At 34.8% G+C, this 144,179-nt stretch overlaps 1 pseudogene; it reads left to right on the top strand.

Moving 5' to 3' along the window:
- Nucleotides 1–29,262: 29,262 nt before the first annotated feature.
- On the top strand, nt 29,263–132,779 carry LOC131821033 (glyceraldehyde-3-phosphate dehydrogenase-like; annotated as a pseudogene).
- Nucleotides 132,780–144,179: the final 11,400 nt, after the last annotated feature.

Raw genomic sequence — 144,179 nt, 5'->3', positions numbered from 1 at the left:
CTATATACTGCCAGCAAGACATGCATTTCAGACCTAAAGACACCTGCAGAATCCAACAAAAGGAATGGAGAACCATTTATGATGCTAATAAATGGCAAAAGAAAGCCAGAGTAGCCATACTTATATCAGACAAACTAGCTGATAAGCCAGACTGTAACAAGAGCTGAAGTGCATCATATAATAATTAAGGGGTTTATTCATCAAGATGATCTAACAATTCTAAACATTTATGCCCCCAAATTGAGATCACACAAATATATAAATAAATTAATAACAAACATAAAGAAACTAATTGTTAAAAATACAGTAATAGTAGGGGATTTAATACCCACTTAGAATAGTGGATGGATCACCTAAGAAGAAAATCAACAAGGAAGCAATGGCTTTGAATGACACACTGGACCAGATGGACTTAACGGACATATTCAGAATATAACACTCTAAAGCAGTAGAATATACATTCTTTTTGAGTAAACATGTGGCATTCCCCAGAATAGATCACATACTGAGTCACAAATCAGATTTTAACAAATACAAAATGATTGAGACCATACCGTGCTTATTTACCAACCACAGGGCTATCAAACTTGAAGTCAACCAAAAAATAAAATTCGGAAAGACCACAAATACCTAGAGGTTAAAGAATACGTTACTAAAGAATGAATGGGTTAACCAGGAAAATAAAGAATAAAAAATATGTGGAAACAATGAAAAGAAGATAGTCTAAACTTTGCGATGCAGCAAAAATGCTCACAGAGGGAAGTATATTACAATATAGGCTTATTTCAAGAAACAAGAAAAATCTAAAGTACACAACTAACCTTATACATAAAGGAGTTAGAAAAAGAACAATAAATGAAACCTAAAGCCAGGAGAAGAGAAATAATAATAATAAAGATTAGAGCAGAAAATAAGTGATATAGAAACAAACAAATCTCAGTAGGAGATATCAATGAAACTAGGATCTTTTTCTTTGAAAGAATAAATAAAACTGATAACCCCCAAGCCAGACTTATCAAAAAGAAAAGAGAAAGGACCCAAGTAAATAAAATTACAAATGAGACAGGAGAGATCACAATCAACAGCACAGAAATACAAACAATTTTAAGAAAATAGGGCAATCTGGAACAAGTGGATATATTTCTAGAAACAATACACTACCAAAACTGAAACAAGAAAAAATAAAAAATTCAAGCAGACCAATAACCAGCAAAGAAATTGAATTAGTTATCAAGAATCTCCCAACATGGAGCACTGGGTGTGGTGCAAAAATAATGAATACTGTTATGCTGAAAATAAAAAATAAATTTAAAAAAATCTCCCAACAAACAAAAGTCCAGGGCCAGATGGCTTCTCAGGGGAATTGTATCAGACATTTAAAGAAGAGTTAACACCTATTCTTCTCAAACTGTTTCCAAAAATAAAAATGGAAGAGAAGTTCCAAATTCATTCTATGAGGCCAGCATGACCTTGATTCCAAAACCAAAGACTTCCCCCGTCCAAAGAGGAGAATTATGGACCAATATCTCTGATGAACAGGGATGCAGATATTCTCAATAAAATACTAGCAAATTGAATCCAACAGTACATTAAAAGAATCATTCACCACAATCAAGGGGGAACTATTCCTAGGCTATAGGAGTTGTTCCATAATCAGAAATCAATCTATGTGATATAACACACTAATAAAAGGAAGGATAAAAAACATGACCCTCTCAATAGATGCAGAAAAAGCATTTGACAAAATATAGCATCCATTCTTGGTAAAAACCTTCAACAATGTAGGGATAGAGGGGACATACCTCAACCTCGCAAAGGTCATATACAAAAGGCCCACAGCTAATACCATCCTCAGTGGTGAAAAGTTGAGAGCTTTCTCTCTACAGTCTTGAACAAGACAGGAATGTCCATTCTCCATTGTTATTTAACATTGTACTGGAAGTCCTAGCCTCAACAATCAGAAAACAAAAAGAAATAAAAGGCATTCAAATCAGCAAGGTAGAAATTAAACTTTCACAATATGCAGATGATATGATAATTTATGGAGAAAATCTAAAAGATGCCACCAAAAAAATCACCAAAACAGTTCCACAAATTCAGTAAAGTTGCAGGAGACAAAATCAACATACAGAAATCTGTTGCATTTCTATACACCAGTAATGAAGCAGCAGAAAGAGAAATCAAGTAATCCATCCCATTTACAACTGCACCAAAACCAGTAAGATATAGGAGTAAGCCTAACCAAAGACATAAAAGATTTGTACTTCGAAAACTTTAGAATACTTATGAGAGAAATTGAAGAGGAAACAAAGAAATGGAAAACCATTCCATGGCCATGGATTAGAAGAAAAAATATTGTTAAAATGTCTATATTACCTAAAGCAATCTACACATTTAATGCAATTCCTATCAAAATACCAACAGCAGGGGTGCCTGGGTGGCTCAGTGGGTTAAGCCTCTGCCTTCGGCTCAGGTCATGATCTTGGGGTCCTGGGATCGAGCCCTGCATCAGGCTCTCTGCTCAGCAGGGAGCCTGCTTCCTCCTCTCTCTCTCTGCCTGCCTCTGCCTACTTGTGATCTCTCTCTGTCAAATAAATAAAATAATTTTTTTAAAATACCAACAGCATTCTACACAGAGCTTGAACAAATAATCCTATAACTTGTATGGAACCACAAAAGAAATCAAATAGCCAAATGGCCTTGAAAAAGGAAAGCAAAGCTGGAGTCTTCATAATTCCAGACTTCAAACTATATTACAAAGCTTTAGTGATCAAGGCAGTATGGTACTGGTACAAAAACAGACACACAAATCAATGGAACAGAATAGAAAGCCCAGAAATGGACCCACATCTATATGGTCGACTAATCTTTGACAAAGGAGGAAAGAATATCCAATGGAAAAAAGGCAGTCTCTTCAACAAATGGTGTTGGGGAAACTGGACAGTGACGTGCAGAAGAATGAAACTGGACCCCTTTCTTATACCATACACAAAAATAAAGCCAAAATTAATTAAAAACCTAAATGTGAGACAAGAAACCATCAAAATCCTAGGGGAGAACACAGGCAGTAATCTCATTGATCTCAGCTGTAGCAACTTCTTACTAGATACATCTCCTGAGGCAAGGGGGGAAATAAAGCAAAAATGAACTATTGGGACTTCATCTAGATAAAAAGCTTCTGCACAGTGAATGAGACAATCAGCAAAACAAAAAGGCAGCCACAGAATGGAAGAAGATATTTGCAAATGACATATCTGATTAAGGGTTATTATCAAAAATCTATTTAAAAATCTTATTAAACTCAATACCCCCCCAAAAACAAATAATCCAGTTAGGAAATTGGCAGGAGACATAAATAGACTTCTTTTTTTTCCACAGAAGACATCCGGATGACTAACAAACACATGAAAAGATGTTCAACATCACTCATCATTAGGGAAATACAAATCAAAAAACTATGATGAGATATCACTTCAAGCTTGTCAGAATGGCTAAAATTAACAACACAGGAAACAAGTGTTGATGCAGATTTAGAGGAAAGGGAACCCTCTTACACTCTTGGTGGGAATGCAATCTAGTGGAGCCATTGTGGGAAAATAGTTTGCAGGTTCCTCAAAACGTTAAAAATAGAACTAAGTATAATTCAGCAATTTTACTATGTGGTATTTATCTAAGGTACAAAAATACTGATTCAAATGTATACAAGCACCCACATGTTTATTGCAAAATTATCAAGGCCAAATTATGGAAACAACCCAAATGTCCATCAATTAATGAAGGTATAAAGAAGGTATGTTATTTGTGTGTGTACCCACACACACACATACACACACACACACACACACACACAATGGAACATTAATCAGCCATCAAAAGAATGAAATCTTTCCATTTGCAGTGATGTGGATGGAGCTGCAGTATATTATGCTAAGTGAAATAAATCAGTCACAGAAAGACAAATACCATATGACTTCTCTGACTTGTAGAGTTTAAGAAACAAAACAGATGAATATAGAGGGGAAAAAGAGAGGGAAGCAAACCATAAAAGAGAATCATAACTATAGAAAATAAACTGAAGGCTGTTGGATTGGAGGTGGGTGGGAGGATGGGCTAAATGGGTGATGGTTATTAAGGAGGGCACTCGTTGTAATGAGCATTGAGTGCTGTATATAAGTGATGAACCACTAAATTCTACTCCTGAAACTAATATTACACTGTATGTTAAATAGCTAGAATTTAAATAAAAACTTGAAACATAAAAAGAAAAAAAAGAAGAAGTATAAAAACCATCTGATCATCTTGGTGGATGTAGGGTAAGCATTTGACAAAGTGCAACATCATTCATGATGAAAACTCTCAACCAAATAGATTTATTTTTTTTAAAGATTCTATTTATTTATTTGACAGAGAGAGATCAAAAGTAGGCAGAGAGGCAGGCAAGAGAGAGAGAGAGGAGGAAGCAGACTCCCCGCTGAGCAGAGAGCCCAATGCGGGACTTGATCCCAGGACCCTGAGATCATGACCTGAGCCGAAGGCAGCGGCTTAACCCACTGAGCCACCCAGGCGCCCCCCAAATAGGTTTAGAGGGAACATATCTCAATGTAATGAAGATGTAGAGAAAGAAGAACCCTCTTACCCTGTTGGTGGGAACACAAACTGGTGCAACCACTCTGGAAAACAATATGGAGGTTCCTCAAACAGTTTAAAAGTTAAAAAACATACTGCCCTATAGTATAGCAATTGCACATTTGGCTATTTACCCAAAGAATAATTTTAAAATAACCACTAATTTGAAAGGATATATGCACTCCTTCCAAATTATGGAAGCAGCCCAAGTGCCCATCAATAGGTGAATGGACAAGGAAGAAGTGGCATATTACATACATAATATATATTATTTATATATAAATGGAATATTATATATAATATATTACATATTATATATAATGGAATATTACATAGCCATAAAAAGAATGAAATATTGACATTTGCAACAACATGTATGGAGCTAGAGAGCCTGATCATATGCAAAATAAGTTAGAAAAAGATAAATATCATATGATTGCACTTATATAGAGAGTTTTATTTAAGATTTTATTTATTTATTTGAGAGAGAGAAAATGAGAGAGAGATTATGAGAGGGGCTAGGGGCAGAGGGAGAGGGAGAAGCAGACTCCCCACTGAGCAGGGATCCTGACGCAAGACTTGATCCCAGGACTCCAGGTTCATGACCTGAGCTGAAGACAGTTGCTTAACCAGCTGAGCCACCCAGGTGGAGTTTAAGAAAAAATGAACAAATGAACAAAAGAGAGATAACCAAGAACAGACCCTTAACTATAAAGAGCAAACTGATGGCTACCAGAGGGGAGGGTGGTGTGGGATGGACAAAATAGGTGATGGGGATTAAAGCATACATTTATCATGATGAACACTGACTAATGTATAGAATTGATGAAGCACTATATTGTGTACCTGAAGCTAACATAAAACTATATGTTAACTGTATATAATTAAAATTAAAATTTTAAAAATCTTAAGAAAAGAATATAAAATAGAATATTAGTCAGCCATAAAAAAGAAGGAAATTCTGACCTTTGTGACAATATGGTTGAACATGGAGGACATTATGGTAAGGGAAATATGGTAGAGGAAAAAAAAATACTGTATGATCTCACATGTTGAATCTAAAATTTTTTTTTCTAAGTCTAACTCATAGAAACAGAGAGTGAGTGGTGGTTGATAGGGGTGGATATGGGTCATGTAAACAGGCAGATACATGTCAAAGGGTACATAATTTTGTTTATAATATGAGTAAGTTCTGGATATCTAATGTACACCACGGTTACTATAGTTAGTTGTACCATATTATATAGTTAAAATTTGCTAAGACAGTAGATATTAGATATTCTCATGCCCCCACATACAAAAGGTAACTATATGAGGTGATAAATGTGTTAACTTGATATGCTAATCATTTCATAATGTATACATATACAGATCACATTATATACTTTGAATATACACAATTTTATTTTTCAACTACACTTCAGTACAGCTGGAGAAAAATGAGAAAGATTAGTGAGTTTCAGAACAACTTTTACCACTGTACACAATGCCTAACCTTTCACCCTAAACATCACTTTTAGTTTAAATGAATTTTCTTTTTTTTAAGATTTTATTTATTTGAGAGAGAGAGAGAGAAAGGGAGAGGGACATGGGGCTTGATCCCAGGACCCTGAGATCATGACCTAAGCCACAGTCAGATGCTTAACTGAATGAACCACCCAGGTGCCCCATAAGTGAGTTTTCAATGTGTGATAACAATAAGACATTTATCTTCTCTAAACTTACGTCATACATTTATACCTTGTCTGCATACTTCTGCCTACTCTGTGCTTTAGAAGTCTAGAAAACCAGGTTTATATCAGAGCATTTGGCTTATGCTATCAAGAGGAAGGGGTAGATACTTTTCTGTCACATAAAGAGCTTTAACTGGTAAGTTTGTACACACACCATGTCTATAACACAATGGTAAGATCAGCTTGATATAGAGGAATAAATACTGATCTGGGATTCGAGCCACTCACTCTTCCTATTTCTTCCTCTATAATGTGAAGAATTTAAATTAGGGGATCTCTAAAACTTCTTGCTGCTCCAATAACTTACTAAATGTCTAAGGCTTATACCAATACTTACACGAACAAAAGTGCTCATATATATATGGTTACATTAAGCTTTCACAAAAATTTAGAAATGGAAGATGTCAGGGTTTAAGTTCCTCTTCTCAGATGTGTTGATTTATTTAAATAGGAGAACCTAAAAGAAATGTGTTCAAAATCCAAAAAATGTATATCTAATGATAAAATATTAAACATTAGAACAAATGTGTGTGTACACTCCTGAGAACCTCAACTTCTCAAATTTGACCACCTGGTAGCTTTTGTCCACCTATAATGCCAGATTTATACAAGTCAAGAACTAAAAATATGCAATGTGAAATTTAGGGGTAATTTTTCTACAGAAAATCCTGCATAAATACTTATTGCTATTTAAATAGTATGCATGTGTCTATGGAGATATTTGGGGTAGAGTTTTCAATTTTGTCATTGAAAATTCCTACATACTAAGAAACAGAGATATGAGAGTATCCACAAATGGACTGTTTCAGAGAAACAGGAAACAGCTTTTTTTTTATTTTTTCTATTAATTTATATTTTAATCTTTGTACTGTGTACCTAGAGGCTTTTCAGATATAAATTAATAAGAGAATTTGATAGCAGATCATAGTTCTTCTATGAGGAAAATTGGGGTTGGGTAAGGAAGAGAAGAAATGAAGACAAAAAGGGATATTTTTATAAAAGGCTTTTTTTTTTCTTCTAATCAACACCAAATACTTTCTTTTCAAGTTCTCTTTTGTGAAGTGGTGTTTGAAAAGCAGGAAGAAAAGTGAAAAAACTGTAGTCACCTGAGGCCAACCCATCCGATTGCATTGTTACCTAAACTGTTATACACAAATGTTAGCTGGTAGAGAAGGACTGTTAAAATCTCTTCCTGCAGCACATCTTCCAACTGCTTAAAATGGATTGGTACACTCAAAAGGTACCATTAAGAAAAGAAAATGGGCAGACATGAAATTCCTAGTAATCCCTGTTGTCTGTGGTATACTCCTTTTGACATCAAGTACACAATTCAACAAGAGTTGAAGGACTTTCTATGGATCATTAATGCAGGTGGTGGTAACCCCAGATTTGGCCTATTTCACTATAAAGAATACTTTCTGTGGGAATGTGAATATAAAAATCACATCTACTGAATACAGCCTGTCACTCAAATGAACAAGTCTGGATTGACAGTTTAGTCTTACTGATTGGATTTGCTTTTCCTAAACTCTGCAGATATCTCTACTGCCAGAGCTTTATAAGACTATGTGTTATAAGTGGATGGATATTTATATTTTACTCATTTTGATGAGGTGGAGTGACAGTGGTAAAAATCAAGTTCTGGGAGAAATCTCAGTAAAAATAACATTTGCAATTCATTTTGCGTAGTAGAGCACTTCTGCATGTGACCAGTCTAATCTATTTCATGTTGATCCTAGTAATTTTAGGTTTGGAGGAAGACAGTTTTCTGACTTTCTCTCAAAACTTTGGAGCTACACCTTAATTACATTAAGTACATTCTGTGGCCCCTAGTGGTAATAATCATCCAATCAACATTTAAGTAGGTGTTTTGACCTGTATCACTGGACATCTGTACAACTGGCAGGACAATGTTATTTATCCCCTATATCTGTACTTCCACCTATTGGCTTATGATAGCAGTAGAGACAGAACAGATTATTCTTAAGAAATCTGAATCAATTCAGTTCATAACCAGTCTTTTTTTTTTAAGATTTCATTTATTTATTAGACAGAGATCACAAGTAGGCAGAGAGGCAGGAGAGGCAGAGAAAGAGGGAGAAGCAGGCTCCCAGCTGAGCAGAGAGCCCTATGCAGGACTCTATCCCAGGACCCTGAGATCATGACCTGAGCTGAAGGCAGAGGCTTAACCCACTGAACCACCCAGGTGCTCATAACCAGTCTTTTTTAAAAAAAGGTGTTTATTTATTTATTTGACTCTATCTCAACCTGAGCCAAAGTCAGATGCTTAACTCACTGAGCCACCCAGGCATCCCAACTTTTTAAATTTTTAAAATTTAAATTGTCACTTAATTGGCTTAATTGGTTAAGTGTCCAACTCTTGGTTTTGGCTCAGGTCTGATCTTGGGGTTATGGGATCTATCCCTGCATTAGACTCCTACTCCAGGTGGAGTCTGCTTGAGATTCCCTCTCCCTCTGCCTCTGCTCCCCCCACTCATGTGTGCACTCACTCTCTTTCTCTCTAAAAAACAACAAACAAAACAAAACAAACAAATAAGCCATTAAATATAGGGGCATATTAAAATGACTGAGGTTTAGTTCAAAGGCCAAAAGGAAGATATAAATGATTTCTCAAAATCTTTCCAACACAGTGATATTATAATGTTTGGTTATCACCACCATCAAGAAACATATTCCAAGTAGTTATTTGCTGATACAATAATATTGACACTTGTCAGGCAGGGACAGTGACAAAATGGTTACAATCTGTTCTCCACAACATGAAACTATGTTGAATGCCAAAACATGGAAGTAAAACAAATGGCAGCTTCCTAGTTCTAATGTTTCCTTTAAAAAAAATTATCTTGTACCAGGATTATATACCACCTGGTAGACTAATGCTCTAAATGATGATTGAGTGGTTATTTATCAACAGATGTTCAAATAACATGTTACTGGGGAGCGTCTGGTAGGAATAAATTGGCAATTATAGTTTAACAATCATCAGTTGGTTCACCGGTTGATAGCACCTACAAGTCAATGTACTTGAATTTATATTTTCTGGTTTTTAAAGTATGTTACAGAGCTTTCATGGTGGATAACTGAGTTTGAAAAATGACAGTAATTTCCTTGCTCTTGGAACTGAATAATCATTTGCTTTTTAATATTTAAGAAAATTATCAATACTTATTCTTGTGAGCATAAACACATTTGAGAAGTTAGATTAAGCCTAAACCATCTCAGAAGTATAATTTTATTTTAACTTTATATTATAATACAGTAAAATATAATTTACTGCCATTTACTTTGCACCTTGATAAATGCAAATCCAATAGTGCAATCATATAAGAACTGTTTTAAAGGCAAAGTCAGGCTATGAGAAGATTAAAATCTGTATTGCATTTTGGATAGGCTTTTTGCTTGTTTATGTTCAATACCTATCTGAAATATATACATTATAATGAAAGTTAGCAGTATGTGGTCCTAAAAATTCCAACTTATATATTTGAAGCAAAGATTTGAGAGGTGAAGAAGAGGTTGAGATATCCAAACAGGATGTTAGTAAATGCAGGGGAAGGTGACCTAATATAGCTCAAAGAGCTATGGGTGAATATGAGGAATACTAACTTCTAGTCCAGATTACTGTTGCCAAATACTTAACCTGGTTTTATTCATCAGTTAAATGAGAAACTTAGATTAGGTAATTAGGTAATTTCTAATATAATGTCAGTAATTATATGCTATATTTTTATTGTTGGAATATTTTTTTCTGATGGCCCGTGTTTTCTAAAGGTGAGGCCTAGAAAATCATGTACATAGTATTTTAAGGTTCTATGAACTGACAGAGCTACCTGAGGGGGGAAAATGCTTTTAGATAAGAATATGACTAACATATATAGAGAAGTCTAAGCCAGGCTTTATAATGTAGAGTAAGGCAGAAAGTACTATAGATGTCAAAGAGAAGAGGACACATAATTTTTTATTTGAAATATAATAAACAGATATACATGGATATATATAACATATATGCAGATATATATATAAATAAGGATATATATATATTATATATATATCAAATCAAGAAGTGGAACCAGATTGATTGGTATTATCAAATATGAGGAAGAAGTGATACTAAGATAATGGAACTTTTTTTTTTTAAGATTTTATTTATTTATTTGACAGAGATCACAAGTAGGCAGAGAGGCAGGCAGAGAGAGAAGGAAGCAGGCTCCCCGCTGAGCAGAGAGCCCGATGCGGGACTCAATCCCAGGACCCTGAGATCATGACCTGAGCTGAAGGCAGCGGCTTAACCCACTGAGCCACCCAGGCGCCCCAGATAATGGAACTTTTGATGGCTGGAAGAGCCAGGACACTGAAAATCAAACTGACAACAGGTACCAACTCTAAAATGAAAGGTTATCACTAGGCATAGGAAATGTGATGGCCAGTCTAAGAATAGCGTTAAAACTAGGAGAAAACTACACAAATTCTAGTTTTCTAGCAAGTTCAAAAGGGACCATGTACAAGTCTGTTGGTGAAGAATATTCTCTGCCTTTATGAACTCAAAATATACCAACCATATTTTAGCCCCCCTCCTCCCCGACATGGAGGAGAAACTACTGGGAGTATAATTTAATCTGAACTGGTCATGGAAATTCAGGGCAAAATAAATTAAGGTTGAGATCAATATGAGGGAAAGGAACAGAGAAAGCACATCAGGGTTTCTTAGTCTATTTGAGTTACTATATAACCAGATACCACAGACTGGGTAGGTTATAAACAAAATAAATCTATTTCTCACTGTTCTAGAGCCTGGTAGTCCCAGATCAGTACCAGCATAGTTGAGAGCCCTTTTCTGGATGGCAGACTTCTCACTGTGCCCTCACACTGTGGAAGGGACTAAGGAGCTCTGTGAGTTCTCTTTCACAAGAGCACTAATCTCAATCATGAGAGCTTTGGTCTCATAATTTAATTACCTCCCAAAGGCTCTGTATACTAATTTCAATATCTTTGAGGGTTAGGATTTCAACATATGAACAGGGGGGGGAGGAGATATAAACATTCAAACTTTAGCAGAGGGGGGAAAAGCTACATTATTTTAACAGTTCATGGAAATAACAAAGGAATCTTAAAGTTGAGAAACTAAGAAAGCTTCTGTCTTTCTCTTTTGAGTACAGAAAAATTATCTCACAGACAAATACAATGATGGCAGCAGACTTCACTTTGGGAAAATATGGGATAGAAAGCTATACAGATACATCTTTAAAGTAGTAAAAGGTTTTAAAAAACAAATCCTGGAATTTTATAACTAGTGAAAATATCTTTTAAAAAAGATGAACTTCTTTTTTAGACATACAAAGGCTGGAAGATTTCATCATGAGGGGACCAACATTGTAAGAAATGACAAAAGGAGTCCTTTAGATCAAAGGAAAATGAAATCAGGTAGAAATCTAAATCTATAAAAAGGAATGAAAAGCATGCAAATGGTAAATTTGTGGATATATATAACATATTTTCTCTAAATATCCACTTAAAATAACTGATTATTTTAAGTAAAATAATAACAATGTATTATGGGGATTATAAGAAATGAAGAAGTAAAATGGATGACAGCAATTTCCTAAAGACCACATGAGAAAATAGAAATATACTATTTTAAGGTTCTTATACTATACACAAAGTAGTAGAATATCACTTGAAGACAGACTCTAAATTATAAAATTATATTGTAAACTCTAAAAGAACCATAAATAACAACAAAGTGAATAATTAGATATCTTTATAACTATAGCTTTTGCTTCATACCATACACAAAAATTTACCATATGATCCAATAATTCCACTATTGGTTATTTACCCAAAGAAAATAAAAACACTAATTTGAAAAGATATATGCACTTCAATGTTCATTGCAGCATTATTTACAATAGCCAAGATATGGAAGCAACTTAAGTATATATCAATAGACAAGTGGATGAGGAAAATGTAGTGTGTGTGTGTGTGTGTGTGTGTTGAATTGAATTGAATATTGCATATTGAATTGCAACATTGCATTGAATATTGCATAGCCATAAAATACAATTGAAGAGTGAATATTTAATTGAATATTGCATATTCAATTGAATATTAAATATTACAATTGAATATTGCATAGCCATACAAGAGAATGAGATCGTGCCATTTGAGACAACATGGATGGACCTGGAGTTACAGGCTTCCAGTTACAGAATGAATAAGTCATGGGAATAAAAGGTAGAACATAGGGAATGATACTGTAATAGCAATGTATGGGGACAGATGTGGTGAATGCAACATAATGTGTAATCTTGTGGAATCACTACATTGTATACTTAAAACTAACGTAATGTTTATAAAAAATTTTAAAAATCTAATGTAATATTGTCAAGCACACCGAAAAAATCTAAAAAATAAATGCATCATAGATCTGAATATAGACTTCTTAAGATGCAACAAATAACAAAAACTCCACAAACTAATAAAGATAAAAGAATTGGACATTTTCAAAATTTGAAAAAAAAATCTTGTTTAAAAGTAACATAAAAAATTTTAGAGTAGAATAAATATTTGCAAAATTTATATCTGACAAATGACATGTATCTACAATATATAAAGAACTCCTTCAACTAAGTAATAAGAAGCCAAACAACTTAATTAAAAATAAGCTAAAGATTTGGATAGTCTGTTAACTGGAGAAGATATATGGATGGTAAGTAAGGTCATGAAAAGATATTTAATGTGGTAAATCATTTAGGAAATGCAAATTAAATACACAAGTAGAAAACTTTATACCCTGATTTGAATGGCTTATATTTAAAAGCTTGACTGTACTAATAGTTAACAAGGAGATGGAGCAACTAGAACACTCCTACAATGCTGGTAGAAATGCAAAATGCTACAAACACTTCAGAAAATAATTTGATAGTTCTTAAATACTTTAATATAAATCTACCATAAATCTTAGTCATTTCATTTCTATGTATTTACCCAACAAAGATGTAATTCTACACAAAGATAAAATTTTGTTTTGGTATGAATGACTAAAAAACCAGGTGTAAAAATAAACAACAATCAACTAAAAATAGAATACTAAATAAATAAATAAGTAAATAATTTGGAGTTTATCATGTATGTAAAAGGGAAATATTGTACAACACTCACACAGTGATTTGGAGAGTAGTGAATCATATTACTACTTAGAAGAGTGTCTTCTAAGTTTCTTACATTATAAGTGAAATGGCATAATAAGAATTTAATGTACACTGAAGTAAGTTGAGGATACATACTGTAATCAATAAAGCAACCAGAAAATAAACAGTTGTAACTAAAAACCAATGTAGGAGTTGAAATTGAATTTAAGAAAACCTAAATAAAATGAAGACATATAATGTTTTCATGGATGGAAAAATTCTTATTTTTATGGTATAATTGTCCCTGAATCTATCAATAGATTCAATATACTCTCCCCCAAATTCCAGCAGATCTTCTTTATTTTTTTCTTCCAAATTTTTGTTTAAGTTCCAATTAGTTAACATATAGTGTAATACTCGTTTCAAGTGTAGGATTTAGTAATTCATTACTTACATATAACACCCAGTTCTTATTACAACAGGCATCCTTCTTAGTACCATCACCTACTTAACCCATCCCCCACCTACCTCCCCTCTAGCAACCCTCAGTTTGTTATCTATAGTTAAGAGTCTCTTCTACGGTTTGCCTCTGTTTTTCCCCCCATATTCATCTGTTTTGTGTCTTAATTCCATGTATGAGTGAAATCATTTGGTGTTTGTTTCTGACTGACTTATTTCACTTAGTGTAACACACTTTAGCTTCTTCCACATCATTGTAAATGGCAAAATTTCATTCTTTTTTATGGCTGAGTAATGGTCCATTCTATATATGTACCACATCTTATTTATCCATTCATCAGTCGATGGACATTTGGGCTGTTTCCATAATTTGGCTATTGCAGATAATGCTGCTATAAACATCAGGTACATGTATCCCTTTGAATCAGTATTCTTGTAACCTTTGGGTAAACACCTAGTAGTGAAATTGCTGGATCATAGGGTAGTTCTATTTTTAACTTTTCAAGGAACCTCCATACTGTTGTCCTACAGTAGCTGTACCAGTTGTCATTTCCACCAACACTATAAGAGGGTCCCCCTTTCTCCAAATCCTCATCAACATCTGTTTCTTGTGTTGTTCCCTGTAGCCATTCTGACAGGTGCCAAGTGTTATCTCATTGTAGTTTTGATTTGTATTTCCCCGATGATGAGTGATGATAAACATCTTTTCATATCTGTTAGCCATCTGAATGTCTTTTTGGATAAGTGTCTATTCATGTTTTCTGCCCATTTCTTAATAGTAATATTTGGGATTTGGGTGTTGAGTTTGATAAGTTCTTTAAATTTTGGATACTGACCTTTTATTAGATATATCATTTTCAAGTGTCTTCTCCCATTTTATAGGCTGCCTTTCAGTTTTGTTGCTTCCTTCACTGTGCAGAAGCTTTTTATCTTGATGAAGTCCCAATAGTTCATTTTTGCTTTTGTTTCCCTTGCCTCGTGAGATGTATCTAGTAAGAAGTTGCTAAAGCTGAGATCAAAGAGGTTACTGCTTGTGTTCTCCCCTAGGATTTTGATGCTTTCCTGTCTCACATTTAGGTTTTTAATTAATTCTGACCTTATTTTTGTGTATGGTGTAAGAAAGGGGTCCAGTTTCATTCTTCTGCATGTCCCTGTCCAGTTTTCCCAACACTGTTTATTAAAGAGGCTGTCTTTTTTCTATTGGATATTCTTTTCTGCTGTATCAAAGGTGAGTTGACCATATAGGTGTGGGTCAATTTCTCGGTTTTCTGTTCTGTTCCATTGATCTATGTGTTGATGATTGGATTCTAAAGTTTTTGTTTGTTTGTTTGTTTGTTTGAAGATTTTATTTATTTATTTGACAGACAAAGAGACCACAAGTAGGGAGAGAGGCAGGTAGAGAGAGAGGGGGAAGCAAGCTTCCTGCTGAGCAGAGAGCCTAATACAGAGCTCGATCCCAGGACCCTGGGATCATGACCTGAGCCAGAGGCAGAGGCTTAATCCACTGAGCCACCCAGGTGCCCCTGGATTCTAAAGTTTATAAAGAATTGCAAATAAGCAAAAACATACTGTATAAGAAGAGCAAAGTCCAAGTGACCCAGCACTATCTGGTTTCAAGATATCTATAAAGCTATAATAATGAGGGCATTGTGGGGTTGGCATAAGTATAGACACTTGGAGTAAAGGAACAGAATAGAATGTCACAAATAAATTTATACATATCTCCTGATTTTTCTTTCTTTTTTTTAAGATTTTATTTATTCATTTGACAGACAGAGATCACAAGTAGGAAGAGAGTCAGGCAGAGAGAGAGGAGGGGAAGCAGGCTCCCCACCAAGCAGAGAGCCTGATGTGGGGCTTGATCCCAAGACCCTGGGATCATGACCTGAGCTGAAGGCAAAGGTTTTAACCCACTAAGCCACGCAGGTGTCCCTCTCCTGATTTTTCAGTTAAGCCACCAATACAACTCAGTGGGGAAAAAAATGTTTTGTTACAAATTGTATTGCAACAGGATGTCCGCACAGAAAAGGTGGGAACCCTATCTTTGGTATTTATATACGAAAATTATTTTGAAGTCAATTATGTAATTAAATGTAAAAATATAATATTTTAATGCTTCTAGAATAAGACGTAGAGATAAAGCTTTCCATTATAAAGTATTAGAATAGATATTAAACACATTGAAGGTTTTCAACACCATTACTCATCAAGAGTGAGATATCACAACTCACATACTAGAATTTCAAAAGTTAAAAAGACTGAACAAAGCAAGACTGTTGAGTTCTCAGTACCCTTATTTAACAAAAGTACTGAAAGTCCTTGCCATGGCAATAAAGTAAGAAAAGACATGCAGATTAGAAAGAGCAAAATAAAAATGTCCTTAATTATAGTTAAAACAGTTATCTATGAAAAAATGGATACTACAAAATATTTATAGAATTAATAAGTGAGTTTAGCAAAGTCTCAGAATATAAGGTTAATACACAGAAATATATCTTATTTCTAGGTCTTAGCAATGAACATATGAAAAATAAAATTAGAAACAATACCATTTACAATTGATCTAAAACATTAAATACTTTAAATCTAACAAAGTATGGAATTGATATGCTATAAATAACAAAACGATGATTTATGAAATTAGAGTACATAGAGTGTCCCTGGATTGGGAGAATCACCATAGTAAAGATACCAATTTCCCCCAAAGTGATATGTAGATTGATGCAATTCCTATAAAAATACTATAAATTTTTATAGAAATAACATCAAGATTTTGGGTAGATATTTTCAAGCCATATAAAATTTATATGGAGGGTCACCTGAGTGACTCAGTCAGTTAAGCATCTGACTCATGGTTTTAGCTCAGGTTTTGATCTCACAGGTCATAGGATTGATCCTGAATCTGCATCCAGGCTCAGTGGGGAGTCTTCTTAAAGATTCTCTCCTTCTGCCCCTCTCCCTACTAACACATGTGTTCTGTCCCATTCTCTCTCTCTAATATAAACAAATATAACTTTTAAAAAATAAAAAATAAAATGAAATAAAATCTATGGAAATGCAAAGGTTTAGTGGAACTAAATTTTTAAAAGAATAATAAAGATGAATCACTCCATCTAATGTTAAAACTTATTATACAGAATCAAGAGTGTGTTACTGGCTAAGGGAAAGATACACAGATCAGTGCAACAGAACAGAGAGCCCAGAAAGAGATCCATATAAATAACCCCAGCTGAGTCTCCCTGAAACTGCAAAAGCAATTCAATGGTGTAAATTCTTTTCAACAAATGGAATGGAAGGAATTAGGTACCCATAGGCAAAATAAGGGCCTCAACCGAAAGCCCCCACATTATACACAAATTGTTTCAAAATCAATAATGAGTTTAAATGTAAAATGTAAAGTTATAAAACATTTAGAAGAATTCCTTTTTTTTAAAAGATTTTATTTATTTATTTATTTGACAGAGAGAGAGATCACGAGTAGGCAGAGAGGCAGGCAGAGAGAAAGGAAGAAGCAGGCTCCCTGCCGAGCAGAGAGTCCAATGTGGGGCTCGATCCCAGGACCCTGAGATCATGACCTGAGCCGAAGGCAGAGGCTTTAACCCACTGAGCCACCCAGGCACCCCTAGAAGAATTCTTACAAGATAAACTTTGGAAGCTAAAACTAAGTGATGAGTTTTTAGACATGATACTACAAGTACAATCTATTAAAAGGACAAGTGATAAGCTGGAGTTTTCAAAATTTAAAACTTTTGCTCTTTTTGAAAAAGATTCTGTTAAATGGATAAAAAGACAAACTACAGATTCATGAAAATATCTGCAAACCCATATCCAACAAAGGAGCTGTAGCTCGATCTAGAATATATAAAGGGCTCTAAAAACTCAGAAATAAAACAAAAACATCTAAGACTTTTGGTTCTTTTACTTGGGGATTCTTTTTGGAGTTTCCATTATAAGGACCTCCCCCTGTAGATCTCTTAATGAGAAAATGTCTCTTTTTAAAATTGATTTCTTAAAATATCCTCCTTTATGTGATGAGATTTGGGTTTTATTGCAGTTCTGGAGTCAGATTATTCCACCTTCTTCCCCTCTAAGACTCTCCAGGCTGGTTTTCTTTAAATAAGTCCACGTTTGCTTCTCAAAAACATGGCCCTTTGCCCTAGGTTCAGTGGAAGTTCACCTGCTGTTAACAGACCCTTCTTTGTTTTACTGCCTTAGGCCAATGATACTAGTTAGTCTCTCATCTTCAGTTTTCTCAAACAACTGTCAGTCCTAGGTTTCACGAAGTTCATACATTTTCAAACTCTCCCAGGAGTACTCTAAAATCTCTCTCTAACTTGCTTAAGATGAGACTTAAGTAAGAATCCTCCTCTGACCATGGTAGAGCATGAACAAGATAATGCAATTGTCTTTGAAGACAGATTAATCTCCCTATGCATTTCATAACAAGTATTACTTTCCAAGACAAAACCAGATTAATAATCTCATAAAATGTGCTGAATAGGAGGTCTGGTTCCAGAGCCACCATATCTAATCTGGAAAGTTGTCCTTCTCATAAAACAAAACAACACAACACAAAACAAAACAAAATAAGAAGAGGGATTGTTTGGCTTACCTTGCACTAACCCTCAGAGTGGGTTGGGAGCCCATCCTTGACTCTACCGAAGTACCATTTTAAAAAAATTTTACGTTTCTCTTCCTCACTAGACTGTGAACCACTTGATGACAGTGTGTTTTCTCTGCATTTATAGGACTTGACAATGCTTGACATTTTATTAGATGATCAATAAGTATTTGTTAGATAAATGTACAAAACTATCTCTGTCTTATAACCTAATAAGAAAATAAAATCCAGGGCCCTATTCCACCATGTCACCCATTTTAGGATTACGGCTTTACTATTTGATACCTTTCATGTACTGACAACACAGCAAGGACTTTGAAGATGGCCTCAGAGGAGAAGATATACAAATTAATTGAGCTCATTTTGTTGTAAAAAGCAGAATAAATATAAATTTGGGGTTGGTCACAATCATTGCATTAAGGGAATCTTCAAAATTATTGCCACTGAGTTATTTAAAAATGTGTCTTTTTATGAAGGTTCTTAATTGGTTTATACTGTTTTCTTAGTGAGAAAGTTCAGGAGAGACTCAGCAGACAAATCTTGAATGAATTATCATATGTTAAGCAAAAATGTACACAGGTTCTGAAGTGAACAAGTTGATGGTAAAGGCAGTTACAAAGGAACAGGGACTTTGCAATGGAATCTTTTAAGCAGAGTTCAGAGACCCTTTCCAGTTTTTATGATTTGCTGAGCACAGGTGGTTGCATATAAGACCTAGTACTAACAAAAAAATAGATTATTTTCTTCTCAATATGTAAGTTCCACATAATGAAACTATAACAGATTTCTAGCAAAACATGATAGAGATTACAAAAATGGTTTTGCTATATAAATTTCACATTTTAATTGTCCTATAAATAGAGAATAATAATAAACATACTGTTCAGAAATATTATTTTCTTCCTCTGGAAATGACAGATACTAGTATTAGTACTTCTTACATTTTTCCGTTTTGATAAATATATTGCAATAAGAGTCGATTAAATTTGAATAGTGTTAACAATTTTTCCTGAACATAGGATGGTAACATTCATATATCATATTGTAACAAATGTTACATATCATGTTAGCAAAATGAAAAAGTCAAGATAAATACATTTTCATAAGTACACTACTGTCTTTTTACATATTAGCAACAAGAAGTAGTTAAGGAATTTTGGGGTTCTTATAGGATAAATTCAGATACCAAAATCTGAATCTTTACATCATCAGCAGAAAAATCATATAAAGAAGGGAAACTAAATTCTCCATATCTCATGTCTATAATTTAACTAAAATATAGAGATTGGTGCAAATTTTAAAGTACTTATAGGTTTAAACTAAGCATACCAAACCAGTCCACTATGTCCATGGCTTAATCCAGAATAAAATATCAGCTAAACTATATGGAGAACAGGAGAAAAGAGCTAGGAACTAATAGAGGCAGGGCCAGAAAAACATCATTTCTGGAAAGAGAAGAATCCTCTTTAAGAGAGGAAAAGTTAAGAAAAATTTGAAAACTGATGGATCAGAGAACTGGATAGTGGTGAATTTCAAGGAATGGTCATAGAGGCATGCACAGTCAGGAGTAGCAAACTTGAAAAGATACCACTTTTACAAGAAAAAGAGTCAACTTGGAAGAAAGACATATTTCAGATGCCTGGTAGAAAGAAGAGAGAATGAAACAGGAAGATTGAAGGGGAAAATAAACATAGGAACAGAATTTAAGAATCCCAGAGAAAGAAAGGTGAGTGACAAAATCAAACCCTTCTACCTACATCAAAATGTTTGATTAAAAAAAACCTCTTCAACATGAGTTCATAACCAAAACACCTTAAAGCTGCCAAATATTGCTAGTCCCAAAAAAGTAAGACATTTAACACAAACACAAGTATGTCCATATAAAACTATTCTGAAAAGAAAGAAAATGAAAATCAAATCATTTCAACAAAAATTAACCAAACCAAACAAAAAAACACTATGAACTGAAAAACTATGAGTATTCTAACATGAATTAATATTCAGAAAAAATAATTTTAAATCTAAAATAAAATCTTTAATCAGAAATTCAAAACCTCAGCTCTAAACAAATATACAAACTAAAAGAAATGAAAGGTGATACAACTCAGGAATGAAACTGAAGGAAAAAGGATAGTAAATGAAGATTATTTTATAAGTTATGCAATATTCAAATAAATATCTAATACAAAAAATAAAATGATCAATATATGATAATGATTAAGAGCATCTTCCATAAAAAAAAAACCTGTAATCTCTGAACCTAAAGTCACAGTAAACAAAAGCCACAGTAAATAAAAGCAGGACAATTTTGCCAGAGGGTACATGAACTAAGGAAGCCCAATGTACAGTGTGTTCCCTGCTCTCACTAATTCTAGTATGGGAGTTGGCACTGTTATGCTTTATAGGAAATACTACAGGCTTTCTGACTTGGGCAACAAGACAATTCAGTCTGGAACAACCATGAACATTGGAAAAAGAGAGAAAACCAAGAGAGTAAAGAGCCACAGAGCAGATCTTTAAATTATATTTCCTAACGTGTCTGGCTAATGCTAAAACCAAAAATTTGCAGAATATAACTCAAAGCACTTCAGCTAAGAACAAACACATGAACTTCTCTGCTATGCAAGAAACAGACTTTTCAGTTTGAACCCAGTGAACTCAATTGCCTCTTAAAACAAAAGAAAATGCCAAAATAAATAAATAAATAATACAGTCTCCTAAATAAATAAAAGAAAATAGTCTCCAGAACTTAGCATTCACAAATATGCTGGATAAAATTGAATATAATATGAGATATGGAGAGCTAGGAAAATATAATTCCTTTTTAAGAGAAGAACAATTAGCTAGCACAAACCCCAAGATCTACCATTGACAGATTTAGTAAACAAAGATTTTGAAGCAGCTATTATAACTGAACCTAACAATGTAAAGCTATATATTCACAAATAATAAAAAGATATTAAATCTTAATAAATATAAATTTTATTTAAATTTTTAAATAGAATTTTAAGTGGCAATTGTATATTAAAGATATTAGAGATTAAAACACATATTTACTGGATGGACTTAGCAGAATGGGAGTGACAAACAAAGAAATCTGTGAACTTGAAGATAAATCAATAGAAATTATATAATCTGAAGAACAGGGGAAAGGATTTTTTAAAATGAATACAAGAAAATGAAAAGACATATCCCACACTGGAAGGAGATATTTGCAAAAGACATATCTGATAATCACTGTTATCCAAATTATACAAAGAATTCCTATAACTCACAATAAAAAACATTAAAAACATTAAAAATGGGCCAAAGTCCTTAACAGAACAATTCACCAAAGAAGATACACAGATAGAAAATAAGCATATGAAAAGATTCTGTACATTATATGTCATCAGGGAAATGAAAATTTAAAAAACAAGACACTACATGACAACTAGAATAGAACCAAAACCTACACACAAATATTTTTAGCAGCTTTATTCATAACTGCCAGAATTTGGAAGCAACCACTCCATGATGTCCTCCACTAGGTGAATGAATAAGTAAACTATGGTACATTCAGAAAATGAAATATTCAGCACTAAAAATAAATGAGTTACCAAGCCTTGAAAAGACATGGAAGAACCTTAAATGCATATTACTAAGTGAAAGAATCCAATCCAAAAAGGCTACATACTGTATTATTCCAAGAGCACGATATACTGTAAAATGTAAAACTACACAGAAAGTAAAGAGATCAGTGGTCTCCAGGGGTGGAGGGGGAAGGAGGGATGAACAGGTGAAACACAGAAGAGTTTTATGGCAGTGAAACTATTCTGGACGATACTATATTAATGGATACATGTCATTATATACTTGTCCAAAAGGATAGAATGTGTAACACTATGAGTGAACTCTAATGTAAACTATGGACTTGGGTGATAAAGTCAATGTAGGGTCATTGACAGTAACAAATGTACCACATTCAGGATGTTGGTAGCTAATGCATCATTTACCTTTCTTATTTTCTGTATATTCTGATGTTTGGAAACCTTAAAAATCTTTCTCTGCCACTGCCACTCCCTGAGCTAGCCAACCAGGAACATGCTTTTGGTATGCAAAGTAACCATTTCAAGGCCAGTCCTTTTCTATCTCACCTGCAGACCCCAGGAGGTGATAGTCCCCTGCCTTAATCATCCAGGTACTAGGTACCAGGCAATAAGGCATCATCTCTGTGGTTTAGAGTCTGCCACAATTATTCAAATTAGCCAATCCTAAATTGTTTAGTTTGTCTTCTTGCTTTTCCTATGGAAACTCCAATAAAGCTTGTGGCTTAGTCTTTCCCCTCACTCTTGTACTTTGTCTCCAGGCCAATGATGTTGTTTTCCTATGTGGCCCTGTGTGCTATGCTATGTCTCCTATTTCTAGCACCTGTTGAGTATAGTAAACCATTTTCCTGAGCTACTCCTCTATTTTCTTTTGTTCCATAGTTGACTGGCTATCACACAAAAGAACACAAAAAAATAAGGGAACCTATACATGTGTGGAGGCAGGGGATATATGGGAATTCTGTACTTTCCACTCAATTTTGCTAGGAACCAAACACTGTTCTACAAAACAAGCAAACAATAAAAAGTTTATTTTAAGAAAATGAACAGATTCTCAGAGATTGGATAGTTAATAACAAGTTGACTAAAGCACATGTAATTGGGGTCCCAGAAGGAGAAGAAAATAAGGCAGGAAACAAATTTGAAAAAATAATGTCTATAACAATTCTAAACTTGATGCAACGTAGATTTATAGAATCTGGATGTGCAAGGAACTCCAATCAGAATAAAGATTTAAGCAATCTCTGTTTGGGCATTTCATCATCAAACAGTTGAATGTGGAAAAAAAGAAAATCTTGAAATCAGCAACAAGAAAATGGCATATTGTGTATAGAAGAACAATGATTCAATTAATAGTTAGCTATTCATCAGACATCTAGAGGCCAGAAGAAAATGAAGCATATTTAAAATGCTGAATGCAAAATTAGATCTGTCAATGATATTTTCTTTTTCCCTTCAATAATGAAGGGAAAATGAAGACTTTTTCAAATGAAAGTAAAACAAAGGAATGTGCTACTATTAAGCTTACATTTTAGGAAGTAGCAAAGGAAGTTATTCAGGCAGAAGGAAGTTGAAACCAGATGGAAACTTGGATCCTCCAAAAGGAATAAAGAGCATGATAAATGGTAAATGTAAAAACATATTTTTCCCCTTTAGATTCCTTCAAAACACATATGACAATTTAAAACAAACTTTATAACACCTTTTAGGTTCTATAATCTATGGTACCATAATACCTATAATAACTATAGCATAAAAGATGAGAAGGAGAGCAACTGACCTTTATGGTTGCCAAATTTCTACATTTATTTAAAGTCATGCCACATTAACTCAAAGTAGATTGTGAAGTGTTAAGGATGTAGCTATAATATTTTAATATGGTTTTTAAAACGCAATCTTCCCAGCCACATCTCTTATCAAGTTCTCAAACTCAGAGCAACAATATAACTGCCCTAAGTGCCTCAGGGCCAGATACCAGACAACCAGGGACAGGCCCTATGCTCCAAAACTCACTGAGTTATTTCAAACTAGCCAATCCTAAGCCTCTTTGTCTTGCCTCACCATTTCTTCCATAGAAACCAAAATAAAGGTGCTTGCCCACAGTTGCCCACTCTCCCTCTGTGTCTAGTGCTTGCCTGGTATAGCCATAGATAATGTATTCTATCCTACCCAGGGAACTGTAACTAAAACAAACTGTGAAACTCTGGTTTTTCTCTCTCAATGTGTGTCTGGTCTTGCCATACCTCACCCAAGGTAATATAGTAAAAATAAATCCCTAGAGAAGTCATTGAAGAAGCAAAGCAAATAAGTATAGCAAAAAAGCCAGTAAAAATATTTAAATAGAATACTAACACTTAGTCAAATAATATTTTAAAAGACAAGAAAAAGGAAAAGAGGGATGAAAAGCAGAAAGAATAAATACAAATATTAAAATGGTAAACATGAACCAATAGCAATAATTATATTAAACTTTAATGAACTAAGCACTATAATAAAAGGTAGGTATTATAAAAATGCATAAAAAGCAAGAATCAACTACATACTGTGTACAAGAGACATATTTCACATATAAAAACATAGGTATGATGAAAGTAAGTGAATTAAAATGTATATCATACAAGCAGTATGCATAAAAGACTAAAGTAACTATTTAATATAAAACATATTGATGACAATGAGCACTATCAAAAATAAAATGGGACATTTCATAATGATTAAGGGGATAATTCATCAGAAGACTTAACTCTTAAAAAGATATCTATGCTAATAATAGCTATGGAGTATATAAAGCAAAAATTGATAGAACTAGAGAGAGAGAATCCCACAGTCATAGTAGAGATATTGTCAAGACTAGGAAGATCCAGTTACCAATCCCAAGTGAAGATTCCTACCATATGCATGACATCAGAGATCATAATAATGCTAGCACCTATAAGTAGGAGCCCACAGACATCTAGCCACTATATCTTCTGTGGGTTTGGATTTGCTGAGGAAGACTCAAAACCTAAAGCACTGGCTAGAACAACACTTTGTTCACAAAAGAGTCACAGCAAGATCAAGGTCTGTAGTGTGCACTGGTCTTCCATGACTGGTTGATCCCTCCTAATACCTGACACACGATGATGGACTGCACCCATCCCTTTCGTACTACAGGCAAAGACCCCATTTCCTTACAGTGGGGGTGGGGCTGGCCAGGTACCATATGACACACATGCTTGAACAATAAAAAGAAGTTTACTGCATATCCAGGACAGAGGAAGGTTTTTCCAAATAAGAAAGAAGACTATAGGACCAAGCAACAACTTCATCACCCATGTTTCTGTATAGGGAAATGTTTCAGTCCCAGTGCATTGATCGTGCTGTCCTGGAGAGGGGTGGCAGGTCATGTGATGGCTGTACCCTCAACATGAAGAATCTATTCCAACAAAACCAAAAAGCTGTCCCTTCCATGATGGATGCAGACCACCCTAATCAACCTGTCATCAGGCAGGTGCCTGATCACCCTGAGCAATGGTGCTACATTGAGGACTTAGTGTTTTCTGTTGCTGGCAGACTGGGTATTCAGGTGGCCATACCCATGGCAGGTTACAGGATGGCTGCTTCCCCCAACAGATGTAAGATTGTTCTCTCAGCAATTGATAAAACAACTAGATAAAATCATCAAAGACATAGGAAAACCAAAGAACACTATCAACCACTTTAAACTATAGCCAACAACTACAAGGTATACATTATTTTTATGTTCACCATAATGTAATTATTAATCTAAATGAAGCACACATGCATAAAGTCCTATCAGTAAATTTAAAATGATAGACATACTATAGACTGTGTTTTCTAACCAGAGGTTAAATAAATTAGAAATCAAAAGCAATAAGATATATCTGTAAGAAATCTCCATTATTTTAAAAAATGAGCACACTTCTAAATAATACTGGGTGAAAGAAAAAAAATAAAAGGAAAATTATGAGTCAAAAAAGAAAAACAAAACTGGGGGCATCATGTTGCCTGATTTCAAGCTTTACTACAAAGCTGTGATCACCAAGACAGCATGGTACTGGTATAAAAACAGACACATAGACCAGTGGAACAGAGTACAGAGCCCAGATATGGACCCTCAACTCTTTGGTCAAATAATCTTCCACAAAGCAAGAAAAAATATCCAGTGGAAAAAAAGACAGTCTCTTCAATAAATGGTGTGTGGAAAATTGGACAGCTATATATAGAGGAATTAAACTCGACCATTCTCTTACACCATACACAAAGATAAACTTGAAATGGATAAAAGACCCCAATCTGAGGCAGGAATCCATCAGAATCCTAGAGGAGAACATAGGCAGTAACCTCTTCAATATCAGCCACAGCAACTTCTTTCAAGATATGTCTCCAAAGGCAAAGGAAACAAAAGCTAAAATGAACTTTTGGGACTTCATCAATATCAAAAGCTTCTGCACAGCAAAGGAAACAGTCAACAAAACAAAGAGGCAACCCACGGAATGGGAGAAGATATTTGCAAATGACAGTACAAAGGGCTAATATCCAGGATCTATAAAGAACTCCTCAAACTCAACACACACAAAACAGATAATCATGTCAAAAAATGAACAGAAGACATGAGCAGACACTTCTCCAATGAAGACATAGAAATGGTTAACAGACACATGAAAAAATGTTCATCATCATTAACCATCAGGGAGATTCAAATCAAAACCACATTGAGATACCACCTTACACCAGTTAGAATGGCCAAAATTAGTAAGACAGTAAACAACATGTGTTGGAGAGGATGTGTAGAAAGGGGGACCCTCTTAAACTGTTGGTGGGAATGCAAGTTGGTGCAGCCACTTTGGAGAACAGAGTGGAGATTCCTTAAAAAATTAAAAATAGAGCTACCTTATGACCCTGCAATTGCACTACTGAGTATTTACCCCAAAGATACAGATGTAGTGAAAAGAAGGGTCATCTGTACCCCAATGTTTGTAGCTGCAATGGCCACAGTCACCAAACTGTGGAAAGAACCAAGATACCCTTAAACGGACAAATGGATAAGGAAGATGTGGTCCATATATATTATGGAGTATTATGCCTCCATCAGAAAGGATGAATACCTAACTTTTGTATCAACATGGACAGGAATGGAAGAGATTATGCTGCGAAATGAGTCAGGCAGAGAGTGTCAATTATCATATGGTTTTGCTTATTTGTGGAGCATAAGAAATAACACGGAATGCATGGGGAGATGGAGAGGAGAAGGGAGTTGGGGGAAATTGGAGGGGGAGATGAACCATGAGAGACTATGGGCTCAAAAACAATCTGAGGGTTTTGGAGGGGCGGGGGATGGGAGGTTGGATGAGCCTGGTGGCACGTGCTATGGGGGGCACATATTGCATGGAGCACTGGGTGAGGTGCATAAACAATGAATTCTGGAACACTGAAAGGAAATTTAAAAAATAAATAAAAATTTTTAAAAAAAGGAAAATTAGGAAATATTTCAATTGAACATAACAAAAATATGATATATGGAAATTTGTGAGATGCATTTAAAGAAATATTTAGGGAAAATATTACAGCTTTAAATGCATATATTAAAAATAAAAAAAGACCCAAAACCCATGATCTAAGGACTTATCTAAAGAAATCAGGCAAAGAAGAAGAGAATTAAACCAAAGGAAATAACTACAAGGGCAGATACCAAGTGAACAGAAAATATGCATAATTAGAGAAAATAAATGAAACCAAAATCTGGTTCTCAGTAAAGATCAAGACAAAAAGAGAAAATATGCTAATCACTAGCATCAGAAATAAAAGAGGGGAAATAACTACAGATACTACAGACAGTAAAAGGCTAAGGGAATATGACAAAAAAATTTTCTGCCAGAAATTTGAAATTTACATATACTATCAATTCATTAAAAGACACAAATTACCAAAACTGACATAAGAAAAAATAAAAGAATGTCCACATGGCTTCATTGGTGAATATCATCATTTAAAGAGGAATAATTGCAATCCTACATAAACACTTTCAGAATAGAAGAAAAGTGAACATTTACCAATGCATATAAGATCATACTTCAGAAACACTAAAATCACACAGACACCACAAAAAAAGAAAACTGCAGATCAATATTCCAATGAATATAAATACAGAAATTTTTCAGAAAATATTATGTAACAAATCCAGCAACCCCAGCAGGTTCGACACTAGGACTTCAAACTTCATTTATCATCTAAAAAAAAAAAATCAGTCAACTCAAATCACCATATTAATATAACAAAAGACAAGAAAACATATAATTTTAGTAGATGAAGGTAAAGCACTGTACAAAATCTGACAGTCACAAATGACAAAACACTTCTTAAATTATTAAAGGCAATATAAAAATTACCAAGAGCTATCAATGATGAAAAACCCAATGCTCTTATTTGAAGATGGCAAACAAGGCAGAGATGTTTGCTCTCAGCAATGCTATTCAACATTATATGAAGTATCTCAGTAACTGCAATAAAGTAAGAAAAGAAATAAAAGACATTGGAAAGGAAGAATAAAATTATCTATGTTCATAAAAGATGTGATTGTTGAAGTGTATCTCATCCCTCAAACACAGTTAGATAGTAATCAAATTATTCTGAAAACCCAAGAAGTCAATCAGAGGTTGAGAGGACAAAAATTGCAAGTCTGCAAGCAGAAAAGTGACCACCTTTGGAATGTAGGAGATCCAGAATTTTACCTGGGGAAGACATAGCTATGGGTGTGGCTGCAGGGAAGGATCCTGCTTATAGAGGTTACTGCAATGTAATAGAAGTGGAGGAGTGCAAAATCTGAAATTTTAAGTCCTCTACTGTGGGGGAGGTACCTGGATTAAAGGTGTTCAGGTGGCAAAGAGGGTCTGAATCTCAGGAGTGATGGGGCGGTCTGAGGATCCTCTGGGTTGCAAAAGAATAGGATGTGCTGAGGTGCTGAGCTGTTCCCAGGCATAGGAGTTGCAAAGCTGGCAAGGGCAGTGGGTCTTGGTGCTGGTTTTCAGCTATAAACTGTGAGCTGCCATCTGGTCATGCAACCACAATCCTGGGATGGGCCAGCAAGCATGGCGACACTCTTCCCTGAGGAACAGTGTGGGTCTGTGCCTTGGGCATCCCTGAAATTTGGAGTTTTGAAACTCAGTCATGCACCTGAGGTAAAAAGGCTTCCACAAGGGCAGGGTGAACATAGGGTTCAGACACAAACCAGGGAAACAAGTAGGGTGATTGATTGCTTTTCTGTAAGGACACACTGAAGAGTAGAGTGTTCAGTCTTTCACTCAGAGGCTAGAGAGCAGAGCACAGCCATTTTCATCCTGCCCATCAGTGCTGAAAGCCTTTCAAGGAGCAAAATAGCACCACCTAGTGAAGGACAGAGCGGCATACACCAAGCCCAACCTTCCTGCCCCTAAGAAGCATTTCTATTCAAGTCTGCCAGAGAATCAGTGCATCAGGCCCTTTCCCCAGAAGACCAGCACAAACAATTCACTTGCACCAAGTCTGCTGATCATAGAGTGCTACAGAGCTTCAGCTCTAGGGGAAATAGAATCTAGCTTCCTTTTTACTTTTATTCTTTATTTTATATTTTTATTATTTTTTTCATTTATTTTCTTATATTTCCCCATTCCTTTTTAAAACTTTTTAATTATTTTTTAAAATTTATGTATATATATACTTTTCATATATGTTTTTAAAATTTTTGCCTAATTTCATTTCATTTTATTGTGTTTTATTTTATTTTAATTTCTCTGGGCTCTAGAATCTTTCAACAATCAGACCAAACTACACCCAGCATCTAGGAGGTTTTTTTTTTTTTCCTTTGTTTTTCACATTGTTTGGGGGGGGGGGTTGTTTGTTTTTATTTTTGTTGTTCTTCTTTCTCTTTCTTCTTTTCTTTTCTGGACAAAATGACAAGACAGAGGAATTTATCCTGAAAGAAATAACACAATGTAGAACTCACAGTCAGTGATTTAATCAATAGAGACATAAGTAAGACATCTGCACTAGAGTTTAAAACAACACTTAGGGGTGCCTGGTGGCTCAGTGAGTTAAGCCACTACCTTTGGCTCAGGTCATGATCTCAGGATCCTGGCATCGAGTCCCGCATCAAGCTCTCTGCTCAGCAGGGAGCATGCTTCCCTCTCTCTCTCTGCCTGCCTCTCAGTCTACTTGTGATCTCTCTCTGTCAAATAAATAAATAAAATCTTTAAAAAAAAAAACACTTAACGGATACTAGCTGGGTTTGAGAAAAGCATAAAAGACACTAAAGAATCCCTTACTGCAGAGATAAAAGAACTAAAATCTAGTCAGGTCAAAATTAAAAATGCTATTACCAAGATGCAAACACAAATGGAGGCCATAAAAAAGAGGGTGGACAAAGCAGAGGAGTGAATCAGTGATATAGAAGATAAATTTATGAAAAATAAGCAGAAAAGAAGAGGGAAAGAAAGGTAATTGACCATGAAGATAGACTTAGAGAACTCAGCAACTTATTAAAACATTCATATCTTTGGAGTCCCAGAAGATGCAGAGAGAGATAAAGGGGCAGAAGGTTTATTTGAACAAATTATAGTTGAAAACTTCCCTAATCTGGGGAAGGATACAGACATCAAAAATCCAAGAAGCACAGAGAACTCCCATTAAATTCAACAAAAGCTGGCCATCACCAAGGTGTATATTAATCAAATTCACAAAAGACACAGACGAGGAAAGAATCCTGAAAGCAACAAGGAAAAATGGGGTCTTTAACACACAAGGGAAAACAGATCAGGTTTACAGTGAATCTGTAAACAGAAACTTACAGGCCAGAAAAGAGTGGAAGAAAATATTCAAGGTGTTGAATGGGAATAATATACAACCAAGAATTATTTATCTAACCAGACTGCCATTCAAAATAGAAGCAGAGATAAGGAGTTTTCCAGACAAACAAAATAAAAGGAGATCATGACCATTAACTAGCCTTGCAAAAAATTATGAAGAGGATTATTTGAGTGGAAAAAAAAAAGACCAAAGCAACAAAAACTAGAAAAGTCCAGAGAACATCACCAGAAACACCAATTTGAACATGTAACACAATAGCATAAAATTCCTAGCTCTCAATAATAATCCTGAAGGTAAATGGACTAAATGCACCAATCAAAACACACAGTATATCAGAATGGATTTAAAAAAAAAATAAGATCCATCATATGCTGCCTACAAGACACTCATTTTAGCTTTAAGGACACCGGCAGATTGAAAATGAGCAGGTGGAGAACCATCTACCATGCTAATGGATGTCAAAAGAAAGCCAGAGTAACTGTACTTATATCAGACAAACTAGATTTTTAAAACAAAGACTGTAATAAGAGATGAAGAAGGGCATTATATCATAATTAAGGGGTCCATTCATCAAGAAGTTCTTATAATTGTAAATATGTATGCCCCCAAATTGGGAGCACACAAATATATAAATCAATTAATGAAAAACTTAAAGAAACTCATTGATAATAATACAATAACAGTGGGGGACTTAGAAAACACCGAACTTAGAAAAATAGATTATCTAAGCAGAAATCAACAAGGAAACAATGGCTTTGAATGACACACTGGACCAGATCAACTGAACAGATATATTCAGAACATTTCATTCTAAAGTCTCAGAATATACATTCTTCTCAAGTGCACATGAAGCATTCTCCAGAATAGATCACATACTGGGTCATAAATCTGTCCTCCACAAGCACAAAAAGATCAAGATTGTACCATGCATATTTTCAGACTGTGCTATGAAACTGGAAGTCAACCACAAGAAAAAAATTGAAAATATCTCAAATTCCTGGAGGTTAAAGAACATCCCACTAAAGAATGAATGGGTTATCCAAGAAATTAAAGAATTTTAAAAATACATGGAGACAAATGAAAATGAATGCAAAACTTTTGTGATGCAGCAAAGGTGGTCCTAAGAAGGAAGAACATTGCAGTACAGACCTACCTCAAGAAGCAAGAAAAATTTCAAATACACAATCTAATATTATACTTAAAGGAGCTCTAAAAGGAATAGTAAATAAAGCCTAAAGCCAGGAAAAGGGAAATAATTAAGATTAGAACAGAAATAAATAATATGGAAACAAACAAACACCCAGTAGAATGAATTAACGAAACTAGGAGCTGATTTTTCAAAAGAGTTAATAAAATTGACAAACCCCTAGCCAGACTTTTTGATAAGAGATCACAACAAATACCACAGAAATACAATTATAAGAAAATATTATAGAAAACTATATGCCAACAAATTGGACAATCTGGAAGAAATGCATATATTCCTAAAACATACAAACTACAAAACTGAAACAGGAAGAAACAAAAAATTTGAACAGACCAATAACCAACAAAGAAACTTCATCAGTCATCAAAAATTTCCCAACAAACAAAAATCCAGAGCCAGATGGCTTCCCAGAGGAATTCTACCAGACATTTAAGAAGGGTTAATACTTATTCTTCTCAAACTCTTCCCAAAAATAGAAATGGAAGGAAAACATCCAGACTCATTCTATGAAGCCAGCATGACCCTGATTCCAAAACCAGACAGACCCCACTTAGAAGGAGATTACAGACCAATGTCCCTGATGAACAGGGATGTAAAAATTCTCAAAAAAATACTAGCAAATTGAATTCAACAGTACATTAAAAGAATCATTCACCACAATCAAGTGGGAATTATTCTTGGATTGCAGGAGTGGTTCAATATTCACAAATCAATCAACATAATACACTGTATTAATAAAAGACAGGATAAGAATTATATGGTCCTCTCAATAGTGGTGGGAAAAGCATTTGACAAAATAGGACATCCATTCTTGATAAAAACCCTCAACAAAACAGAGATAGAGGGAACATACCTCTACATCATAAAGGCCATATATGGAAAAACCCAAGCTAATATCATCCTCAATGGGGAAAAACTTAGAGCTTTTCTTCTACAGTCAGGAATACAACAGGGATGTCCATTTACACTATTATTATTTAACATAGTACTAGAAGTCCTAGCCTCAACAATCAGGTAACAAAAAGAAATAAAATGCATCCAAATTGGCAAAGAAGAATTCAAACTTTCATTATTTGTAGACAACATGATACTCAAAGTAGAAAATACAAAAGGCTCCACAAAAAAATTGCTAGAACTCACATGTGAATTTAGCAAAGTCTTGGGATATAAAATCAATGTGCATTTCTATACACTAATAATGAAGCAGCATAAAAAGAAATCAAAGAAATGATCCCATTTGCAATTGCACCAAAAACGATAAGATACCTAGGAACAAATATAACTACAGAAATAACAGATATATACTCTGAAAACTATACAGCATTGATGAAAGAAATTGAAGAAGACACAAAGAATATTCCATGGTCATGGATTGGAAGAACAAATATTGTTAAAATGTCTATGCTACCCAATGCAATCTACAAATTTAATGCAATCCCCATCAAAATACCACCAGTATTTTTCAAAAAGCTGGAACAAACAATCCTAAAATTTGTATGGAATCACACACAAAAAAAACCTGAATAGCCAAAGCAATTCTGAAAAAGAAAAACAAAATTGGAGGCATCAGTGATTCTGGATTTCAAGCTATATTACAGAGCTATAATTATCAACACAGTATGGTACTGGAGAAAAACAGACACATAGATCAATGGAACCGAATAGATAACCCAGAAATGGAGCCACAACTGTATGGTCAACAAATCTTCAACAAAGCAAGAAAAAATATATAATGGAAAAAAAGACAGTCTCTTCAACAAATGGTGTTGAGAAAACTGGACACCGACATCCAGAAGAATGAAACTGGACCACTTTCTTATACCATACACAAAAATAAAATAAAGATGGATGAAAGACCTAAATTTGAGACAGGAAACCATCAAAATCCTATGGGAGAACACAGGCAGTAACTTCTCTGATATACTATACTTATCTGATATATTAGATATACTAGATACATCGCCACCAGCAAGGAAAACAAAAACAAAAATGAATTGTCAGGACTTCATCAAGGTAAAAGGCTTTTGAACAGCAAAGGAAATGACCAACAAAACTAAAAGGCAGTCTACAGAATGGGAGAAGATATTTGTAAATGACATAGGTGATAAAGGGTTAGTATCCAAAATCTACAAAGAACTTATTAAACTCAACACCCAAAAAACAAATAACCCAGTTAAGAAATGGGCAGAAGACATAAATAGATGTTTTTCCACAGAAGACATCCAGATGGTTAACGGACACATGAAAAGGTAATCAACATCCCTCATCATCAGGGAAATATAAATCAAAACCACAATGAGATACCATCTCACACCTCTCAGGATGGTTACTATCCAAAAAAACAAGAAATAATAAATGTTGGCAAGGATATGAAGAAAGGGTATTCCTCTTGCTCTGTTGGTAGGAATGCAAACTGGTGCAGGCACTCTGGAGAACAGTATGGAGGTTCTTCAAAATGTTAAATATAAAAATATCCTACAACCCAGCAATTGCACTACTAGGTATTTAACCAAAGGATACAAAAATACAGATTTGAACGGATACATGCACCCTGATGTTTATGTTTATAGCAGCATTATTAATAACAGGCAAACTATAGAGAGCCTAACTGTTCATTGATTGATGAATGGATAAAGAAAAAGTGGTATACACACACACACACACACACACACACACACACACACACACAATGGAACATTACTCAGTCATAAAAAAAGTGAAATAAGTCAATCAGAGAAAGACAAATACCAGTTGAACTCACTCATATGTAGAATTTAGGAAAGAAAACAGTTGAACATATGGGAAGGGAGAAAAGAAAAAAAGGAGAGAGGGAAACAAGCCATAGGAGACTCTTGACAATAGAAAACAAACTGGGTTGACAGAGGGAAGAGGGTGGGGATGGACTAGATGAGTGATGGCTATTAAGGAAGACACTTGTTATGAAGAGCACTGGGTGTTACATGTAAGTGAAGAATCACTATATTCTACTTTAGAAATCAATATTGCACTGTAGGTTAACTACCTAAAATTTAAATTAAAAAAAAAAAAGACATGTTGTTTACGTAGAAATCCCTAAGGAATATATATGAAATGATCGCGTGAGTTGAAAATCTTAAGGAAATTAAAATATAGCTACCAGACGCTGGACATTGGGGAGGGTATGTGCTATGGTGAGTGCTGTGAAGTGTGTAAACCTGGCGATTCACAGACCTGTACCCCTGGGGATAAAAATACATTATATGTTTATTTAAAAAATAAATAAATAAATTTTAAAAATACAGCTACTAGAACTCATAATTTAATTTAGCAAGACCACAGGATACAAGGCAATATACCCTCTATCAAACTTAAGGATTTTTGTTCTTTGAAAGACAAAATTAAGAAAATAAAATGTCAAGCCATGGATTTGGAGAAAATGTTTGCAGACTTATCTCTGACAAAGACTTGTAAATGGAATATATAAAGAAAATATTTTTATTGAAGTATAATTAACATACAGTGTTATATTATCTTCAGATGTACAATTTAATAAGTCAACAATTCAGTGTTCACCAAGAAAAGTATATTCTTGATCTTCTTTATCTATTTCACCCATCTTTCCGCCTATGTCCCCTCTGGCAACCACCAGCTTGTTATGCGGACTTAGGAGTCTGTTTTTTTGTTTGTCTCTTTGTTTTAAGAGAAATAAACTGAAAGGAATCTATTCAAAGCTGCCCTCTCCCCGCCTCAAGCCAAGCTTACAGACAAAACTCACAGGTGTCTGCACTTAGCCCTAACTCTGTTTTTCTAGGTCACAGTGTCCTCCATCTCAGAAAGTGGACCCCAACTACAAAACATATTCTTGCGGACCCCAACTACAAAACATTATTTTCTAGCCTGACCACCTTCTTTTCTAGCCTGACCAGACAGAGCCCCTGGAAAAACTTGCCACCTCCTGCTCTATCTCACCAAGGGTTGACCCCTTCCATACCCCCTCCCTGCATGCACATAGCTGCAACACTCTCATATCCTTCAAAGCCCCTTTAAAGGCCCAGCCTGACAGAAACTCAGGGCCAACATCTCTCTTGATGTCTGACCCCTCTCCTCCCTTGGAGAGTGAATAAACTCTATTCTGTTTGTTGTTCTATTCTTCATGCAATTCTTTGCTGCCCAAGTCACCAGCCACCCTATCATAAACTAATTAAAAATTGGCAAACTATTTTAATAGATACTTCAGCCAAGAAGATACATGAAAAGCTAATGGATACATACAGACACCACCACTAGGCCTCCAGGAAATATAAATTAACAGCATAATATTAAATTATTACACACACATTAGAATGGCTAAAATTTAAGACTGGTGAAACTTAGCATTGACAAAGATGAAGGAAATACTAGTGAGATTGAAAAATGATAAAATCTCATTGGATGGATAAAACTTTGGTAGTTCTTTGTGAAGTTAAATGTACATTTACTATATAATTCAGCAATCCCATTCCTAGGTATTTACCCAAGAGAAATAAATACATAAATCCACAAAAGATTTACATGTGAATTAAGACTGCATTATTCACAGCTGCATTATTCATAATATCCAAACATTTGAAATAACCTCCATGTCCATCAACTGGTGAATAGATTTTTAAAAATAGAATAAATCTGTGCTATTGACATCTACTTGACAATAACAAGGAATGAACCACTAATACATAGGATAATATGAAGTGAATCTTAAAAACATTCTGAGTTAAAAGCACATATCCGTTTGGAAGGAATAGTATAGGAGGCAAAAGTATAATATCAGAAATTATACAGGTTTATTACTTGTTACCTGAGGCTGTGACTTTGGGGATGAGACAAAGAGGAATGATGTTACTTACGGTATGATGATAATATTCTATATTTTGATTAGAGTCATTGGTTATTATATGGTTGTATACAACTGTATCTCTAAAAATATTGTAATTTATTTTATAATTTGTTTTATGTAGGTTATGCCTCCATAAAGATGAGTGAAAAAAGCAGTCAAGAAGATGAAAACATAATAATGAAGAGATAAAAATTATTAGTGACTTGATACAGTAAATAAGCAAAGACAATATAATTTGTTCCTTAAAGAAGAAAACAAAAATGATTAAATATAAATGATATTCAAAACTACAATCAAAGAAAGCTTTTCCTTGGATAAAAAGATATGAATCTAAATACTTAAATGACTCATTTAAGTGATAACTGAGTTGCCTACACTATCATATCTTTTCTTTTTTTTTAAGATTATTTATTTATTTATTTATTTGACAGAGAGAGATCACAAGTAGGCAGAGAGACAGGCAGAGGGAGAAGGGAAAGCAGGCTCCCCGCTGAGCAGAGGTCTGATGCGGGGCTCAATCCCAGTACCCTGAGATCATGACCTGAGCCAAAGGCAGCGGCTTAACCCACTGAGCCACCCAGGTGCCCCTACACTAGGATATCTTAATAAAGCTACTAAAACTATCATTCAATTTTAAAGGCTATAGAAAAATAGTTTCATCACTAAGTATTCAGATAACATTTCATTCATTCATGCATCTTTTCAAATAAATCTAGTAGAAGACTAGCCTTATCCAATCAAAATATGGCTGGGGATACTTAGGCAAAAAAAGCTAATAGTGACTACTGAATATTTTCAATTATAAAACTAAGAATATAAAGTGGAAAAAAGCATGGAAGATTAACATGTATGTGTTCTGTGTTCTGATAGGTAGAAATAACATCTAAAAATGGGAAGAGAAAAGAGAGATAAATGAAAATAGATAAATCTCATGAATTGTTCCATAAGTAATACATGGGAGTAAAAGGATCTTATTTATTTATTAGATTTATTTATTTATTTTAAAGAGAGAGAGTGGGAACAAAGGCAGAGGGAAAGAATCTTCAAGCAGACTCTACACTGAGTGGAGCCCAACATGGGGATTGATCTCACAACTCATGAGATCATGACCTGAGCCAAAACCAAGAGCTGGATGCTTACCCACCTGAGTCACCCATGCTCCTCTCAAAGGGTCTTATTTAAAGTTGATTTTAAAATGGCAGAATCCAAATTTTAAAAGGGTATACCCTTTATATTATAGAACTTGTTCGATTAAACATAACCATGAGAAAAATACATATATATAGTAAATAGTGTAAATTATGTATATATATATATATATACACATATATATATATATGTATATATATTCCTAAATAGCAAAAGAGAACAAGGAAAACAGGCCACATAGAGAAGAGATCTAGAAAATAAAAAATAATATGTACTAAAACAACATAAATGGTAGGAAATAATTGATATCAAAATTATTTTAGGGGCGCCTGGGTGGCTCAGTGGGTTAAGCCTCCGCCTTTGGCTCAGGTCATGATCCCAGGGTCTTGGGATCGAGTCCCGCAATGGGCTCTCTGCTCGGCAGGGAGCCTGCTTCCTCCTCTCTCCCTCTCTCTCTGCCTACTTGTGATCTCTCTCTGTCAAATAAATAAATAAAATCTTTAAAAAAATTATTTTATTTATATAATTGGTAAAAGGACAACTCCTAATTTTAAAAAGAGCATTTGAGATTGGCTCATAAGATAAAACTGACATTTGACTAACTAAAAGACATATCTAAATCAAAATAATTTAGAAAAGGAAAAATTATAAACAAACATATACAACAGAAATGCAGGATATAAGTAGGTGTTACCATCCTGATATAAAAAAATGAATGCAGCCCAAAATACATTAAATTAGAAAAGGGGTACTTTATAATGCTAAAGGCCACATTCACAATGAAAATATAACAAAAATATTTATGTGTTAAATAATGTTGGAAATACCTCAAAAAGCAAAAATTCCCGGAAAGACAAGAGGTACATGGTGAAACAGTACTACTAGTACTAGAATTCTTCAACACGTAACTCAATGAGGTTAAGTTCAAACAGCTAAGAATATAAAAGATTTAAAACAACATAATAACTGTATGTTAAATTTATACACTAATAATAGTAAATATTCTCCTGAAATTTCCATAGTACATCTTCAAAACTAGCCAGATATCAAGTCACAAAGTAAACTCAATACATTTCATAAAAAGAACTAAAACCAACATTCTCTTGTCATAATAAAACAAAATGTAAAGTCCCTTCAACCTGGACTTTTATTTTCCTCCTGAGCTTGAGTCATATTTTCCTGCTTCTTTGTATGTTTTATAATTTTTTATCCAGTCAGACATTGTACATTTTATCTTATTGGATGCTATATATTTATAGTCTAATGAATATTCTTAAGCTTTTTTCTCAGATGCAGTTAAGTTAGTTGGCATCATTTTGATCCTTTTTCATCTTGCCTTTAAGGTTTAAAAAGCAGAGTAAGAACAGCATCTAGGGATAATTTTTCCCACTTCAGAGTCAAAACCCTTCTGAGCACTCTACTCAAGGCTTTGTGAATTATGAAGTTTCTGGCTCTGGCTTTTGGGAACAGAACCTATTTCTGACTCTGTGACCCCCAGAGATTATTGTTTCTAATTTTCTTTCTGTTATTTCTTCCAAAGCCTCAGGTAGTTCCCTCACATACCTGTGATTATCAATATTCTACCAGAGGGAGAGTTCATGCAGATCTCTGGAACTTTAATCTTAATCTTTTTATAGCTCTTTCTTCTCCAACAATCTGTCCTGAGAATCCAGCTGCCTCACGCTCCCTGATTCTCAGTTCCATCTTATCAATACAAGGAAACTGTTGGGCTATAGATGAATTCTTCTGCCAATGTGCTGTGGCCTCAAAACTCTCTCTAGGAACTAAGCTAGAGCAATCATAACTAGAGCAATCATAAGGCTCCCTGTGCTCATTTACTCTCTCTCAGTGTCACTACCTTCCATTCCCTGAAGTCCAATACCTTGAATACCATCATTTCATGTATTTCATTGATTTTTAAAACCATTTCAGGTGGGGGAGGGGCAAATCCACTGTCATGAAAGTACTTTTAAAATAATTTTAATTTATAAAATGTGACTGTTTTATATATTCAAATATTAAAATGAATTTTAAAAAGATTAGAGGAAAAAAGCCAAGATTTAAAATTAAATGCACATAGAGATAATGAGAACAACTATACAAAATGATAACCACAGGAGCTTCTAAATGTGATCATATATGGTATATTTCACAAAAACAAGGTTTGCCAGCTAAATATTTATTAAGTGCAGGGAAAAAGATAACTAGGCTTTTTAACTGTGACACAGACTTGTCACATCCTTTGTGCAGGCTGAAGACGCTAGATGACCCTGAAGCAGAAATGGGGATTAAGTAGAAAGAAGCAACATTTTTACCTGTTTAGATGATATGGCCCAGGTGAACTTGATAAGAGATTTAAAAGGGAAAAACATGTTGGTGAAAAAAGCAGACTGGTGGGATTTCATCAACCTGTTAAAGAGGATACTTACCATAGATGCTGAGAATCACTAGGATTGACACCCTAAACCACCCTGCTGACACCATGACACACTTACTTGAATTTTCCCATAATACACAAATGAAATATTTTCAGATCATGGAGGTTTGCAAACATTGGGTGAATATATCGGACACTGTGAAAAAGGTGCAAAACCACCTTCATCATGCCTATTGTCCCCAGCATATCCACCAACTAGACCATGACCCTCAACAACCACGTGAGCACTGTCCACTGCCAGGCTCCTACCTCAACCAGTGCCACTATTTCTTAAACCAGGCCTGAAGTCTCCTAAATTACCAATCTACTCTACCAGTCCTCAGAGACATCCAGGGCTGCAGTGGCCAGCAGAACATGTCCCTGTACACAGTAACAGCCCAGAACAGGCCTGACTCCTAGCAAGCTCTCATCCTGTGTCCACCCAGATTCTTACGATTCCAAGTGTTTCCCTCTATGCATGCTGGCAATTTCATATGAATGAAGAATACAGCTACCATTGTCACTCAAGCCCCAGGAGCTCAGTGTCTTCAGATCCAATGAGGCCTAGTTGCCCAGGAGGCCTGGCCAAGCAGGACCCAGAAAATCTTGTGGCTGTGACCCATGTGTTAGATAGTAGCCAACCAACACTAACTCCTCCCAGAAGAGTAAGTACCAGTCCTCAGTGAGACCTGTCTCCACCTGTGAGTTCTCTCCTTCTTTCAGGCCTTTGGCTCCCCTCAGTGGTCCAAGAATAACAAGGATATCACACCTCCCTGCTGCACACCCTGGAGCACAGCAGCCCAGCCTACATCTCCTCCATTACATGTAGGTGGAGTGATAGGGCCTCCAGCACCACCAGGAAACAGCAGTGTCAAACAATTGTCATTCCTGAAGTCCCCAGCCCCCAGGTCAGTGTCATCATGGTTAGCAGTGACAGGGACACAGGAACAAGGAGGAGGAATATGCCTTCGACAGGTAAGGCCATACCACCTTCAGACTTCCAGGAAGGAATAGGATGGGACATGTGCTATGTGCTGCCAGTTCACATTAGAGAGAGAGTTATCCAGGGATCTGGGCCACTTTCCATCACCAGACATGACAATTTGTCTCCCCTGGTTTCTACATTTTGTTAGGTCCTTGAGTCCTAAAGCAGTTTCAAGGGAAAGTCCTGAAGATTTACCATAATTGTTCAAACTCAAAATATTTTGAATCACTTTGGTCTTAAACATAGTTATAGGCACTCTGCACCTGGGAGATTTGATACAGTAAAAGTTGGGTTCACAATACCAGTGTATTTCAACCCCTGTAGGGTAAAAATCCTTGCCCTGGTCTAATAAATTTATTCTCAGTTGGTCAAGATATTTCTCTAATATCTCCTTGGCTCTCTCAGAATTTGAAGTAATTTTCCAACTTATCAGAAATTTGCCTGTGTCTGACCTAATAGAGTGTCACTAAATCTCTAGAACCAGATGGCATTTCTTAGAACTTTCAGAGGAATGCCAAAGCAAAATTATTATTCCAGACCCCTAGTATGTGTCACTATCAGTTGCCCCAGCAAATGGATAATCAGCAACTCAAATGTGTGAGGACTCCTGAACATGATAGGGCACACTGAGAGTGAGAAATTAAAGGGGAGAGATAGAATGACAAACATTCACAAAGTGTTCTCTTTTTTTCTTTTTTTTTCCACAAAGTGGTTTCATTTACACTATTTCATGTATCATTTGACAGGATATGCAAAGCAAGTAGTTCTAGTGCCATTTGGTAGACAAGGAAACTGAGGTCCAGAAAAAGTAAGTGATTCTCCCAAATTGATAAAGGTTCTAAGTAGAAGAACTGGGATTCAGATCTCCTGCTACTGAAGAAATGGTGATCTTAATTATTGACAAAAACAACTGATTCCTCTTCAGTTATTAATTTAACAAATATAAGTTCTATCCTGCCCCTCATCTGATCATTACCATGCCCACACACACCCTTGGTTGCATCCACTGTATGCAAGGCATCAGGTCAAGGCTGTGGAATGTTGACAGTATGTTCACAGAGCCATCACAGTGCTACAGTTCTAACAGCAAAAAGGGCAGAAGACAGCTCTTCTAATTCTTTGAGAAGAATTTTTGAAGTAAGGAGGCAAGACCCAAAAGCCTACTTTTTCTCAGTGAGTTCCTTTTGAGCAAGGGGGCTCATGCCTAATCTGTGGGCATGCCTAATCTGTGGGCATGAGTAGTCTAAAGAAAGAAGACAAACCAAACATATTTTCTGGGTCACCCAAGATTAAGTAGTAGAACCAGTCTTTTTTTATTTTTTATTTTATTTTTTAAATTTAATTCCAGTATAGTTAATATACAGCGTTATGTTAGTTTCAGGTGTACAATATAGGTGTATAATTCAGATGTACAACAGATTCAGCAGTTCCGTATTTCACCAGTGTTCTTCACAACATCATCTATTTCACGCATCTCCTCACCCCCAACCCCGCTGGTAACCATCAGTTTCTTCTCCGTAGTTAAAAGTCTGTTTCTTAGCTTATCTCTCCTCTCTTTTTTTCCTTTCCTCATTTGTTTTATTTCTTAAATTCCATCTATGAGTGAAATCACATGTGTTTGTCTTTCTCTGACTGACTTATTTCACTTAACATTATACTCTTAGTTCTATCCATATCATTGCAAATGGCAAGATTTCATTCTTAACATTTTGCCCAAATAATATTTCATTGTATATGTATAGCACATCTTCTTTATTTATCCATCTATAGAAGACCACTTGGGCAATATCCATAATTTGGTAATTGCAAATAATAATGCTATAAACAGAGGGATACATGTATCCCTTTGAATTAGGGTTTTTTTTTTTTTTTTGTAGTTTTTAGTTAAAAATCCAGTAGTGTAATTACTGGATCTATGGTAGTTTTATTTTTAACTTTTTGAGGAACATTCATACTGTTTTCCAAACTGCACCAGTTTGCATTCCTACCAATGATGCATGAGGGTTTCTTTCCCTCTACATCCTCACCAATACTAGTTGTTTCTTGTGTTTTGGATTTTAGCCATTCTGACAGGTGTGAGGTGATATCTCATTGTAGTTTTGATTTACATTTTCCTGATGATGAGTAATGTTGAGCTTCTTTTCATAGGTCTATTGGCCAAATATCTGTTCCTGTCTTCTGCTCATTTTTAATCAGATTGTTTGTTGGGTGTTAAGTTGTATCAGTTTTTTTTTTTCAAAGACTTTATTTATTTATTTGTATCAGTTCTTTTTTTTTAAGACTTTATTTATTTATTTGACAGACAGAGATTCCAAGTAGGCAGAGAGGCACAGAGAGAGAGAGAGGAGGAAGCAGGCTCTCCACTGAGCAGAGAGCCCGATGCGAGGCTCGATCCCAAGACCCTGGGATCATGACCTGAGCTGAAGGCAGAGGCTTTAAGCCACTGAGCCACCCAGGTGCCCCAGTATCAGTTCTTTACATATTTTGGATTCTAACCCTTTATCAGGTATGTCATTTGCAAATATGTTCTCCCATTCAGTAGGTTGTCTTTTAGTTTTGTTGTTTCCTTCACTGTGTAAAAGCTTCTTATTTTGATGTAGTTCCAATAGTTTGTCTTTGCTTTTCTTTCCTGTGTCTCAGGAGACACATATTTAAAAAGTTGTTATGGCTGATGTTAGAGACATTTCTGTTTGCACTCTCTTCTAGGATTTTTATGGTTTCATGTCTAACATTGAAGCCTTTAATCCATTTTGAATTTATTTTTGTGTATGGTATAAGAAAATGGTATAGCTTCATTCTTTTGCATGTAGCCGTCGAGTTTTCCCAACACTATTTGTTGAAGGGACTGTTTCTCATTGGATATTCTTTCTTGGTTTGTTGAAGATTAATTTACCATACAATTGTGGGTATATTTCTGGGTTTTCTATTCTGTCCCATTGATCTATGGGCCTATTTTTGTGCCAGTACCAAACTGTTTTGATCACTGTAGCTTCATAATGTACCTTGAAGTCTGGAACTGTGATGCCTCTAACTTTCTTTTCTTTTTCAAGGTTGCTTTGGCTGTTCAAATACTTTTGTGGCTCCATTAAAAATGTTGGGATTGTTTGTTCTATCTCTGTGAAAAAGGCTGCTGGTATTTTAATAGGGGCTGCATTACATGTGTAGATAGCTTTGGGTAGTACAGACATGTCAACAATATATTTTCTTCTGGTTCAGAAGCATGGAACATCTTTCCATTTCTTTGTGTTGTCTTTGATGTATTTCATCAATGTTTTATAGTTTTCAGTGTGCAAGTCGTTTTTTTTTTGGTTAGATTTATTCCTAAGTATATAATTATTTTGATGCAATTGTAAATGGGATTGTTTTCTTAATTTCTATTTCTGCTGCTTTATTATTAATGTCTAGAAATGAGTCAGCAATCAATGTGCAAAACTTATTTTAAATATTTATAAATGATTTTGATTAGAGGAGCATTCGACCATCTATAAGTGCTGAATAATCCATCTTTCCTCCTTGAAATTACCTGGACAAATTAAAAAAAAAAAAACAACTGATAACCACAAAAAAAAATAATAATACATCTGTCAACTTTTGAAAAGTATTCTCTGTAAACTCATAAAAGGATATATTCTAAGCACCAAAATAACTAAAGAAATCCAGGGAAAATTCCAGTGAAGATTGCAGAATAGGAGGAGCCTGGGCTCACCTTGTCCCACAGATACAACTAGATAACCCCCACATCAGTGTAAATAAACTAGAAAAAAAATGCAGACTACCAGAGCAGATGCTACACAGTAAGTGTAGAGGAGAGGCTGCATTGAGGAGGGAAGGAAAGGTAAAGACATGGATCGGAATCCAATGGATACACAGAACTGCCTGTGAGAGGGAGAAATGAGGCAGTCAGAGAGGCAGGAGAGGAGCAGACCCATGCCAGACACTCCAGGCATGAGGGACTCACATGGTGAAGATGAATCCCCATAATATTTGGCTTTGAAAACCAGAAGGGTCTGGCTTCAAGAGATCTTAGAATAATTAGGGCTTAACCCCAGAAATCTTAGAAATCAGTGTACTCTACTTGGGAGAGCTAGAGAGCAATAGGAAACAAAGTCCCCACCCCTAAAGAGATAGCACAAGAAACAGCCACACTGAGATACAGCATCACAGCAACAGTTTGAAAAATGCCAGGGGGTTACAGGAAGATTTATTTACTAATCTCAGAGGTTCTGCTGGAGGGTCAGGGATCTTTAGGAGAACTCTCCAAGAGCATAAGAGCTGGTGGACACCATTTCCCTCACTGATCTCCTAGCCTAGATATAGGGACATCTGTTGTGACCAGTGCGGTGGGAACACCTTCCACCTAGTTTGTTAAGAGTGTACGTTGCCTTCATGCATTTATCTGCATCCACATCCTCCAACCCCATCAGCCTGGGCAGTTTTCCCAAGTGGCTGCAGGTCCCCTCCTGCAGTGGACCAGCATGGGCCTGCTGGCACTGCATACCCTGACTGAATTCTCAGGCAAACCCCAATCCACAAACACACCCTTGGGAGAAGTCATCCAAAGCTGTGTCACAAACCTGGTAGTATGCAAGCAGCCCCAACAGGGGCCATCCACACCAAAATGAGTCCTGCCCAGGGAGAGGGGAAGATAACCACACAAACCAGTCTGAATATAGCCCCAACAGTGGGTTGGGGTGGACATTTAGTTGGATTTGTGCCAGTCTTACCCACCAGTGAAATCTTCTCAGGGGACAGCATAAGAAGAGTGCCCTGAAATTTGGTGTTACCACAGCTCTAGCAAATGCCTGGTCTGACTCAATCCAATGAGGCTCTAGACTGACCTATTAACAATACAGGGATCAAATCCTGCCCACAACTGGCAAAGAGAGCCATTGAAGATGACTGAACTGAAGGCAAACACAGCTCAGCCACAAAAATACATGCAACACACACAGGAGACAGAACTTAAGTGCCAGTTTCTGATGAACAAGGGACATTGTGTTGCAGAGACTTTAGGGCCTCTTCTTCATAGGGTCACTGCTTTCAACATTAGGAGACATAGCTGATTTACCTAACACATAAAAACAGATATAGTTAGACAAAATAAGGAGACAGAGCAATATATCTCAAATGAAAGAACGGGGCAAAATCAGACCAAGAGACATAAGCAAAAGGGACATAAATAATATGACTGACAGAAAATTCAAAGTAATGGTAATAAAGATAATCACTGGACTTGAGAGAAGAATAGAAGACCTTAGTGAGATCCTCAACAAAGAGTTAAAAAAGAATCAGTCTGAGAGGAACAACTCAATAAATGAAGTTAAAAATATACTAAAGGGAATAAATAGTAGACTAGAGGAAATTGAAGAATGGATCAGTTACCTGAACGAGAGTTAATGGAGAGCAATCAATCTGAATACAAGAGAGAAAAAAGAGTAATAAAAAATGAAAATAGATTAAGGAAACTCAACAACAGTATTAAGCATAATAACATTTGCATTATAGGATTCTCAGAAGAGAAAGAGAAGGGAGAAGGAAATAATAGCTAAAAACTTGCTGAATCTGGGAAAAGAAAGAGAAATCCTGACCCAGGAGGCAAAGAGAGCCCCAAGAAAATCATCCTAAGAAGGTCCACATCAAATCACATTGTAATTAAAATTACAAAATGTGATAAAGAGAGAATTATAATTTTTAAGATTTATTTATTTATTTTAGAGAGAGAGAGTATAAGTGGGAGGGGCAGAGGGAGACGCTTAGCCAGTTGTGCCACCTAGATACTTTAAAGAGAGAATTTTAAAAGCAGCAAGTAAAATAATAATAGTAATAAATAAAGGCGGCAAGGGGGAAAAAAAAAGTTACATTCAAGGGAAATCCTTTTAGGTTATCAGCTGAGTTTTCAGCAGAAACTTTGCAGGTCAGAAGAGAGTAGCATGATAAATTCAAGGTGCTGAAAGAGAAAAAGAAAAAAAAAACACACAACCTCAAACAAGAATACTCTAGCCAGCAAGGCTATCATTCAGAATAGAAGGAGAGGTAAAGAATTTCCCAGACAAACAAAAGCTTAAGGAATTAATCACCACTAAAGCAGCCTTACAATAAATGTGAAATGGGACTCTGTGAGTAGAAAGACCATAAGCAGGAGTAAGAAAAGTAAGCAGCACAGAAGCACTAGATTAAGTATTATCCCTTAAAAAAAAATCACTCAAGGGATTCACAAAATAAATGGATGGAAAACATGAAATCATATACATAAAACAAGAGGGTGAGAGAAGTAGAAATTCAGTGCTTTTAGAATGGGTTCAAATTTAATTAACCATCAACTTAATATAGACTGCTATATACATAGAATGTTATATATAAACTTAATAGTGACCACAAATTAAAAACCAGGAATAGATATACAAAAAATAAAGAGAAAGAAATCCAAGTATATGACTAAAGAAAGCCAGCAGCATGAGAGAAGAGAGCAAGATAAGAAAGAACAAAGAACTATGAAAACAACCATAGAACAAGTAACAAAATGATAATAAATACATACCTATCAATAATTACTTTGAATGTAAATGGACTAAGCAGTCCAATTAAAATGCATACAGTAACAGATTAAAAAGCCAAACTTATCTATATACTGCCTATAAGAGACTCGTTTCATACCTAAGAACACACGCAGATTGAAAGTGAAGGGATGGGAAAGCATTTATAATGCAAATGGAAGTCAAAGAAAGCTGGATTAGCAATACTTAACATTGGAAAAAATAGACTTAAGGACTCTAACCAGAAACATAGAAGGGCACAAAATAATCATAAAGAGAACAATCCAACAAGAAAATATAACAATTGTAAATATTTATGCACCCACTGTGGGAGCTCTCAAATACTTAAAGCTGCTAAGAACAAACATAAAGGAAGTAATCCATAGTAATACAATAATAGTAGAGGACTTTAACAGTCCACTCACATCAATAGATAGTTCATTGAAACAGAAACCAACAAAGAAAAAATAGCTTTGAATCACACATTGGACCAAATGGATCTAACAGAGGCATTCAGAATGCACCATCCTAAAACAGCAGAATATGCATTCTTTTCAAGTGCACGTGGAATATTTTCCAGAATAGACATACATTAGCCCACAAAACCAATATCAATTAATTGAAAAAGACTTCAGTCATACCATGCATCCTTTCTGACAAAAAGACTATGAAACTAGAAGTGAACCACAAGAAAAAGTCTGGAAAGACCACAAATACATGGAGGTTTAATAACATGCTACTAAACAATGAATAAGCAACCAGGAAACCAAGGAGGAAATTTTTTAAAAATACATGGAGACAAATGATAGTGGAAACACAATGATCCAAACCTTTGGGATGCAGCAAAAATTGTTGTAAGAAGAAAGGTTAGAGAAAGACAGGCCTACCTCAAGAAGGAGAAAAAAGTATCAAATAAATAACCTAACTTTATACCTAAGAGAGCTAGTAATTAATTAATTAATTAATAAAACAGCAAACAAAATCCAAAACCAGTAGAATTAAGGAGATAGTAAAGTTTAGAGCAGAAATAAGGAAAATAGAAACTAAAACAATATATAGAGAGAACAGATTAATGAAACCAGGAGCGGGTTCTTTGAAAAGATAAACAAAATTGATAGCCACAATCATGAAAAGGGGGGACTCAACCGAAATCAGAGATGAAAGAGAACTAAGAACTAATATTATAGAAATATAAAGAACTACAAGAGAATATTATGAAAAATTTTATGCCAACAAAGTGGGTAACCTAGAATAAATGAATAAATTTCTAGAAATATATAACACCAAAATTAAAGCAGGAAGAAATAGGATATTTGAACAGACCAACGACTAGCAACAAAATCAATAATCAAGAAGCTCCCAACAAACCAAAGTCCAGGACCAGAGGGCTTGAGAAATTCTTGAAAACATTTAAAGAATGTTAAACATTTAAATAATACCTATTCTTCTAAAACTATTCCAAAAAGTAGAGAGGAAGCAGAGCTTTCATTCTATGAGATCAGCCCTACCCTCATACCAAAGCCAGAAAAGACAATGCAGAAGAAAACTATATGCCAATATCTCTGATGAACATAGATGTGAAAACGTCAACAAAATATTAGCAAAATGAATCCAACAATACCAATAAAGTGGGATCTACACCTCAGACACAAGGGTGGTTCAGTATTTATAAATCAATGATTGTGATACATCACATCAACAAGAGAAGGATAAAAGCCATATGATCATTTCAAAGATGCAGAAAATTGCTTTGACAAAGTATAACATCCATTCATGATAAAAACCTTGAACAAAATAGGCTTAGAGGGAACATACCTCAGTATAATAAAGGTCATATATAAAAACCGTAGCTAACATCATACTTAACTGTGAAAAATTGAGAACTTTTCCTCTAAGGTCAGGAACTGGACAAAGACATTACCAATTTTACTTAAAATAGTACTGAAAGACCTGGTTACAGCAACCATAAAAGAAAAAGGAATATAGGCATTGAGATTTGTAAGGAAGAAATAAAACTTTCACTATCTGCAGATGGCATGGTACTATATATAGAAAACTCTGAAGACTTCACCAAAAAACTACTGGAACTGATATATGAATTCAGTAACGTCACAGAATAAAAACCAATATTCAGAAATCCACTACATTTCTATACACTAATGATGAAGCAGCAGAAAGAGAAAGTAAGAAAACAGTCCCATTTGCAATTGCACCAAAAATAACAAAATACCTAGAAATAAACCTAACCAAGGAGGTAAAAGACTTGTCTGAAATCTATAAAACACTGGTGAAAGAAATTGAGGATGACATACACAAATGGAAAGCTATTTCATGCTTATGGATTAGAAGAATAAATATTAAGATATCCATACTATCCAAAGCAATCTACAGATTTAAAGCAATTCCTATCAAAATACCAACATTTTTCACAGAGCTAGAACAAACAATACCAAAATTTGTATGGAATTACAAAAAACCCCAAATAGCATTACCAATCTTGAAAAAGAACAAAAGTGGCAGTATCACAATCTCAGATTTCAAGAACTATTGCAAATCTATAGTAAGGAGAACAATAAGGTACTGGCACAAAAACAGACACATAAATCAATGGAAAAAAATAGGCATCCTAGAAATAAACCCAAGAATATATGGTCAATTAGCCTTTGACAAAAGAGGCAACAATATGCAATGGGAAAAAGATGGTCTCTTCAACAAATGATGTTAGAAAACCGGACAGTTAAATGCAAGAGAATGAAACTGGACCATTTTCTTACACCATACACAAAAATAAACTCCAAAAGGATTAAAGACCTAAATGTGAGACCTGAAACCATAAAAATCCCAGAAGAGAAAATAGGCAGTAATTCCTGTGACATTGGCTATAGCAACATTTTTCTAGCTATGTATCCCTTGGCAAGGGAAATAAAAGCAAAGGTAAACTGTGGGACTGCATCAAAATAAAAATCTTCTGCATGGTGAAGGAAACAATAAAAAAAAAAACTTTAAAACAACCTACTGAATGTGAAGAGATATTTACAAATGACATGTCTGATAAAGGCTTAGTATCTAAAATATATAAATAACTTATACAATTCAACACCAAAAGTACTAAATAATCCAATTTAAAAATGGTCAGAAGACATGAAGAGACTTTTCTCCAAAGAAGACATGCAAAAGGCCAACAGTCATGTGAAAAGATGCTCAATATCACTCATCATCAGGGAAATGCAAATCCAAACCACAATGAAATATCACCTCACACCTGTCAGAATGGCTAAAACCTAAAACAGAAGAAACAAGTGTTGGTGAGGATGTGAAAAAAAAGGAACTTTTTGTGCACAGTTGGTGGGAATGCAAACTGATGCAATCACTATAGAAAACATTATGGAGTTTCTTCAGAAAATTAAAAATAGAATTACCTTATAAACCAGTAATTCCCCTATTGGATATTTATCCAACTAGTATGATAACACTAATTTGAAAAGGTCTATGCACCCCGATGTTTATTACAGCATTGTTTGTAATAGCCAACTTATGGAAACTCAGGTGTCTATCCATAAATGAATATATAAAGGTTCTGCAGTATATATACACAATGTAATATTTCCATAAAATAGAATGGAATCTTGTCATTTGAAGCAACATGGATTGATCTAGGGGGTGTAATCCTAATTGAAATTTGTCAGAGAAAGAATATCCCATAAGATTTCACTCCATGTGGAATTCAAGAAACAAAGAATAAAAAGAGACAAACCAAAAACAGTCTTACCTATAGAGAACAAACTGATGCTTACCATAGGGAAGGTGAGTGGAGGATGGGTAAAATAGGTGAAGGGGATTAAAAATACATATATCATAATAAGTACTGAGTAATATATAGAATTATTACATCACTATATTGTATATCTGAAATTGTTTTAACATTATGCTATTTATATTAGAAATCACAAATAAAATAGAAATGTTGGACATTTTGTTAGCTTTGTTCTTAGTGTTAGCATTGGAGAATTTTTTAATATTTATTTATTTATTTGTTTGTTTGTTTGACAGAGAGAGAGAGAGAGATCACAAGTAGGCAGAGAGGCAGGCAGAGAGAGAGGGGGAAGCAGGCTCCCTGCCGAGCAGAAAGCCTGATGCAGGGCTTGATCCCAGGACCTGAGATCATGACCTGAGCCAAAGGCAGAGGCTTAACCCACTGAGCAACTAAGGTGCCCCTGGAGAATAATTTTTTTTTTGAGAATAATTTTTTAAATGAGAAAATATATTTAAGTTATTGTGAACCAGGGTTCTCTCAGTATGAGAAGGGAGATACAGAAACAATATGGAAATCTTTTCTATTTATACAGAGAAAAATATAGTTTATAAAACTCATATACTTAACAAAAGAAAACAACCATCAAGTCTACATTCTGTGTTATTTTCATCCTACTTTTTTTATATTGACTTATTTATATTCTTTAAATTTTTAGAATTTTATAGATTCAGTAATTTCAAAGATTCCACTTGACTCAACTATTTATAATTATTAAATTATTTTTAGATGGTCAAATGAACACAAGCCAGCCAGTTGAAGGCATTACTATTTCAAATAGGCTCCTAAACTGTGGCTTAAACCCATGACCCTGAGGTCAAGACCCAAACTGAGATCAAGAGCTGGAAACTTAACTGACTGAGCCATTCCAGCACCCCTGAGCCATTCCAGCACCCCAAGTTCAAGGCATGTTAATCTCAGTCCTTTGCACTAACATAGACACTTAAATCACACTTGCTTTCTAGAATACATTAGACTTGCAGGACCATATTTGATCTTTTATTATTCAAGATATAGAAGCAGCAACTTTCTTCGTTCATTTTAGTGGAAAACTGCATTTGGAACCAAAATTTTGTCAGTTACTCACAGGTGAAATGTTTCTAGACATGCACTGGTGTTTGAAAAAGTGAGAACTTTGCATGCTACTAGCATGGCAGAGATGGAAATAAGTAATTTTTAAGATTATGAGTTCCTATTGATTTCTCAACTTAAATCTAATGTTATCTTGTGCCTTCAAGTTTTCTTCCTATATAAAAAATAAATTATTTCCTCTATAACTTGCCTGTTTGGGTTTTCAGTCCTTCATCTAATCTATAATCATGCCCCATTCTTGTTAAAAATCCTTGCTATAGACTGTTTTTGTGCCCCCCAAATTCATACATTGAAATCTAATCTCCAATGCAATAGTGGTATTTCAGGGTAGCATCTGGGAACTGATTAGGAATTGAGAGTGGAACTGTCTTGATTGGCATTAGTGCCCTTATAAAGGAAGCCTGTGAGAGATCCCTCACACTTTCTGCCATTTGAGGACACAGCAAGAAGATACATGTCTATAATGCAGGAAGCTGACTTTCACCAGACAATGAATGTACCAGTACCTTGATCTTGGACTTCTCAGCCTCCAGGACTAAGAGTAGTAATTTTTTGTTGTTGATAAGCCACTGAATATATGGTATTTGTTTTTAGCAGCCCAAATGGACTAAGACAGTCTTTTGGTTCATCAATCACTTTTTTCTAATCACTGTATTGACTCTTATTTTAGATATAATACTATATCCCTATATTATATTTGTTTTCTAATAGACCTGCATTTTCAAGTTTACTTTGTACAACTTTATAACAACAACAACAACAATACCTGCATTGTTAATTATATCAGGTAGGGTTCCAACAGAGAACAGGCATAGTCAAACAGGGAATTAAGGAGAATTTAATAAAGAGATTGTTTACAGAGACATGGGCAAGTTTTAAAGGAAATCAACTAGACATGGTACTATATCTTCTGGTAGCAACAGGAGAAAGTTTTTACAGCTCCTAGACCAAAAAGAAAGAAGAGTATAGATAGCAAAATTCAGAGAAAGAGAAAGAGCTATAACTTCTGACAAAGATCAATGGGGAGAGAAGGGTGAATGGACTTGAACAGGGAATAGAGACAGGCTATGGCCTTATAGGGAGGTATCAGGGGAATAAATATCCAAACACACCTTTCCATTTCCCCTCATATTTCCTGCTGATTCCCCTCATTGGCTAACTCCAAGGGTAAGACGAGGGCAAGAGAATCCAATGATGTAGTCCATAAATTTTAGCTTCCTAGAGAAAGAGCTGGGCAGAAAAGGAGTCTGAAAAGGGCAATGGAAAATATCTATCTTCCCTGCAAAAAGCCACCTCTTTCTAAGCTCCCAATCATTTCTCTAAGTGCCAGTTTCACTTAGTTCATGCTATTTCAAATCTATTTTCTCTGAAACTATTTTCAGAGCTCCACCCAAAATCAGTTTTTCCTCTCCTTCTGGATAAATGAAGTCATATCCAACCATTGGCTCAAGTCAGAATGTGATTATTATTCTTAACTTATTTTTCCTTTCTAACATAAATCATCCTTCAGACAACATAATTTGGAAAGCAAACCTTTAAAATATCTTTAAATTCTCTTTCTTCTTTTCAGTCCTGACTGTCATAGTCTTCCTTAGTTCAGGCACTAAACATTTTCTCCATGGACTACTGTAGTAAGTTCCTAGCTGGTCCTATTGTCTTGCCTCTTTCTAAGAAATAGTTGTAGAGCCTAATAACTTATCTTTTTAGTACTGCTATTGTTCTGTTCAAATCAGCCAATTATAACCTGGTCATGTCTTTCATCTGATAATTATATAAAGGTCAATCTCCTCGACTTGGTATTAAGACTCTTTTGTAATCTATCACCAACCTACCTTTCTAGCTTCATTCTCACCCCTCCTTTACTTTAACCTTATGTTCTAATCAGACCAAAGTATTTACAGCATGCCATACACAAGATTTCTTTTGCAACAAACATTTATTGATTGCCTACAATGTGCCAGACACTGAGCTATGTGCTGTGCCTAAAAGGATGGATGACATTAAGTCCATGACCTCAATAACTTCCTTTAATCATAATATTTCTGCTATATGCAATACAGACCCATTTTGTTATATTGGAAAACTCTGTACATCAATCTAGTTTCAGCTTAAACATGGCTTCCTCTGTGAAGCTGATGTAGTTTTTGAATATAGATAAGGTTTGGTGGGGTCCAGGGCCAAGAAAGAATTCTTGAGATGTCTTTGGTGTAAATGCTGGTTTTATTAAAGCATGGGGACAGGACCCCTGGGCAGAAAGCGCGCTGCTTCCTGTTGCTCCAGGATTGTGAGGAACAATTGATTATATACTTTGGAGTGGGGAGAAATATAGATAAGGGAAGTTCCAAATAGATTTTCATATGCTAAAGAAGACTCACTAGATATATAGGAACACTTGGCTACTGTCAAACTAAGGTTGTTTTTCCCTCTAACAAGGCATTAAAATTAAGACAATTAGGAGCTTCCTGGAGGAACATTATATTCTGCTTGCCTCAAGTATTTGTCAATGGGCTGCAGGTTATAGGAACATTTAATTTTATCTGTATTTTCTTCTGCCTTTGTTTCCCACATTAAAGTCTTTCCTGATTATACCAATTAGAGATAGTCACTTCTTCAGTGTCCACTAATACCATAGGCATATTTTTATTTTAGCACTTAATATCCCACTGCTTTTATTTACTTAAAAGTCTTGCTTTCTAACTAGATTGAGTTATATTATCATACTTTGCAAATCTTTGTATCCCCAGTGTTTAACAGAATCTCAATAAGTATTTGTAAACTAAAGAATGAATGATGGAGTTAGTGAATTAGAATAAGGGAGCTAAGGGGAGAGAAGTAGAAACCAGAGAAGAGAGTAGAGGAGAGGGAAAAGCAAAACAAAAATCCTCTACAACACTCTGAATCTGTTTGAGGGCCATAATATTTTCAAGGTTAAGACAAAATGCAGGAAACTAAGGTGTTTGTTTGGTCATTTCTAAATATTTTACCCAGAGCAATTATCTTTATAGTAAGTTTCCTTTCAAGGACTATATTTTGTGGTTATATTTTAATTAACTAAAAGTGATTCCACATGTTAAAAATCAAAAAGCCTACAAAGTGACCTCATTATAGTCAATGAGAAAGGTTATGAAAAGCAATATTCCACATGCACAATCATACATGCAAGCACCCCAAGCTATAAATCATATTTATCAACATTCAGTTTTATTACATACAGTTGTCCTTGTAAATTCATTGTTCAGAAAAAAATTTAACTTCTGAAAGTAACTAGAAGGTGTTTGATTTCCAGATGAATTATTTAGGTTGTTTCTTTTACATGACTTATTCTGGGAATCCCAGATTTGTTTTGTTAATTTTCTCAATGTAGTATGCCTTTCTTTCCTATTTATATGACTTCTGTTATAATTTTAAGAATGCAAAAACAACTATATTTACATTTAGTGTGATGTTAAATGTCTTTCTAATAGTATTTTGCTTATATTTAAATAATTACTATTATTCAAAATACAGTAACAAAGAAAGGAAGGACTTTAGAGTAGTAGAAAACGCTTGGATGGGACTTCAGGTAATTTTTACTTTCGATTTTTCTTTGTTAGCCAATTAAACAGGTTGGTCTTGGGCTAAGTCACTTCCTTCTTGACTCCAATTTTCTCTTCTGAAAAAAATCTGTGCTCAATTGATAAGAGATGGCAAACTAGAACGTCACAGTTTGAAATCTGTATCAGATGGGTTTTACAAAAAAGTGTTGGCCGCTGTAGAATTTTAAAAAGAATCTGAAAGATTCAGGTAAGCTTTCAATCCCAGATTTGCCAAATGCCCTCTCCCCTCCCCTCACCCCTAAACTGCTCATGTGCAGAGCAGGCCCAAAGAAGGATAATGAAGGCTTTGAGAACTGAATTGTGATATAAACACCGTCCAAGACACAGACCAAACTCTGCTCTGGTAACCACCCCCAAACTTTCTATTGTCATATACCAGTGCCAGTTAATAGTTGCCATATACTTGCAGATGTGAGAGAAATTAATTTGTGGCTTTAAGATAAATGACCATTAAGCTGCCTTCTTCATTAAAATGTAAATTTTCAGAGAAGTTTAGACATACCTATTAGGAAGGGTATTTAGTCTTTCTGAGAAAGTCTCTCACAAGTGATGTATTTTTGGAATATAGGTGAGGTTTGGTGGGGTAAGGTCTGGAACTGACAATCTAGAAAGAATTCTTGAGACATCTTTGGTGCAAAATGGTGGTTTTATTAAAGAATGGGGACAGGACCCATGGGGAGAAAGAGATGCTGCAGTGGATTTGTGAGGGGCTAATTATATAATTGGGAATTGGGGGACCTAAGGAAAGAGTAGATTTTCAAAACTTTTGTATGCTAAAGAAGATATACAAAATATTGGAGGTCTTGCAATTATCAAGTTAAGGTTGTTTTTCCCTCTAGTAAAGCATTAACATTAGACAGTTGGGACTTTCCCTCTGGAAGTTGGGTTATTGATAAGAATTTTTTTTTTTTCTTGTAAGTCACTGAGACAATTGTAAAATGAGGGAGACATAGGTTTTCCTGGACTGTGATCTCTAGGAGTTAACCATTTGTTTTTTCTTCCTTTAGCTTTAGGGCAGCCAGGAGTGCCTGGGGAATGTCACACATATCCCACCTGGGGTGGGGAGTGGTTTGCAGGGTGTCAGGTTGTACTTTGTCCTCAACAGGCCTTCTGCCCCCTCATTACAAGTCTGTATTGCTTGAATTAGGCTTATGAAGGGAGTTCTGTTATGGCCATTGATTTGAGGATTAGCTGTCTGAAAGCTTCTGGGATATTAGCATTTTTAAAAAGTGTTTCATGAAAAAAAAAACCTTGTGCAATTACATTTTATATTCTTGAATATAGCTTTTATATTCTTGACTATAATCTCATATGAGACATAGTACATGGTCAATAATATTTTGAAAGAATAAATCTGCAACAAAATACAAGGCAGAGCTAAGGTTAAGCAAAACTTAATTATAAGCCTAACTTTGGGGAACCTTAAATGTACAAATATTCATGTAACCTCTTCAAGTACAAAAATACAGTATATTTAAAAAGCTAAATCTTTTAAAAAAGCTGAAAAAAGGTCAATCCAATTGTATACCAAAGGAAAGAAAACTTTTCTGATAAATCAATTTAGATGACTTTACAATTATATATTTCCAATTCCCTGAAGAAATGATTTTTCTGAATTTTAATGTTTTTCCTTCTGCTTTATTTCTGGAGTGGAGGCAAATTAAATAATTTGTCTTTGAAGAATATTAGTATCTTCTATAAGACAGAGATTGGAGGCTGCATTTTACTTTGTCTGTCATCTCTCATATATTAGCTAATCAATAATTATCCATAGTTTAGTTTCAGCTTTCTTTTTTTAACTATGAATTTTACACTTTCTTTTTAATTAAAATTGGTAAGTTGCATAATCATTTTTGCAGGAGCTTGGAGTTGAATTTAGAAACCAAATATAAGAGGATTAATTAGCTACTTTTGTTTAGATTTTTAATCTTTTAAATAAAGTGCAATTTCCTTTCAAATATGGCAAATCTTAACTTAAAATATTGCATGATCATGATTGCAGGTTAGAAAAATGGGACATAATGTGGGTTTTATTGGGATACTCACTTGAATAAATGTATTTACTAAAATGGCCTCATTAATTTTTATAAGCCACTGTGCAATGAAAAAGAATCCTGGCTTATATAGTTTCACTTTCAGGGTTACTAAAGAAAATGTTTACTAGTTTCTGATGATCATCAAAACCTAGTAAGCATAGGGGTTTGATGGTGTGACTATTTGCAGAAATTGCTTGCCAAGAAATAATGCAAGTCTGTTATTCTGATTCTCTGGAATTTCTGTATGGTGAGGTGTGGCTTTTCCATTATGAGGTCTCCAGTTTAAAAGAAATGGCATCATGTCTCCTAATCTCCTCAGATCATCGAGGATACATTATATAAACAATTGTTTAGAAAAGTATTTTTCTTTGTAAAATTGACCATAACCAAGCAGCTGAAAAGTCAAAACTAACTTTGTTTGGAAACAAATTATCAGAACTTTCTCCTTCCTGTTGGCTCTGATTTATCTTAAAATTAAAAAAATCTTATTTTCTTTTGGATTCAGTTTAAGATAAAATGAAGCATGATTTCTCATTCAAAAGGGAAACTAGAGAGTAAGATGAAACCTAGAGTTGATGTTATTTTTCCATCCTTCAATTTTAGGTGTTGATGATTTTTACTAATGGATTGCTGGTGGTAAAAAATAATTAGATTTCTTTCATAAAATATTAATTTAGGGGAAAGGGTATGGTTTTGAAATTTGTTCCTGTTTCATGTTGTTGTTTGTAGAATTCACCTATCAAATAACCTTACCTCTTAAAACTAAGAATATAAAACACTGGTTCCAGCCACAATGAGTGAGCCTACTAAACACACTGATCTAAAAACTTGGCAAAATGCAAAAAGCAAAATAAAACACCTACCTGAGAACTTAAAAAGTAAAAAAAAAAAAAAAAAAAGGGCAGGCTGGAATAGGCAATCAAAACCTGAAGAAAGACCAATACGGAGAAGGTGTTTTTTTTGTCTGATGGCTTCTTTTTAACTTCCTTTTTTTTCTGGCTCTAACTTCAAGGCAGGCCAAATCAGTGATTGCTTAGCAGTCAGGTCAGTGAATTCTCCAAGAGAAGTCTGCCTTTCAGTGCCAGACAAATATTTATTTTTATTTACTTTCTTTTTTTTTTTTTTTTCCCTCAGTCCTGACTTAAGTAAGCCCTATTTGAGGCATGGTAGATACAACATAATCACCTATTACCTGGAGAGAAAGCCCATCTCTCTGAATAGAGAAACTGGGCAAGAAGCCCTGTTATACAGAGTGTGGGGGAAACCTCATAATTTGCACATCCCTTTTCTCTTGCCACTTCACCTCAAGTGCAGCCCAAGTTGCATGGACCTGCACAGCACTGTGGGAAGCTAAAACTTTGAGAGAACTCCATCTTGCCAGAGAAATGGGGAAATGAACTCCTTAGACCAGGAGAAGTGCAGGTGATGAAGTTCTAGAACCTAGGTGAGGTTCCGTGGGCTGAGGTCCGGAGCCGATGACCAAGAAAGAATTCTTGAGACATCTTTGGTGCAAAATGATGGTTTATTAAAGCACGGGGACAGGACCCGTGGGTAGGAAGAGCTGCTACCCCGGGTTGTGAGGGATGGCAGGTTATGCACCCTGCGGTTGGGGGAAGGTGAGGGGAAGGGAGGTTTCAATGGAGTTTTCATATGCTAAAGAGGGCCTACAAGGTGCCAGGATGTCTCAGGCCTACCCGAGGCCTTGCCTTTGCAGCTGGATCAATGTTGTCTTTAGACCAGCCATTAACATTAAGATAGTTGGGAGACTTTTTGGTGGGTTGTCACAATCCTGCTATCAATCATCTTTGTTAGTGAGATTTAGAACATTTGTAAGCCAAGGGAGACTCCTGTCTAGCAGGATTGTGAGCTCTGCAAGTTAACTATTTGCTTATTGTTCATGGCAGTCAGGGCTGCCTGAGGGATGCTACACATGACAGAGGGAGAGCGGATGGAGAGGGGGGTGCAAGGTGCCAGCTTTTGCTTTGTCTTCAGCCAGCCCCGTGCTCCCTCATCAGGGGGACTCTCCAAGTGAAGAATAAAAAGAATAGGTCACTGATTTTGTATATGGACCAAAAAAGCTGAGGGCTCACTCCCAAACTGTGTATGCATGGAATATACCCAGAAAAGAAAAACAGAGCATTTGAAAACTGAGCTACAATATAAAAGTTGCCTGAGGTGCAGACCAAACCCTGAGTGTCATATGCAAGGGACAAACACAAACAGTACTGAAAAGGCTTTGAAAAATGAACTGACTTTGGAACCACCTTTGTGGTTTGAGAAGGCAAGAAAGAACTTGGAGTCTGAATTTCACCAGGTTGATTGCCTACTAAAACAACAGCAGCAACAATAACAAAAACAGTAGGAACAACAAATCAACATTCTCCAAAGGATTTTAAAAGGAATAAGAGCTTGATTACAATATTCAAAATGTCCAGGATACAATACACAATTACTCAACATACCAAGAAACATGAAAGTCAGACAAAATCTCAGAAGACAATCAACAATCTGAAATAGAGGTAATAATTATTAAAAAAAAAAAAAAAAAGACCTTAGAAGCCAGTATAAGTGCCATTAAGTAAAAGTGAGGACTCCTAAAACAAATGTAAAGAGATCAAATCTGTAACAAAGAAATAGAAACTATATGAGTAAAAAAATTTTGAACTGAAAAATATAATATTTGACATGAAAAATGTACTGATAAGCTCAGTAATAGAATGGAGTGACAAAGAGTCAATGAACCTGAAATTATACCAAGGGAAGTTTTCTAAACTGCAAGAACAGAAAGAAAGAAAAAAAAAAAACAATGAAAATAACTGATCAGAATTTCTGGGATTTCTAGAGTGATATCAAAACATCTAATATTCGGGCGCCTGAGTGGCTCAGTGGGTTAAAGCCTCTGCTTTGGGCTCAGGTCATGATCTCAGTGTCCTGGGATAGAGGCCGGCTTCCACATAGGGCTCTCTGCTCAGCAGGGAACCTGCTTCCTCCTCTCTCTGCCTGCCTCTATGCCTACTTGTGATCTCTCTCTCTCTGTGTCAAATAAATTAAAAATAAAATAAAATAAAATAAAAACAAAAAAATCTAATATTCATGTCACTGGAACCCTTGAAAGAAAGAATAAAATTAATGCAGAAAAGAATATTAAAGTCTAATGATTAAAACTTAAAAGATTTGGTAAATATATAAAGTAAAATACTTATAAAGCTCTGCAAATCACAAACTGGATAAACTCAAAGAAAACCATGCCCAGACACATCATAAATTGTTGAATATCAAAGGTAAAAATGTGTATATGTATATGTATATATTTCCACATAAAGGAAAACAACAATCAATTGCATATTTCTCATTGGAAATCATAGAGTCTACAAGACTCTGGAATATCTTTAAAGCGCTAAAAAAATTGTCAATGCAAAATTGTTTAACTGGTGAAAATTATCTTCAGGAATGAAAGCAAAATAAAGGCATTTTTAGATGAAGGAAAACTAAGAGAATTCATGACAAGCATACCTTACTCTAAAATAATGTCAAAGAATCTTCTTCAGGCTGAAAGGAAATGATGCCAGATATAAACTTAGAACATGAGTGTGAGTATTAGAAAGAAAAGTAACAAGCATGATAAATTTCTGAGTAAGTAAAATAGATGATCTTTCTTCTCTAACAGTCTTTACAACATATATGACTACCAAATGAAAAATTATAACATTTTCTGGGGAACATTTTAATGTTTATAGATATAATACATATGAAAACTTATATAAAGGGAAGATATAAAATAGAACTATATGGTTATAAGACACTTTATATACAGTAGACTGTGGGAATATATATTATAATGTATAGAATAACACTACAAAAGATACTAAGAGAAAACACGTGAAAGGCAAAGACAAAAGAAACAAAATATGAACATGTATTCAAATAATCAAACATAACATTTATTAAGAAAGACACTGTTTTAGTGAAGATTAGACACACAGACCAATGCCACAAGGTATAAAGATACAGATATATATGTATATACTCCATTAATTCTTGCCAAAATGCAAAAGCAATTCAATGGAGAAAGAAGTGTTTTCATTCCAACACAAAAAGGAAAAAAAAAAAAAAGTGATCTATACTTCATTCTTTATACAGAAATTAATTCAAAATGGATGATAGACCAAAAGGTAAAAATTAAAATTATAAAATATTTAGAAGAAAATGAAGGAGGAAATTCAGTGGCCTTGAACTAGACAAACATTTCTTACATACCATGTTAAAAGCACAACCCCTTAATGAAAAACTGATGAAGTGGACTCCACCAAAATTTAAAATTTTGCTGTGTGAAAGAAACCCTAAAGAGAATATAAACTCATACTGTGAACAGGAAGAAAACATTTTAAAACTATGTATCAACCAGAGTTTTACCTAAATAAGTGAAGAACAATCAAAACTCAATTATAACAAAAAAAAAACAATGAAAAAATGGACAAATGTCTTGAACTTATTCTAATCTTAGATACTTTATCTGACTCTATTCTAGCCATCTGCCTCTCAGTGTTAAATATAGAAAATGAACACATAACTTATCTCCAAAATTAGTTCCTTAGAACCCACATCTTAGAAAATTGTATCCCGGGGCGCCTGGGTGGCTCAGTGGGTTAAAGCCTCTGCCTTCGGCTCAGGTCATGATCTCAGGGACCTGGGATCGAGCCCCACATCGGACTCTCTGCTCGGCAGGGAGCCTGCTTCCTCCTCTCTCTCTCTCTGCCTGCCTCTGTGCCTACTTGTGATCTCTGTTTAATAAATAAATAAAATCTTAAAAAAAAAAAAAAAAGAAAAGAAAATTGTATCCCCATTATACCAGTTACTCAGGCCAATTCTCGTGTGATTCTTGACTTTTTCTTTCTTTTACACCCCATGCACTGTCTTTCAGCAAATTCTATTGATTATGCCTTTTAAATATATTCAAAATACAGCTGTTTTTAGGTATTTTACCCTTAGCTAAATTTTTTTGCTAGTCTATGAAATGTATATTGTATTTATGCTCATTTTTATTTTTATTTTTTTTATTTTTTTATTTTTTATGTTCATTTTTAGATATTATACACATAGTATTAAGACTGCACTGTTTGTGTCATCAAATCTTCAGTGAAATTGGTCTACTTTGAAAAAAAAGATACCTATTAGAATATCCATCAGAAAGGAGAGCATAGGGAGGAGGAGTTAAGATGGCGGAGTAGTAAGGGGACCCTATGCTTGCCTTGTCTCTCGAACACAACGATAAATATCAAGTCATTCTGAACACCCAAGAAATCGATCAGAGGACTGAGAGAACAAACTGCACAACTAGAGGGAGAAAAAAAGCCAGTGTGGAAGGTAGGAGGTGCTGAGAAGTAATTTGGGAGACAAAAGAATTGTAAGTGTTGTGAAGGGGAGGAAGCCATATCACAGAAAGAGGAAAGACAAAAGAAAGAGGAAAAGAGAAATCAGCATGCCAATGATGTTACAAGTACTTCCCCAAAACCATTGACTAGGAAAACAAGAGGGGCTGATTATCGCAAGTTTTTACAAGCAGTGGAGCTCAAATTCTGAAGTTTTGGAAGTCCACATCATCCCCCCAGTAGAGCTGGGTGGGCATAGCAGTGCACCTGTGGAGGAGGGCAGAAGCCCAGGAGCAGAAAGCATGGTCTGGAGGATCCCCTGGGTTGCACTGAGAAAGAGTGGAGTGCATTTGGGAGAGGTGGCACTGCCATTCCAGGGAAAAATAACTGGCAGGTACCATTAAGCTGTCCCAATCATTAGAATACAAAAACACAGATTCCTGCTGAGGGCAGTAACCTGGACACCAGCTTTTTGCTGTGCTTTATCATAAGTTCCAAACCCCTGCATGGTCACATGACTGACTTTCTGGGAAAAATTAGCACCAGCCTCAGTGTGGTGAGATTCACCAGGTCCCCGAAATTCGGAATTTTGAAACCCAGCCACATCCCTGATAATAAAACACAGGAGCACTGCATTGCTGCCAGGTGGGCAAACAGCTTGGACACAGGATGAAAGCAGGGATCCAATGGAAGCCTAGGACACAGAAGGGAAGATTGTTTACTCTTCTGTGAGGGTTTTCTAAACAGTAGCAGGCAAACTCCTCTCTCTGGGAATGAGAGCAGGAAGATGCCATTTTTCACCACTCCCATCAGCAAAGATCAGCTTCAGAGAGTCATAGTGCCCACACTGGTGGCTTGAGCCTACACTAAGCCCCACCCCCAGCACTCTGCCAGTGTTTTTGTTTTTTGGTTTTTGTTTTGTTTTGTTTTTTCACTACAGGCAAGCATGCCTGAGAGCTAAAATACAGTCCCTCTACCAAAATGATGAGGGAGCAATAAACCACCATTTTGCACCAAAGATGTCTCAAGAATTCTTTCTTGGTCATCGGCTCCGGACCTCAGCCCACCAAACCTCACCTAGGTTCTAGAACTTCATCAAAAAGACCAGGACAGACGTCCGGCATGCACCAAGTCTACTCACCATAGAGTGCTGAAAATCTTCAGCTCTAGGGGAAATAGGATCTAGCCTTTTTTAACAAGCAGACCAAAACACACCTTCTTAAAACCCACCAAACCCTGGACAAGGGCCAGACTGATGAGGGAGTAGGAGGCTGGCTGAGGACAGAGCAAAAGCTGGCGCCTTGCATCCCCTCTTCACCCGCTCCCCTCCATATGTGTAGCATTCCTCAGGCACCCCTGACTTTCTGAAATGCCAGGACCAGGACAGTATATGACCTCTTCTTAATATAGCCATTACTCTCAGGAGCAGGAAACATAGCAGGCTTTCCAAACACACAGAAAACAGAGATCTAGACAAAATGCTAAGACAGAGGAATTTATCCCAAAAGAAAGAATAAGGAGAGGTCATGGCCAGGGAGTTAATTGAAACGTAATATAATTAGTATGCCTAAGCCATAATTTGATGAAACAATCATGAGGATACTAGCTGGGCTTGAGAAAAGCACAGAAAACACTAGGGAGTCCTTTATTACAAAGATAAAAGAACTAAAAAATAGCCAGTCTGAAATAAAAAATGCTATAACCAAAATGCAAAACATACTGGATATAATGACCACAAGGATGGAAAAAGTAGAGGGATCAATAAGTGATATAGAAGATAAAATTATGGGAAGTAAAAAGACAAAAAGAAGAAAAAGAGGAAAAATATTGGATCACAAATATAGACTTAGGGAAATCAGAGACTCCATAAAGCATAATAACATTTGTATCACAGAAGTCCAGAATAAGAGAGAGGAAAGGGGGCAGAAAGTTTATCTGAGGAAACTATAGCTGATAGCTTCCCTAATCTGAGGAAAGAAACAGAAATCTAAATCCAGGAAGCAGAAAACTCCCATCAAAATCAACAAAAGCAGGCCTATACCAAGATCTATTGCAGTAAAATTTACAAAATACAGAGATAAGAAAAAAAAAATTTTAAAGCAGCAAGGGAAAAGAAATCCCTAACTTAAAAGGGGAGACCAATAGCCTAACTGCAGACTTACCAACAGAAAAGTAGCAAGCCAGGAAGAAAGTGGCGTGATGTATTCAACCTGCTGAATGGGAAAAATATGCAGCCAAGAATATTTTATCCAGAAAGCTGTCATTCAGAGTAGGAGAGATAAGCAGTTTCCTAACAAACAAAAACTAAAGGAGTTCATGACCACTAAACCAGCCCTGAAAGAAGTATTAAAGGGGACTCTTTGAGTGGGAAAGAAAGACAAAAAACAACAAAGACTAGAAAGGAACAGAGAAAATCTTCAGAAATGACATTTCTTGACAAAGACATGAAATGACATTTTTTGACAAAGGGTGTCAAAATGGATAAAAGCAAACAAAACAACAAATAAAAACCAAAAAACAAGACCCAGCTACATCTGCCTACAGGAGACTCATTTTAGACCTAAAGACAGAATCACAGTAAAGGAATGGAGAACAATTTATGATGCTAATAGATGTTAAAAGAAAGCCAGAGTAGTCATTCATATATCAAACAAACTAGATTTTAAACCAAAGACTGTAACAAGAATTGAAAAGGCATTATACCATAATAAAGGGGTCGATCCAACAAGAAGATGTAACAATTGTAATATTTATGCCCCCAATTTGGGAGCACATAAATATATAAATCAGTTAATAGCAAACATAAAGAAACTCATTAATAATATGTCAATAATAGTAGGGGAGTTTAAGACTCCACTTAGAGCAATGGACAGATCATCTAAGCAGAAAATCAACAAGGAAATAAAGGCTTTGAATGACACACTGGACCGGATGGACTTAACAGATATCTTTAAAACATTTTATCCTAAAGCAGTAGAATATACATTCTTTTTGAGTAAACATGGGACATTCTCCAGAATAGTATCACATACTGGGTCACAGATCACTCCTCCAGAAGTACAAAAAGATCAAGATCATACCATGCATATTTTCAGACCACAACGTTATAAAACTGGATGTCAACCACAAGAAAAAAATTGAAAAGTCCTCAAATACTTGGAGGTTAAGGAATATCCTACTAAAAAATGAATGGGTTAATCAACAATTTAAAGAATTTTTTAAAAATACGTGAAATCTGGATAGCTCAAAATCTTTGAGATGCAGCAAAGGTTGTCCTAAGAAGGAAGTATATTTACAGGCCTATCTCAAGAAGCGGGAAAAGTCTCAAATACACAACCTAACTTTACAGCTAAAGGAGCTATAAAAGGAACACTAAATAAAACCTGAAGTAGCAGGAAGGTAAATAATAAACATCAGAGCAGAAATAAATGATATAAAAACAAAAACAAAACAGTAGAATGAATTAATGAAACTAAAAGCTGATTCCTTGAAAGAATTAATAAACTGAAACACCCCTAGCCAGACTTATCAAAAAGAAAAGAGAAAGGACCCAAATAGATAAAATCACAAATGAAAGAGATCACAACTAACACTACAGAAATACAATTTTAAGAGAAAATTATGAAAAATTATACTCCAAAAAGCTGGGTAGTCTAGAAGAAATGGATAAATTCCTAGAAACAAATAAACTACAAAAACTGAGACAGGGAGAAATGGAAAAATTGAGTAGGCCCATAATCAGCAAAGAAATGGAATCCGTCATCAAAAATCTCCTAACCAACAAAAGTCCAGGGCCAGATGGCTTCCCATGGGAATTATGGCAGACAATTAAAGAAGAGTTAATAGCCATCCTTCTCAAATTATTCCAAAAAAATAGAAATGGAAGGAAAACTTCCACACTCATTCTATGAGGTCACATGACCTTGATTCAAAAACCAAAGACCCCACTAAAAAGGAGATAACAGACCAATATCCCTGAGAAAAACAAGATATGAGCCAATCAAATCCTGCTGTACATTAAAAGAATCATTCACCATAATCAAGTGGGATTTATTCCTGGGCTGCAGGAATGGTTCAATATTCACAAATCAATCAACATGATATATCATATTAATAAATGACAGGATAGGAATCATATGATCCTCTCAATAGCAGCAGGAAAAGCATTTGACAAAATAGGATACCCATTCTTGATAGAAACCCTCAACAAAGTAAGCATAGGGAACATTCCTTAACATCATAAAGGCCATAAATAAAAGACCCAGCTAATATCAACCTCAATGGGGAAATTTGAGAGTTTTTCCTCTATGGTCTGAACAAGACAGGGATGTTCACCCTCATCATTGTTATTTAACATAGTACTGGAAGTTTTAGCCTCAGCAATCAGATAATAAAAAGAAATAAAAGGCATCCAAATTGACAAAGCAGACTTTGAAATTTCATTATTTACATCATGCTCTATGGAGAAAACCCAAAATATACCACCAAAAAACTGCTAAAACTGATAAATGAATTCAGTAAAGTCACAGGATACAAAATCAATGTACAGAAATCTGCTGCACTTCTATATACCAATAATGAAATAGCAGAAAAAGAAATCAAGGAATCTATCACCTACCATTGCACCAAAAACCATAAGGTATCTAGGAATAATCCTAATTAAAGAAATAAAGATCTGTACTCTGAAAACTATACAACACTGATGAAAGAAACTGAAGAAGACAAAAAAGAAATGGAAAAACTTTCCATGGTCATGTATTGGAAGAATAAATATTGTCAAAATGTCTACACTACCCAAAGCAATCTACACATTTAATACAATCCCCACCAAAATATCAGCAGAATTCTTCACAGAGCTAGATCAAACAATCCTAAAATTTGTATGGAACCACAAAAGACCCCAAATAGCCAATGGAATCTTGAAAAAGTAAAGCAAAGCTGGAGGCATCAAAATTCTGGACTTCAAGCTATATTAAACAGCTGTAGTAACCAAGAAGTATGGTACTGGAGCAAAACCAGACACATAGATCCATGGAACAGACTAGAAATCCCAGAAATGGACCCACAACTATATGGTCAACTAATCTTTGACAAAGTGGGAAACAATATCCAATGGAAAAAATGATAATCTCTTCAATAAATGGCATTGGGAAAACTGGTCAGTGACATCAAGAAGAATTAAACTGGGACACATTCTTATGCCATACAAAAAATAAATTCAAAATGCAAGAAAGACCTAGATGTGAGACAGGACTCCATCATAATCCTAGAGGAGAATGCAGGCAACAATGTCTTAGACCTTAGCCTTAGCAACTTCTTACTAAACATATCTCCAGAGGCAAGGAAAATAAAAGCAAAAATAAAATGTTGGGACTTCATCAACATAAAAAGATTCTGCAGAGTGAAGGGAATGATCAACAAAACTAAAAGGCAGCCTATGGAATGGGAGAAGATATCTGCAAATGATATATCTGATAAAGGGTTAGTACCCAAACTCTATAAAGAACTTAAAAACTCACCAGCCTCCAAAAAATAATCGTTAATAAATGGGCAGAAGACATGAACAGACGTTTTTCCAAAGAGAATGTCTTAATGGTTAACAAACACATGAACATATGCTATACATCACTGATCATCAAAGAAATACAAATCAAAACCATAATGAGATACCATGTCACACCTGTCAGAATGGCTAAAATTAACAAGCCAGGAAACAATAGGTCTTGGCAAGTATGTGGAGAAAGGGGAACCCTCTTACACTATTGGTGGAAATGCAAACTGGTATAGCCACTCTGGTAACAGTATGGAGGTACCTAAAAAAGTTGAAAATAGAACTACTGTATGATCCAGCAATTGTACTACTAGATATTTAACCAAGGCTATAAAATACAGATCAAAGTGGCACGTGCACTCCAATATTTATCGCAGCATCATCTACACTGGCTGAATTATATCTCACACACACACACACACACACACACACACATGCAGATGTGACTCCTTACATTTATCAGTTGATGGACATTTGGCTTGCTTTCATATATATATCACACATACAATGGAATATTACTCTTTTATCAAGAAAGAATGAAATCTTGCCATTTGCAACTATGTGGATAGAGTTAGATTGCATTTTGCTAAGCAAAATAAGTCAGGGAAAGACAAATACCATAGATTTCACTTATATGTGGAATGTAAGAAACAAAACAATGAATCATGGAACATTGTATCAAAAACTAATGGTGTACTGTATGGTGACTAACATAACATAATAATAATAATAAAGAAAATAGATGAACATAGGAGAAGTGAAAAACAAGTGAGAGCGAAGCAAAATAAAAGAGACTATTGCCTATAGAGGCACTTTAGTGGCTCAGTCGGTTAAGTGGTTAACTCTTGATCTCAGCTCAGCTTTTGATCTCATGGTCTAAGTTTGAGCCCTGTTTTGGGCTCCATGCTGGTCATGGAGCTATTAAAAAAAAAAAAAAAAAGATACTTGTAAACTACAGAGACCAGATTATGGGTTGATGGAGGGAGGTCAGCAGGGGAAGGTGTTAAATGTGTGATGGGTGCTAAGGAGGCCACTTGTGATGAGCACTGGTTGTTATATGTAAGTGATGAATCACTAAATTCTACTCTTGATACCAATATTACACTATACTTTAAGTAGAATAAATAAAAATTTGAAACAAAACAAAAGGAAAAAACAAAAAAAAATAAAGGAAAACATAATACAATTTCAAAGTTTCAAAGTATCACTTATATTCCTGGGAGGAAAATGTAAATTTAAAAATAAATAAGCTCTTTTAAAAAAAGATAATTTCTTGGTTTTACTGATTGTACTGTATTTACATAATATTTTAATATTTGAAAAAGCAAGGGAAGGGGTTTACAAAAAGTCTGTGTACAGTTTTTGCAAGTGATTTTGTAAATATGAATTATTACAAAATAAAGCCTTAAAATGATAAAACAATAGAAGAATGATATAACAATAAATAATATAGTGTGTCAACTATTCAAGAAAAAAATACTTAGATCCTGACTTATGATTACAAAATGAAATAGATTCCAAATAAATGAAGGAGGATTTATAGATATTTTTAAACATTTGAAGAACATATAGGAGAATAACTATATGACCTCTGGTTTGAAAAATGCTTTATATGTATATAAGCCAGTATAAGAAATCAAAAGAAAATGTAGATATTACTTCATAAATATTAAATATTAAATATAGATATCACAATAATAATTAAGAAAGAGTGTATAAATTAGGTTACAAATTTCACCAAAACATGCTAGAAGAACCATTAATATTTAGGCAGCATGGAAAGATCTCCTCAAAACAATAAAGGAGTATCTTATCATCCCAATATATAGGAAAGTTGGTATACCTAAATGCCTGACAAATAGATGTCAAGGTATAAAACATTACCACAAGTAAAAATGTGATTTCATAATAATATGTGACTGATTTCCCCAGAAAGATAGTAGTATTGCATATGTACGTTGATAATGGTAAAACTGTAAAATGTACCAAGCAAAAATTGATGGAAATTCATGGAAAACAGAATACTCCATGACCATAATAGAAGAATTTATCAATTCTGTCTTAGTAATTAATAAGACATGGAGACAAAATTTTCACAAACTTAAAAATTTGAAGAAATAACAAATTGTCTTAAAGAGCACATATGGAATATTTAGAGAAACAACTGTGGAGTGTACATTCTTTGAGATATATATGCAACCTTTATGAAAGTTGGACATATACAGCATCAGAGAACAAGTCTTAAAAAACTCCAAAGACCCCAAATAATAGAGTATATCTATAATAAGAAAATTAATCCAGAAGTCAATAGTAAAACTACTAAAAGCTGTATATATGTTTGTGTACTATATTCATAAAATTAAGAAGTAAATGAACAAATAATCAAGTGGTTAAAAATAAAATAATAATGAAAGTTTAAAAATATTTTAGGCTGACTAAAGAAAATACTACATATAAAAACAGGATATCCAGCTTAAGTGCTATGTAGATATAAATATAAAAGAAAAAGAAGAGAGACTAAAATTTATTATCTACGTTTACCATTTAAGAAGTTAGAAAGATTAACATAATATATCCAAATTAAACAGAAGCAGTTAAATAACAAAGGTAAGAACATAAATTAATGATGACATTTTTAATAAAGAGTTCAACAAAGCCGAAATTTGTGAATATACTAATAACATTAAGAAACCTCAGCACAGAGCTCCTGGGTGGCTCTGCTGGTTAAGTGTCTGCCTTCAGTTCAGGTCATAATCCTAGGGTCCTGGGATTGAGCCCTACATGGAGACCTGCATTGGGCTCCCTGCTCAGAGGGAAGCCTGCTTCTGCCTCTCCACTTTCCCTGCTTGTGTTCCCTCTCTTGCTGTGTCTCTGTCAAATGAATTAAAAAAATCTTAAAAAAAAAGAAACTTTGGCACATTAATTAAGTAAAAAGGGAGAAGACAGACACGTGGACAGACAGACACACAATTTAGTAAGTATAAAGGGACTAAAGTATAGGTACAGAATTCACAATTACCAAATGGTTGCACATTTAAAGTGAGAAGCAAAACTTTAAAAAAAGGTAAAGATATACAAAATATTAACAGGATGTACTTGGGGTATGAAAATATTTCTTACAGAAACCACAAAAATTTAAAAGAGTTAAAACCAGAATAAAAAAATTGTAAAATTTAACTGCATTAAAATTAAGAACTATCGTTTATTAAAGGATATGATAAAGATAGTGAAAAGAGAGTCCACAAAATGAGAGTAGATGGTCTGATAAAAATAACTGAAAAGTATCATTGTCTATGATATATAAAATATTTCTAAAGTCTGTAAGTAAAGATGACCTAATAGAAAGGAAAGGTCAAAAGACATGAACAGGCATTTCACAGAATAGTGAAAACTTATGGACTTAAAAATATATGAATAGATGCATACTTTTATTAAGTAACTTGGAGCATATACACTAAAATCATACCATCTCACAACCACCAGATAGGCAAAGATTAAAAATTTGACATTGCTGTTAACTTGTGAGGCTATAGAACTTGAATACTCATAAAATGCTTGTGGGAGTATAAATTATTAGAATCATTTTGCAAAAACATAATATTTAGAATTATCTAGTACAGTTGATGATGCACATACCCTTTGATGTAACAATTCTAACTGTAAATATATCCTTAGAGAGATGCTCACATATAAAGACAATTTAACATGTAGAAGAATGAGCATTACAGTGATGTAGGAAAGCAAAATCCTGAAGACAACAAAATTTACATCAAAGGCAAAACTGATAAATTGTGACGTATTCATACAATGGAAAACAATATAGCAGTGAAATTGAAAGAACTGCAGCTGTACATCTCAATGTGGGTGAATCTCACAGTCGACTGAACAAAGTGCATTACAGAAGAATACATACAGTCTGATTCTATTTCTACAATTTATATACATGTAAAATTAAAGAGTTTATTGTTTTAGGATACATATCCATGTGGTAAAATTAAAATAAAAAAGCAAAGAAATGATGAACAATAATCAGGGTAGCAGTTACCTCTGAGAGAGCAGGAAGGGAGGGGAATATGATCAAGGAGGGATTCAAAAGTACTCAGAATTGGTATTTTTCTATGTTGGGCCCAAGGGGTTCTTCTTAGGATTTTTTTCATAAATCATAAATAATAAAATGTTTCATATATTTCATACTAAGCTATAGAACGTTACAAAATATATCTGAAATTGGACAAAGTTCACTTCAAATTTGTTAATGTTTTATGGATGCTGTTTCCTAACAGGTCTACATTAAAAGAATACCAGAAAATTAAAAGATTATTGTACGAGTTAATTCTAAAATCATCTTGATTCACCCTCCTTCAGCTAATATAGTCATCTGTTAGTCCTGTTCAGTAAGTTATACACGCGATTTCCATGCATGAGCTGTTACTTGGAGGTTAAAAAGGAAGATGACACTGGTTATACTGTGATCCACACAAATTGCAATCTATATGCCTTTTTTTTTCATTTTGACCTAAAATGGAAATTTCTTTGAAATTAATTCCTTTTCTGATTAGGGATAAAATATTATTGTCACAAAATCACTGAACCAGAATACCCAAGGATCCAGCCATAGATACTGATGCTAAGTAAAATGTGTATGTATTTGATATGCTCCGTTTTCTGTGTATTTCAAGACACTGTACTATAATTACCATCTCTTATCAAGAATCACTTGCTCTTCTTTTCCCAGTGAGCTGAAATCAAGTTGAAAAGAAAGATTATGCAAGAAAAAAAATTCCCTAAAATCCCATCCTGAAAAATTAACTTGGCTGATTCAGAGATCCTTTGGAATATCAAATTGTAAAAAGAACCTCCAAAGGTCTTTAAATTTCTCCACTAACATATCTGATAGGAAATAAAATGACTCCAACATTTCAGATCATTTGTATTATTTTAGTAAGGTTAATCTTTAAGTAGAAAATAGTGATTGGGGCGCCTGGGTGGCTCAGTGGGTTAAAGCCTCTGCCTTCAGCTCAGGTCATGATCCCAGGGTCCTGGGATTGAGCCCCACATCGGACTCTCTGCTCGGGGGGAAGCCTGCTTCCCACCCCCCCTCTCTCTGCCTGCCCCTGTGCCTACTTGTGATCTCTGTCTGTCAAAAAAGAAAGAAAGAAAGAAAAAGAAAGAAAGTAGTGATTATTGATGCTATTATTTCTGTAGAATAATCATTTTCAAAACCTAAGGATGGGCCCTGCTGTTTACAAAAATCCCGCCTGATTTAATAAAATGATATTTCTAATATTGCAGCTGATACTGATTTTTTTCATAGAGTAATATAAAATACCATTCTTTTGAAAACCTCCAAATATCACATTAAAAAGTCCATTTTCCAATCTATGATATAAATTTGAAACTAATTTACCAGGAAACAAGAAGTCAAAGATTGTACAGTGTGGAGGGAGGTAGAGGAAGTTGCTAATAAAAGCAAATTAGAGAAAGAAGGTGTTCATGTTCTTCAAGGCTCCTGCCATCTCCTAATCAGGATGGTAAAGAATTAAGGAGCCCTCTTGGGTGTTACTTTCTCTTAATGTCCAAAGTTTTACATCTCATCCCATCTGCATCTTATAACAATGTAGCATGTGTAGGGACATGCATATTTTTAAGGTGGTCAATGTAACATGTTTATATTAAAAATCAATCTTTGGTGACAGAAATTAGAATACTGTTTATCTGCATGGTGGTAGAGGATAGCAGGGCAGGGTGATTGGCTGGGAATATTGGTGGGGAACTTTCTGGAATAATGGAAATTTTCTGTATTTGATCTGGGTAGTAGTAAGGTGTATATATATATGTGTGTGTGTTTGTGTATACACACACATATATACATACACACATATATACATATATATGTACATACACACATATATATACATACACACATATCACTGCATATATATAGTTGTGTAAAATTTTTGATATGTATACTTAATATTCATATAGTTTGCTCTATGTAAATTTCACCTCTGTAAATTATTAGCTATATTTATATTGCATCTATATGCAATATTATATTCATATGTGTTTTTTTTAAAGATTTTATTTATTTGACAGAGAAAAATCACAAGTAGGCAGAGAGGCAGGCAGAGAGAGAGAGAGGAGGAAGCAGGCTCCCTGCTGAGCAGAGAGCCCGATGCGGGACTCGATCCCAGGACCCCGAGATCATGACCTGAGCCGAAGGCAGCGGCTTAACCCACTGAGCCACCCAGGCGCCCTATATTCATATGTTTATATATGAATGTAAATTAGAGAGTATCTTGATTCATGGTTTCCCATGAATTCCCATTCTATATTTAGAATAAAATCCAAATATCTTACAATAGCTTGTAAAATTCTACATAATCTCATTCCTACATGTCCCTCTATCCTGCTTTCCTGACACTCTCCTTTGCTTACTTTGTATGTGCCATGTGATTCTTGCTGTTCTTTAAACTATACACCAAGTGTATTTACCCATCAAAGAGTCTTTGTATTTGCTGTTAACTCTTCTTAAAATACTCTTCTTCTAAATAGTTCCATGACTAACTCCCTCATTTAATTGAGGTTTCTGACCAGATATCACTTTCTCATAGAGGTCTTTCCCAGCCACCTTCTCTTTGGTCTCCCTTGATTTTCTCATAGTACATGTGGGTACCCACATTATATATTCACTTATTTACTATATTTTCCCTATAGTAGTTAAGAGTAGGCTAACCAATATAAAAATAGACCCAAATGTGATGTCTCGAAGACAGAATATTCTTACTCACCTAGCAGTCCTCCACGGGTATTTAGATACACATATCACTGCATATATATAGTTGTGTAAATTTTTTGATTGGCCCATTTCTATTCAAGTCTAGCCAATCTTCCATCTTGTTGATTTGTAATTGTATAAGAGCCTCATTGTTTTCTTCATCCACATACCCAGAGGAGAAAGCATGGGAGAGCTCACATGGAATATTTTATGGGCCAAACTTCAATACACTTTTACTTACATTATGCTGGACTTAATCACATGAACTCAGTTCCATATTCATCTAAATGCAAAAGGAGGCTTGAAAAAATATAGTCTAGCTGTATGCCAGAAAGAACAGAAAATAGAAAATGGCTGCACCTAGTAGTTTCATCACATTTTTCCAACTGGAATACATGCCACTTTATGGCAAGGACTTTGTCTGTTTGCGCACTATAGAATATCCAACTTCTAACACACACACTTACACACACACACACACACACACACACATTCATACATACATATACATATAGCAAGAGATTTATTATAGAAATTGGCTCACGTGGTTCTGGAAACAAAGAAGTCCTATAATCTGCTGTGTGTAAGCTAAAGAAAGAGAAAAATTGGTGGTATATAACTGGGTCCAAGTTCAAAAGTCTGAGAACCAGGGAAGCTGATGCTGTAACTCCCAGCCCAAGGCTAAAAGCCCTGTAATTGGGGGAGGTGGGCACTGGTGTAAATTTCAGAGTTCAAAAGAACTCTAATATCTGAAGGCAAGAGAAGATGGATATTCCCACTCAAGAAGAGAGATAGAAGTCAACTTATCATGCCTTTTTGTTCTACTTTGAGCTTCATAGATTGGATGGTGCCTACGGACACTAGCGAGGATGGATCTTTACTCAGTCTACTCATCTAAATGCTAATCTTTTCCATAAACACCTTCATAGACATACCCAAAAATAATGGCTAACAGCTCTCTGGACATCCCTTAGGTAGTCAGGTTGACACATAAAATTAAACATTGCACTGATAAATACCACAAAATAACAAATTCAGAAAAATATTAAAATATCTACATTAATTAACTGCTTGGCACACATTTATTATACATTTTTACTATAAATTTTGGCAGAAAACTCCCTAAATAGTTCCTTTTTATACACTTTACAGTAGCTAGCAGGGTCAAGTGTACAAGGAATACTTTTAAAAGTTTGTTTATTGAAGTATAATATACTTCTTTTAGTATATCGTTCTATAACTTTTGACAAGTACATATTATATAAACATCAAAATCAAGATAGAGAACATTTCCATTAGCTCAAAAAGTTCCCTCATGCTTTGTTCCAGTTTGTTTGGGCTTATAGGCAACATAAATATAGTTCTCGCAATCCAAATTCAATGTGCTGGCTAATTCAGTTTGTAAGGAGATCCTGCTTCCTATATCGTTGCCTTTCCGTTGTAACCTCACTAGGCAGAAAGGGCAAGAGGGCTTTCTTAGGTCTCTTTTGTAAGGATACTAATTCCATTCAGCAAGTTTCTGCCCTAATGCTCTAATAATTTCCTAAAGGGACCTCACATCCTAATACCATCACCTTGAGAGTTAGTATTTTAACATATGAATCAGGGGGGTGACACAACATTCAGACGAAAGCATGCCCTTCGTAGTTAAAACCTCCAAATTTCCAGTACCTAGCAACCATTTGTCTTTTGTCTCCATAGCAACAACAAACACAATACCCAGCTCAACTTCTGACAAGACTGACAACACTATACAATACAGGCCTAGCAGAGGAAGAATGACCATTTTTGAAAATAACTTACATTTACATCTGTCTGTATTGTTGAACACATAATATTTAGTACTCAATTAAAAATAAGACACTGTAAAAAACGGGGGAAATGAACAAGTTTCAAAGCAATCAACAAAACCAGCTTCAGAGGTGAGGATAATGTTGGGATTATAAAATAAACATTTAAAAATAACCATGATTAATTATACTAAATGCTCTAGTGGAAAAGGCAGACAATATGAATAGATGGAAATTTTCAGCAGAAAGACAGAAACTATATAGAACAGTCATATTGAAATGCTGGACCCAAAAAAGATGAAGAATGCTTTTGACAGTTCTTTAGGTAGACTCAAGATAACTGAGGCAAATATATCAATGAATTAGATGGTAAGTCAGTAAAAATTACCCAAATTGATACAAATTAAATTTAAAAAAGAAGAAGAATGAAACACCTTAGAGCTGTGGAAAACTAAGAATGAAAAAACTAAAAGATTATATTTTGCATTTATTCATTCTTTCTCTAATACTTTCTTCCTTTATATAGTTCCAAATTTCTGACCTATGTATTTTTTTTTCTGTCTGAAGAATATTTTAACATTTCTTGCTTAGCAAGTCTGCTATGGTAAATTATTTCAGTTTTTGTTTCTCTGAGAAAGTATTTCTTTCTTTCATTTTGAAGAATTGCTTCACCAGATACTGAATTCTTGGTTGTTAATCTGTTCCTTCCAATACTTTAAATATTTTAATCCACTGTCTTCTTGCTTTCATAGTCTCTAATGAGAAATTTTGTGTAATCCTTATTCTTGTTCCTATATAAATACTGTGTTCCCTACTCCCTTCATCTCTGCCACCTTCTTTCAAGTCATTCTCTTTGTATTTGCTTTTCTGAAATTTGAGTATGATATCTCTGGTACTTTTGATGTTTATTCTTCTTGGTGTTCTCTGAGACTTTTTGGTCTTTGGTTTAGTGTCTATTACTAATTTTGGATACCTCTTGGTTGCAATTATTTCAAATATTTCTTCCGCTATATTGTCTCTTCTCATTCTGGCATTCTAGTCATGAATATGTCACATCATTTGAAATTGTCCCACATGTCCTGAATGTTCTGTTTCTTCATTCCTTTATTTTTTGTATTTCAGTTTGGAAAATTTCTATTGACATATCTTAAAGCTTGCTGATTATGTCCTCAGCTGTTTCCAGTCTACTGATGAGCTCATCAAAGACATTATTCTTTTTTGTTGCAGTGTTTTTGATTTATAGCATTTCCTTTTTATTCTTCAACTTTTCATGTCTCTGCTTACATTATCCATCTGTTCTTACATGCTGTCAATTTCTTCCATTAAAGGCCTTAACATATTAATCATAATTATTTAAAATTCTCTGTATGATATTTCTGACAGGCCTGTCATATCTGAATCTGGTTCTGATGCTTGCTTTTCTTCTGTGAACGATGTTTTCACATTTTTACTTGCCTCTTAGTATGCCTTAGAGTTTTTTGGTGAAGACTTGGCAGGAACGGAGGTAAATAAGCCTCTAGTGGGAAGTCTGATTAAGATGTGTCTAAAAATTGCACTTTGTTTAATATTTGCTGTCGCTATAGGTGCCAGAGGCTTTGAATTCCTCTGTTGTCCTTATTTTCATCTCCCCTCTTGCCTTGATCTTTATTAAGTACTTTTCCTTATAGAGATTCTGTTTCTTTTAGCTCTTTCAGCACTAATCCATTATTAATATATTGAATCCCTTCTTAGGTGGTGGTAAGGTATGGGGAAGTGGAAGAATTCTGTAATTTTCCAATTACATCTCAGTTTTTAGTGGGCCTATGTCTTTGGCCTGCAACCTTCACAAGTATTTTTTTATTGTATAAATATTTTAATTTCATTTATTCCACCGCCAAGTATCAGTGAAACAGGAAGGCTTGAGGAAGTCCCTTTCCTTATGGCTCTGGGACGAGGTTCTGATAGTCTTTAACCCTGGAGACAAAGCATCTGTTACAGAGAATGATCTTATTTTACATGGATTATTCTTTCTCACCTCCTTCTAGACCCTTGAGAAGAACTTCCTTCATTCTTCAATGTGAGAATCTGATGGAGTTCCCAGCTCCTGAGGTTGTAAGCGAACAGATTTTGATTTCAGTTCCATTGGCTAAATAACCGAAGTGGGATTTCTGGGTCATATGGTTGCTTTATTTTTAATTTTTTGAGAAAATTCAATACTGTTTTTGACAGTGTCAGGAACAATTTACATTCCCACCAATATCTTACTAAGGTTCCCTTTTCCCTACATGCTCACTACACTTTCGTCTTTTTGATACTAGCCATTCTAAAGGTTTTAGGTGATAGTGGCTTAAAATTACAATTCCCTGATGACTATAAATGGTGAGCACCTTTTCAAATATCTGCTGACTCTTTGTCTTCTTTGGAGAAATGACTGTTCAAGACCTTTACCCATTTTTAAAAATTGAGTTATTTGCTTTTTTGCTAAGGACTTGTTATATATTTTGAACATTGACCCTCTGTCAGATACATGGTTTGGAAATATTTTCTTTCATTCTGTAGGTTGTCTATTCATTTTGGTGATTATTTCCTTTGCTGTGCAAAAGCTTTTTAATTGATGTAGTCCCACTTATTTATTTTCACTTTTGTTCCCTAGCTTTTGGCATCATATCCAAAAATTATTGCCAAAACCAAACTCTGTGTTTTCTTCTAAATGTTTATAATTTCAGATATTATATTTTTAGTTGATTTTTTGGTATATTGTATAAGGGTGAAGATTAATTCCTTTGCCTGTAGATGCTCAGTTTTCACAGCACCATTTATTGAAGAGACTATCTTTTCCCATTTGTATATTCATGTGCACTTGTAAAGATAACTTGACTGTATAGAGTTTATTTCTGTACTATTGTGTTCAGTTGGTTTGTCTGTATTAACACTAGTATTATACTGTTTGGATTAGTTGAGCTTTGTAATACTGTTTGAAATAAAAAAGTATGGTGTCTCCCACTCTGTTCTTTCTAAAGAGTGCTTTCAACACATGGGGGCTTCTGTGGGTTTATATGGATTTTAGGACTGCTTTTTCTACTGTGAAAACTGCTAATAGAATTTTTATAAAAAATTCATTGAAGCTGTCGATTGCTTTTGGTAGTGTGGACATTTTAACAATACTAATTCTTCTACTTCATGAACATAGTATATCTTTCCATTTGTTTATATCTTCAATTTTCATCAGTGTTTTATAATTTTTAGTGTCCAGAATTTTCAGTTCCTTGATTAAATTTATTTCCAAATGTTTTATTCTTTTTGAAGCTATTGTAAATGGGACTGTTTTTTTTTTTTAATTCCTTTTGCAGGAAGGTCACTGATAATGTATAGAAACACAACTGATTTCTTTTAAAAAAAAAGATTTTATTTATCTATCCAACAGAGAGAGAGAGATCACAGGTAGGCAGATAGGCAGGCAGAAAGAGGGGGGAAGCAGGCTTCCTGCTGTGCAGAGAGCCCATTATGGGGCTCCAGCCCATGAAACTGAGATCATGATATGAGCCAAAGGCAACGTCTTAAACCCACTGAGCCATCCAGGCACCCCCACAACTGATTTTTTATGTTAATTTTGTATCCTACAACTTTATTGAATTTATTAGTTCTAATAGATTTTGTTGGAGTATTTAGGGTTCTAGTCTCTGGCCTGAGCAAATTCTCTCCAATTTCTTTTTTTTTCTTTTCCCAAACAACTTATCAATTCCTTTCTTAGAATATTTTTTTAAATTTTCATCTTTACAGTTATATTCCATCCCTTCATCGTGTTTATCCTTATTTGTGTGTGTGTGTGTGTATTTATATATATGTATATATGTTTTTCTTTCTTTAAAAAAGTTTGGGAGGTAGATTCTTCTAAGAAACCAAAGTGTACCCAAAATCAAGTGGGTGGCTCTGTTCTATTCACCAGTATGTGTATATATATATATATATATATATATATATATATATATATATATATGTATTTTAATTTTTTTAACTAAAAAAAGAACTTCTTTTTATCCCCTTTCTTCTCCTGCCAATTTGGGGTCTCTTCTGATTTGGTTAGCATACATTTCTCTAGGGATTTTGCCACCTTTTTAGTATTTTATCCTCTTGTTCATATTTTCTTATCTGGATAAAATGACAAGGTGAAAAACTCACCACAATAAAAAAAAAAAAGAACTGGAGGCAGTACCAAAGGCTAGGGATCTAATCAATATGGAGATTGGTAATATGTCAGATCCAGAGTTCAGAATGATGATACTCAATTCTCTTTTATTGTCTTTTATCTATTTGTCTTGTTTCTTAGATTCCACATATGAAAGAAATTATATAGGGGCCCCTGGGTCCCTGGGTGGCTCAGTGGGTTAAAGCCTCTGCTTTCAGCTCAGGTCATGGTCTCAGGGTCCTGGGATCTAGCCCCACATTGGGCTCTCTGCTTAGCGGGGAGCCTTCTTGCCTCTCTCTCTGCGCCTGCCTCTCTGTCTACTTGTGATCTCTGTCTGTCAAATAAATAAATAAAACCTTTAAAAAACTAAGCCTGATATAATATGTCTAACATATAGAATCATAGATTTAGAAAGGACAGTAAAAATCAGTTAATTAAGTTGTTCCCAGTGAGAGGTCTGTCTTCATCAAAATTCTTTAAAAATATAGACTTGCTGGTTGTATCCCACATCTACTGAATCAAACTTCCTGGGTGTGGGGCCTTTCATCTAAATTTTAAAACAGCATCACACTTTTGATTCTAATGGAATACAGGTTAGAAACAACTGAATTAGTTTAACCTCTACTATTATATAAAAGTGCCTTGTAAACAAACTTGTTCTGTAAAAGGCCAGATAGTAAATATTTTTTACTTTGTAGGCTATACAGTTTCTCTTATAAATTCTTAGTTTTGCCATGATAATGTGAAATAATACACCACCAGTATACAAATAGGCATGGCTGTGTTCTAATAAAAAATTACATACAAAACCAGAATGAGGAAGGTCACCAAAAATGGTGGAGGAAGATACTCTGGAAATTCTCTTCTTCAAGAAAGCAATAAAAAGGGGCACCTGAGTGGCTCAATTGTTAAGTGTCTGCCTTCAGCTCAGGTCATGATGTCGGGGGCCTGGGATGACACTCGTGTCAGGCTCCCTGCTTAGCAGCTTAGGAGCCTGCTTCTCCCTTTCCCACTCCCCCTGCTTGTGTTCCCTCTCTCACTGTGTCTCTCTCTGTCAAATAAATTAAAAAAAAACATAGCCAATGTTCATAGCAGCAATGTTCACAGTAGCTAAACTGTGGAAAGAGTTGAGATGCCCTTCAACAGATAATAGATAGAGAAGATGTGGTCCATATATACAATGGAATATTACTCAGCCATCAGAAAGGATGAATATCCAACGTTTGCATCAACAGGGATGGGACTGGAGGAGATTATGCTGAGTGAAGTAAGTCAAGCAGAGAAAGTCAATTATCATATGATTTCACTTACTTGTGGAACATAAGGAATAACATGGAGGACATTAGGAGAAGGAAAGGAAAAGTGAATTGGGGGAAATCAGAGGGGGAGACAAACCATGAGAGACTGTGGACTCTGAGAAACAAACTGAGGATTTTAGAAGGGAGGGTGATGGGCAGATGGGTGAGCTTGGTGGTGGGTTTTAAGGAGGGCACATATTGTATGGAGCACCTGATGTTATACATAAACAATGAATCTTGGAACACTGCATCAAAAACTAATGATGTATTTTATGGTGACTAATATAACACAATAAAAAAATTATATCAAAAATGTTTGAAAAGAAAGCAATGAAAAAATAGGCAAAAACATAGAGATTCAAATTCCTCAGAATTATGGAAATTCACCAAAATCTTGCAAAAGTCTGAAAAATGTTTATTCAAGAAAGAAAAAAAAAATGCAAAAAGCTGAGTCTTAGTAAAAAGAGTAATTTTTGTGGGTTTTAGCTTGCCTCATTACCATCTTTTTTCCCCCTTCAGTTCCATAGTAACTCTGAAAGCCAACAACCCTCAATTTTGATGAAAAGGAATGGCCACACAGTCACTGGAGGTGGCAAAATGGGGCTTCATTCCCTCTAGAAGCAACAGAATGGGGCTGGAGGCCCTTCAAAGCCTCATTCTCAGAGAAATGTTGCTATTCCACCTGTCTAGTAGTTCCCTGAAAAATCCCACTTGCAAAGCTGTTTTTATTTGACCAGATATGGAACTTGCCCAGCATGAAAAGACTTCTCCCTGGGGGCATATGTAAAAAGAAAAATAAAGAAAGAAATGATGGAAAGGAAAGGAAAGGAAAATATTAAATTGATTAACTTGTAGCTGCCTAAGGCAGGCTATCCAAAAGCTTTTTAAAAAATTTAGAAATTAAGATGTCCAAGGAGGCTTTGGAAAGTTCTGAGGCATTCCTGTGAATGTAGAGGCTTATGTGTATATTTATGCACATGTCTAGAGCTGTGTGAATATCCAAGCAAAATATGAGAAGGCATTAATCTCTCACCTCTGGTTAACCTTGAGACTTTGCACAAGCAGAAAGAGAAATATGAATTTTGGAGGAATCCAATAGATTGAAGTTTTCAGTTACCTGGCTGAATGTTAAATGTGGTCCTGACCAAGCACAAAGAGCTCTGTGGGAAAGACTAGGAGAATTATTGATTCCATAAAACCACTACATTAATTGAGTAGCCACATGCCACAAAGACTTCATGGAATTAGTTTAGAAAAGTAACTAAACAACAAATTTAAAAAAACCCAAAACAATAGCAACAAACCCTGAATAGGGAGGATAATTTGATTATCAAAGTTTTTACAGCATTTGAAACATTCAGTTTTTGACAAAGACATTTATGAGTTGAGCAAAGAAACAAGAAAGTATGGCCCATACAAAGGAAAGAAAGTAATTAATAGAAACTCTGCCTGAGAATACCCAAATATTGTGTAAAGACTCTAAATCAACTATTTTAAGGTTACCCAAAGAACTAAAGGAAACCGCATTTTAAAAAATAATAATAAATATGAAAATGATATCTTACCAAATTGAGAATATCAATAAAAAGAAATTATTAAGAAAAATAGGGTTTCTTCACAGTTGTGAAAAATTCACTAGAGGGGTTCAACAAGAGATTTGAGCAAGCCCATACAGGAAAAAGCAAACTTGAAGAAAGCCCAATTTGAAGTATCCAATCAAAGAAACTGAAAGAAGGAATGAATGAAGAAAAATGAATAGAATCTCAGAGATCCATGGGACACCATTAAGGGCAACATGTATAAAACAGGATTCCCAGAAAAAAAAAAAAAAGACAAAGAGAGAAATGATCAGGACTATTTGAACCATAGCCAGAATCTTTCTAAATTTGATGAAAAATGTTAGAAACCCATCCAATAAATTCAACAAACATCAAGTAGGATAAACTCAAAGAGATCTACAGACACATCATAGTCAAATGGTAAAATGCCAGAGATAAAGGGGGAAACTTTAAAGAAGCAATAGAAAGGAGATTCATTATGTACAAGGAACCCTCAAAAACATTTACAGTTGTTTTGTCATTAGAAACCATGTAGCAGAGACAGTGAGGTGACATATTTAAGATGCTAAAAGAAAAAGATTACAAACTATGGATCCTATATTTAGCAAAACTGTACTTCAAAAAGTAAAGGAGAACTTAAAACATTCCCAGGTGTAAAAAAATCATTGTTAGCTGACCAATTCTACAAGAAATATGAAAGGGAGTTCTTCAGGCTGAAAGCAAATGAACTCAGATAATAATTCAAATCAGGATGAAATGAAATGATATTAGAGAGTAACTTGAGTCCACATGAATAAATGAGAAGCTCTGGTAAAGGTAACTACTAAGTAAAAGAAAGAGACAATTTAAATACATTTTTGTTTGTAACATTTTTCTTATTTTTTCAGATATAAAAGACAACTGAATAAAGCAATACTTACAAATGTGTGGTGATGAACATAGAATATATAAAGCATTAATTTCAGTGAGAATGGTAGCACAATGAAGGAAAGTAGGAATAAAGATACAGAGAAGAAACAGTTTTGTGTATTACTGAATTTAAATTGGTATTAATCTGACATAGATTATTATCAGTTAAGATATTTATTGTAATGCCCATAGTAATTTCAAAACAGATTTTAAAAATATACTAAAATCCATAAGAAAATTAAAATAATGCATTAGAAAGTATTATTTAGGGGAGCTTGGGTAGCTTAGTTGGTGAAGTGCCTGACTCTTGATTTTGGTTCAGGTTACAATATCAGGGTCCTGGGATGAAGCCCCAGGTTGAGCTCTGCACTCAGTGGGGAGTCTGCTTGAGGGTTCTCTCTCTCCATATCCCTCTGCCCTTCCTCCTTCTAGTTCTCTCTTTCTTTATAAAATGAAATAAATAAATCTTTTAAAAAAGTATTATTTAACAGCATAGGAGATAGGAACAGAAGAAGAGAGGAACAAAAAGTGTAAGACATAGAAAACAAATAGCAGAATGGAAGAAGCAAATCCTATTTATGAGTAATTATATTAGTTGTAAATGAGTTAAATATTTCTTTTGTTAAAATTTTTTAAAGATTTTATTTATTTATTTATTTGAGAGAAAGAGAGGGAGCACAAGACATGGGAGGGTCCAAGGAAGAAGCAGACTCCCCTCTGAGCAGGGAGCCCCATTCAGGGCTTAATACTGGGACTCTGGGATCATGTTCTGAGCAGAAGGCAGAGGCTTAACCCACTGAGCTACCCAGGCACCTTGAGTTAAACATTTTAAATAAACACATAGTTTGGAAGAGTGAAATAAGAAATTTATTATATGCCTTCTATAAGAAACTCTAGACTCAAAGACACAAATAGGCTGAAAATAAAGAAATGGAAAATTATATACCATGCAGACAGTAGCCAAAAGAGACCTGGGAGTGCCAATATTAATGTCAAACAAAATAGACTTTAAGACAAAATTTATTAGCGACAATGAGAAACATTTTATAATGATAAAAAGTTCAGTTAGGCAAGAAGATAAAATAATTATAAACATATATGATCTAAATACAGAGCTCCATGATACATAACATAAAAACTCATAGATTTCAATGGGGTATAGAAAATTCACCACAGTAGTTGAAGATTTCAAATACCCCCACTTATAATAATGGATAGAACTAGTCAGAAGAACAATGAAGAAATAAGGAGTTGAACAAAGCTATAAAGCAAGTGGACCTAATAGACATCTATAGCACACGTCAATTAAAAACAGCAAAACATATATTTTTCTCAAGGATACCTGGAAGATTCTCAAGAATAGATCATATATGACACTATGAAACATTTTTCAATTAATTTAAAATAACTGAAAGCATACACATTGTTTTTTGATCAAAATAGAATTAAATTAGAAATCAAATACAAGGGAATTTGGTAAATTAACAAATATGTAGAAATCAAGAAATATACTCCCATATAATCAATGGGTCAAATTGAAATCATAAGGGATATTAGAAAACATTTTGTGATAAGTGAAAACAAACATGCAACGTGAAATGTATGGAATACAGCAACAGTAGCACTTCAAGGAAAATTTATAGCTGAAAACACATTAAAAAAGAAGAGGATGGCTGTTTGTTAAGCGTCCAACTGTTGATTTCCACTCAGGTCATGATTTCAGTATTGTGAGATCAAGCCCTCTGTTGTTCTCCACACTGGACACAGAGCCTGCTTAAGATTCTCTCTCTCCCACTCCCTCTGCACCTCCCCCACCTTTTTCTCCCTCTCTCTCTAACAACAACAACAAAAAACCTAACTTCCCAACTTAAGACCCCAGAAAATAAAGAGGTAACTAAACACAGAGGAAGTAGGGAAAATACATAATCAGCATTAGAGTGGAAAGAAATGAGATAAATTAGGGGCGTCTGGGTGGCTCAGTGGGTTAAGCCGCTGCCTTCGGCTCAGGTCATGATCTCAGGGTCCTGGGATCAAGTCCCACATCAGGCTCTCTGCTCAGCAGGGAGCCTGCTTCCCGCTCTCTCTCTCTCTCTGCCAGTCTCTCTACCTACCTGTGATCTCTCTCTGTCAAATAAATAAATAAAATCTTTAAAAAAAAAAAAAAAGAAAAAAAGAAAAAAAAGAAATGAGATAAATTAAAGAAAAACAATAAAGAAAACTAATTGAAAACATGATCCTTTGAAAAGACTAACAGATTTAGCAAACCTACAGCTAATACTGAACAAGAGATAGAGAGAACACTAGAACACTGTGATTACTAGAATCAAGTAGAATCAAGAATGAAAGCAGGGGTTTTACAGCCATCCATACAGGGGTAAAAAAAGGCTATAAGGAAATACTGTGAATAATGATATATCAACAAATTACACAGCTTAGATGAAATGGACAAATCCCTAGAAATGCAAAACTACTGAAACTATACCATAAGAGTCTAATAGATCTATATCAAGTAAAGACCTTAAATTAGTCATCAAAAAATTTCCTGTTGCTCAAAAGAGCTTAGAAGCAGATGGCTTCCCTAATTCTACCAAAGATTTAAGGACGAAATAACACCAATCCTTTTCAAACTCTTATTGAAACAAAAGAAGAAATATTTACCAGCTCATTCTATAAGGCCAACATTACCCCAATATCAACACTAGATAAGAACATCATAAGAAAACTATAAAACAAGTTCCTTATGGGGCACCTGGGTGGCTCAGTTGGTTAAGCAACTGCCTTCGGCTCAGGTCATGATCCTGGAGTCCCGGGATCGAGTCACATCGGGCTCCCTGCTAAGCAGGGAGTCTGCTTCTCCCTCTGGCCCTCCCCTCTCTCATGCTCTCTTTCTCATTCTCGATCTCTCAAATAAATAAATGAAATCTTTAAAAAAAAGAAAACAAGTTCCTTATGAGTATAGATCATAAAGATAATAAAGAGAATCATCAAGATACTATAGCAAGCTGAATCTAGCAGTGGATTAGATCATTAAAAAGATTGTACATCATGACCAAATGGAATTTATGTCAAGAATGCAAGGCTGATTTAACATATGAAAATCATAATACACCATATTAATAGAAAAAGGAAAAAAATCTAATACACAGATGCAAAAAAGGAATTTGATAATTCTAACACTCTTTCATGATAAAAATAAATGAATAAATTAGAAACAAAAAAGTGCTGCCTCAAACCGAAGAGGGCAACTATAAATAATGTGTATGTAACACAATGTTTTTTACTGAAAGATAATATTTAATCTTATGTTTAGAAACAAGACAAGAATGTTTGCTCTTGCCATTTCAGTCTACATTGTCCTGGAGGTCCTATCCAGAGCAATTAGGTGAGAAAAATAAGCAAAACACATTGAGATTGGAAAGGAAGAATTAAAACTGTATCTATCACAGATGACATGATCTGGTAGGTAGAAAAGCCCAAAATATTCACAGAAAAAATATTAGGGCTCTTAAATGACTTCAGTAAGATTGCAGAATACAAGATCAATATACCCAAATCAATTATGTTTCTATGTACAAGGAAGTAACTATCAGAAAATTAATTTAAAAATTGATTTACAGTAGTATGAAAAATAGTAAAGCACTTGGGAATAAATCTGAACAAAGAAATGCAAAACTTGTACAATGAAAACTAGGAAGTACCATTGAAAGAAATTTTTTAAATACCTAAATAAAGGGCAAGATAGCCTGTCTTTGTAGATTGGAACACTTAATATTGCTAAAATGGCAAGAATTCTCAAAGTGATGGATAGATTGAATGCTATTCTTATCAAAATCAGAGCTGTCCTTGGCAAAAGTTAACATACTGATTCTAAAAATCATATGAAAATGCAAGACCCTCAGAATAGCAAAGGCAACCTTGAAAAGGCAGTACAAAATTGAAAGCCTCATACTTCCTAATTTTAAAAACTTACTACAAAGTTATAGTAATTAAGATTGTTTTATTGGCATAATGATAAACATATGGAACACTGGAAGATCTAGAAATTAACACATAGTCAATTGATTTTTGACAATGGTATTAAGACAATTCATTGGGTAAAGAACAGTCTAACAAAGGTGTCAGGACAACTGGATATCTGCATACACAAAAAGGAAGTTAGATTACCTCACATCATATGCAAAATTAACTTAAGTTTGTTTAAAGACCTAAATGTAAGACCTAAATCTATATACTTCTTAGAAGAAAAATGTATATAAACCTTTCTGTCTTGGATTGGGCAGTAATTTCCTGGACATGACACCTAAAGCATATGTAACTTTAAAAAAAAAAAAAAGGTGAATCAGGCTTTATTAAAATTAAAAACTTCTGTGCATCCAATGACACTAACATAAAAGTGAAAAGACAACTTATAGAATGGGAGAAAACATTTGCAAATCATTTACCGATATACAAAATTCATATATATGTGATAATCCTTCATTTTTCAGAGCTCCCATAAAGTTATTTAAGCCAGGATTCAGGGTTTTTTTAAAAATTTCATTTCTGGGGCGCCTGGGTGGCTCAGTGGGTTGGGGCCTCTGCCTTTGCCTCAGGTCATGGTGTCCTGGAATCCAGTCCCACATCGGGGCTCTCTGCTCCACGGAGAGCGTGCTTCCTCCTCTCTCTTTGCCTGCCTTCCTCTCTGCCTACTTGTGATCTCTGTCAAATAAATGAATAGAATCTTAAAAAATAAAAATAAAAAATGTCATTTCTGTGGGGAATAAAGGTCCTGGAAATTTTCTACTCTACCATTTTTCTAAACCTCCAAGTTCCAAGGTTTTAAAAGCTGTGATGCCTCCCTTTTATTGTCTAGATTAACTCTCACTGCTTTCATCAATTATATTTCATCACCTGGCAACATTTATATATTTCCTTATGACTCCTGATATGCAAACATTGAAATTTGGAATTCCACTGACAAATTTGTTCAGGGCAGATAGAACCTCTTTATTGACTTATACACTCTCGTTGCTTTCAGATTCTTTTAATGACATTTTAAAAATGCTCTGCAATGATCACAAATTCTGAAAAAGCTTTAACAATAAGAACTTTTTTTCTTTTTCTTTTTTTTTTTCATCAATATTACCATTAACCTCAAACTTCAGTTCATTTTGGCCATTACCCGTGTAAACATTCTTCTCACAGTCCTTTCTGATACAATCAGAAATCTTTACAAATACAGGTTCACAAAAAGTTTCATTTGTAGTTTCATTGATTGTTTTGGGTACTTTAATCTTTTCTTCCTTCATAGTCATAACTCCGTTTTTTGAGAATATTTATCTCTGTTTAATCATTAACTTATATTTTAGAGTGGGATCAGACATACCTTTTTGCTTAACTACTTCATCACTTTCTTTCTGAAATCCAAGAAAATACAGTAGTATCCAAACATTTAACTGCATGTAAATCTACTTAGATATGACATCATTTAGTTCTTAAAATGAAAAGTTTAAAGAAAAAGTAAGTTAGAAGATTAAGAATTATCCATCCCCTTGAAGCTACTTAGAAAATAGCAATCACTCCTTTACTTGAACCAGACTATATTTTAGAGGTAAAGGGTTGGGGTGCCTGGGTGGCTCAGTGGGTTAAAGCCTCTGCCTTCGGCTCAGGTCATGATCTCAGGGTCCTGGGATCGAGACCCCAATCGGGCTCTCTGCTCAGCGGGGAGCCTGCTTCCTTCTCTCTCTCTCTCTCTCTGTCTACTTGAGATCTCTGCCTAGCAAATAAACAAATAAAATCTTACCAAAAAAAAAAAAGAAGTAAAAGGTCACTGACCTTTGACCTCTTGTCTTCATTCAACTCTGTATCTTATAGTCAACATGGCTACATGTTACTTATTCCCTTGAAGAAAATAATATATTTACATTCTATATTAGTTCCTCTGATGACTGTAATAAAGTACACAAAATAAATGGTCTAAAACAACAGAAATTTATCTTCTTAGTGCTGTAGAGGCTTCCAAGTCTGAAATGATGGTGTCAACAAGACCACCCTCCCTCTGTGACTCTGGGTAGAATCCTTCCTTGCCTTCTGCTAGTGACCAGAAACCCTCAGCACTCCTTCTCTCTCAGCTGTATTAGTCCCATTTATGCCTCTGTTTTTCATACGGCATTCTCCCTGTATAGTCTCCACACCTATTTTTTCTTATAAGACATCAATCGTATTGAATTAGGGCCCATCCTAATGACCTAGTCTTTACTTGATTATATCAGCAAAGGCCCTATTTCCAAATAAGATCACATTTATGGGTACGAGAGGTTAAGACTTCAGCGTATCTTTCTGTGTTACAGAGTTTAATTCATAACATAACATACTCCAAAGTTGGAACTCAAAAAATGATTAAATCTAAAATATACCCCCCCGTTTTTCAATTACTTTGATAAGCATCACTGCAACCATTCTCTCTAAACTGTATCTTCCAGTGGCACAGAGAATTGCTGAAGATGATGAGCTATTTTAGGGGAACTAAATTCTAATTAACTTTGTGACTGATTAACTTTGTCAGTGTTTTTCAGGAAATGGGGAAAGGATTAAAAGATTAATGCAGGTTGTCACAGGTGGCAGCAGACAAGGACCCAGATGCTCACAAATCCTTTCACCCCTCAGTGGAATATGCATTGTTTAAAGTAAAAATATAAGAAAAAAAAATTGGAAGGCATGTAATGCAACAGACTTCTTAAAAGTTTTCTCATTTTTCTAACCATTTGGTAGTAGAAATATGTAATAAGAAACAGAAAAATGGCCAGAATTAATGCAGTAAAAGACCATGAGAAAATTATATCTAATTAATCAGTTCCTGAACAAAACAAGATTGATCTGAAATGCTAAAGTTAAAATTTCCACTAATCATAACAATGTTATCATTTTAGAAATAAAATACATTGTCATATATAATGTAATGTAGTAAAACTCTCTCTTGGCAATATTATACATGAGAATTAAAGCAGTTCTCTTAAAATCGGGAAGGGATTTTTTCCCTAAGCATTGCTTAGAAATGAAAATCTATGATATAAATCCAGACTTTTTCCAGACTCAAAATCCCAACTTAATAAAAACTGTGTCTCTAGATATTTAGATAATAGTTCTTCCTAACACTAAATTATATGTTTATTTAATGATTTGTCATTCCCCAGTTGGAAAATAGACAGAACAATAGCATAACCAAGGGAGAAACTCTATACGAACCCATTATTATTCTCCAGTACATTCAGAATAATCACAAACACATAGTAGGTACTCAGCAGGTATCTCCCTTATAATTAAACAAAGAATCCTAGAAATAATATTAATTCCACATTAAGATTTGTGGTCTTAATCTTGACCAAATTTTTACAAATGTTTTTCTTTTAATTAAAATTAAAGAATTAATGTGAAACCATTTTAAATTACAAAATTCTTTACAAAATTCTTTATTATTATTAATATTATATAATGAGTTGATAAATGACATTTTTTTAAAAGTGGTTTTTTTTTTTTTTTTTTGTCTTTGGGCCATTTATTATTTCCCTCCTGAGTACAATTTGATTTTTTTTTTCATAAAATTATTTCTCTGGTTCGTATTTTAAGATGAACGTGGAATATCTTTTATGTGAAATATATGCATAGATGAGAGAGAAAAATTATCTCTGTTCGTATTGTAGGATTTGAAATATATTAACAAAGGGTGCCTGAGTGCTTCAGTCATGTGTCTGACCTCGACTCAGGTCTTGATCTCAGGGTCGTGGAGTTGGCTCCACGTCAATCTCCAGATTGGCCTCCACCTTGGCTCTGTATCTCTGCACTAGGCTCTGTGCTCAGCGGGGAGTCTACTTCTCCCTCCACCTTTGGCCCTCCCCTGGATCATACTCTCTCTCTCAAATACATAAATAAATAAAACTTTTAAAACAATAAAAAGATTAGCAAAATTAAGCCTCACCATGATCTGAATATATATATGTGAGGCATCCATTTTGTAAAACTCTTTGCAAAATCTGTGCTCTTTGAATGTGGGTTAACTTATTTAAATTAAATATTTAAAATATTTAAAATTTACCAAAATCAAAACAAGAACTTTTTTTTCCCCAGTATTTGAAAAGTATCAGTAAAATAGAAACAGAGTTGTCTACTAAATACTCTTTTCACTAGAAAGGAAGTAGCCTCAAGTATTCAGATTATGAATGGGAAATGAAAAAGATGTATGAAGAGAAGCAGAGGTAATATTGTAATAAAGATAGCAGTTAGATGACATCTCTCTTTTCCCATTCTTCCTAACTTTCTCAAAACTTTCTCTCAGCAACAGTCTCCTCTCTGGCTTCCATGCATCTAAGTCTTGCCTCTCTCCAAACCATTCTCTAGGATGCAACCAGAATTATCTTTTGTAGTGTAAATATGATCACGTTACCCCCTTGTTTATTTATTTTTTTTTAAAAGATTATTTATTTATTTATTTGACAGAGAGAAATTACAAGTACACTGAGAGGCAGGCAGAGAGAGAGAGAAGGAAGCAGGCTCCCTGCCGAGCAGAGAGCCCGATGCGGGACTCGATCCCAGGACCCTGAGATCATGACCTGAGCCGAAGGCAGCGGCTTAACCCACTGAGCCACCCAGGCGCCCTACCCCCTTGTTTAAAATGTTTTAATGACTATCCATTTCCTACAAAGTGAAGGCCAAATTTGTGACCACAGCCTTTAAGAACCATCATATTCATGCTTTTCTTACTGGCCTTACGCCTCACCATCTTCCTGCTCTCGACCGCCATCGCTATCCCATCCTCAAGTTCTGGTCATGCTGAATTGATCAGAATCCTTCAGTGCTATTATTCTCTCTTCATCTCTGGAGCCTTTTCACATCCTAAGCACCTAATCTCTTCAACATCTCTCTCAAGGCACAATTTAGCAACCATTTTGTATGAGCCTGTAGGGTACAACACACTTGAAAATCCCTAAGAATTTTAAAAATGTTAGCTAAAAGTCTAACTATTCTCTTTGAAACCTTCCTTGACTTTCCTAGGCAGAATTAGTTTCTTTTCCATTACTCCTTTTGTACTAAGCACATTTCTCAATTATGGCATTAAATGTTGCATTTTAGTTCTTTGTCTGGCTATCTCACTCTCTACTATATATACAGCATCTTAGTGATGTGCCTAACACAAAGTTGATGCTCAATAAATGTTGAATGAGTAAATATATCAATAAACCAACCAATAAAGAACCATCAATTATTTAAATTGTGATATCCCAGCATGATTTGTTAATTCAGGGAAGCACAAACTGTGAAAGCATTTTCATATGGTTCTCAGAGCAAAAGAAAAGAGGAAAAGTATTACTTTTAGTCACCATAATTTATGAGAAAGATCCATTATTCATAGTATAGCAACTAAAAGCTAATTAATATTTCTGTCTATAGCAAAGATTTCTGAGGATATCTATAGTTGAATTAATCTACAACAGATAACTATGGCAATTAATTTTGAGGGGAAATTTATATTCCAAAGTGATTGCATACACATAAATATTAAAATACTTTTTTTCTTAAATGTGTTATGAAATATTTATAATTAGTACCAAGATTGTCTTAGTCCATTCAGACTGACCTTACAGAGTACCATAGATGGAGCCTCAAATAATCTCAATTACTTTTCATGAACAATAATCAGCATTCAACCTAAAATAAAACATATAAAAATTTTTACTAAAAACTAAGAAAAATAGACTATATAATCAAACTCATGTAAAGTCTGGAAATTGTAGTTTTAAAAATAATCAACAATTTAAGAAGTTTAATGACAAGGTGAGGAATTTAGTAGAGAACTAAGAATTGAAGTTAAAAAATCAAACAGAAATTCTAAAATGAAAAATTATAATAATTAAAACTAGACTTAATGGATGAGTTTAAAAGCATATTAAAGATGAAAGGAAAAGAAACAAATTGAAATATATGTTAGAATTAAAGAAAGACTATGTTATGAAAGAAAATAATAGAAAAAAGTATAAAAAACATATGGGACATAAGGAAGAATATTGACATACATGTAATTGGTATCACAAAAAGAGAACAATAGAAATTTGGGCAACAACAATCCTTGCAGACAATGCCTAAGAATTTCCAAAATTGAGAGGTAATATCAAGCTACAGATTCAGAATGTGCTACCCCAAGGATAAATACAAAGAAAACTACTTGTAGTATAGAAATTAATGAAATAAATTGGATGCAACACAAATGAAAAGATATTTCATGTTCATGGATTGGAAGAATTAATATTGTTAAAATATCTATAGTATCCAAAGCAAACTACAGATTCAATACCATGCCTCTCAAAATATCAACAGAACTTTTCATAGAACTTGAACAAATAATCCTAAAATTTGAATGAAAACACAAAAGACCCCAAATAGCCAAAGAACACTTGAGGAAGAACAAAGCTGGAGGTATCATAATCCCAGATTTCTAGACACACTACAAAGCTGTAGTAATCAAAAGTGTGTGGTAGTGGCACAAAAATAGACACATAGATCAATGGAATATTATAGAGAGCCTAGAAATAAACTGATATGTATATGATCAACTAACTGCAATAACAGAGGCAGGAATGTAACATGGAGAAAAACTACCTTCAACAAATGGTGCTGGGAAAACTGGTCAGCTACCTGCAAAATGATGAAGCTGGACCACTTTATTACACAACACATGAAATTAAACTCAATATGAATTAAAGAACTGAATATGAGACCTAAAACCAAAAAACTCCTTAAAGAAAATATAGGCAGTAACCTCTTTGGCATTGACCTTAGTAAAATTTTTCTAGATATGTCTCCTCAGACAAACAAAAGCAAATATAAACATGGGTTTACACCCAAGTGAAAAGCTTTCACACAGCAAAAGAAATCACTAATCAAATGAAAAGAAAACCTGCTAAATCGGAGAAAATATGTGCAAATCATATATCTGATAAACATTTGATATCCAAAATACATAAAGAACTTATACAACTCAACACCAAAAAAAACCACCAAAAAACCCATAAACAATCCACTTATAAAATTGGCAGAGGGCATGAATAGATATTTTTTCCAAAGAAGACACAGATGGCCAACAGACACATGAAAAAATGCTTAATATCATTAGTCATCAGAAAAAAATGAAAATTAAAACCACGATGAGCTAACACCTCACTTCAGTCAGAATGGTTAATAACAGAAAGACAATAACAATTGTTGGCAAGGATGTAGAGAAAAAGGAAACTTCATAAACTGTTAGTAGGAATGTAAATTGGTGCAGGCACTATGGAAAACAGTTCCTCAAAAAATTAAAAATAGAAACGCCATATGATTTAATAATTCCACTATTGGGCATTTACCCAAAGAAAACAAAAACACTAATTCAAAAAGATGTAGAGAAAAGGGAGCCTTCATGAACTGTTAGTGGAAATTTAAATTGGAAAACAATTCCTCAAAAAAGAGATATATGCAACCTCATGTTATTGCAGCATTATTTATAATAGCCAAGATATGAATGCAACCTAAGTGTCCATCAACATATGAATGAAGAAGTCATACACACACACACACACACAGAAATATTACTCAGTCATAAAAAAGAATGAGATCTTGTTATCAGACAATATGGGTAGACCTAAAGGGTAGTATTTTAAGTGAAATAAGTCAGACAAAGATAAATACCATGTGATGTTACTTATTGTGGGCTCTAAAACAAACAAACAAAAACAAAAACAAATGAACAAACAGAAAAGCAGAAACAGACCCATAAATACAAAGAACAAACCATTGTTTGCCGGATGGGAGGGGACTGGGGACATAGGAAAAATGAGTGAAGGGGAGTGGGAGGTAAAGGCTTCTAGTTACGGAATGAATAAATCACAAGGATGAAAGGTACAGCACAGGGAATATAGTCAATGGTATAATAGTGTATGGTGACATATGTTAGCTACACTTGTAGTGAGAATAGCATAAGATATAGAGTTGTAGTACCACAATGTTATACACCTGAAACTAATGTAAGATTATATGTCAATTATATTTCACTTAAAAATCACTAGTATATGAGAAAGTACGAAAAAAAGAAAACTATACATACGCTTATCATAGAAAAGTTGCTGAAACCCCACACAAAATTTTTAATTGTAAAAACAGCCATAGAAGGGAACACATTTATTAACTTTATATTTTGGGTTACTTTGTCCCTACAGTGTTTCCATTGGGATGACCCAAATTGAGTTCCTTCTGTGGGACCACATTTAGCCCACAGGAAACATGGGAAGCACACATCTTTCTATATATAGTCAATCTCTGAAGGGGCAAGCTATTTCCAAACAGCTGTGCCTTTCTGCTCTACTCCCCTATTTGTTTCAATCTTTCACCTTCATTTTTTATTCCTTTTAAGATTTTTATTTATTTATTTGACAGACAGAGATCAAAAGTAGGCTGAGACAGGCAGAGAGAGAGGAGGCTCTGTGCTGAGCAGAGAGCCCTATGTGGGACTTGAAACCAGGACTCTGAGATCATGACCTGAGCCGAGGGCAGAGGCTTAACCCACTGAGCCACCCAGGCTCCCCTACCTTCATTTTTTAGACATAAATGAGGTATGAGCATCTTTATCTTCAAGATGTCCCCACTGAAATACACATAAATCTCCTCTTAAACCCTTCATTTGGCTTGATGGAGTAAGTACACCTCTCATTGGCATAGGGTGGAATTGGAGAGGTAGAAAAAGACCAAATCATTTAGTTTCTTGTTAAGTCATGGTTAAGAGAGAGATAAAGTTAGCTTTCTAGTGCAAGTGGAAGAATTGAGGTGTGTTAAAAATGGAGGATAAAGGTATAAATGTCCAGTTACAAAGTAAGTAAGTCATGGAGATGTAATGTACAGCATGGTGACTGTAGTTAATAATACTGTATTGAATATTTGAAAGTCGCTAAGAATAAGAAAGCATATCATCACAAGAAAAAACTTTTTGTAACTATGTATGCATATAAGAATGTTAACTGGACTTACATGGTAATCATTTCACAATGTATACAGATATCAAATCATGTTGTACAATGCCCTCCTTGTTGCAATGAACACCAAGTGCTGTATGGAAGTGTTGAATCACTATATTGTACACCTGAAACTAATATAACATTATATGTCAATTATACATCAATTAAAAGAAGAGAGAGTAAAAAAAGAAAAAAGAAAGGAGTAACAATGTAATGTTTGCATTTAAAAAATATCAGTGTATTTGCAGTTTGGAAATAAGATTAGTTGTAGCAATAGAAGATAAGGCAGGGACACTAAGAGGTCATTGAAATTTTCCAAACTAGAGATTATGGTGGCTTGAATTTGATGGTGATAATACATATAGAAATAAGTATGCCGATTACAGAAATATTTTGAATGATTCTCTTTGAGGTAGCCAGGGCTCCATTCTTGTCTGCTACTTTGACCCATCTGTGGTTTTTCATGTCAGTATATAATAGCTTTTAATATTTATGTTGCTATTACAGAGAATTCATGATTTCTTATGATATATAAAGGAAGAAAAAATATTCTTTAGAAGATTATAATTAGGTTTGGTAGTAGTTTACATCTGTATCTTCTCTCTTTTTTTTTTAAGATGTTATTTATTTATTTGACAGACAGATCATAGGTAGGCAGAGAAGCATGTTTTAGAGAGAGGAGGAAGCAGGCTCCCCGCTGAGCAGAGAGCCTGATGCGGGGCTCGATCCCAGAACCGTGGGATCATGACCTGAGCCGAAGGCAGAGGCTTCAACCCACTGAGCCACCCAGGCGCCCCTGTATCTTCTCTTTAACATGTTCTGCAGTATTTTTATTTTTCAAAGTTTCCATATATGGTTCTTTTCTCTCTGTACATCCTCAAAAGATGCAGTATTCATTCAGATATTATAGCAAAGACAGCACCCATTAATTTTTTGGTTGTATTCACTCCTTTGCTTCCATGAAGCGCTTTCATAGAGACACAGAAGGTAGACAAGTTGAGTCTCTACTAAAGTGTGTTCTATTTCTATATCCACCTATTAATTTTCTGATATTTGGAAGCAAAATAGTTCCAGAAATGAAAAATAGTTGGGCACTGTGGTTGCTCCTAGGGCTGTTCACAGATCTAGGTTTCTCTATAGTGACATGGCAAGATGGCACTCCCAGCCTTTGTTGAAGTTAGGTAATGTTTTCATTTGGCCAATAAAATGGACTGTCATTTACAGGAGAAATGTTGAGATATTGTGTGATTCACCATCTTCCCTTTCCAGTGCTCTAGTGATAATGGAAGCTCATGCCAAGATAAGAACTCTATCAACCTGAGTCCCTATTTAATGATGATGAGCAGATGTACACTACCCAAGCCCCCCAAGTTCCCTTGTACTTTTAGCATGTGAGAAACTTTTTAAAAATATATTTTATTTATTTGAGAGAAAGAGAGAGCATGCAGAGAGGGAGAAGGGGAAGCATACTCCCCACTGAGCAGGGAACCCAACACAGGGCTTGATCCCAGGACACTGAAATTGACTCGAGTTGAAGACGGACACTTAACCAACTGAGCCACTGTGAGAATCATTTTTGTCCTAAGCCTACTTTTATAGTGGTTTGTTAATGTGCAGAGCCTAGTGCGTCCTTATGCAGACAGTGTGTTAGGTCAACATCTCACTTCCAGTATGAGTTCCCTCTGAAACAATAGAGTTTCTGGACATTTAACATGGATAGGGATTGAGAACTTAACTGTCTTGAGGTAGTGTTCTCTATTTTTAAGTAGTTAAAATTAATAAACTATTCTTCCTATTTTTTATATTTTATTTATTTATTTGCTAGAGAGAGAGAGAGTGCGTGCACAAGCCGGAGGAGCAGCAAGCAGAGGCAGAGGGAGAAGAAGGCTCCCTGCTAAGCAAGAAGCCTGTTTCCGGACTCAATCTCAGGACCCTGGGATCATGACCTGAGCCAAAGGCAGCCACTTAATTGACTGAGACACTCAGGTGTCCCTATTCTTCTTATTTTGAACCAAACTTTGCCTCTTATAATTTCTACTCAAAAGCTAATTTAAATACTGGGCTTAGTTAACGAAAAGGTAACTTCTAAATTTCTTCAGTGATATCCTGCAACTTAGAATTTATAACCTGTCTCAGGAAGTGTTCTGTTGAAACTATTTTCTGAAAAGCCTAAACCCTAAACAACAGAACACATTGAATGTAAATTAAACTGTGCTCTTGAGCAGAAAATTAAATTTGTTCTATGACTTGGATTTTAAGGCAGCCCACATAATATAAACAGTGCTGCAAGTGACTGATAAATCTGTAAATTCAATTGATACCCTACCTTGGTGATAACCAGTGGAGAAAATTAGAGTAATATGCATGAGCTTCTCATTCAAATACTTTGATTTTATTATCTAGGCAGAACCAGAAAATATTTTCAGGTAATTAATAACACTTTAGTCCAGAAGTATCAATATAATATACTTTTAAAGTGCTCTTCTTTTGATGAGTACCGGGTGTTGTATGTAAGTGCTGAATCACTTTATTATACACCTGAAACTACTTTTACACTGTTAACTAACTAGAATTTAAATGACAACTAAAAAAAAATACCCTCCTTTTAGTTTTTATAGGAATAATGCTCTTCTCACCATAATCCTAGGTTTAACACTAGGGTTTGGTGGTTAAGAGTTCGTTATAATAGTCTATTTTACAACTGGTGCAAAGAAATGAGTAACAATCTACCCAGTACAATTTATAAGGCACTAGATAATTGTTATTGCTCCAAATATCTTTACCAAAGGTCATTCACATTTCAGTCTTATCATATTATTAAATATTTTTTGAGCTCATAATCAATACAACTCATAAATGTATGACAGAATAATAAGAGGAGAAAAATAAGGTATTCAAAAATGAAGAAATACAAAAGGATAAAGAATTGTGTGTAAACACCCTTAATTCCTTAGAAATCAAATAGCAAAATTAAAGTAATAAGATCCCATTTTTTATCTATAATATTGGTAATTTTGTTTTTACTAACAATATTTGTTATTGATAAGAGTTTAGGAAATGCACCATCATCACTTTTGATAGAAAGGTAAAGTGGCACAGTTTTATCTATCTATCTATCTATCTATCTATCATTTATCATCTATGTATTTCTCTAGCCATCTGGTGATTACTGAAAAGGAAAATACTTCATAATATATAATATAGCAAACAAGACCCAAAGGGATGAAGAAACTAATGTCTCAGGTGCCTCAGAGGTAAATGTCATCACCACCAGCTCCAAACAAGAAAATTAGACTTGCTAAAGTGTTAGTTATGTGTGAGAGAAATTTAGAATGTATAGTGAAGGATGAGAGTGAATGTTAATTACATCATCAGAATCAGTGACAGCAAGTAAGAATTATAGATTCTTTTACTGCTTCTCCTGTATCAAAACCTTTTTAGAGATTGTGACTGGTCACCATCTTCAGGGTTAATAGACATTAATGGACAATTTTATCAGGCTTCTTGTGTATCACCTCACATAATCCAACAGCAGTTCTGAATCTCACCATGCCTGTGGCGAACATTTTGTGCTGGTTTCATCCTACTTCACACTAACTGCCCAAGAGGCTTCCACATTTCTCTCATTTATGGCTCTAGGATTTCTCTGATGCTGCAGTATGGGCCACCTATGGAAGAATCCTCAGCACTTTTATATGTTCTACCAAGAAATGTGGGAGAGTTAATAACCCAATGGGACAACTGTTAACCCAAAGAAGATGAAAATCAAAGGATGAGCGCTTTTACCCTTTATGCTCCAACAGAAACTTTACAAAGGCATCTGATACAGACTTCTTAGATGTTCCTGTGGAACAAAGAACTAGGTAACTGTTGTTTTTCCTTTGTCCTAGGTTTCACTCCCCATGGGCCCTTAACCCTACAATCTCACATAATGTTCCATATAAAAACACCCTTATATGGGCCCTTGTTCTAGATTTTATTTGAAAGAAATCCAAGCTACAACAATATGAATAACTTTATACAGAGCAACATATTTTCAAGAAATTTATTCTGAGGAAATAATTAGTAACAAGAAAAATTTTCCTTCTGACATATCAGGTGTAATATTTTATGGAACAAAAATACTTAAAATGCAAATGTTCAGTAATAAGGGGTTGGCTAATCCAAATTTCAAGTTGCTACAGGGAAATGACAGTAGTTTTATTGGAAGATAACCCACGTTTTAGCCCACTTCCACTTTGGCAAGTAAGTGAGATCCCTAAAACCTGGCTGAGAGTCACAGAATAAAAACTATAAAAGAGGAGATTATTGGGTTTTGACTTCTATGGAAGTTTAATTTATTATAAGATTTCTCCCAGATTTCATTTTTGGGTTTTTAAAGTCTCTTTGGGAATTTATAATAATGGGATAGAGGTTGATTATATTTAAAATTCAGCCCTCTTCTATTCTATTTTATTGTATAACCCTTTGTGAAGAATAGGGTAAGATAGTGTAACTTTACTTCTTATTTATTGGACCAATGAATAGGAGTCAACATTCAGCATCAGGAACAGGGAACCCTTAGAGGTAATTTAAGTTATGGTTCTGACCAATCTCTGAAACTTTCAAATCAACTAGAATATCTATTATATTGGTCCAAGAAGGATCAGTAGAAGCTCTGCTAAATTATAAACAAAATATAGAAATTGTATTTTTGATCGGCCTTTTATCTATATTTTCCTGAGGGAAACAACCACATCATGGGCTTGCCAATTAAAGTCAATGGATTAAATAAGAAAGGAAAGTGAGACTGGGTGCCTGGGTGGCTCAGTGGGTTAAGCCGCTGCCTTTGGCTCAGGTCATGATCTCAGGGTCCTGGGATCGAATCCCGCATCGGGCTCTCTGCTCAGCAGGGAGCCTGCTTCCTCCTCTCTCTCTCTTCCTGCCTCTCTGCCTACTTGTGATCTCTCTCTGTCAAATAAATAAATAAAATCTTAAAAAAAAAAAAAGGAAAGCGAGAGAATCAGGGAGAAGCTCTTACCCTTTTGGCTGCTTTCCTGTCCACTTTTGTCTGTACCTCCTTTCCACTCAACTTTCCAAACCAAAATGGGTGAAATAATAATCTGATTTGTGAGATACTAGGAAATTGATTAGGTTGTAATTACTATGAGATAAATGTCATAAGTGCTGATAAATCTCTTTGTCTTTCTTCTTTTTTTATATAGCATTGAGAAAGTAAAGATATGTAGCATATTCTCTCTCATGGGCTTTCTGGGATTTAGGCCTTCTTTTTACTTTGAGTTCAGTGAAAGGCTGGTTGTAAACTATGAATTTGAAATGAGGCAAATGTATAGTCCTTTCTACATTTCTAAATTACATGGTCTAATTTAGTCTTATGAGGGAGCCTTGCATTTCAGTTTGTAGTGACCTGGATAATAACAGAGTAGCAGTTCTTATCTAATTTAGCATTTTCAGACATGCATACAGATTTCTAGTAAACCTCCAGGGATGAGCTGGGGCAGAGGCAGGATTTATGTATCCCTAAGTAATCTGGATATACTACCATTTAACTTCACCGCAACCTTAATTCCATTTATCAAATACTACTCTTTCATATCCAAAAATTAACTTTTGAATTATCTGTTATTTTTATATGGTCTTAATTTTTCAGTGAAGTTGAATAATTATGAAAACCTCAAGTTCCAGAATACTGCTGATGTACAATTACAAGGTATGGAGGTGGAGCAAATTTCACATATGTAAGGTGGTGTTTACCTTGATAGGTAGGAAAATAGCTTCATTTATACAGTGCAGTTCAAGTCATGTGCCCCACTTATATGTTCTCATAGAATCCTTTATTTTTTACTTTGCATTTGCCATTGTCTGTCACTCCTGTTAATCTGTAAACTCCCAAAGGTTAAGAGCTAGGTTTAAGTTATTTTGCATTCCCAGTAACTACTAGATTTCCTAGAAAAAATTGTGCACTCAATCAATAAATTAACATATACTTTGTATCATGAGAAAACATAATGTCTTACTCTGCTCAGGCTGTTGTAACAAAATACCATAAACTGGGTGACTAAAACCACATACATTTATTTCTCATAATTCTGGAGTCTGGGAAAATCAACGTGCTACACAATTCAGTTCCTCCTGAGGACTGTCTTATGGATGATCAACTCTTCATACTGTGGTGACAGTGAGGAGTGAGAGAGAACAAGCATGAGCAAGAGTAAGCATGCAAAAGCAAACTCTGGTTTCTTGTAAGGGAAGTAATCCCATCAGAAGGACCCTACTCTCATTACCTCACTTAAAATTAATTACCTCCCAAAGATACCATTACCTTGGGGGTTCAGGCTTTAACAAATGAATTTGAGGGAACACAAGCATTCAGTCCATAATAGCTAGATACATAAATGATCTCATAGTATTTTAATTGATCCTTTTTTTTCTGTTTGTTTGTTTTTTTTTATTAAATTAATTTATTTATTTTCAGAAAAACAGTATTCATTATTGATCCTTTTAAAAAGCATTGTGAGGGGCACCTGGGTGGCTCAGTGGGTTAAAGCCTCTGCCTTCGGCTCAGGTCATGATCTCAGGGTCCTGGGATCCAGCCCCGCATCGGGCTCTCTGCTCAGCAGGGAGCCTGCCTCCCCCTCTCTCTCTGCCTGCCTCTCTGCCTACTTGTGATTTCTGTCTGTCAAATAAATAAATTTTTAAAAATAAATAAATAAATAAATAAAAGCATTGTGAATTTGAAAGGAGAGAGCTTCTGACTGGTATGAAGACTGGTAAAATAATTTTAAATAACTCAGTCATAAAAATAATTATTCTTTGGCAATCTATAAATTCTTATTTACTTATTTATTTTGAATTTGGGAAGTTGGCATGATAGCTAAATATAAAATGAATTTATTTAACTTTATTTATTTTTATTTATCTGAGAGAGAGAACAATGGTAGAGAGATTAGTGGAGGGAGAGTGACAAGCAGACTCCCTGCTGAGTGGAGAACCCAACATGGGGCTCAATCATAGGAGTTCAAGATCACAACCTGAGCCAAAGTCAAATGCTAAACAGACTCAACCACCCAGGTACCTGTTTATTTAACTTATTTTAGTCCTAGGTATATTTTAAAAGAGTAAATCACTTTTCCTCATTATAGAGGGGGTTGACAGATGTTTTAGACATCAGGATAATATAATGATGGAAATTAAAGTATTAATATTGTTTTTTTTCTAAATCTTACTGTAACATATATAATAATAAGGTATTCTGCTAATTGAGGGCAAATTACTCTTTGCAGTCTTTAGTTATCTGAAATAAGCAACAGAGATACAGTTCCTTGCCAAGACAGCATAGGTATCATCTCAGGGGGCACCTCTAAAAGTATTAAATGCTCATTTACACCACAATGAGCAAACACCCTCTAAGTGATTCCTGAGAGTAAACTGAGTACCTTTATTTGACCCAAATATATCTTCACTTGTCTACATGGTTAATTGGATAATTCAGTTCATTTGCTCTTCTATTTAGCTGACAATTACTATATATACATTTTATGGATTACCCCATTTCAACAAAATGGCATTTCACTGTAAGGCAACACTGAACACAATTTATATTCTTTAATGACTGAGAAGGCACCTCATAATCTAGTTACAGGACCTCAGGGACATCACAGTAAATCTCACACATCACAGTGATATATAAAGAATTGATTGAAGTAATATACTGTGGTTTCAGAAAAAAATAATCAATTTGTTTATATTTTACTTTGCTATACTCCCCAAAATTTTATACAAAAAATAATTTATTGATACTTTGAATATGGCAATGCCAGTACAGCATCTTGTTAATCATTAGCTCTTTTTTTAAAAAGAGATTTTATTTATTTGTCAGAGAGAAAGAGCACAAACTGGGGAGCAGGGAGAGTGGCAGGAAGAGGGAGAAATAGGCTCCCTGCTGAGCAAGAAGCCCAATTAGGGACTCAATCCCAGGACCTTGGGATCATGACCTGAGCAGGTGCTTAACCAACTGAGCCACCCAGGCATCCCTCATCAGCTCTTCTTTTTAAACCATAGAAATTGCCATTATTTAAATCATAAGTGTCCTTAAGGAGAAATCTGCAACATTCTGGGAGGTACCTCCCCACCCTGGGAAATTTATCTCAGTTTCAAAAGACTTCTGTTAAAATACAGAAACTAGGAAATCCCCTGTTAGATAGGGTGATATTATAAACCTGATCAATAGTTCCAAATAAAATTTGGTGTATTTAAGTTTTAACCCACTAACTACAGTTTTATTTAAAGTAGCATTACAAGAGCCCTCTTAGCGCAGCAGGCAGCGCGTCAGTCTCATAAAGTAGCATTACATAGAGAATTAGAAAATAAATTAGATAATAAACCTATCAAGTGAACTTTTGTCTTAACAATTTGTTATATAGCTAACCTGGAACAATTTCTAGAAGAATTAGCCACCTTGGGAATAATAAATCTTTATAAAAGGAAGCAGAGACCTGTGATGCGTTCATCTCTCCAGTTAACTCTAATAATTAGATAACTGTCTAGTGGTGATTTCTGACCTTTTGTTAATAAAAAATAAACAAATTATTTATTATTACTGCTGTAATTGAATCAAACATGAAAAGCACAAAGCTCAAGCAGCAATAAGTTTCCTATTTCCTTGGCCTCCCCTCAACCCAGATATCCCCAGTAGTAAGCTGGCAGCCCCAATACAGCTTTTCTTCTCTTCCTCCAAAAAAACCCAACAATTATGCTAATCAATTGTTGCCTAACAATCAAGCTATTGAGTGGAAATGAACCATCATAAAAATATACTTATTCCATTCCAAAGAATTCAAAGCAAAGCCTTGTTAGTAGTTCATTTTAAAACCATGACTTGTTTTCACCACACACTGTGCCCACATTCCAGTTACACAGCTGCTGCCAGGCCCTGCTGAGCCATGCACCTTGTCATACCCAGCCATGTGCCCCATGCCATCATGGTGTATCTGGTCTAGACACATCCAACCATCACCACATGCTGTGCCCAGCCTCACACACCCACAGCTGTGTGTATCCTCCAGCCACCACATTGCTTTGGGGGACCTGGCATCAGAGGGGGACCTGGCTGAGAGAACGTGTTTTACTAATACTACCACTTGCTCCCAAGTTCCCTGGTAAGCACACCCCCTCAGAACTGACAGAGAGCAAGTTTAGCCCACAAAAAACACAGAGTCAGTATAGATACCTACACTAAAAGGAAAAGTAACTCAAATGTAACAGAAGGATGTAGGGAATATACATAGGATACTCTCCTGAAGTGCCAGGTGCTGGTGAAGAGGGAACACTGTATTTAAGGCATTCAGGACTGATTTTTCATAAAGTCACAATATTCAAGAGCAGAAGATATAGCTGACTTTCTTAACACCCAGAAACAGACATAGAGAGGTTAAAAAAAAAAATGAAGAGACAAAGAGATCTATCCCAAACAAAAGAAAAGGACAGGGCCACAGTCAAAAATCTAAGTGAAACAGAAATAAGCAGCATGCCTGATAAAGAATTTAAAGCAATAAAAAAATATTCACTCAACTTGAGAAAATGGTGAAAGACATGAATGAATCCTTAACATAGAGATAAAGAATAACATAGCAGGGATAAAGGGCTCAATAAACTAACTGAGAAACACACTTAATGGAATGAACAGCAGGAAGGAAGAAGCAAAGGAATGCATTAGTGACCTAGAAGACCAACTAATGGAAAGTAATTAAGCTGAACAAAAGAGAGAAGAAAAGAAGTATACAAAAGAAGAATAGACTGAGGAGTCATATTATAGGAGCCCCAAAAGAAGAAAAGAGAGAAAAGGAGCAGAAAATTTCTTTAAAGCAATAGCTAGTTGTGCAGCCACTTTTGAAAACAGTGCAGAGATTCCTTAAGAAATTAAAAATAGAGCTACCCTATGACCCTGCACTACTGGGTATTTACCACAAAGATACAGATGTAGTTAAAAGAAGGGCCATCTCAATGTTTATAGCAGCAATGGCCACAGTTGCCAAACTGGAAAGAACAAAAATGCCCTTCAGTAGATGAATGGATAAGGAAGACGTGGTCCATATACACTATGGAGTATTGTGCCTCCATCAGAAAGGATGAATACCCAATTTTTGTATCAACAGGGATGGGACTGGAGGAGATTATGCTGAGTGAAGTAAGTCAAGCAAAGAAAGTCAATTATATGGTTTCACTTACTTGTGGAGCATAAGGAATAACACAGAGGACATTGGGTGAAAGAGAGGAGAAGGGAGTTAGGGTGGGGAGACAAACCGTGAGAGACTGTGGACTCTGAGAAACAAACTGAGGGTTTTAGAGGTGAGGGGAGTGGGGGGTTGGGTTAGCCTCGTGGTGGGTATTAAGGAGGGCATGTGTTCCATGGAGCCCTGGGTGTGGTGCATGAACAATGAATTTTGGAACACAGAAAAAAATTAATTCAATTTAATTTTTTTAAAAAAGAAAAGAAATAATAGCTGAAAACATTCTTCACCTGGAGAAGGAAATAGATATTCAGGTCCAGGAGGCACAGAGAACTCCCATCAAAATCAACAAAGCAGACACATATCAAGACATATTATAATTAAAATGGCAAGAAACAGTGATAAAGAACAAAATTTAAAAGCAGAAAGATAAAAGAATATAGTAACTTACAAGGGGCAAACCATAAGTCTAGCAGATTTTTCAACAGAAACAATGTAAGCCAGAAGAGAATGGCATGATATACTCAAAGTGTTGAATGGGAAAAAAATCTGCAGCCAAGAATCCTCTATCCTGCAAGGCTATCATTCAGAATAGAAGGAGAGTTTACCAAATAAAAATGAAAAGAGTTGTGACCACTAAACAACCCCTTCAAGAAATACTAAAGGAGACTCTTTGAGTGGGAAGGAGAGTAAAAAGAGACAGCATAAAATCACAAAAGTAGTAAAAATGAATATTTCTGTAAAAAATCAGTCAAGGAACGCACAATATGTACCTAAAACCTGGGAAGGAAAAGAATAAAGAATGGGTTCAAACTTAAACAGCCATCAACTTAATATAGACTACTATATGCAGAAGAGGTTATATACAAAACTAATGGTAACTTACATCAAAAACCACTAATAAATATGTAAAAAATTAAGACAAAGAAATCCAATTATATCACTAAAGAAAAGCAGCAAAACATGAAAAACAAGAAAAAAATCAGAGAAAATTTTCAGAAATAACCACAAAACAAATAATAAAATGATAATAAATATATATCTATCCATGATTACTTTGAATGCAAATGGACTAAAACAATTCAATTGAAATACATCAGGTGACAGAATGGATAAACAGACAAGACCCACCTATATACTGCCTATAAGAGACTCATTTTAGACCTAAAGATACAGGCAGATTGAAAGTGAGAGGATGGAGAAACATCTATCATGTAAATAGATCAAAAAAAGCTGAATGGCATCACTTATATCAGAAAAATCAGACTTTAAAGAGACAAAGAAGGACACTATATAATAATAAAGGAGATAATCTAAAAAGAAGATATAACAATTGTAAATGTTTATGCACCCAATTTGGGAGCACCCAAATATAAAAAACAATAGCAAACATAAAGGAACTAATCAATAATAGGAATAATCAATAAAGGAGCTAACCAATAATAATACAATAGTTGTAGGGGATGTTAAACCCACTTACATCAATGAGTAGATCATCTAAAGAGAAAATCAATAAGGAAACAATGGCGTTGAATGACACACTGAAATAGATGGATTTAACAGATATATGCAGAACATTCCAACCTAAAACAGGAGAATATGCATTCTTTTGAAGTGCACATGAAACATTCTTCAGAATTGTTCAGATTGCATATTAGCCCACGAAACAAGCCTCAACAGATTCAACTCATTGAACTCATACCATAAAACTGTTTTGACCACAATGCTATGAATCTAGAAGCCAACCACAAGAAAAAGTCTGGAAAGACCACAAATACAGAGAGGTTAAATAACATGCTATGAAACAATGAACTAGTCAACTGGGAAATAAAAGAAGAAATTAAAAAGTACATGGAAGCAAGTGAAAATGAAAATACAATGGTCCAAAACCTTTGGGGTACAACAAAAGCTGTTCTAACCGGGAAGTTTATAGTAATATTGGCCTACCTCAAGAAGCAAGAAAAATCTCAGATAAACAACACAACCATACACCTAAAAGTGCTAAAAAAGAACAACAAGCAAAATCCAAAACCAGCAGAAGAAAGGAAATAATAAAGATTATACTAGAAATAAATAAGTAAATGAAACTTAAAACAACAATAGAACAAATCAATAAAACCAGGAGCTTGTTCTTTGAAAAAAATCAATAAAATTGAAAAATCTCTAACCTGACTTATCAAAAAGAAAGGAGAAAGGACTCAAATGAATAAAATCAGAAATGAAAGAGGAGAAATAACAACCAACACCACAGAAATACAAACAGTTACAAGGAAATATGAAAAACTATACACCAACACACTGGACAACTGAGAAGAAATGGATAAATTCCTAGAAATATAAACTAACAAAACTGAAACAGGAAGAAAAAGAAAACTTGAGCAGACTGATAATCAAAAGAAATTGAATCAGTAAAACAAAACAAAAAACCTAACAAACAGAAATCCAGGCTCAGAGGGCTTCACAGACAAATTCTACCATTTATTTTTTTTAAATATTTTATTTACTTATTTCAGAAAAAGAGCACATGTGCAAGCACAAACATGAAGAAGGGGAGGAGCAGAGGGAGAAGCATACACCCTGCTGAGCAGGAAGCCAGATGCGGGGCTGGATCCCAAGACCTTAGGATCATGACCTGAGCCAAAGACAGATATTCAACTGACTGAGCCACCCAGTCACCCCTCTACCAAACATTTAAAGAAAGGTTAATAAGGTTAATACCTATTCTTCTCAAACTATTCCCGAACCCCTGCAAAAAAAAAAAAAAAAAAAAAAAAAAAAAAAAAGAAAAGGAAGGAAAACTTCCAATTCATTCTGTGAGGCCAGCATTACTCTCATACCAAGACCAGATAAAGATACCACTAAAAAAGAGAACTAAAGGCCAATATACCAGATGAACACAGATGCAAAAATCCTCACCAAAGTACTTGCAAACTATGTCCAACAATACATTAAAAAATCATTCACTGTGACCAACTGGGATTTATTCCTGGGTTGCAAGTGTGGTTCAATATTTGCAAATCAATCAATGTGATACATAAAATCAATCAGAGAAAGGACAAGAACCATAAAATCATTTCAATAAATGAAGAAAAAGCATTTGACAATATACAACATTCATTCATGATAAAACCCATCAACAAATGAAGTTTAGTGGAAACATACCCCAACACAGTAAAGGCCATCTAGGAAAAATCTACAGCTAATACCATCCTCAATGGGGAAAAACTGAGAGATTTTCTTCAGACAGGAATGAGAGACATGGATGTTCACTCTCACCACTGTTATTTAACATGGTACTACAAGTCCTAGACTGAGCAAACAACAAAAATAAAGAAAAGGCATTCAAATTGGCAAAGAAGAAGTCAACCTTTCACTATTTGCAGATGACATGATACTATATATAGAAACGCAGAAAGACTCCATCAAATCACTGCAGAACAGATACATGAATTCAGTAAAGACACAGGATACAAAATCAATGTGCAGAAATCTGATGCATTTCTATATATCAATAATGAAGCAGCAGAAAGAGAAATTAATGGGGTACCTGAGTGGCCCAGTCAGTAAGTGTCCAGCCCCTGATCTTGGCCTGGCATATGATCTCAGGGTTGTGAGATTAAGTCCCATATTGTGCTCTACAATCTTCAGGGATTCTGCTTGGGATTCTCTCTCCTTTTTCTTCTGCCCTTCCCCTTGTTTGCATTCTCAGTCTCTAAATAAATAAATAAATAAATACCAAAAACAAAACAATACCTAGGAATAAACCTAACCAAACAGGTAAAAGAACTGTATTCTGAACACTTATAAAACACTTCTGAAAGAAATTAAAGATGACACAAAGAATTGGGAAGTCATTCCATGCTCATGGACTGGAAGACCAAATATTTTTAGAAGGTCTATATTACCCAAAACAATTTAGATATTTATTATAATCTCTATCAAAATACCACCAGCATTTTTCACAGAGCTAGAACAAACAATCCCAAAATTTGTATGGAACCACAAAAGACCCTGAATAGCCAAGGCATCATTGAAAAAGAAAAGTGTAACTGGAGGCATCATAATTCTGAGCTTCGAGTTATATTCCAAAGCTATAGTAATCTAAACAGTATGTACTGATACAAAAATAGACGCATAGATCAACAGAACAGAAGAATACAAAGTCCAGAAATGAATCCATACCTATTGGTCAATTAATCTGGTCAATTAATCTGTGGCAAAGTAGGAAAGAATATCCATCAGGATAAAGACAGTCCTTTCAACAAATGGTGTTGGGAAAACAGGAGAGCAACATGCAAAAGAATGAAACTGGACCACTTTGTTATACCAGACACAAAAATAAATTCAAAATGGATTAAAGACCTAAATCAGTGACTTGAAACCATAAAAAGCCTAGAGGAGAACACAGGCAGTAACTTCTTTGACATCAGCTGAAGCAATGTCTTACTAAATATGTCTCCTGAGGCTAGAGTAAGAAAAGCAAAATAAGAAAAATTTTGCAAAATAAGCACAAAAAGCAAAATTTTGACTTCATCAAAATAAAAATCTTGTGCACAGTGAAGCAAACAATCAACAAAACTAAAAGGCAACCCACAGAATGGGAGAAGATTATCTGCAGATGATTTATATCATAAAATGTTAGTATCCAAAGTATATAAAGAGCTTATAAAAGTCAACAACTCAAAAAGGAATAATCCCATTGCAAAATGGATAGAAGACACAAATAGACATTATCTCAAAGAAGACATGCAGATGGCCAACAGACACATCAAAAGATGCTCAACATCCCTTATCATCAGGGAAATGCAAATCAAAACTACAATGGTCACAATGGTTAAAATGAAAAACACAAGAAACAACAGGTGTTGGCAAGGATGTGGAGAAAGAGGAACACTATTGAAAGGAATGCAAACTGGTAGAGGCACTCTGGAAAATAGTATGGAGGTTCCTCAAAAAGTTAAAAATACAAGCACCTGGATAGCTCAGTCAGTTAAGTGCCTGCCTTCGGCTCAAGTCATGATCTCAGGCTCCTGGGATCAAGCCCTGCATTGGGCTCCCTGCTCAGAAGGGAATCTGCTTCTCCCTCTCCCTCTGGCCAAACCCCACTCTTGCTCATGATTTCTTTTTCAAATAAAATAATAAAATCTTTAAAAAATAAAAAAATAGAAGTATCCTAAGATGTAGTAATTGCACTACTCATTATTTACACCAAGAAATATCAAAACACTAATTCAAAGTGTATATGCATCCAAATGTTTATAGCAGCATTATCTACATTAGCTAAATTATGGAAACAGTCTATGAGTCCATCTACTCTTGAATGGATAAAGAAGAAGGATACAAGGAATATTACTCAGACATAACAAAGAACAAAATCTGCCATTTGCAATGACATGGGTAGAGCTAGAGATTATTATGCTAAGTGAAGTAAATCAGAGAAAGACAAATACCATATGATTTTATTCCTATGTGGAATTTAAGAAAATGAGAAAGGGTACAAAAAGAGAAAGAGAGGCAAACCAAGAAACAGACTCTTAACTAGAGTGAACAAACTGAAGGTTACTAGGGAGGAAGTGGGCACGGGTCGGGTTAAATAGGTGATGGAGATTAAGGAATGCACTTGTTGTGATAGCACTGAGCATTGTATAGAAGTGTTGAATCACTATATTGCACAACTGAAACTAATATTACATTGCATGTTAACTAACATAAATTTATGTTTTAATTTTTTAATTTTTATTTTATTTTATTATAGAGAGAGGGTTGCAGAGGAGAATGAGTGTGAGAGATAGAATCTTAAGCAGGCTCCATACCTCATGTGGAGCCCAATGAAGGGCTTAATCTCACAATTTTGAGATAATGACCTGAGCCAAAATCAGTATTTGGACACTTAACTGACTGAGCCACCCAGGTGTCCCAATTAACTGGAATTTCAATAAAAACATAAAAATAATAAAAACAATTAAAAATAAAAATGGCAAAAAGAGAAATGCTAGAAATCAGAATATTGTATAGAAGTGAATAATGAGGGGTGTCTGAGTGGCTCAGTGCATTGGGGCGTCTGCCTTCGGCTCAGGTCATGGTCTCAGGGTCCTGGGATCAAGCCCCGCATCGGGCTCTCTGCTCAGTGGGGAGCCTGCTTCCCCCTCTCTCTGCCTACCTCTCTGCCTACTTGTGATCTCTCTCTCTCTCTCTGTCAAATAAATAAATAAAAGCTTTAAAAAAAAAGAAATGAAGAATGTCTTGGAGGGGCTCAACAATTGGACAAGGCAAGGAAACAATCAGTGAGCTTCAAATTTAGCCAATAGAAACTTCCCAAACTGAAATGCAGAGAAAAAATAATGCGAAAATATAGAGCAATATATGTAAGAACTTTAGGATAACATCAAAAGAAAAGTATCAAAAGAATAATATCAAACATATACACATATGGGATATCTGAGGGAGAAAGGCATAAAGCTTCCCAAAATTACCTTAATGACAGAAACCAAACCATAGACCCAGAAAGTCCAGGGACTACTAAGCATAATAAACACTGATAGTACTACACTACCCTCAATCTGAGGGTTTTGAAGGGGCAGAGGGTGGGAGGTTGGGTGAGCCTGGTGGTGGTTATTAAGGAGGGCACGTATTGCATGGAACACTGGGTATGGTACATAAAAAATGAATTCTGGTACACTGAAAAGAAATTTAATAAAAATAAAGATAGGAAACCATTCTGCATAATTAAAAAAATAGGATCAATTATCTACATAATAATCATTAATATATATGCACCTAACAACAGGCATCAAAAACATGAGGCAAATCCACTATTATTGTTGGAATGTTTAATACCCTTTGTATTGACAGAACAAACAGGCAGAAAATCCGTAAGGTGTATCAATCAACTTCTTCTAATTGACATTTATAAAATATTCCATCCAGTACCAGAAGAATACATTTTTAAAGCTTGCTGGAACATTTACCAAGATATATCACATTCTGGGCCATAAAACATCCCTCAATAAACACAAAGAAATAGAAATCATATACAATATGTCCCCTGTAAGTAATTATGATAAAAATCTACAACAGAAAGTGTTGGATAATCCCCAAATATTTGAAGATTAAGCAACACATATAAATAAGACAAGGGTCAAAGGAAAATGTCTCATGATAAAATAAATAATATTTTGAACTGAATAAAAATGAAAATATAACTTATCATATCAAAATTCATGGAATGTAGAGAAAGTAGAGCTAAGGGGAAATGTATAGCACTAAATGTACATAATAAAAAAGAGAAAAAGAATCTAAAATCAATGATCTGAGCTTCCATCTCAAACTAGAAAAGAAGAAAAATTTAAGCCCAAAACAACAAGAGGAAACAATAAAAATTAGAGTAAAACTAAGTGAAAGTGAAAATAGGAATTCAATAAAGAAAAAAATCAACAAAGCCGAAGCTGGTTCTTTCTTTATATATATATATATATTTAAATTTTTTATTAAGCTGTTTCTTTCTTTAAAAACAATTTAAAAAATCATAAATCTCTATGCAGTCTACCCGAGCAAAAAATAAAGAAGGTATTTATTAGAACTAAATTGCTAATATTAGAACCAAAAGAGGGGTTATCACCACTGATACCACAGACATTAAAAGGATAACAAAGGGATAGTATGAACCTTTCCAAGTCCAAAAATTTGGTAATTTAGATACATTTTTTTAATTCCTTGAAAGACACACCTTACCAAAATTCACACAAGGAGAAGTAATCTAAATAGACATACATACTAATGAAATTGACTCAGTAATTCATAACCTCTAAAAAAGAAAGCAGTTCCCCCAGATGGTTTCCCTGGTGAATTCTACGGAAGATTTAAGAAAGAGATCATATTAATTCTCCACAATATTTCCAGAAAACAAGGATTCTAGAATAGGTTTGGTACAATAAAAAGTGTTAATTATAAATGTAATTTCAAGCTTCTTGGAATGGAGAAGATTTGCTCCCTCATAAAATAAAGATTAAATGATTTTTTTTTAAAAGGACTTTTTAACGAACCAGAAGAGACTCTTGATCTCAGGAAACAAAACTGGCGTTGGCGAGAGGTGTGGGCGGGGAGGGATAGTGTGGCTGGGTTATGGACACTGGGGAGGGTATGTGCTATGGTGAGTGCTGTGAATTGTGTAAGACTGATGATTCACAGACCTATACCCCTGAAACAAATAATACATTATATGTTAATTATAAAAAATTTAAAAAGGACTTTTTATAGAGCTAGTAAATTAATCTCTACCACTAAACTTGTGACTCACCTTATAAAATTATCTACAGGTTCATACTTATAGGAGGATTAAAATTCACCTCTGCCTTCACCTAAATCAAATCCAGCATATAAAAAGATGCACACAACTCATGTCCTCATGAGTTATCTTATCCTTTCAAAATTGAGACATAGTCCTTCCCACATTCCAAGACTTTCTTGGAGAACTTTGTGGGTAGCAATATTTCTTTATGCAAAGAGTAATTGAGATTTTATAAGAATACAATTCAGGTCATTGTCTCCAGCAGTTCTCTCAGAAAACACCAAGTATCATGAAGACAAGTAGATTGACATACAAATATAGTATAGTTAGACTAATGTAAGAGTATAGAAGATCTGAAAATTAAGCAAGCTCAGGAGTTTAGACCTTATACTGAAAGCACATTCAAATCAAGATTAAATTTATTCACCTTTTATAGTTATTTTTCATAACTATATAAGTTCAGAAATCCAAGAGTGAATATTACATTTCATTTTAAAGTCTCTACTGTGTATAAACTATTTAAAGTATGGAATTTATTTTGTAAAATAAAATATGTAGAAAAATATCTATGTTTGTCATTCTAGATATTGGGGAAGTGATACGAAGGCAGGTATCAGGGGAAGATGGTATTGATTATTTAGCTAAGTCAGTAGGATGGATTAGAAACTCGGATTGTGAATCACCCATAACCGCTTAATAATTACAATTGAGACCACTGGTTTTTAAGTTCTGTACATATACACTAGCCAGAATTTGTGTTAAAAATGGATTTTAATCTTTGGGGTTAGACCAGGAACCAACAATTATGACAGGCATCACAGGTGACTGTGATAAAAGGGTCTATCTTATGTTTTAGTTTCTGGAATGGAGCCTAAATAAAGGATTCATTTATTAAAAAGATGTTCACAAAAGAAAAATAAAGAGAAGGGGTAAACAGTAAAAATGACGAAGTCAAACAGGATTGACATTTTAGGTCAACTCCCAGATTCAGTTTGATCCTATGGAAAGTTCTAGAACATGAATTATACCTCAGAGTCTGTCCCAGTTTCAATCAAGATAGCTAGGTTTTCATACTCTGCCTCCATTCAGTCATAAACCTTAGGGGCAACCCAAGGGAGATATTAATCCCCAGGCACTTCCAGCTCTACATTCATATGATTTATGTGTGGATCCAGTAACTCAGTCAGTGCCCTAAATAAGAGTTTTACCTGAAGATCCTTATGAACAAATTCACGTTTAAGCTGAGGGCAGGGAGATATTAATTTTTATTTATCAAAATGATGAGCCATGGATGAGATAAAATTTTCATGATGCTAGAACTTTAAAAAAGGGAAAAGGCAAATACACCAAAAATTAGGTCAGAGAAGTATGAAATTTAGGGGAGGTAATTTTTCTGACCCAGATCCAAAGATGCTCTTGAAAACTTGATAATGAGAGATTAAAGTGTAAGCTTGACCTGTTCATTTGTAGTCCTGTTCAGAGCTAAAGCAGTGTCTATCCTTCTCCTATTCACTCATTAGCATATGAGTATAAGGAGATTGTGCAAGGATCTATGGCTCCCATCAGCCTACCTAGTTGAGCTTGCCCCTATTTCCCTTATATTATTTATATTTGCACCCAGCCTAGACCAGGTTACAGGATGAGAAAGGAACTAAAGTCTACATGCAATCTAAGGTATGAAGACACATATTCTGTAACATAATCAATTTGTTTTTATACAGATTTTTTTTCAATTTTTTAAATGTTCAGCATTGTGTTTGCTAATGTAGAGAAAAGACATGTTTCCTTATCTTTGCTGGAATAAAAGAGAGCTAAATATGGTCTCAAAATCCAAAGAAACCCAGATAAATTTTGATTGACTAGAAATATGAGATGGAGTAAATTTAGCTGGGAGAATAGACTCTTCAAGTGTAACTTGCTTTTCATATGGTATGTTTAGGAAACTCAACATCTGTGTGAATGTGATAGATACCTGTTGGGCACATGTTTGGAAAATCTGCCAGAAGGGAGAAAATCATCAGTATGTGGAACTTGATTTCTGGTATACTTGTAAGTAAAGATAAAGAGTCAAAACCAGGGGAAATGATGAGATATCCCTTCAAAGTAGAAAAATAAGTGTAAGAATTTCTATAATTTTAAGCATACTTGGTTAAATTCCATCTAGGCCCTGATGCTGCTGAGTAGTTTTCTTTTTTTTTTTTTAAGACTTCATTTTATTTATTTGAGAGAGAGAGAGTAAGCAGCGGGAGAGGGACAGGGACAGAGCGAGAATCCTCAAGTAGACTCCCTACTGAGGGCAGACCCTGATACAGCCCTCTATCCCACAATCATGAGATTATGACCTGAGATGAAGACAGATGCTTAACTGACTGAGCTATCCAGATGGCCCTGAATAGTTTCTAAAAGGCATGGAGAACAGTGATCTAAACATATTCAGATAAAAGGTTCGGGACTTTTATGATTGTTCTCTGGGAATAAATGTATGTGGGTATATATGCATATCAGTTTAAAATGTGTACTTATGTGTGAATACTTCAAATTGAATAGCACTATAGGAATTTAAGTTGACACAAATACTGATATTTACTAAAGTGATAGTCAATTATTGCCAGGGATAAATATTTCTCACTGAACCTATTTTCTCAATTTCATATTCACTTTAACTCACACTGGAAATAAAGGCAAATCTCAGTTAATTAAGTTGTAGTACAATTAATCTATTGCTAGTGCTCTTAATTCCTCTGCCTGAGTGTTTTCTCTCTTATTCTTTCCACATCCTCCAGAAGTTTATTTCCACAGTTGGTAATTCAAACTTGGACACACTTTCTTTAAATCACTGAATTGATCACTCATAAAGAAACTTTCTAATATTGACTTAATTTCCCCGCTAACTTAGTTTCATCACACAAGTTAGCCAACGGGAATATTCTATTCCACTTGGTATTCTTACTGCTTAGTATTAGCAAATATATTGATAGTCTCTGTTTTTTTAAAAAATCATTTTTCAAGAAGTTAAGTTATCAGGACATCTGGGTGACTCAGTCAGTTAAGTGTCTGGCTTTGCTCAAGTCATAATCTCAGACTCCTGGGATCGAACCCACATTGGGCTCCCTACTCAGAGGGGAGTCTGCTTTTCCTTCTCCTTCTGCCTCTGCCCAACTTGTGCTCACTCTCTCCTTCTCTTTTTTCAGATAAATACAAATCTTTTTTTTTTTAAGTTCAGTTAGCAATCTCTAAGAATTAAGTTTTCTCTGATAAACTGATGAAATTGAGTTTCTGACCCTGAAATTATGAAGATCCTATCAGAGTACAGATATTCTTTGAGGCTGTTTCTAAAAGTAGTCAAATTGACCCCCTCCCAACACACACACACACACACACACACACACACACACACATTTACGCAAATATTACAATAGCTTCTTTTCCTCTCCCTTGAACATGCATAAGCTTCCCCAATGTTTATTTGAAAATTAAATTGACATTGCTGTCTCCTCTAGCTTCCAGTTCGATGCTTTACATTCCCATGAAGTCTTTTATCACCTTCCTTTAGTATATCATTCTGAGCCTAGTTTACCTAACACTCTCACGAAACCATCTATTCCTCCTCATACCACTTACCAGAGTTTTAGAATTCACATTTAGTTTGTGTGTGTAAATATTTGATTAGAATATTAAAATATTTCTTATAATTATTGACTATATTATTCATCCTCATTAAACCACAATTCTTCCACTCCATGATTCCATAAAAAGCACTTATTCCTAACCCCCACAATTTCAAAAAGCTGCTTTGAATGTCGTAAGTATAAAATCTAGTCAATTTTTGTACTTTATTTATTTTTTATTTTTTTGTTACTTTTAACTCAAATTTTCTGCATTTGATACTGTTAATTGGCTCCTCAAGACAACCTTGGAATGCACTTTCACTCTTTCAGTTTGGGAGATAGTTCATTATTCTCTTTTATCATCTACTTGAATTGCTGTGTTTTTTTTTTTTTTAAATCTCTGTGGTTTTTAGCTTTCTCCAAACTTTCTCCAAATGCACGCATTACTGAAGACATAGTTCTTGACCAAGGAATTACTATTCTAAACTAATTATCCTTGTGAATTCTATTTTATACCTTCAATTACCTTCTCTAGATCTGTAGGCTTGACCTATCCTATCATCAGAGTTCAAGTTCTCTGATGTAAATTGCTTACTGAACATTTCTATGAATGTCCTCCTCATTTTCCCCTGTACATGCTAATTCTCTCAGTCAAGGATGGGAAACTCATCCGTTTTCTTCATCCCTTACATAATGATTCAATTATCCAGACCTGTCGATCCTTCCTCTTCATTTCTCATATGTATCTATAGTTCCTACCTTCAAATTCTCAGTACGTCAGAGTACAGAATAATATCTCAGATCATGCAAAGACCACACATTTAAATAATCACATTTCCCTAACCTTATTTCATGCCATTCCTACCCACCCATTCCTATGCGCCCAACAATACAACATCATTTTACCCTCTCCTATGAACACTAAAACAATGAACATACCAGCACCAGTTACATACCGCTATCTTACTACCAGTTAGCCTTTTGCTATGAATAGCATATATTCATACTCTTTAAAAAGACTATAAGCTACTTTGGAACACGGACCCTTACTCCACCCACAACTCTTAATTAGGTAGTAGTATTAAGATTTTTTACAGCATAGTGTCCTGGGTGATCCTTCCATATTACAGTATCATATTTCAATTTTACCTAATTAATATCATATAGAAAAAGGAATATATACCCACAAACACTTTTAAGATATAGTAATAGTACTTTAATGAATATATTACATTAGAATTGCAAGGTATTTCCCATCTATTGACTCATTTGAGCATCTCATAAGTCCAGATGATGATATTGGTATAAATTTTTATATTCATCTTATAAAAGAAGATGCTGAAATATTCAAAAGTTGAAAGACTTGGTAATTAAAAAATCACACTCTTTGATATACCTATCCGCTTTGGTGAACTATTTCAAAATATAGAGAAAGTTTGAACATGTTGACCACAATGTTTCTTACAATAGTGTCAAAGGAATAAGTATATTTCCAAAGGATTATTTTTTTAGCAACAATTAAAGTCAACATAGATATACTCAATATTTAAATTCTGAATAAGACATATAATACTTTTGCTCTGATGAAAATTACATTCATGTGGATAGAGTCAGGAATTAAAATTAAATACACAAATAAATAAGCAAGAATATACCAGAATATAATAAGGACTCTGCAAAAAGAAAAGAAAAGAGAAAAGAAAATAGAGACAGGGTTACGTGATGACTAAAATGGTAACTTTAAAGCTGTTTGATACAGAAACAATAATAGAGATGACTATTAAGTGACATGTCAAAGTGACAATGCTAGAAATGTAGGTGGTAAAAGCAGCATTGAAAGCATATTATAATAGCTTAGTAAGATATAATGCACAAAGAAAAGGAAACTGGAAGAAATTATACCAATATGCTTATGCTACTCATCTTAAGGCACTATAATTAGGGGGATTTTTCCTCTTCTACACAATGAGAAAAAATTTATATAAATTTTAATTTTAACATGATATTAAAATAAACTGACTTGTATGTGGAGGAACCAGTATTCAAACTCAGTCTTTGGGACTTGAATTCAGTATTATTTCTATGAAACAAAGAGTTGTATGGGAGAACAAACAGTGGTGGAAAATGTTCATCTTGTGTCAAAATAGCAACAATAATATCCATGAAAGAGGCAGTTACAGAGTCAAAGCTGTTTAAGTGTCTGAATGAATTTAAGAACTTCTTGGGCACCTGGGTGGCTCAGTTGGTTAAACATCTGCCTTTGGCTCAGGTCATGATCTCAGTGTCCTGGGATCAAGTCCCACATTGGGCTCTGGGTTCAGCGGGAAGCCTGCTTCTCCCTCTGCCTGCCACTTCCCCTGATTGCACTCTCCTTTTCTCTCTCTGTCAAATAAATAAAATCTTTAAAAAAAAAAAAAAGAATTTCTTGAGCATATGGATGGAATTAAATAACAGGCACTATTTGTAGCTTCAAATTTAGTTAGGTTTTTTGTCTTAGCAAATTTACTGCCCTTTCAACATTTGCCTTTTTTCTTAGTGCTTCATTTTTTTAATTTAAATTTTAGTTAGTTAATATATATGGTAAAACTGGTTTCAGGTGTAGACTTGAGTGATTCATCACTTACATATAACACCCAGTGCTTATCACAAGTGCCCTCCTTAATACCCACCATTTAGCCCACCCTCCGTCTACCTCCCTCTATCAACCCTTAGCTTATTGTTTATAGTTAAGAGTCCCTTAGGGTTTGATTCCCTCTCTTTTTTTTCCCTCTTCCCTTATGTTCAACTGTTTGTTTTTAAAATTCCACATGAGTGAGATCATATGGTATTTATCTTTCTCTAAGTGATTTCACTTAGTATATAATATATTCTAGCTATTGCAAATGGAAATATTTCATTCTTTTTTATAGCTGAGTGATATTCCATTATATATATATATATACATATATATATATGTATATATATATACACACACACACAGAAACACACACACACACACACCACATTTTCTTTATCCATTCATCAATCAATGGATATTTTGACTCTTCATAATTTGGGTATTGTTGAAAATGTTGCTATAAGAATAGGGGTGCATGTGCTCCTGGGAAACGATATTTTTGTATCCTTTGGGTATTTACTTTTTTAATTTGGATTTATACATGAGGAAGTGAGTAAAGCATTTATATACGGGAAAGTGAGTATGCACAGTAATATGTATACAGTTCTAGGATACATATACCAATGCAGGTATAGAACATTATTCATACACTATCAGGTTCATTCATGTCCCTTCTGATTATAGACACTCCCTTTCCCATTATAGACACCCTCTCCAGAAGAAGCCACTGTCTACACTTCAGTTACAATGGATTAATTTTTCCAGTTTTTGAATTTTATACAAATGTTATCATATACTATATATTCTTTTGTGAGTAGCTCCTTTCACTTAACATTACATTTGTGATATCAATTTATGTATTTTAATGAAGCAGCATTAATTTATTTTTAATTAATTTTCATTGCTATATAACATTCTATTGTTTGTAGCACATTTATACATTATACTTCTGATGGACAATTGGATTATTTTCAGTTTGGATCTAAAATGAGTAAAACTGTAACGAAGATTTGGGTACTTTTCTTTTGGTGAACATATGCCCTCGTTTGTCTTGGATATGTATGCATCTAGAAATAGAGTAGCTGAGTAATAGAATAGGTAAATATTTAATTTTAGTCAAATGAGACAATACATACACTTTAAAAGCCCTAGTAAGTAACTAGAAACTGATTTTTATAATAAACTGAATCAGTCTTGAAATTAAAGACTTCCTGAGGAAAAGTACAGAAGAATCTGTCTGATTATAATCCTGTACCCATTCCATTGCTGAATTTCATAGCTCTGTGATATATAGGCAAGAGATTTTGTTGTTGCAGAAACATTAAAGTCCACATTTCACAATATCTATGTTCTTCCTAATAGAGAAAAGAATGTAAATCAAATAGACTGTAGGTACTCACTACTTTAAATGCATGTTTTCACAAAGCATTATGTTCCTTTAAAAATTATTACCAGCTCATAGAGCAGAAGAAAACACAGAGGATAGTTTGGTTTTGGCACCAATTTCCCTTTAAATTCAACAGTATTTTGAACAACACATTCTAACAAACCCACATTTGAGGAACTATGACCTATTAACTTGATTAAGTTTCAGCATAGATTCAAAAGTGATTATTTCAAATATATAGACACACTTCACTTTTTTAAATTTCATCATCACATCTCAATACATTCCTTTTAGCCATTGATATCATTGAATGGGAAGATTCACCTATCAGTCATAGGCGAGGATTCTCACTATGTGGAGGAAGCAAAGAATAACAATGCCAACCACCAGAAGTAGGAGCCTACAGATCTTGGCCCACAAGGCACTGGTTGGAACAATGCTTTACTCACAAAAAGAGATGCACTAAGATCAGGATCTCAACTGTGCTCTGGTCCCCCATGGCCAGTGGGTCCCTCCCTGTACCAAGGCAGGGCAAGGGACTGCACACATTCCTCTCCTGCGGCAGCAAAAATACCATGTTCTCTTTCAAGTAGGCTAAGTGCATTATGTAATACATGCTTAAGTAATACAAGGAAGTTCACTGTGCATCTAGAACAGTATCCTAAACCAAGAGATATCTTGGCAGTAGACCTCCATATAAAGGAACGGTCCAGGCACAGGGCACTGACTAGGCAACCCCTGAGGAGGGCAGCAGGTCATGTGACGGCTATCATCCCAAAATGGAAGGCTTTCCAGTTTAATCGCAGAAAAACTTCTGGTAAAGAGTAAAGTTGGGGCGCCTGGGTGGCTCAGTGGGTTAATGCCTCTGCCTTCGGCTCGGGTCATGATCCCAGAGTCCCGGGATCAAGCCCCGCATCAGGCTCTCTGCTTAGCAGGGAGCTGCTTCCTCGGGACGCCTGGGTGGCTCAGTTGGTTGGACGACTGCCTTCGGCTCAGGTCATGATCCTGGATTCCTGGGATCGAGTCCCGCATCAGGCTCCCAGCTCCATGGGGAGTCTGCTTCTCTCTCTGACCTTCTCCTCGCTCATGCTCTCTCTCACTGTCTCTCTCTCAAATAAATAAATAAAATATTTAAAAAAAAAAAAGAGTAAAGTTAATTATGTAGCACAATTTGAACATTTGCTTCATATTTTCTTTATTGGGGTAAAAAAACATAAATTTATCCTCTTAAAGCACTCTTCTTAAGTACACACTACAGTATTGTTAACCATATGTAAATTGCTATACAACAGATTTCTAGATCTTTTTCATCTTGCATGACTGAACTCTCTATATCCATTAACAAGTCCTTGTTTACCCCTCCCTCACAGTCCCTGGAAACCGTCATTCTACATTTTGCTTCTGTGAGTTTGATGGCTATAAGCAACTCATGTTAGTATGATCATGTAATATTTGTCTTTTTGTGATTGGCTTATTTCATCTATCACAATGTTCTTAAGGTTAATCTATGTTGTAGCATATGACATAATTTTGTTTTTAAATTTTTTTTTAAATTTATTCATTCATGAAAGACAGGGAGAGAAAGAGAGGCAGAGGGAGAAGCAGGTTCCCCACCGAACTCCCCACTGAGAAGGAAGCTCGATGCAGGACTTGATCCCAGGACCTGGGGACCATGACCTGAGCTGAAGGTCTGAGCCACCTGGGCACCCAGAATTTCCTTTTTAAAAAAGCTGACTAATAATCCATATATTCCATAATATTCCATATATATGCATATATATATATGCATATATATATGTATATATATGCCACATTATCTTTTTCCATTCATACATTAATGGACCTTTAGGTTCCAAATTCCACATCTTGGCTATTGTGAATACTGCTGCAGATCACTCTTCAAGATCTTATTTTCAGTTCTTATTTTCAGCAATTCCAGAAGAGGAATTGCTAGGTCAACAACAGTTCTATTTTTAAATTTTTTGAAGATCCTCTATACTATTTTCAAAGCTGCTGGACCATTCTGCATTCCCATCATCAGTGTGCAAGGGTTCAAATTTCTATACATCCTCACTAACATGTGTTTAAAAAAATCTTAGGATTTTTTAATAGTGGTCATCCTAATGGGTGTCAGCTGATTTACCATTGTGGTTTTGCTCTGCATTTCCCTGATGATTAGTGATGTTGAGAACATTTTTTTCTTTCTTTTAAGATTTAATTTTATTTTTTATTTATTTAAGAGAGATAAAGTGGGGGGGAGGAGTAGAAGGAGAGGTACAAGCAGACTGAGCATTGTGCTCAATGCAGGGCTAGACCTCACAACCCTGAGACCATGACCTAAGCCAAAATCAAGAGTTAGATGAGTAACTTACTGAGCCATCCTAAGTGCCCCAAGCACATTTTCATATACCTATTGGCCACCTGTAGCTCTTAAGTGCAAAAATGTTGATTTAACTATTTGCCCAGTTTTAACCAGGTTATTTGATCTTTTTCATTGACTTTTAAAAACTCTCTATAGATTCTGAATATTAACCCTTTATCTGGTATATAATTTGCAAATATTCTCTCCCATCTCATAGGTTACCCTTTTACTTTATTTCCTTTGGTGTGCAGAAGTTTTAAAGTTTGACGAGGTCTCATTTGTTTAGTTTTGCTGTTGTTACTTGTGCTTTTAGTGTCATATCCAAAAAAATCATTGTCCATTCCAATGTGATGAAACTTTCCCCATTTTCTTCTTGAAATTTTATGATTTTAGATCTTATCTTTAGGTTTTTAATTCACTTTTGAACTAACTTTTGTGTATAGTATATAAGAGGGTCCAATTTCATTCTTTGTCATGTAGATATCCAGTTTTCCCAATACTATTTGTTGAAGAGACTACCCTTTCCCCATTGTGAAGTCCTGGCCACCTTGTTGAAGTTCAGTTAACCATATATGTGAGAGTTTATTTCTGGCTTCTCTCTTCTGTTCCAGTGATTTTGTTCTGCATTTCCCTGATGATTAATGATGTTGAGAACATTTTTTTTCTTTTTTTAAGGTCTTATTTTTATTTTATTTTATTTATTTTATTATTTTTTATTTATTTAAGAGAGAGCCAGTCTGTCTTTATCCAATATCATACTATTTTTACTACTGTAGCTTTATTTTTTTCTTCTTCTAAGTTTTTATTTACTTATTTGAGAGGGTGATTGAGAGAGAGAGAGAGAATGAGCAGGGAAACAGGGAGAAGCAGACTTTCCACTGAGCAGGGAGCCTGATGCAGGGCTTGATCCCAGGACCCTGGCGTCATGACCAGAGCTGAAGGCAGACTCTTAGCTGACTGAACCATCCAGGTGCCCCATACTATAGTTTATGTTTTTAAACCAGGAGGTATGAGGCCTCCAGCTTTGTTCTTCGTTCTCAAATTGTTTGGTATATTCAGAGTCCTCTGAGATTCTATATGAATTTTAGGATTTTTTCTTCTATTTCTTAAAAAGAATGTCATTTAAATTTTGATAGGGATTGCAGTACTCTGCAGATTCCATTGGGTAGTTTGGTCATTTTAATAGTATTAAATCTCCTAATCCATGAACATATGATATCTTTCCATTATCTGTATAGTCATTAATTTCTTTCAGCAATTTTCTTAATTAAAAACTCTCTTTTTTAGTTTCCAGTTGATAAGTTTTTCTCCTTTTTGGTTTACTTTATTCCTAAGTATTGTATAAGTATTGTATTTTTTTTGTAACTATTGTAAATGGGAATTTTTTCTTAATTTTTTTCAGATTGTTGTAGTTTATAGAAATGTAACTTATTTTTGAGTGATTTCTAATCTGGAAATTTATTGGCTTATTCATTCTAACAATTTTTTTCATAAATTTTTAGGGATCTCTACATTTAAGATCATGTCATCTTGGAAAGAGATGATTATACTTCTTGCTTTCTAATTTGGATGTCTTTTATTTATTTATTTATTTATTTTTTTAACCTAATTGCTATGGCTAAGACCTCTAGTACTATATTAATTAAAGATAGTTGGATGTCTGGGTGACTCAGCTGGTTAAGAGTCTGTCTTTGGCTCAGGTCATGATCTTGGAGTCCTGGGATCAAGTTCCGCATTGGGCTCCTTGCTCAGTGAGTGGGAAGCCTGCTTCTCCCTCTGCCTGCTCTGCATGCTACTCTCCTTGCTTGTGTGCTCTTTCTTTTTCTCTCTCTAACATAAATAAATAAAACTGGGCATTCTTGACTTGTTTTTGATTTTATAGGAAAAGATTTTTGCCTTTCACTACTGAATATAAATTAGCTATAGGCTTTTCATATATCATTATTTTGTTGAGGCAATTTCCTTTTGTAAGGAGTTTAAATGTTTTCATCATGAAAAGCTATTAAATTTTTTCAAATTATTTTTTTATGTTGAGATGGTCATGTGATTTTTATTGTTTGTTTTTTTATATGCTATAACACATTGATTAATTTGTATATTTTTAACCTTCTTGCATCACAGGGGTAAATCACACTTGGTCATGGTGAATGATTATTTTAATATGCTATTGAATTTGGCTTGCTAGTATTTTGTTGAAAACTTTTGCATTAATATTCATCAGGATTATTGGCCTGGACTTTTTTTTTTCTTTTGTCATAGTGTCTTTTTCTGGCTTTGGTATCAAGGTAATTCTGGTCTCATAAAATAATTTTAGAAATGTTCCATCCTTTTAAGTTTTTTGGAAAAGTTTGAAAAGGACTGGTATTAATCCTTTTTTTAAACTTTTGGAAGAATTCACTAGTAAAGCCATCTGGTCCTGAGCTTCTCTTTGTTGGAAGACTTTTTATTATCTTGATAATTTATTTTAATTACTCCAAACTAAGTCCTAAATCTTGCTTCTTGAAAAGCAAGATTTGAAGTAGTCATAAATCGCTTCCTGCACATTGTCAATATATGTGTTTATTTTAACTTTCGCTGACAGTCAAGCTAAAATGGCAGGTCACTATTGACAAAATTCGATGGAATACTGAAGCAACCACTAAAACAAGGCTTTAAGCAACATAAATGAAATATAAAGGGGACAAAATTAATATATCACATTTTTACTTATCTAAGATAATGATAGTTCAAAGGCATAAATAAAATGGTTACCCTAAAATAAAAAGAATAAAAGTAATTATCTTTTCTGTGTACTCTATAGGCAACTGTCATTTTATTATCCATAATAAAAGTCACAGGATTATACTTCCCTCAGCTTCCAAGGTGGGCTCTAAGGGATAACTATGGACTCTGTGGTTCAGAGTACAAGGAAAGGACCTTAGTTCCAATGTTGCCATAGAGGGCAGAAGATTAAATAATATAAATATATGTTCATATCACTGCATTTCTGTTTTCTCTACCTTTTCATGTTGAATTGCTTTCTAAGCATTTGGCCACTGTGTTTCATTTGACTATCTATTGCAGGCCAGATTTTGCAGTGAACAATAGAAATCTAGCAGATAATACTGAATGTCCTCTACCTTCAAGAAACTTAATGTGTGTGGGTTTTTTTAAGGTTTTTATTTATTTGTAAGATGAAGAGAGAAAGTGCACAGCAGGGGGAGCAGAAGGCAGAGGGAGAAGCAGGCTCTCTGCTGAGCAAAGAGCCCGATGCGGACTCCATCCCAGGACCCTGGGATCATGACCTGAGCAGAAGGCAAACGCTTAACCAAATGAGCCACCCAGGCCTCCCCTTAATGTGTTCTGAAGGAGGCAGCCATGCATGAGAATTTTCCTTTGGAATTATCAGGGAGGGGACAGCTAATTTCAACTATGGGATAAAGAGATGATAATATTTGAAACTCTACTCATCTTTTTTCTCATTTGAATTAAATAATTCCTAGAACACAATACAACATTTACTTATAATTTTTATAGTAACAGTTGATATTTACTGAGCACTTAATATATGCCCCTATACAGATTAATTATCCAAGTAAGCCAAATATTAACAGAGGTAACTCTGACTTTTGACATTTAGACATATTAATTTAAGCATGTGTTACTCAACTTTTGGAGCCCAGTGTTCTCCCCAAGATTTCTGCTCTTCTACGGACTATTTCACTTTTGGCTCTAGGTCCCAGCTTTCACTGATGCTTGAGTCTTATTCTCTAATATCATACCAACATTCTCTTCTTCTTTGTACTAAAACATTTATAAGGTCTATTTACAGAAGACATTTGTTTGTATAGTTTACTAAAGTTTTGAGCAGGTAGAAGAATTTTACATTTCAAGAATACCAAGAAATTAAAATTAATTATTTGTGTTCTTAAGCCTTTTGGCCATCCTGATACTGAACATTTCTAGCCACTTATTTATTCATAGTTCAGATCCATAATTTCAATTATCTCTCTCTTCTTTCTCCTCATGACTAAGAAATCTATTCATTTTTTAAGCAGAGAAGTTAATTATTTCTCACTGTCTTTTTCTAAATCATGGTTTTAGGACCTTATCTTCCATAGCTAAATAAGTATTTCAGGCTCTATGTTCCTCCCTGTTCAACAGACAGCTGTATCTTCTTGTGCAATGCCAGCTGCATGTCTGAGACTCAATGGTGAAAGTCAGAGTAAATGGATTTGGCCATATGGGGCACCTGGTCACAAGGACTGCTTTTAACTCTGACAGAGTGGATACTGTCATTGCCAATGACCTCAAGTATATGGTCTACATATTATTGTATGATTCTAGCATGGCAAGTTCAGTGGCAAAGTCAAGGCTGAGAATGGGAGACTTGCCATCAGTGAAAAACCCATATCTATTTTCTAGGAGCAAGATCCTGCCAACATCAAATGGGGGTAATGCTGGTTCTGAATATGTTGCAGAATCCGCTGTTGTCTTCACTACCTTGGAGAAGGCTGGGGGGTTTACTTGAAGAGTGGAGCCAAAGGCTCATCATCTCTGTTCCTTCTGCTGATGTCCTGTGGTTGTGATGGGTATGAGCCATGAGAAGAATGAGAACTCCAAGACTGACCATAATGCTTCTTGTACTGCCATCACCTGTTTTCCCCGACCCAGCCAAGGTCATCCATGACCACTATAGCATTGTGGAGGTACTGATGACCACAGTCCATGCCATCACTACCATCCAAAATACTGAGGATGACTCCTCTGGGAAGCTGTGGCATGATGATCAAAGGGATGCCCAGAACATCTCCCCTCCTTCTACTGACACTACTAAGCTGTCGGCAAGGTTATCCCCAAGTTGAATGGGAAGCTCACTGGCATGGCCTTCTGTGTCCCAACCCCCAATGTGTCAAACAGGAATCTGACCTGTTGCCTAGAGAAAGCTTCCAAATACAGTGACATTAAGAAGGTGGTGAAACAGATATCAGAGGGTTCCCTAAAGGGAGGACGAGACTGAGGACGAGACTGTTTTCTGCAACTTTAACAGGGACGCCCACTCTCCCACCTCTGATTCTGGAGCAGCATTGCCCTCAACAACCACCTTTTTTAGCTTATTTCCTAGAATGACAATAAATTTGGCTATGGCAATAAGTAGAATTTATGACCCACATAGCCTCTAAAAAGTAAGAGCTCCCTGGACCACCAGCCCCAGTGAGAGCACAAGAGAGGCCTTCAGGTGCTCAGGAGTCCTTGACTCAACTCAATCCCCCCAACACACTGAGAATTTCCTGACTTCTACAGTTTCCACCCCAGAACCACAAAGAGGAAGGACTTAGGGAGCCCTACTTTTTCATGTACCATCAATAAAGTATAATATACTCAGCCTCAATAGTTTACTTTTTCTGAATAAAAGCAGTTCCCTTCATAAGAGGAAATCTGTTACCAACAGTTTAAAAGATATATTTTCACTCTGCTGCCCATATTTTGTTTAGTTTACTTTTTATGATAACCCAGTAAACTAGATATCATTCATTGTCTCCATTTTATAGATTAGAAAACTTACAATAAGTAAAGTTATTTAAAGTTGGAAAATTACAGATCCAAGAGGAGAATCATAATATGATTCCAAAGACCAAAGTATGGTGTGTGTGTGTGTGTGTGTGTGTGTGTGTGTGTATTTCTGCTTATATATTCTATCCTACTTCACTAGGAAAAATCCTAAAGCCTAGATCTGCAAAAGAAATCATTTTCATTTATCTAGAGTAGCACATTACCTGTAATATATAGAATTAGAGCCAATAACTATTAATTTTTTTTCTATTCCTGAAATTTAGTGAAACATTCATGTTTTATCTATTTGGTTTGATTTGGGTTTCTGTTTCTACATACTACTGTTCTCAGAAGGAGAGAAATCACTTGACAAATATGCTCACAGAATTTTAATCTATGTCTTTAATTGAAGAGGAGTTATTAATAGCTTCAAGATGTTTTCTAAGCATATTCTTCTATAAATAAAAATTATCAGTACACTTGAATACTACTCTCTAGAAGCTATATTAGATGTGATTCTTTGAATAAAGTTTCTACATTAAAATCATCAAGAGATGTAGAAATAACAATAAGTTAGTACTCTAAATGTGATGGATGGTTAGGAGAATTGTTTCCTAATACTGATGATACATTAGAGAAAACAACTGAAACTTTAATTTTCACCTAATATAATGAACAGAGAGAAACTATGAAGTCATAGCAAATACCTACTTCTAGCATTGGTGCTTTACCTCGCTTTTGGAGATCTTCAGTAAACATTTGCTATATTGAGCCAAATCTAGGAAGAGAAATATTTCTAATATACGTTCATATTGTCAACATTTTGATAAAATATACTTCTCCTACAAGAAAATGAGAAAAACTTACCTTTAAAAAAGTTAAGAGCTAATAAAGAGTATTTTGAGTCTGATGTAATTTCCAAATTGAAGCACATGTAAGCCAGTCATCAGTAATTATCAAGGTGGTAGGTATGAAGAACTAAATCATGCTACCTCTAAGAAAAAGAAAAATTTATAGTTAGGCTTGCTTCATGTCTCTTGTAAAGTTTCAGAACTGAATATATATGAAATCAATGGGCAGTAGTCACAGATGGAAGGAGGTGGTGGTCTTTTCTTTAACCAGAAAATTGAATGTAGTGTATCATAGATCCAACTGAGATATAGACGATTAATTCCGAGAAATTTTGTTATTATTCTTGTTCTTCTTAATACTATCAGATATCCTAGAGGATTAACCAAAGCTCTGTTATCTATACATTAGAATGATATCATAAATTCATTAATAAAATGACTAAAAAGCTAAAAAATTTCCATGACTAGAATGTGAAATTTTAAGATGAAAAATTATCTTTGAAGAAATAGAAAAGAGCTGACTCTTCATGAGTTGTTACAAGTCAAACAGTAATCACATTGCAAATTATATATTTTAAAAGAGCTGAAAATGACTTTAAAGGTGATCTACTCAAACCCTTTCATTTGTAGATATAGCAGTTAAGAGACTTACCCAACCTCACACAGCTGATTACTGACAGAATATCTAAAACTACAATTTCTCAGCTCAGTCCTATTTCAACAAGTGATTATTTGTATTTTTTAATAGCTGACATTTTATTATTTTATTGATTTCTTTTAAATAATGATATATATCTTGAGTGTGTGTGGTAATTTAGTAGTTTATAATTATACTTTCAGATTCTAAATGTAATTAACATAGGTATTGCTATTTGGAAAACAGAAGGATGTGAGACAGGAATCCTTCTATTTTCCAAATAAAGTTATCTCTGTCAATTGCATCTAGATTCTGAAAGTATAATTTTGAGTTTCTAATATACCTTAGTTTTTGTATACTGTTGGAAATTGGGTTCAAGATGTTTTAAGTGCCAGATTCCTTAACTTGATACATTTCTGGAGTATTCTACCTTTTAAATAGTTATTATAATATTGATCTTTTAGATAAAAGTGTGTTATTATTAAAACTAAATAGACCAGATGGATTTTTCATTCTTTTAATAGCAATTCAAGAAACGAAATGCTCATTTGTATTTTACAAAAAGAATTATCTTATTTTAGCAAACATTGATTTTAATCCCATCATTAATTAGCAATTATATTTTCTACATGTCTACTAGCTCTAGTAAAGTACCACTACTGTCCTCTTCACATTCTGGATTGTGGTTATATTGCTGAAAGACATTCGAATCCTCTATTTCTCTAACACGTCCTGACCTGGCTTTTGTTTTTCAATTTTCAGCAGATAAAAGAAGTAATAAGCTTATAGTGTGCCATTGCTTTCTGAGATGCAAAGAGGATGTACTCATAGGGGCAAAAGTAATTTTGGATCAGACTGAGGGCATAACACAAAGCCAGTGAAAACCTCTGGAGAGAAAAGGAAATACAAGGACTACAAGCAGAATTAGGGTTGTGGAAGGTAGGAATCCTAGAGAAGCCCAATTAATAATCATCCTTCTAATATGCTGTCTGGTTAGGGACATCATTTTGGTCCACTTTAAATATCTTGTACATTCAAAATGCAAGAAATAAAAGAGATGCAGGTTATAATTAATTTAAGTATCACTTTAATGAAGAAGATGATCATATGGGGGTAAATTTATACAACCAAAATTTCTAGGTTTATTGAGTGAATTTCAAAGTAATCATGCCAAGGTTTATAACTACTCACTTCTATGGTCATATTCATGCCACTTTTTAGACGTTCTACCGAAATTTTTTCCCTAGTTTTTTTTTTGTTTGTTTGTTTGAATAAATCTTAGCACACGTGAAAATGTCTGGTATTGACAGAAATTTGTTATAGATGTTTCCAAAGACATATGGATGAATCGTTATTGTGTGAGAATTTGTTAGCAATTTAGCGTCTTAAGTGGGGATTTATTTAAAAGCAATTTCTAATAGCAGTGAACTACCAAGTATAGGCTAGTGGAAGTGGTTCACAGATGCAGGCACTGAGGAGGTAAAATGCTTTTGGAGAATTTAAAAATAATGATAACATTCCTGAAAGGTTTTTTTTTTTTTTTTTTTTTTTAATATCACCATGCACCAGCAATTACAAATAACCTCAGTGATAACATTTTATTCCTCACTGAGGCAGACTGCATGCAGATTGCATGCCCATCTTCCCTTTGGTATGCCACTCTCTAACAGTAAAAGGCAAATATATGTGCTACCATGTAATATTACTTACGAATGTGCAGTCACTCTTCCATTCTTTGTGTTGATATGGTTGCCAGGACAGTGCAGAGTTCCCTTTAAATATCCGTATTAAGAAATTTCTATTAAGGAATCTGTATTGAGGGCACCTGGGTGGCTCCTGGATTAAGCATCTGCCTTTGGCTCAGGTCCTGTCCCAGGATTAGGACCCACATCAGGTTTCCTGCTCAGCAGGGAGTCTGCTTCTCCCTCTGACCCTCCCTCCTCTCATGCTCTCTCTCTCATTCTCTCTCTTTCAGATAAATAAATAAAATCTTTTTAAAAAAAGAAATCTGTATTGAATAGCCAAGAATAGATATATAGAGGGGGTATATAGAGATAAATACTCAAGTTTAAGTATTAAATTTATGTTTTTAAGATTTACTCTATATTGTGTAAATGTTACATCTTATAATGTATACACATATTCAGTAAACATCTTGATACATTTTTACATATATATGTATTTATAAATATAAATTTATATATATATGTGTGTAAAAATGTATCAAGTTGCTTACATACATAATCTTCACCTAGATCTAGATATAGGAGTTCCATCACCTAGAAGTACCCTTTGTGTCCTTCTCAGCCAATACCTACCCAGATGTTACTACTCTAACTTCTATCACCATAATAGATTAGATTTTTAAATTTGGTCATTGTATAAATTGAATAAAGAAAAAGAAAAAAGAAATCTGTATTTAGAAATATAGTTCTGGTTTTTTAAGATGAAGCCCTATGGTGCTTTTCATTCCTGTGGTGTGTCTGTTCCATATGGACCTATAACATGGCTCTGACCCAGATCATCCCTGACCAAACAAGAATATCTTAATGTCCTTCAAATTCATTAAAACAGCTGTTTCAGATTAGAGAGGAGCAGGCTAAGCAAGCCTTGCTGCAATTATACTTCCTTTCTTTTCCCTTAATTCAGAAGCAATACAAATTCCCAAAACATTTCTTATTCATTAAAATATCTAAAGCTACATTTTCTCTTCTGTGTTTGTGGGATACCCTGTAAATAAATGGTTAAATGGTCAAATAAGCTTGGGAAATGTTGCATAATATCTTCACCTTTTGGGAAATCAAAATGTGTATCAGCACATTAAAGTCACTAAGAAGTCCTATAAGAAAAAAATGTATATACATTTAACCTAGTGTTTTCAAACCCATTAAGAATTTTTTTGCATACCAATTTTAAATATTCCATGAAAGTAATATTCTCTAGTAGGAGCACTGGGAAATGCTGGTCTAATTAATTTATTATCACTTTATTGAAAAGCCATCTGTACATTCCATGGGAAATTTTACATCCCTAATAAATCATTCTCAATACTGTTGGCATTTTAAACAATTTTGAGCCAAACTTAAGACATTTTCATGATTATAAGCCATATTATTATTTATGGGAAGCTTAGCTTTAACTAAACCAGAAATAAGTGTGAAAGGAATGTTTATGTAACAGTGTTTGTATGCATGCCTTTATATGGACATTAAATAACATTGTAGATATGTCCTTAAGAAAAATACCATAACGAGTATAGTTGTGATTTGCTTTCATAGCATCTTTAGATAAAAGCTGGAAGGATAACCTTAAATTCTGATACAGAGATAACAATCTACGAAAAGAGAGTTGTTGCATTACACATATGCTTATTTTATTACTTTTGTTTTATTAGAGAATAAAATAGCACATATAAATTCATTTTCTAAATAACAGCAATTTATACATTTAAGCTCCAAAACGATTTCCCCCCTTTATTTAGTCATCTCTGAAATGAAACTTCTAGAACTCAACTCATTTAACAAATTGTATTGAGCTTTTTTCTTGAGTACTTGAGGCACAGAATGAGTGGTATAGCAATATTTCCTTCGACCAGCTGTCCCTTTTAAGAATATCAGGTTCAATGCTTCTTTATCAAGTTAACTTTAATTTGCCTATGATCTTAAACTGATGGGCTTTAGTTTCTCCTAAGTATCTGAGGCCGTGATGGAGATCTTCCCCCACCCCCACCCCTGGTCCTGCATGTGGGGTTCTGTTGCAGATAGTTGTTGGATGTCTGGGAAGGGATGGGAAATGATATGGAAAGGGGCGTAGGGTAAAATAGTTGTGGGATTCCCTTGTAGTGGTTGAAGGAATGCACTTTGGCATTCCTGAATTTTGGTACTGGCTCCAATACTAACTAGTTGTTACCTGCTGCAAGTTATCTAACTAGTGATCCTCAGGTTTCTCATCTGTAATATACACTCACTGTATTTACCTATGTGTAAGTATTAAAACAGATTCTAAATGTCACGTGAGAGACTATGAACTCTGAAAAACAATCTGAGGGATTTGAAGCAGCAGGGGGTGGGAGGTTGGGGGAACCAGGTGTGGGTATTAGAGAGGGCACGGATTGCACGGAGCACTGGGTGTGCTGCAAAAACAATGAATACTGTTATGCCGAAAATAAAAAAAAAAAATGTCACATAAAGTTGCAGTTCACTACTATGTTGATAGCTACAATGATAGCATACATAAACACTGAAAACCTAGAAAAGCAACAAATCAAAAGCCAAATGACAGCAAAGAGCATGAGGGAATATTTTCTGCTCAAAGCAAGGAAAGACTTCTAAAATACAAGCACAGAGTCACCTCTTTATGAGACAGTATAAAGTAGTTAAGCATGTATGTTTTGAAACCTAGCGGTATTGGTTTTAAATCAAGGCTTTAAAACATCTTAGGTTTATTACCATGGTCAAGTTATTTATCATAAACCTCTTTAATCATATCTAAATGGGATTATATTATATTATATTATAGGATAGTTATGAGAAGTGTGCAAACACACACATACTTTCTTAGTTTATCGCTGTAAAACCCAGTTATAGTGTTGACATGATAATGGCAAAGATGGTAACAATGACATAACACACTCATCGTAATTTCTGATACAGTGTAAACAGGTAGATATCCTCCAGTGCTGCTAATCAAGCCTGGTTTCACAGATTCTTTCACTGTAATGCTATAAAAAGTGAAAAATGAACGTTTTCTTATTTCTTACTTTTCCCCAATTTTATGTCATATAAGGAATCTTGTCATTGTAAAGTTGCATTTATCAAAATCTCTAACGAATGCTATCATCAAAAATTTAGGACAGAGAGTGAAAATTAAGGAAAAAAAACTATATTTAGCATATTTGGATGCTTGGTATTTTCTCAGTTGTTCTCCTCCTTGGCTGCAAATTCTAATCACTGAGGAGCTTTTAAAAATCCCACTCCCATAACAACTCCCAAACCAGAATTTCTGGGGATTGGGGCCCATGATCAGTAATCTGTAACCTCACCAGGTGATTCCAACGTGCAGCCAAGTTTAAGACCGACTACTTCACATCAGTGGTTGTCAAGTCTGGCTGTGTATTAGACTCACCTGAGTACTTTCCAGAGTTTATACCAATTGAACAAGCTACCACTTACTGGGGACCTAGTATAGGTCAGGTGTGGGGCCACAGAATTTAAACATATTGCTTTCTTTACACTTCACAATATCGCAAAATGAATTCACAATTTTCCTAATCTGCAACACAACCCTGTGAGGTATGTATAATTTTCTAATTTTAGGAATTTTAAATTCCATAAAGATTTATGTATCTTATTTGCCTTATCATCAGAAACTAGTATAGTACCTGGCACAAAATAAAAAAGTGATAAACATTTGCTTAATGAATGAACAAACAGAATTTCATGTGAAAAAACTTAAGAGAATTTAAGAAATTTTCCAAAAGCTGCAGAGGCAGGATTTAAAGTCATGCACAGCTGATTCAGGAACCCATGCTTACCATACCCCACCACACTGCTTTTCTTGCTTGCCTATGGAACTGTATCAGTTTTCCATAATAGCACCAGTAGTATCACATAGGCAAGTTTTGAGACTGTCAAAGAAGTAATTCATCTTTTTGTACCATCGCAAGTCCCCCCACGAAGTGGTCTTAAAATCCATTCCAGAGCCATTGCTTACACTTGCCAATGCACATATTTATATAGTAAATCAATCTTTATGAGTCTGAGGACACTGTGGGAGTGTCTCCATCCAACCTAGCTGAACCCAATCTATCCTTCATGACCATCCTAGAAAAATTCTAGACAACTCTAATTTCTTCCTTTCTTTGGATTCCTAAAATAATTATCATTTCTATTATTCATTTTGGTATTATTCATTTTGGTAAATGTCGCAGCCAGTGCGATGAATCGACCAGGGTAACCGTGGGGGCTAAGAGGATGATGAAAAAAAGTTAAGAGACAAAGTGATGGGGGCAGGAGGAACACTGAAGATGATGTCCAACAGCGCCAAATTTATTCCACATCTTACAAGCATTTATAAGGCAAACCAGAATAGGAGGAGCATTACATCAGTACCGAGTCAGATGACCGCAAGTTCCTATAACAAGTTTACATTAACTACAAGCAAACCTCCTGACGCCAGGTAGTTTCGGCTAAAGCCATTAGCAAGACAATCAACCAGAGAGTGGATCATGGGAGGTACAGAACAACAAGGATTAACTAAGAACTCAGGACTCTGGCCACATTGTTCCCTACTGCAGGGAGAGTGTGTGGGAAGTCACGTAGGCGAGCGCAGGACACATAGCACAGACCCTTTCTCAGTGCACTCAACTTTTCCGTCCTTAACCTTGTCAAGGTGTCCGGACTTTGAAGGAGACACAAGTCAGGGCCTGGTTTGGTCCTCGACTCCAGCCGTGCCGTGGCCTCCAACAGGTAAGTATTACATCCTAACTCATATGTATAACCTTCATGGAAGCGTGTTCTATATATCTAGTAGAATTACAGAAACTCCAAAAACAAGTAACAATAGCATATATTGTGTCTCAGATACTATCCTGAGTACTTTATATATAGTAACCTATTTACCTTTAGAATAACCAGTTGAAGTAGGCACTTTTAAGATACTCATTTAAAAATGAAAAAAAGTTACATTGAAGTACAGTTATCAAAGTATCTTTAAATTTATACAATACAGTAATATGTTTTCTTCATTTTAATATATTTGATAACAAGATTATCAGGCCTAAAATGATCATAAATTTGAAATAAGATGAGCTCAAATTTTATTTCAATATAATTATAACATTTTATGTGATGTGGAATTATCTGTGTTGTCTATTGCTAACAAAACCATAGGTAAGGTCTTTTTATCACAGTATCCGTTGCCTATGTTCAAAATCAAAGGGAATGCTAATTTGGGGGGGGAAGAGATGTAATTTTCCCTATCCAAATTCACATACCAGTTGAGTTTAATTAGCAAAAACCCAGGATCCATGAACTCCAAAATAAGACCTCCTGGCCCCAAAACAGTTATTAGGCATTGAACCACCTGCTACTTCATATGTTCAAATATTTATGCAGGGAAAATCAAGTTAGAAGATATACTTTACTCCTTATTAGCTTGGAAATATATTTTGGTTGTATTCACATCAATTATTAGTGAACATTTGGATCAAGATTTAGAGTACTCTGTTGACTGGGTTAGGCTGTGAAGGTATTCAGAGATATTCTAAAGAGAATTGGTTTGTACCTTTGGTAATTTTTCCAAAAATTTAATCAATGTCCAGAGACCATAATAGAAAAACAAAAAAATTTAAATTGTAACCAATGCCATGTAGCTTCTATTTTTACACACAGCATTCATTTAGCCAAAAATTTGGCATTCAGTAATGTACCTTCAGTGGTGCCTGGGTGGCTCAGTTGGTTAAGCCTCTGCCTTCAGCTCAGGTCATGATCCCAGGGTCCTGGGATTGAGCCCCACATTGGGCTCCCTGCTCAACGAGAAGTCTGCTTATCCCACTGACCTCCCCTCTCAAGCTCTCTCTCTCTCTCTCTCATTCTCTCCTCTCTCAAATAAATAAATAAAATCCTTTTTAAAAAATAATGTACATCCAGCTTTCCCATAAAGTACAAGTTGAGGCTACAAAAAAAAAAAAAATACAGATTTTTTTTTTTTTTAATTTCATGCTAGGGTGAGCCATGATAAAAAGTCAAAACCTTACCTGTATTAGTGGAATCTGATTAGTCAGCTGCCAAATTGAAATTGATATCTTTCTTGTTAACAAGCACCAACAAATTTTGCATGTTATGAATTGCGGAAAGAGCTTTATTTTGCTTTAGATGAATTATTCATTCCTGATATATTCAGGTTAATGAATATGATTTTCTGCTATATTTAATGAATATATATCTGCTTTTATGCAGTAGTTCTATTAGACACAGTGACATAGATTTAGCTAAATTATGCCGGTACTTAGTTCCCCTAGCTTAGAGAGAAAATGTTTTCTTCAGGGAACAAAATAAAACAGAATGTTTATTAATATATCTTTAGAAAAAATAAACCTGTTAAAATGTTCTGCTAGTCTCTACTAAAGTTCTGAAACTAGGTATTTGTCTTTTAAACCTGCCAGACAGCAGCTACACATCACATCTTAGTACTCTGTTATACCTACATGAGGTGAGCAATAAAGCCTTAACCTCGGGTTATAAGCATTTAGTAGTGCCAGTTTGATTTATACAAAACACACCAGATATATCAGTCTAACTTTATGGACTATGCTATAAAACTTTGATGTTTTGATTAATAATTTAATACATTTGTGCAAATATAGCCAAATGTAAATACTTGATTTTTTCTTTTCAGAAACTAGGTATTGGTATTCTTACAGAACTCTATGTTCTTTTTTTAAAGTTTTTATATGTTTATTTGTCAGAGAGAGAGAGCACAAGCTGGGGGAGAGCAGGCAGAGGAAAAGCAGGCTCCCCACTGAGCAAGAAACCCCATGTGTAACTCAATTCCTGGACCCTGGGATCATGAACTGAACCAAAGGCAGTGCCTTAACCAACAGAGCTAACCAGGCATCCCAAATTCTATGTTCTTAAGTAGCTTGTATATTCATAAAAAAATTATGCTTTAAGTAGCCTGAAAAACACCACTGTTCATAAAATTTAAATTCCCAGAAGATAGGAATTTTTCAATTCAAATATTATTTGGAATCATTAAAACATATTTAAATTCAAACAAAAAGATTGTTCAAAAGCTGAATTTTTATTTTCATCATATTGTCTTCTAACAGAAATTGTCCAACTGTACCTCATTTTTTTTTGCCCAAAATAAATATCCACAGAATGACTACTAGATCAATTTAAAATTCTGCCATATTGATTACAAAGCTTGAATTTGTGAGAAAAAATATCTTAATGGATAAATTATTAGTGAACCAAAAACAAAACAGTGGAACTATTGCTTATTTCCTTACTACATGAATAATAATTTAAATAAATTTAGTAGAGTAAAATGATGACAGTTTCAAATGGAATAGGACCAAAAAAAAAGAATGGATTTATACATGCACATGAAATTTCATTCCCAGAACATTAGTCAAATAAGAGGCTCTGAAATTTTCTTTTGGTCAATTTTTCTGTAAACATTGACTCTGGAGTCATAAAATGAAAAAAATTAATAAATGTTTTATCTCAATAATCTATTTTTCTAGTTAAGCATCTACTAGAAGAAACTTGCTTTGTTTGCTAAGCTAACTTTTTATTTTCTTAAGTTTTTACTTAAATTCCAGTTAGTTAACATATAGTGTAAGATTAGTTTTAGGTATACAGTATAGAGATTCAATACTTCCATACATCACCTGGTGCTCAGCACAAGAGCACTCTTCAATCCCCATCACCTATTTCACCCATCCCCCCAACCAACTCCCCTCTGACAACCTACAGTTTGTTCTCTATAGTTAAGAGCTTCTTCCTTGGTTTGCCTCTTTCTCTCTCTCTTTTTTC

Source organism: Mustela lutreola, chromosome X (assembly GCF_030435805.1).
Source record: "Mustela lutreola isolate mMusLut2 chromosome X, mMusLut2.pri, whole genome shotgun sequence".
NCBI lineage: Eukaryota > Metazoa > Chordata > Mammalia > Carnivora > Mustelidae > Mustela > Mustela lutreola.
This window is presented reverse-complemented; position numbering and strand designations above follow the sequence as displayed.